The sequence below is a fragment of the Macrobrachium rosenbergii genome, chromosome 34 (genome assembly GCF_040412425.1).
Source record: "Macrobrachium rosenbergii isolate ZJJX-2024 chromosome 34, ASM4041242v1, whole genome shotgun sequence".
In the NCBI taxonomy this organism is placed as follows: domain Eukaryota; kingdom Metazoa; phylum Arthropoda; class Malacostraca; order Decapoda; family Palaemonidae; genus Macrobrachium; species Macrobrachium rosenbergii.
The window spans coordinates 2,284,377-2,421,549 of record NC_089774.1 but is presented as its reverse complement, the minus strand read 5'-3'; the positions used below and the strand labels follow the sequence as shown (position 1 = coordinate 2,421,549).

Below are 137,173 nucleotides of genomic sequence, written 5' to 3'. Positions count from 1 at the left end.
TCTCTCCAGAACGAAAGGAGAGGCAAAAATCTTAACCACTGGATTATTGAGACATCGCATATATATATATATATATATATATATATATATATATATATATATATATATATATATATATATATATATATATATATATACGAAACAGCATTTCCAATAACATGGGGTGGCTACTGACAAAAACAACTCCAGTTGCTGACCCACTCATTATACACATACGCAGAAGGTTCATCAACAGTGTGTCGAACGCACTACAGACATTATTCCATTCACTTCCTGAATAGTATGGCCCTTCCTTTTCAATACCTTTGCCACTCCATCTCTCCAAGGTTTTCTAGGTCTTACTCTCCTTCTCCCTCCTAACACTTCTTATTTATGCCATCTCTCTTCCATTTTCCCCACATGACTCAACTACCTAAAGACACACCAATTCATTCTTTCACCAAAGCTAACCTTTTCACCAGTTCTCTTCATTTCCCAGTCTTTCTGTTCCTCTTGTACTGCAAATGACCTCAACAGCTTCAGCCTTTTTCTTTCGTTCTCAATGAACATTCACACTTCACTTCCATAAAGGAATGTTGGTTAAACGGGTTATATTTACTCCCAAATACCCATAAGAATTACCTGCTTCCACTCTTCCACCATCCATATTGACATTATCTGCACCATCTTTTTGGTTTACATTGATCACTATAACCTTACTCTTGCACCATTAAATACCTACAAACTCTGGATTCTTTCACTATCTTTTGAAGTTTACTTTCACTACTACCATTCCCCTGTTGTTTCCTCTACAAGAATCCGTCACTCCAAAACTGAATCATGGTCCATTTCCTTATCCCTCCCCTTTGCTCCTGAATCTTCTCTCCTTTCTCTGTATTCTCTCATTTCGTCAGTCGTAAAGATATACAATAGCCACTGGGTCAAAACACAATGTAGTCTCAGCTCAATTTTTACACCAAACCAGTCACTCTCCAATTTAAATTTTTTTGTTTATGATTCACTGTCATCGTGAAAAATATTTCAATTGTTTTTTCAAACACTAAATATTCCCTTTCTGTCAAGCTTTTACCTTTACTTATGAACTTCACTTTTAGCATTACGTGGTGGACACATCCCACACTATTCATTCTATGTGAATCTTTCTGTTTTATATGATATATATATATATATATATATATATATATATATATATATATATATAATATATATTTTACACTTTCTTGCACATTATATATATATATATATATATATAGACAAAATCCACGAAGGAAAGAGAAACACTGGAGTGCTGCGAGGCCTTTCGACTGCCGTCCTTTACTTAGCAGACTAAAGTAAGTAAAGGACGACAGTTGAAAGGCCTCACAGCACTCTGTTGTTTCTCTTTCCTTCGTGGATTTTGTCTTTATTTATATATTCATCACGTTACATATTTTCATGAGTCAGCTGAATATATATATATATATATATATATATATATATATATATATATATATATATATATATATATATATATATATATATATATATATATATATATATATCACTCTCTTGCACATTTTCAAATAATCTACAAGTCCAACTCATTAATAAAAACACGAACTCAAAAGCACAATTTTACTATTTGCCCACTCAACATAGAACAAAAAAAAGAGGAGATTAAATTTGCATATGCAAAGTGCCTGCAAAGTATTTAAATAACCCACAAGGCCTTGAAAATAATTTAGTCTTAATACCAGGATGAAAAGTTTAGCTATGAGGAAACGTGGGAAGAAGCTTCTTGAACGTTTGGTCGAAATGTGAACGAGAAGACTTACAAGTAAAGTACTTAGTACTCAGTGTGCTTTGGCCTGTCCCGGTTTGTCTCGTGATTTGTTTTCTATACAATATTTCATGTTCATATTATGACAATACTGTTAATACAATAAAAAAATCATATTAATGCATTTTGTCTCTTTAACATGCATACATACATATATATATATATATATATATATATATATATATATATATATATATATATATATATATATATATATATATATATATTTATATACAGACACCCACACACTTATATATATATATATATATATATATATATATATATATATATATATATATATATATATATATATATATATATATATTATATATATATATATATATATATATATATATATATATATATATATATATATATATATATATTTATATATTTATACACAGACACTCACACACATATTATATATATATTATATATATATATATATATATATATATATATATATATATATATATATATATATATATATATAATATATATACTAATATATATATATATAATGATTACAATTACCCTTACACATGATTTTATATCTCAAACACCACAGGGAAGAAATGAAACACAGTTGTAGATTCTGAGCAATGTCAACTTTATTGCTAAGTAAGCCATCTTCAGAAGACTGATACAAAGTACAGTAGTAGAAATTCATAATATATATAGTAACAGGACAGTACATTCGAACATACAAACAGTTGGAAAACAAGTATTAGTACCTGACAGGTGTTTCTAGGTGGGGTCCTACCCTCTTTAGTGACAGATCAAATTTTACAAATTCTCTGGGGCCCATAATTCCTTTTTTCTCCATCTTTCAAGCACCTTCCTTAATAATTAAACTCTTTGCACATTTCTTTTGAGATGATACATTCCATGACTAATATTCATATTCTTGCTGAAACTTTCTTCTAAGAAAGTAGACTGAATGATGTTTCTTTCTTGTGCATTATTAGAGTAATCTTTCTTGCACTTGCCCAGTTGAGTGTATGACATTTTTCACTAACGTGCAAAAATTCCACTGCTCACTTGTGCATATCTTACACACCTTTGTGCATATCTTACACACCTTTTCCAGTTTGACCATTGAAAGTTTTCACCAGGATTACATGGAATCTGGTATACACATCCTTTATGTCCTTAGATGCAACATTAACTCCAAGGTTCTTGAGAAGATGGGAAATATCATTGAAATTATTATTACACGACAATACAAGCAGGTTTTTGTCTTATGAGTTTCTTTTTTGTTGACAAAAAATGCCTTTTTCGCCACTTTTAATCCACTGTCTAATACAGAGTCAGGATGTTTCAAATTTCTTGCCTGTATTCCTAATCATATCAATTTCATCATCAATGTATTCAGGGCTACATATCCGTTATGCTCTTAAGAATATGAATGTGAAAACATATATCTTGACTTTATTGCTGTGACCAGAGTAAAAAGACCATACGACAGAAATATTGGTTAGTTTTCTGAAAGTATTGTATTTAAACCCATTACTAGTTCTATGAGGTAGGTAATCCAAACAGGGTATAGGCAACCTTCCTTTTCCATTTCCACTGTGAATAAATTGATGGCACGAATATACTTAATTTAACAAAGAAGTTATTCACATTTTCGTTAAATGGCCTAAATATAAAAGGAGTTTAATTTTAAGTAAGGTACTTGAAAGACGGGGATAAGGGAAGTAGGGGTCCCTGCGGATTTGTACAATTCGATCTGTCACTAATGAGGGAGGATCCCGCCTACAAACACCTTGTTTTTCAACTGTTTATATGTTTGTATGCGCTGCCCCGCTACCATATATATTATGAATATCTACTATTTTGTATAAATACTCTGAAGTTAGCTTATATAGCAATAAAGCTGACACTGGTCAGGATCTACAATCGTGTTTCATTTGTTTCTTCTAGTTTGATATATATATATATATATATATATATATATATATATATATATATATATATATATATATGTATATATATATATATATATATATATATATATATATATATATATATATATATATATATATATATATATATATATATATATATAAACATTAAGACATTTCCTTCACTGGATGGGTGGCCCCAGAGAAAAGCAGGACAACAGTCCCTGCTGCCCTCACTCCTTAACTGGTGAATTGTGGGTGAACCCTTCTGAAAAGAAAAACTTCCACTACATCAGCTGTTTCATTCACCTACACAGAGGGCTCATCACCACTACGTCAAATCTTTGTACATTTAGGCTCTTCATTTCCAGCACTGCTATCATCCCTTTCTAGGTCTTCCTCTCCTGCTCCATCTTAACATCTCCAAACGACGTAGTATTCCTTTTCACTATTCTGTCATCCCTCAGTCTTTCCACATGACCAAACCACTTCACCACACACTGATCCATCCTTTCACCTACAGTTACACTTTTGCTAGTTTGTTTATGAATCTCCATATTTCCCACCTTTTTGTCTACTTCTAATACAATGTAGACAGTTCATCTTAGTAGATTCACCCATTTTCTTACATTTGCATTTGACATCAAGATGGCTCAACACCCCTTCATAAATTGCAACGTTAATCATTTTATGCACACAAACACAAACACACAAACATACACACAAACACTCATACTCTACTACTACTACTACTACTCTAGTCTCACCTCTTTCCTCTCTCTGTCATTATCCATTTAACTCACTACTTGATACCAACATGAGTAAACTGCTTCCATTCTTTCTTTTCCTTCTTCAAATCTTCAGCTGAAAACCCTTGTGGACAGAGTCAACAGACTATAAACCCACAAAGACTGCAAAGGGAAATCAGCCTGCAGAAAGAGACAAGTTATATAAAGTGGTGATATTTAAAATATAAGGGAACAGAAAATAAAACTAATACACCTGAAATTCTGGAAACTTCAGCAGAGAACAGGAATGAAGTTGCTCCTCGCTTAAGTATTTGGAGACCAGAAGACTTCGCAATTGCACTTGGCAAACTATTCCGTATTTTAGTTGTAGCCAAGATAAAACTCCTAGCAAACTCGTTAGTATTACACCTGGTGCCAGAAAACAAAACACTGTTTGCAACAGCAGCCTGCCAAGTGCTGTGAGCAAAAACAGTTACGTCAGGTAAAGAAGAGTGCACAGGATGCTTGTCACTGTGTTACATTTCATGCAACAAACCTGACAAACTCCATTATTCTGAAAATGAACGTAAGTAAAACAGAAATTATTGTGACTGGACAAAGGACAAAGTGCAATCAAGAAAGTGGCAATGTGGCTGTAGTGGCAGAGGTGAGAGGTGACCTCTGTACTGTGTAGATTGTGTCACAAGAGGTGCTCAGGATTATAGGCATTATTAAACTGGGGACACACTGGTCTATGGACCATGAGTTGAGTCAGCAGTAAGAACACATGGACAAAAATACTAACCAAGCTGCAGACTTAATGCACCAACAAGATCAAGCAATATCAAGTGAATCAACGGTAAATTTCCACATAACTAGAACAATGGACATTCCTACACAATAGAGGAAAAGACGGAACGTCAGAATTAAATCAAGTCACGAATGTTAGCAAAATTAATATAGGGGATGAATCTGATTATAGACCTGTATTCCCAGCGTAACTTGGTTTAAGGAAACCTATTGTTGTATTCTTTGATACTGGGTCACCTAAGAATATTAGTGAAAAAGGTATACCACGTATATTTTTCTCACTTAAATCTGAACCCAGTAGTAGACTGTAGAATCAAAGACGTTCACGGTAATGGAATCAAGGCAGTAGGATAAATTGATTTTCCTTTTAAACTGGGAAGAGTCTCACTTAGGGAGAGGTTCTAGTTGTAAGAGGAGTACATTTAGCATTCACCCACCTGTTAATTGATTACCCAATTTGGCTAGGCAAAGGATTACTATACTATCAATGCACCTAAAGAACAACTGAAGATAAAAAGGGGTTATACGACATCTAGAATACCTCTGTGTAAAATAATTAGAAGAAATCAGACTCAACAGAACTCTTTGCTAAAAAGCATTCTAAAGAAGGAAAGCAGAGAGGGAAGGCATCAGGTATGCAGCACGAATTCTCAACAAATCAGTGACAATTTGGAATATAACCAAGCAACCTACTTACGAGATTGAAGGCTTAAACCTGGAGAAAGCACATGGATGGAATGTATGGTAAATCCAATTTTCAAAGGAAAGAAATTCTTACACTCACAGAAATGTCACCAGTGCATGGAGTACATTTACTCCTCAAGCCTACAAACAGTTAGACAGAGCAAAACAGCCTTAAAAATTACGAATAATCAAAGAGGAAAGATCATGTTAAAATGGGGAACAGAAATAGGTCTAACTAAAGTATACACTATCCCCATTCAAATTGTAGAGATGGATACTATGGCATCAATTAACAGAGAATGAAAATTCAGTTTATGAAACATGAGTGAGAAGAATTAAAATATGGAGTCATTTGAAGGATATCAAAGAAGATTATACTAGAGAAAAACTCATAGATCTACTGAGTATTGATTATTATTATTATTATTATTATTATTATTATTATTATTATTATTATTATTATTATTATTATTATTCAGGTGATGAAACCTATTCATAAGGAACCAGCCCACTATTAAGAAACAGAAACCTACCACCAAGAAACCACTCTATCTAAAATAGATAAATCTCTGGCAGAAGCAGACATCCACACCAAAGAACAGTATTCCAGTAAAGGAAGTACAAATGACCTAAAACAGGTTGCATCGATTTTATCACAGTTATAAATATATGAGGCCTTACGAACAATACCTAACTTTAGTCCAACATTTGCTGAAACTTTCACTGGATGTTCCTCAAAAGCTAGATGTGTGTCAAAGTTACAGCTTCAGACTCATTCAGCAAAGTTCCAGCCACCTTAAGGGGAGGATGGGGTGGGAAATCTGTACGAGATCTGCTAATCAATAGTGTTTTCATTTTACTGAAGTTCAGCCTCACTCCCCACCGGCTACACCATTCCTGATCTTGTCCATGTCCCGACTGAGGCTTAGGACAACTTCATTTCTAATAAGTGGAGACTTTACTACACCTACTAGTGTTGCATCATTGGCTTACTGAACTATCTTGTTTTCCAGGCCAACAACCATAGTTGCCACAGATGGAGATACACTTGGAAATACAGATGAGATAACCCATAGAACAGATATTCCACAAAATGACAAACCAATCCACATACCTGCCTTTACAGTTGCACATTCCCAAAATAGATTACTGAAAGATCAGTTCAGAAAATGGAAAAGGAAGGAATAATAGAGCCTTCTAAATCTCCATGGTCTTTTCCACTTTTGTTAGTTCCGAAAAAGGATGACTTATAGAGTAGTAGTCAATTTCAGAAAGCTTAATAAGATAACATAAACCAAACCCTATCCAATGCCATCCATAAGAGATCATCCACTGGATCCAAGAAATATTTTACCAGAGTAAATCTGCTACAAGGATTTCTCCAAATCTCTTTGGATGAAGACATTAAATCATTGAATGCCTTTTCACCAGTGAGGCAGATATCAGTGTGTAAGAATGCCTTTTGGTCTAAAGTCAAGCCCAATGACATTTGTGAGATTAATGGATAAAATTCTAAGTGGATTATTAAGCAAAGGTGTGCATTGTTATACAGATAATCTGATAATAGCCACAGACACCATCGAGGAACATATAAAACTGGTCAGAGAAGTCCTAAAGAGGTTGAGGAGAGCAAATCTAAAGAAATGCATTTTCCTTAGAAGGAAAATAGACTATCTGGGACACACTCTAAGTTAAAGAGGTGTGTAAGTAAACGATTTAAAGATTAAGTCCATTAAAGAGTATCCTTCACCTTGGTGTAGAAAAGATATAGAGTCATTTTTGGGTTTAGCATCTAACAGACAAAGTCTCTAGCCATGATAGATGTTTTAAAGCACTTCAGATATATCATATTTGGTTACAAGATAACTGTTTTCACTGATCATTCCGCTGCAATAGAAATGCTGAGGTACCGAATTTTTCAGGACAAAGTGCTCATTGGTTTATGACAGCCTAAGATTATGACAGAATTAAATTAGGAAAAGCAAATAAGGTAGCAGATGCATTATCAGGATGTACTCCTCAAGGAGATAGTATAAATATTATTTGTCAAGAAGCAAAGACAAATGAACCTATAAGCAATGTGCTCACTAGGCATTATACTGAAGAGCTTTCTAGGTTAAACTTCATAAGAGACAAACAAAATATAAAAATCTAAAAGAGATCTACCAATTTGTGAAAAATGAAAGGAAATTTTATTACCAAAATCAAATTGAATTAAGTAAGAGGACTGGATGTCCAGTCAATGAATTGAATGTAATAGATGATGTATTAATCTGGAAAACTGATCCATTTCGATCATTTCATGGTGTGGTCCATGAGAAGATAGTACCTAAGAGCCCAAGGAGTAAAGTTATTGAACTATAGTATGATGATCCCATAAACGCTCACCCAGGAAAAGATGAGAAAGACTAGTAAAAAGATCCTTCCATTCGAAAGGACTATACAAGGATGTGAACCATTATGTGAAGAGTTGTAATGTTTGCAACAGTTACAGTACAAGGGACTAACGGATAAGGAGGCACCCTTAGGGAAATATCCTGTACAACAAACTCCATTCGAAAGAGTAGTCATGGATCTCATCACAAACCTCCACACTACCAGCAGAGGTAATAAGAACGCCATGGTGTGTACTGGTGCACTCACTGGATACAAGAGCTGATACCCATAACAGGTAAAGTGGATAAAGAATGTGCAGTTGCTCTCTTTGACAAAATATTTTGTTGATACAGTATTCAGCCCCACAACTAATAATATATGATAATGGTGCAGAATTCAACAATTCACTAGTTCAAGAAATTTGCGATACCTTCAAGGTAGAAAAGGTAACCATACAACTATATCATCCAGATAGTAATGGCTTAGTGGAAAGGAATAACAGAAAAGTTCTGGAGGCTTTGAGACATACATCAGGACAGGATCCTGAATGGGACGTTAATTTGCCTTTAATCCAACTGTCATTAAATGCCAAACATCACACTATATTATAGTATGCAAGCAACACCCATAAAAGCTTTAATGGGATATGAACCATGACTACCATATGCAAGGCTGAATCAGCCAATCCAGCATGGCTACTCTGAAGACATCATAAGATTAGAATGAGTATTTTCAAGGTAATACATAAACAGTTAAATAAGAACCTTGAAGAAGCCCAGAAGGTCATGGTAGACAAGTATCAAGAATGATTCAAGCCAAGAGATTATAAGACTGGAGATAAAGTATACTTAAAGAGAGAAGTTAGAAGTGGCATCAACTACAAGTTAGCCACCAAATTCACAGCACAATTCAGTCATAGGAGTTAAAGAGACAAAAGTGAAAGCAAAGAAAATGAACGACTTAGTCCCTTCCACATATGCTGAATCATTAGAATAATCAGGCTTTTGGGTGTGTAAAGACAAAGTTAGAAGGACTAAAGAAGTTAAGAAAACAGAGGTAACTAAAGAAACAGGAGTCTCAGAAGAGAGAAGTAGATATAATCTAAGGAACAGAAAAGTATGATTCTAGTAAAAAGCTTTATAACATTGATAGATTTGTTTCTACTGTTCCCTACATTTAATTTCTTTACTGCTAAGTTCGCCTTCAATGGTTGACTCAGTGGTAAATTTTTTTTTTTACTGCAATTCATAGTTTAATTAGTTGGACTTGTAGCAAGACTTCCAGGCTTAAGTGGACTAATTTCGAATTTACTTTTTCCGTGACTGCACAGAGAATATTTAGGAAACAGATATGTAGAGTAAGATTCTGGAATGTGATATTATCATTTCAGGAAAACTCTTCAAAATGAGGGAAACAATGATGAAAATAATCATGTGTCTCCATCCCAAATGCAGTAGCAGAGCAATTAAAAGAAGCCCAGCAAAAGGATCCCAGTCAAGTCAAGCAGCTGGGGAGAGCCAAGACTGATGTAGAGTTCAAGACCCACGGTGAACGTGGTTTTAAGTTAAAAGATTATTAATGGCATAATACATCATTTTTTTTCAAGACAAGGTGGCTTGAGAAGTGTGACAAATCTTGGTGTCATAGATATATATTGTACTTCAGTAATAAAGTTGGCTCAAGAGTCCATGTTGGTCAATTGGAGTTTAAAAGATGGTCAACTGTATACACAGCAGTTTCTATTAGCAAGGGGTTGTTGCAGACATCACCAGATTCTGCAGGTCCTGTGACATTTGCCAGAAGACAGTACTGGGGTGCCGTACCAGCAAAATCCCACTAGGGAAAACACCATTAATGGAGGAGTCACTGAACAGAGTAGCTGCAGACCTGACCGGAGTTATATTGCCAATGCTGGAGAGGTGCAACAGGTACATCTTAACAGTGGTGGAATTTGCTATGGTGTATTCAGAGGCAGTAGCACTTCCTAAAATAGAAGCCAAGCATTTACCAGAAGTGCTACTTAATATTTAATTGCATGGTGTCACAAACCAGAGGTGCTACTTGAAGTTTTCAGCAGAGTAGGACTTCCCAAGAACTGTTCAGTGACTGACATACATAGTTTACTCCTGAAATGATGACAGAGGTGAGCTGTCTGGTGAGTACCAAGATGCTTTTTGTGACACCATGCAACCCAACATGTATCATATTGTGAAGGGATTAATGGTATGCTGAAGATGTTCCAGAGGAGACCAAAGGACTGGAACCAGTACTACCAGTGATCTTGTTTACATATCGATAAGTACCACAATCAAGCACCAGATTTTCAGAGTAGCAACTACTGTATGGCAGTGAGGGACCAATGAAGATTCTCAAGGAATTATGGACCAGAGATTGCAAGGACAAAATGCACAACATCTACAAGTACATGCTAAAGCTGATGAATAGTCTGGAAAAAAAAAAGTGTTAGACTAGTGAGAGTTTATATGTGGTGCAGGGACACCAGAAGCATTACTACAGCAAGAGAACCAGAGACTGTCAGTTCAAGATTAGACAAGAAGCCCTACTATTACTACCAACTGAAGTAAACAAGCTGATATTGCAGTGTAGAGGGCCATCCAGAGTCAAGGTGGTGGTTACATATATGGACTACATGGTTGATATTGACAAACTAAAGACATCATGCAAATGTCCTATCTAGGTACAATGAGAGGAAAATGAATTAAGCACCAGCTGCAGCTGTCACCAAAGAAGACATAAGTCTGAGTGTGACCATCTTTGATGAGGAAGCCAATGGGGGACCAGGTAATTCCAGAGGAGTGCTGGTTGGAACTTGAACCATGGAAAGGAGAGACATCCCAAGATGTCAACATTGCCAATGCCTGAAGCAAGAAGCAGAAGCAGATACTGCAGTTGCTGGAAGAGTATCAAGACATTAATCTGCAGTCCATGAGAGCTTTGTTGGGAGATTGCCCCACTGAAGTGACACAGAGCAGCCAGTTGGAGCAAAAAAATATGCTTTACCATATGCTACTAGGGAACTAATCCCAGAAGAATTTGAGATGCTAAAAATGGGAATACCGATAGGTCACCTTATGCATAATGTTCACCAACACCAATGGTGAGGAAAATGGATGGACCAAACAGGTTCTGAGAGGATTACTGTCAACTAAATACTATAACCAAGTTTGACAATGAACCCATGGGAGATCCAGAGGTTATGGTGGTGAAACTTTATAATGACAAATTTTTCACCCAGGTGGACTTGAGCAAGATATATAGCAGATATTGATGGAAGAAGAATCAAAGGAGAAGACAGCTTTCCCAGTTTCAAGTGGATTTACCAGTTCAAGGGGATGCTGTTTGAATAAATGAACTCAGCAGAGATTTTCAAAAGGAGAAGGATGATTCTTGCTTGAGCTAAGAACACTAACCAGTGTGTCAACTCACAGCATCATGAGAAGAACACACTGAGGGACTCAAGAACCTTTTCCAGGGAGTGAGGGAAGCAGGACTGACTACCTAACCTTCCAAGTGTTACATTAGATTAACGAAGTGGAATTCCTTGGACACAAGGCCAGCTGCAAAAGGATAACCATTGATGAAGTGGAGCTAAAGAAGAACCAGGATGCATCGCCATCAAAGGCCATGACAATTGAAATCATTCCTAGGATTGACAGGCTACTACAGGAAGTTTGAGCGCAACTACTGCACACAAATCTTACGGCGCCTCGATTGACCTAGTAAAGAAGGGACACCCAAAACAAAGTAGAACAGAAGGAACTTCAACAAAAGGCATTGATGGATTGAAGAAAGTTTTAGGAAATGGACCAATACTAAGAGTAACAAACTTCAGTCACACATTTATAGAGGATGAATATATCAAAAGAATGACTGGAAAGCACTCTTAAGCAAGAGTCTGCAGAAGGCATGATATCAATTGCTTATGCTAGTAAGACAGCCACTGGCCAATGGAAAAGGAATGCTTAGCAATAGTATTTGCATTTAAGATTCGATCTGTACCTGTATGGGGTGGATTTTCATATACAAACAGACCATAAGCAACTTCCTTACATCCAACCATACAAGATTAGGAGTAAAAGGATCATGAGGTGGGCCATAGCACTCCTAAGCTACAAGATCCAAGTGGATAACACTTCAAGAAAGCTGTGTTGGTGCGGATCACTTCAGCAGGCTAAAATGATAAATAATTATGAGATCAACTTCCTTGAATGGGGTGCATTGTCAAAGTATAAATTGTGAGATTATTATTATTATTTTTTTTGTAGCCCCTAGTTCGGTTTGCATGTTGCAGTTTCAAGAATAGACAAAATCTTTAATTTTCTGTATGGTTCAGGAATTTGAGTTAAATATGTTAATTTCATATGAACACTTATTTTTGACAATTTTATCATTTAGTAAGATGTTATTTAAATTTTGATATATTTTACTTGTTGCAAAGAATGTCAATATGAATTTCTAATAAGTTGTATATAAAATGTTTGTCAGAGATATTTCCAGGTCAAGTTGGCAGCGATTATGTAATGTCTAATCTCTATGGGTATGTGTATGTGTATGCCAAAATTTTTGAGAGTTGGAGGCTATCATATAAATAGCAGCCCACGGTTGGTGTAGCAAGACAAGACAAGACAAGGTAAGTCTGAAGTCTCCTGTCAGTTCCTCATTATCCTTTCAGAGTTTTGCTTCAAGAGAGAAATGATTCCTAAGGGCAATGCCTGACTGCAACTTCTACAAGTATTACTGTCCAAAAGTTACTGTTACCTTCTGGGTTATGTTGTCACTACTGAGGCAAGTAAATTACATTTTTATACCTCATGTTTTAATCACACCAGGTAACAAGTCCTTAGCCACTTTTATTCACTGAACTACCTTATCCAAATGCATAACAAGGCAGCTACAAAAAAAGAAGACAAGAATATACCACGTACCTGTGGATCTTGGGAATGCATTTGACAGGGTGCCAAGACAAGCATTTGATTAATTGAGCTGGTGACTATATTATTTCACAGCACAAGATCTAGAATAAAAACTCTGGCAATCTTATATGAACTTCACATAAATGTTGGTGTCCACCAAGGATTAACCCCCAGTACAGTACTTAACTTTTTATCATAGCATGGAGTGTGTTACAGGAATGCAGAAAGGGAGATCCCTGGGCACTACTATATGACCTACTCTTATCAAGAGAATTATAGGATGAGGTTGAAAGACTGAAAAGATCACGTAGTTAAAAGCAAAGGAAGAAGTACAGTCCCGAAATCAGCCTTGTGGACACCGTGGGCGTGTTGTGGGAGTGACCTCAATACAGTGATGCCTGAACTGCAAAATACACTTGAAACTACAAATTTCCAGTGCTTGAAGTGTAAGAAAACCTATAGGGTGGAGTACCATGTTGTGGCGGAAGGGCAATCTTGGAAGACGCAGAACATTCCTGTTACTTGGGGTCAAACTAGACTTTAAAAGCAGGCACTGAAGGGACAGTAAGACAAAGATGCGACAGCGTGGATGAAGTGGAAACAAACTACTACACAAGTGGTAGGAAAAGGCATTCCATAAGTAAACTGTAATTATAGAATGCAAGCACAAGCTACAAAGACTGTGGAGAAGTGTGCCCAGAGACTGGGAAATAAGACTGGTATTGCATAGATCAAGATATCTTGGGAGTATGATGAAAAGGGACTGGGAAAAGTCAGTCCGAAAAGCAATAAATCTGAAAACAGCAGGACGCAGGCATGTAGGAAGGTCCAGACAATCAAGGACATGGGGCTTGGATAAAGACCTTGTCCAGCCGGGATATCAAGACAGTAGAGTGGAGAAAACTCATTAGGTTTACTTAAGAGTGCAAAATCTAAATTTATTTAGTAGCATACATTGGTCTCACATCAAATCTATAAAATCAAAGGCCAGGTATTCACAATCAGGTTCACCTGTCAGTTTACCTGTGACCGTTTGATGGATGAGCATCCACATGAAAAGAGTAGAACTGCAGGGCAGACTGTTAATCCGAGGACATTTTCTTCAATTAATCACATTGCCTTCGTCGTGGCAACACTGCACAGCACCGATGGAAACTCCACTGGCTTTTGAGGAGGTAGAGCTATATAGACTAGCTGCTGTGGCAATTCCCTTGATAACAAGAAAGCACATAAAGGCGTAAAAGAATGTGGTCTAAATATTGCCTGTTAAAGAGAGATGTCTATTCTCTTACAATATTAAAGAATAAGTTTAAATTAGAAGTGGGAGTTGGTTCAGTTATTTATGAAATGGACCGTGAAGCCTACTTTCACTAGTAACACATTTCATAAAAAGGCAGGACACTCGGCTGGACCTATAGCGAACAATCTGTATCACTCGGAAATATCTTTGTTTATTTTCTAATATATGATTTGGACTCAATGGTCTACAAATAGTGATGCAGGGTCTAACAATGAAATGAATTAGGCCTACACATAGTTTATTCATATTCTGGTCCGAGCGGCTGAGATCCTTCCCTGGTGAAATCCAGCGGCAAACTGCCATGAAATCGTCACTTACCTGTCTACACATGCAATCACCTATCAGTCGGTCCGAAGAACTTTAGGTAATTCCATCAGTTCATCTGTTCTGGTGAGTGGACTGATTCCAGCCAAAACTGTCATCTACACCTAAGTTTTAACTCCTGACTCAATGAACTGACAGGTGAACCTGATCGAGAATATCAGGCCTAAGAGATTTTAAGTGTAACCATAAGCATTCCAGATCCCGGTTAGCAAGCTGCCTAAATGGAAAATAAAGCTCTCTATCTCCTACCAGATTTCTTGAAGAACAACCTCCTCTACACTATCATATTCACAAGATCAAAATTTCATATTAAAATCTATGTTGTTTAGACTTTAAAATCAGAGTAAAAAATCTACTGAGTCATACTGACATTTCCATTGGTCAACTATAAATGCTTCTTGGAAAAGGCTTGCTTTGCAAAAGTAATGGCCTTTAAACTCATTCCATGCAATTCTGCACACTTTTAGCATTATTAATAATGATAATTATCATCATCTAACTATGGTCAGGTTGATGGTATAGTTGCTTTTCTTACATGAATTTCTGATCAGTGTAATAAAGTGGGAATGGGAAGACTTTGTAAAGAAGTCATGTGGCTGGCTGAAACAAAGTAAGAATAAAAAAACACTAGAATGAAGGTATTGTATGTGGGGACTTTGGAACAAAGTGATAAGTGGGATGCTATGCTATGAAGTAAGTTATTTTTATCATCATAAAGTAGTATAACTTGACAACTGAATCACATTTCTAGAATCAGGGCTCACCTGAAGGATTTACTGTACAGTACTCTTATATGAAATGTTAAAACTATGGGGGCAAGACGAAGTTAAATAATCCTAAGTCCTGCTTTTTGCCTCTTAACCCTGGCTTGATCTTTTTACTTCTCATTCCTGAATTATTCTGTTTTTTTAATTCTCAATCCTGACAGTTGAACAGATAAGAGGTGACATGAAAGGGAGCTGCAAAAAAGCCTTTCTTACCAACTAAATATGAATGCAAAGCACAAAGTGGTCACTACCTACCTAAGCATGGAATCAAATAAGAAGAGGAACACAACAGTGAGAAGAAAATAGGAAACTTCATCACGAAGTAAGGACCAGAAGCAAAGCCAAATGGCTTCTGGGTAACCATTGGCCTTAGGCTACAAACTTTCATGCAAACCACATTAGTTGTATTCAGTCATCCCACCTTGAGAACCACAGTCTGGTTTTAGATATATGATGCAGCTGTTGAGGGAATAACCTTTGAATAATTGCTATGGGTACATTTATTTTCACCCACTGGAGAGAACAAGCCTTGTGTTACAAATCTATTTCCTTGAGCCAAAGACCTCTGTTACGTTAAGTTGAAAGTTTATCTAAACAAAACACTTGAAAATCTAATTATAATTTATCTTATTCTTTATGAAAATCATGATAATAAGTAAAGACAACCACACTTGGAACTTTTTAATATGACAATTTTATGTCTGTTTCATAGACATTCATGTGATGGTGGTATAGACATTACAATAGTTTTTTTTTATATAGATCAGGCCTACATATGGTTTCATTTTACAAAGAAGCAGTTTTTTCAGACGAAAATTCAACATGTTAAAAATCTAACAGTACATCTGTAAAGGAATATTAACAGTCCTTTTTACATGTACGGTTTATTCTTCATACTGTAAAAATCATAAGAAATTAAGAAAAGTTCTTCAGATAATCTGCCAGTCTACAAAAGTTCAGAGATTCAGAAGTGATAGTTGTCATGAGGAAAGATAAATGAAATGATTTGTCATAGAATACGTGAACACTAGACACTAATAAATAAATCAATAATCATCATATTCATCTTGATACTCATCCTCTTCGTAAACTCCTGTTATTTTTTCACTCGATATTAGGTCAACAATCGTGTGTAGAAGCGCTCCTTCTTTGGATGACCGGTTCCATTTGGTCATTCCAGGGTGACTGATCTTGTACTCAAGAAGGCGGTCTAACTCCTCTCGCAAACTCTGTCGGAAAGACTCGGTCAGTTCCTCTTTTACCAACAAGTAAAGTAATGCCTTAAAAATAGTTTCTTATCAATACCAAAGACGCTGACCTCATGAAGGTCATAAGGGTTCCTGTGTCTGTAGGAAAACATGGCATCTGTCCTGATTAGCATTCCAGCACAATTCCTCAATGAGTTTGCAGAAGACCAGGCTCCTGTGACGTGCTATCCTTTTCACCTCAACATTACATTTTGCATTTTGATTTCATCTTGGAAACATGTACTAGTTCAGCTCAACTCAAGAAAAAGTGACTTCCCTAATCCCTTGAACTACTGGTTCTATGCCTTTTGACTTCTTAAACCCCTTGAATCTGATTTGCCCTTTTGGTTCAGTAAATGTTCACCTTCTTTCCTGTCTCACTGATGTTTGGTTATCTTCTCTGTGAGACTTCGCAGAATCTTCTGGCAGTATGCTTGAGATCACCGAGACGTTTGGAGAACTAGCATTAGTTGGTTACTGTAACTTTCTGCTTAGGCTTTATAAATTCTTTCTATAAACTTATTTCTCACTTTTTATCTAACACCTCGATACAGTTGTTGATGGTCCAACATCTGCTCACTCCCATGTAAGTAGTGGCATTCCCAATGGATCCATCCCAACACCTACTATTTTCCTTCTCTTCACCAGTGACCTTTCTCCAGCCTCTTCTACTGCTGGTGCTTTTGCTGGAGAATCAGTCTTCCTTATTTTTTTTGTACCTTCACTTCACAACCTTCATCTGTTTTTCAAATTTCATACTCAAGTGCTCTCCCTTAATCTACCAACTCTGATCCTGTGAGCTTATCTGAACAGGAATCTCATAATTTATTGAGGGTACATACAAAATAGGGAACATTTGCCACAATACAGGCAGCGTCCGGTTAATGGCGGGGGTTCTGTTCCTGGCTGACAGCTGCTAGCCGAAAATTGCTGATAAACCGCTTAACGGCACCGTTAAATGGTTATTGGTGTCGATAAACGGTTATCGGCACCGAAAACCTGGTTAATGACATTGCTAGCCAAGCGCTGTAACACCATGATGCCATTAACCGATGCCAAAGGTAAGCAGGGACTGCCTGTGCTCATGCTTTCCAACTAGTACTAATAAACTAGCTCTGCTGAAAAACATGAGATATTGCACATGGAACCATCATGAAATCTTCAGCGTTTTGCCCAAAGCAGCCATTTTCAAAAGGGCCACAAGCAACAATAGTTTCCTAACCAAGATTCATATCAGCCATGGAAGTATAACATGATACTTGGGACATAGCAAATTTACCATACAAACTCCTTGGGAATTACTATTTGCATAATACAAGAAAGTTGCTGAAAGCTAGATGGCTGTTATGTTCAGAAAAATGTACAGCAGTCTTGCTTAGCCATCCCCACTGTTGGTGTGAGCTGCTGTAGACCTTTACAGCCCAGAGAAATATTCTTTCTTCACCTTTTATTCCCTAAATGGCAGATTTATTCTGATACCCATGGTATGGCCTTGTTATTATCATTAAGTACTTTAACCAGACCAAAGAGTTAAAATACTTCGGCTGCTTGTCAACACTTCCGTAAACATTTTCAAAATAAAAAATGGTCATCATTCATAACAATAAATAAGCTCATTCCTTGGGAATTTGAAATATCGACCACTGAAGCAACAGACAGACCTTTACACTAAACAACTGCAGAGGTCACAAAAGGAGATAAACCAGATATGCCACTGCATATGAGTGGTATTACACAGCAGGCAGCACTGCACCCATAACTACAATTTCATGTCCCCCCCACACCCGACCAGCAGTGAGTGAACACATTTAATCCTCCTACCCAATGGGCCCGAGATGGTGTGCACATTACAAGTAGGAAGTATCACCCTGAAAATAGATGTTAACAATAACTTCCTTCCTTGGGGATTCCTACCATCCACCACTAAAGTAGAGGGCCGACATTCAGACCACAGAGCTACAGAGGGCATAAAAGGAAAAGAACCAGATATGCCACTGCATATGGATGATATCTTACCAGGAACCACTACACCCCTAACTACTTCATCCCCTTTCCCACTCCACCACTGTGAGAGGGCACATTCAATCCTCCTACCCAAAGAGCATGAGGTGATGTACACATTATAAGCAGGAAATTGGTTTATCAAGCTGATAACCCTCTTTATATATTTAATTATCTGTACAAGTTAATTTTGTCTACAATTCATTACACATGCTTTCACTTTCATTTAAATAATAATAAAAACAAATGTACTACATGACAAAAATAATTGTGAATGTGCTACCTCCCATCTCCTGTTACAGCATGCACCTATTTATGAAACAAATACTAACGACAACTATAAATAATAAATAAGTATACAAGAAATAGAAAAATACATTAAAAAATACAAAAGAGAGTCACAAACAGATAAATCAAGCTCCAAAATAGGGTCATTGCAGACCCACTTCTTTGACCCACAGCTGCAGTGACTTTACTGATTTTGCCATTTTCATCATTTCCTTTTAGCGACTTCCCACTGAAGTGTCCAACTACTTTAACTTTTCCTTATTCCAATTTCCAATTGTCATTCAAGTACAATACCTTTGATGGCCTTGTTATACCTCTTTTAAGTAATGAAACAAAATACTGGGGAATCTACAAATATGGCTGGAAGTATATTGGCTTGAGAGGTATCACACTCAAGAAATTAAACAATAAACTTATAGTGCCTCTACTCATTATTTACTTAATGACGTGCCAGAGGACTATACATCAGAGAGGGAACCAGTTAATTGAAGATTTCAGTCTTTCATCATGACTACCAGCCCATCCACAAGAAAATCACTATTCATCAATATTTGTCTACGTATTTTTTTATGTATTTAAAACACAGATGATTACCTTGTTATAATGATCAGAGGTAATGACAATAAGTGCCAATCAGAGTACAGAAAATTCTTCCATTTTAAAAACTTAAAGATTGATATTTGAATTAAAGTCAAGACCTGAATAAAAAAAATAAGCAAGGTTGAGTATAAGATTAACATCTCAACCTTGTAAAACACCATGCATTGCTACACTGCAACAATTGGGAGTAGTGTGGTCCAGGTAGCAATGGTTCACAATAAGGTGCAAGCCAACAGGGTAAGAGTAGAGGAAATCTGTCACATGTGACTGCCAATTAGTATTTAAAAAAATAACAGTAAGGTTATGGTTGAATTTTAACTGACGTACATTGCCAAATCTGACTGCCAACGGCCACATGAATAATGATAATGATACGACAGGTTACCAGGATGTGTCATGTTTCAGTACCAGACGAAATTAAAATCATCATTAGAGGCACCCGAGAGGAATCTGTCATCTGAATAGCCCTTCATCTTATCTTTATCAGGTTTTGAGGGAAAACGCTTGAACAAGAATGGTCAAACATCTATAACGTGTGATTCCCAAATACATTTACTTATGCCTCATCATTTATTCAAATCAAATGAGACATTTTTATCATTTTTCAGAAAACAGGCTACAACCTAAATTGAAAAACATTCACACAAGTACTTGTTGAATAAGTTCTCCATAACTGAGGAACATATTTATTTATTGTTCATTCACATCAAGTAACAATACGGGCAGTCCCCGGTTATTGATGGGGGTTCCATTCTGAGGGTGTGATGATAACCGAAAATCGCAACTAACCGAAAATCTGCAATTTTCCGGGCTGTTTTGGCAATTTTTGGGGTTTATCTGCGCCGAAAAGCGCTGATTTTTGGTTATCACGCCTCTGTTAGTTATGTATTGGCGCCAGGACCCAATTATCAGCGGCGATAAGTGGAAATCAGTGATTTTTGGCGCCGAAAATTTCCAATTCTCGTCACTAGACAAGCCCCATAAAACCGGATCGCCATTAACTGAGCCAGCCATTAACCGGGGACTGCCTGTCATGATTATATAATTTCATAGAAAATAGGGCTGTTAACCTGACTTAAATAAAAAAACATTCATTCTTAAATACTTATTGAATGGTTATCCCAAATTTGTTATACATATATATCATCTGCAGCTTACCTTTACGAGGTGTGCAACGTGCTCGGATGCTCTTACACGGACAAACCCATCCACGTCTATGAGAGCATCTTGGGAGTTGTAATTCAGCTTTTTACCAAAGAAAAGGAGAGGGTAATTTGGTACCATAGAGGAGTCATGAATATAAACCTGGAAAAGTAAATTGTACACATTAGCATGCATCATCTTGCCCAAACAAATATATGGAAGAGATAAAAAAGAAAATTATAAAAGGGAAGAAGATCAATAATAACAAGAGATTATTAATAATAACAAAAGATTTACAGCTGATACTGAAAAATATCAAGGAGGTGAAGAACAGAGAAAATAGTGTAACATGAATTAAAGTATTTTATTACAAACAATAGTCAGCATTAACATGAGAAAAGGACAAGTTTCACAAAAAGTCCCAATATATAAGGACCCAGACTTATGACTGCATAGTGGCTTAGGGACTTTGCATTTTTGCTCTCACCAACCCACACATTACACAAGTATCAGCCTCTGCATAAACAGGTAGTCAAAGTAAAAAGTTACAGTAAAAGCAGAAACAATATATAATGGATACAAGATTGGAAAAAGGGTGCAATTGCCCCACCATTATCAACCCATTTTCACACCCGAAAAGCAAAATATAGTTATTACGAGGTATCGTTAGTGAAGGGAGTAAGAAAAGACATTCACGTGGAGGTGAAAGTTGAGCAATCTGGAACCTTGTAATTCTTACACATTACCTATTTTTAAGTCCAGATCTTTGTGTATCTATGATTTACTTGACAGCTTTAGCATTCATGTGTATTTTGCACTTGCTTAATGTATTTTGTGTTTAATAACCATAATATTTCTTATTATTCACTGCTTTCTGCTTCAACTACCGTACATTTATTTACTTCTCATAAATACATGAAAATGTAGAAACCAAGTCAAGTAAAATAATTAAAACTGACTTATTTCATCTTTCCAGTTTTTTTAGGACTTACATTTCCTAAGGAGTTAAAGGTAGATAAGACAAATAATTCAAAGTAAAAATTATGCAGCAGATGCAAAGTCAACCCACTTGCTTTTCCTTCATATACTGTACATACAATACTCATTTCCATTTTCGATAAACTAAAGTGAATCCTAAGTGCTGTACTACCATAAAATTTCTTATGTCAATTTTATACCTGACACCAATTTGCAAATATCTTGTTATTGTACGTAGACAGGATAAAAAATTTGTGAAATTATTTGTGTTCATACAAGGCATTATTCCATATCTATTTCATTCATGCAAGGGCTTCAGTGCCTGAACTAACATATCAAAGCTTTACATAATGATAAAATTCTTATTCTAATTCAGAATTTAACACAAGAACAGTAAAATGATACCTTTAACTGATGTTAATTAATAACTGCCCTGTTTTCAAAAGATTTGAAAACAAAAAAAGCTGACTGTTTTATCAAGATATTAGAAATAATGTATCATAATTCTTATTGCTTTCATTTTTTACTGAAATGTACAAACATTCAAATGGAAATAAAGAGGAAAAAATACGAATGAATAACAATAAATATAAAAGAAAAACTAGAGCAAAAAAAAATTTAATAAAGATATACAAATAAAAAGCAATAACTCAGCATACTACAACCTACCTTACTCGACTTGATTTTCTCTCTGTACATCAGCCAAGGACTCTCGAAGAGACCCTCTTTTTCATTGACAGACTTTGGGTGGAGATGCACGCGGCGTTCATAAGCCGTGAGCATGGGCGGATTTCTGTTGGGCTTTGGTTTCCTTACGGGTAGCGCTCTCGTTACATTTGGGTATAGGCCTGCAGTTATGATGGCTCTGACCAGAGCAAGGTTGTCAGAATTACGATTTGCCTCCTCTGCAAGCAGGAAGAAAACATTGTCATAAAATTAAATGATGGAACCAAATGCCAAGTGAAAGTATGTCATAACTAAGGTGGACATACACAAAAAATTAAAAAAAGAATAGGCCTTTGTTTATTAAACATGGGGCTAATCCTTTTATGCAGCTAAAGAGAATGCTAACCTCTATAGTAAGAAGTCTCATTCCCTATACAGTATATAGCATGTACCTGAGGGTGATGTTTATTTATATGAAGTGATGCTTAATGGTTTACCAGTGAATATAAACAAAAATCCTATTCTCAACTAAATATTTCATCTGAAACCTATTCCTTTTTTTCCGCAGCTGGAGAGGTAATTGCAAAAAACTATGTTCAGATACCCCCCAAGCCATCATACAAACAATTCTTTAACCATTAGCCTAGAAACCTCACAATTGTTGCCAGGCAATGGAAAATAATTTTCTTTCTGATGCAGTAGTCATGCAATGACATCATCGTAAACATTTTTTGTCTGATTTCCACTTGATGAGTTCTCTCTAATCTCTTTCCATATAATTTTTCCATTAATTTACATCTGGTTTGGGTATTCCGCATCTTCCAACAGGTCTTTGTTCTGCTACTTCCACAACCATTACAATCTTGATTATTATAGCCAACTGAAATTAATATTAAAATTGCTCTTCTTATGAAAATGGAAATTTCTAGCATCCTACACAAGGCTCGTCAACTTGGTTTGAACTGCAATTATTCAAGCAATAAACAATTTACTAACTTTTGAGTATGAGAAATGAGACATGATGAGCAGAGAACAGCAAACCTTCAGAAATCCTGAAGTTTCCACTGTTTGGAAACGTTGCTATTGAAATAATAATCAGTAGCCATGCTATACTAGAAATCAGTCTGGATAATTGTAAGTAGCAAAACTATACTAAGGATCAATCTGAAATTATTTTAAATAGCAATATTATGCTTGGAATGAATCCAAACTATTCTAAATAACAGAACTGTACAAGAAATCAATCTAAATGGATTAGCAACACCAAACCTACCAGGAGATTATAAAGATAAATATTCTGCTGGAATGTAAACCTGACCTTACCTGATCGAGGATTTTTGGTGTTTACAAATTTGTGATCATACAAAAGACCCATGAATTGTTGACGCATGTTCCTGTGGAAAAAGGACACATTACTTTTCTTAGAAAAAAAAACTTAAGTTACATTCTAATTTTAAAAAAAAAAAGGTGAAATTTACACAGTAGCGATGAGTTCATCAAGATTTTCTTGACTTAGCCACATTATTGCAAGTTTTTTGCTATGTCATCTTTTCAGATTGTAATTAAGCCACATTATCATTAAGGTTTTCGCTACGCCATCTTTCCAGATTGTAATTATTATTAAATAGTTTAATCAGACCACTGAGTAAACACTCTTATCTGAGGAACAGACAAAAGGTAACAGACAAATGGCAAAGCACCTCGTGGATGGTTTAACCTGTTAAGCGTTACTTATGGGAGACATAGCTGCTCCCATATCGTCACATTTTCTCGCCTACACAGATGTCACTTGGTCTATACTAGTTTGATTTTTATGTATTTTTTACAGTGATATTGTTTTTGTAAACATATTAGGATATTAAACAACATAGGATGAGAAAAGACGATCGAATTTATTTTGCATTTTTATATCCTAAGGATTACATGAAAGAAACGTAAAAGGTAAAAATTATTCTTTTGTACGCAATTCCTGAAACATAGAGCTGGTAGAGCAATGAATGGTTTCATTTCATTTACAATTGCATCATACCATTTTTAGTGCACATGATGCTCTAGGAAATCTTTCTACATATTCACCTAGAAGCTGGTTGGAAAACCTGTTCATTTCTGTTACAATGTGCTCCATGAATTCATCAATAAACTTCTCAAAAAACTCCACAGGGCTTTCCTTATAAATTTCACACCTTTGGGTGAACGAAAGTAAAGGGACTCCTCTCCCTACCAGTTACTGCCCAGTCACTTGGCAATGCGATGCTTGAATCTAAATTATGACTTGCTTCAGAATCAGATAAATCTTCTTCACTGTTTTAGTTAGAGACTTCTGAGCAGCTACTCAGAGTCTCATGGTCATCATCAGTCCCTTCATCAAGTACTCATAATATCTCTTCAGGCAAAAGGTTTTTTTGTTACTTTGGAATGCTCATTATGAAGGAAAAATGGGATCAAAACAAAAAGAAATCAATCATTCATCAATGAACGCCTGAAGCATAGCTGTAGCGGGAGACGAGAGGTAGATGTCCTCTGTCACGCTGTCTTTCCATTAACAAAAGTTTCCATATACTCCTAATTTAGATAACAGTGTTGCCAAATGATGTTCCTACAATTTGTATGAGTGAAGTGCACTTCTCAGCTTGATCAGTCCAGCACCACCCTTCAAAGAGGGAGACCGTGTTACTCTGTCGAAGGCGGTGTGATACATGATGCAGGAGACTGAGATATGCCGTTGGTGGCACTTAACAGGTTAAAGAACATCTGGTAATACCAAATGTAATATATAAAGTATACTGGAAGCAGCAGCCCAATCCCCCATAGTTATCTGTAGTAGTAGACTAAATTATTACAATACATAATAAATCAGTCTACTAAATCAATGAATTACACTATTAGAGAAGTTGGATGGCTCTATCTGAAGAGACCTGGGGAAGGGCCAAAGGTGATACTGCAAGGAACCTTTACCATCCAGGTCTATAACATAGAGAAGCCTGATCTAAGAGATGAATAATATAGTCTCTCATAAATTCTTTACTTTAAAAAGTACGTTAACTTACTTGAGTTGGTACAAGACAGCGGTCGAGAGGAAGTTTTCCCTGACAAACTGTCGATCATTGTGACCTTGACAAGCCCGTTCCCACCCATCATACACGTACACGTACATCATGTGATCGCTCTTGGTGTTCTTGCTGAACCGTTTCTTAATGGTGTCTACTATTTTCTCTTTGCCCTGCAGAAAATGAAATATAGAACATAGTAATGTTTCAAGTTAAAAACTTCATGACCAAACTATTCCAAGTTACAGTATTTGTTAAAAAACACCATTACAAATCTCCCTCTACTTACATGCTCATAGATTTTCAAATCTCAAAAATGTTCAGCACTATTAAAGTAAGATACAACTTTGTAAGAAGATATGGATTTCCACTCTATAAAGTATAAGGAAATAAAATCAAACCACATCTATGAGTTAATTAAATTTGTAAATAAGAGTATTACCTGATCAATTATTTAAATATGAGTGACATCAAATACCTTATAATTACTCAACGATTACCAGCACTAACTTCAACGAACAGCCATTTATACATGATATATTCACTTACCAAAGGAACAATGAAAGGATCCTTGAATGACAAGCAGGCAGCCACTGTCAAAATAGGCCCAACACAAGAAAATATTGCAGCCATAAGAAGCATACGACCAGTGAGAGGATCAATCGGCAGTCGTGCCAAATGGAAGCCCAACGGAGTGAGATTTTCACTTTCGTCGAGTGCATTGATGGTTTCCAGCATCTGGAAAAAATATCACAATTCAAGTGTATGTAAACATATTGGATAATCATCTTTATATATTCATTTCACGACTTCTTTTCATAAGTTTCTAACTTGTAATAAAGTACCAACTATAGTGTGGCTTGTGCATCGTACTTTATCTGGCACAAAAGATCTTTTGCAGGCTTCCTTTCGCCCACTGCTTCGCAGGTATCTTTCCTTTATTTTTCTTTGTAGTCTTTGGTCTCTTCCTACCTAGCGTCTGTCTTATTTCATTATTTAATACTTCAGTTTTCAATCCTTATGATAATTCTTCAGACCTTCACTTCAAGTCTTAAAGTGTGAATCTGTGATCTGATTTAAATGTTAAATCATTCTGCTTTTAAGCTCCTCGAACTTGAATCTTCCAACTCGTTCATAAAGAGATGCAAGCAGTTGGATAAATAGATATAGAGGACATTTCTATTAAAGTGGAAACTAGTTTAAGACAGAGTTAAGAAGTCAGACACCTTTAGTGGAAGAGACAGAAGAAAAATGAAAAGTAACAAGTCAAAAGCAAAGATTCTGCAAAAAAACTGTGGTAGCTCTGTTGGTTCCACCTGGACTTCAAAGTGTGGTGGTCCAGAGTTCAAGACCCACCCATGACCTAATGATGTCACTGGCAACACAACCTTACTGTTTCTCTAAACTAGTCATCAGCTGCCAAAGTCTAGTCCTAGCTTGGATGGAGACAAGCTTAGGCATGGATCATATGTGCATCCGTTTGCCTCTGCTGCACATAAGCAACCTTTGAACCTTTTAAAGCCTACTTCAGGATAATTCTCAGAGAGGTTACTGATAATATATAACCTGACTCAAAAGCAACAGAACTTTTACACATAAATTGTTTTTCATAACAAAACTTGATCGTAAACATCTTCAGTGCACAAACTAACCAGCTGCAGCAACTTTACCACCCCGAAATAAGAAGACTCCATTTTGCATGCTTAGACCACCAATTTTGCATGCCCAGACCACCTGCCAGCATTCTTCGAGGTGTTATTCTTCAGTACAACTCTGTTGTGTTTAGACATATTCTGAATTAGTCTCCCTTGATTTGCTATATTCTGCATTTTTCTTGTGCCACTCATTTTCCCACAACTATCATTTTAATCAATTTCTATTCTTAATAAGGATAGCGTTCAGTGAGGTTTAAGAACTTTTATTTTGTGTTTTGACCTTTGGTGGCCCTTTTGTGTTACTATCCACCATGTGTAACTAAGGGGGATCCTTGTTGTATTTTCAATACTGGACTGTGTTTTACTGCTTGTTAATGGCATTTTGTAAACAGTTGTTCCATGCAGAAAATTTTCTGTATTAGTAATTTTTGTTATGGCACATTTGTATTCTTTGTCTGATTCACAGTAATAGGATATCTTTAGTTTTCCATTTCCAGTGATTTTCTGCAATGACCATTATCAATTCACTTCCTAATTATTCATGGTTTTTACTCTTATGTGAAAGCATGTAACTTTTAACATTATGGTAGGCTATAGTGATTTACCATTTCCTGTGCGTGTATTAATGTGGGTTTTCTATAATGTATTATTATTACCATTATATTATTATTATCATATATATATATATTTTTTTTTTGGTCTATCACAGTCATCCTATTTGACTGGGTGGTTTTTATAGTGTAGGGTTCCGGGTTGCATCCTGTCTCCTTAGGAGTCCATCACTTTTCTCACTATGTGCATTGTTGCTAGTAGCACATTTTTCTGCATGAGTCCTGGAGCTACTCCGGCATCTAGTTTTCCCAGATTCCTTTTCAGGGGTCTTGAGATCATGCCTAGTGTTCCTATGATTATGGGTACAATTTCCACTGGCATACTGCATGTCCTTCTCATTTCAATTTTCAGGTCTTGGTACTTATCCATTTTTTCCGTTTCTTTCTCATCTACTCTGGTGTCCCATGGTATTGCCACATCAATGAGTGATACTTTCTTCTTGATTTTGTCAATCAACGTCACGTCTGGTCTACTGGCACGTATCACCCTATCTGTTCTGGTACCATAGTCCCAGAGAATGTCTGCCTGATCATTTTCTATCACTCCCTCAGGTTGCTGTTCGTACCACTTATTACTGCAAGCTAGCTGGTGTTTCTTGCACAGGCTCCAGTGGAGGGCTTTTGCTACTGAATCAAGCCTCTCTTTGTACTGGTTCTTTGCAAGCGCCAGACATTCACTTGCTATGTGGTTTATGGTCTCATCTTTCATATTGCACTTCCTGCATATGGATGAGATGTTATTTCCATCTATTGTTCTTTGGAAAAATCTGGTTCTTAGTGCCTGATCTTGTGCCACTGTTAGCATTCCTTCTGTTTCCTTCTTGAGTTCTCCCCACTGTAGCCATTGCCATGTTTCAGCCCTGGCCAGTTCTTTTGTCTGTCTCATGTACTGTCTGTGCATTGGTTTATTGTGCCATTCCTCTGTTCTGTTTTTCATTCTCCTGTCTCTGTATACTTTTGGGTCTTCATCTACATTTATCAGTCCTTCCCATGCACTCCTTAGCCACTTGTTTTCAGATATTGCCCCAGTGCTCTGCTCTTGATGTTGACGCAGTCCTCTATGCTTAGTAGCCCTCTCCCACCTTCCTTTCGTGTTATGTATAGTCTGTCTGTATTTGCTCTTGGGTGTAGTACTTTGTGTATTATTATTATTATTATTATTATTATTATTATTATTATTATTATTATTATTATTATTATTATTATTATTATTATGATTATTATGATTATTATAATTATTATGATTATTATGATTATTATGATTATTATTATTATTATTATTAGATGAAATCTATTCATATGGAACAAGCCCACCAAAGGGGCCACTGACTTGAAATTCAAGCTTCCAAAGAATAAGGTGTTCATTAGGAAAAAGTAAGAGGAAGTAAAGGGACATACAGAAAGAAGAGACACCACTTATTAAAAAAGAAAAAATAAATTAATAGATAAAAATGTATTAAAATTCAAGAATAGTATTAGGGTAATAATGCACTGCATTTTCACTTGAACTTCTGAAAGTTCCAACTGCGCGACATCCTCTAGGATGCTGTTCAACAATCCAACGGTGTGAGAAACAAAGGACCTCTGGAACTGAGAAGTTTGACAGCTAGACACAATTACTACCAATTGGTGTTGCTCTTCAGCATATCTGGTTGCTCTTGGCAAGAAAAGAGGATCAGAGATCAATTGTGAATGTGAAAGATCCTCGTTAAAATGGAACTTACGAAAAACTAACAGATAAGAAACCATCCGTCAATGGTCCAAGTCATAACTGCTGATGTTGGGAAACAGAAACCTACCACCATTAACCTCTCTATCTAAAAGAGATAAATCTCTGGCAGAAGCAGACATCTACACCAGAGGACAGTATTCTAGTTAAGGAAGGGCAAATAACCTAAAAAAGATTTCACTGATTTTATAAGGCCCAGAGTACAACACTTAACTTTTGTGCAGCATTTGCTGTCACTTTCATCAGGTGTTTCTCAAAAGTAAGATGTGAGTCAAAAGTTATACCAAGAATAATCAGAGCTTCAGACTCATTCAGCCGAGTCCCATCACCTGAAAGGGAGCACGGTGTGGAAAATCTGTACAAGATCTGCTAATCAAGTGCTCGAAAAATTCCAGCACGGGAATATGTTTACAGTTCTAAGACCAAGACTTCCTACCTTTAATGATGAGTCCACAACAGACTCATCAGGTGGCATCATGATTTTTGACAAGAAGGGTTTGACCGAGCCCAGCCGGAGGATCTTGACGTGCAGTATGATTTCCTCGAGTCGAGTACGTAAAATTTCTGGCAACGGATACTCATCCATGAGTTTTTCTCTGACACGTGTGAATAGGTGATAACAGATGCCTTCTTGAACCCTGTAAAGAAGGGAGAAAAGTTTGTTCAATTATGAATGCACAGTTGTCTTTTAAAATGAGCAAACATTCATTTGAAACATACATTATCAAGCAAGACAGGCTTCCACAGATTAAATTACTATATATGGGAAATTAAAAAATACAACACCATCAAACATGAAGGCCTCAAAACAACTAATTAAGTGCACAGTATATTAATAAAGCAGTACAATACTGCTAATTTAAGTAATTTGTACTTTTCCTTGGTATAATTAATTTACCCTTTTTTTATATTAATTTATTACTTTATTTATTTCTTCTTTTCTAACAAGTGATTTCTTCTTTCTGTATTTCCCATTACCTTCTGTTATTTCTTTCAAATAAACACCATATTCTTTGGAAGCTTGAATTTCAAGTTAAAGGCCCCTTTGGTGGGCTTGTTCCATATGAATAGCATTCATGTTTTTAATAATAATAATTTAATAATAATAATAATAATAATAATAATAATAATAATAATAATAATAAATTCACAATCTTGTGATAAAATATTATAAAAATTGATAGCCATAGTATCTGCACTGCCATTTATACCACAGAGAATAAAAGTAAAACTCGTGAGCATGTAGCTAATGGCACACACAGACCGATCACAGGACTGTCTCACAGCCTGCTTTACAGAAAACTATCAAACTGTCCTCAATAAGTTATTCGGAAAATATATTCAGAAAGGTGGATAACAAATTAATACAACCAAGATAATTAAATATAAGGTTGCTGTAGCATTGTACACAAAAGAAAGGCTACGGTAGGAAGGCATCAGAAGATACGGAACGAAATAAGAATAAAAATAACTGCTGAAAAAGACATGCATGAGATGACCCAAGCCAATGTGTGAGTAGCCCATGATTCATTTGGGGGCATACCAGTAGATTACCTCGTTGGGAAACACGACAGCTAAGTGTCAGTAAATTTTCTAGTATAGATTTAGTCATACAGATCCCAGTTACTTTTAATTAAAATAAATGACTAAATTTCAATTGAAAACAGCAGGCTAATAATTCTTTATACTAGTATTTTACGAATAGGCCTATGTTCATTCTGCAATGTTAGGTCACCATGTGAAAAGTTTTCGAAGACACAGAAAGAACCATGACAAAAACAAGAATGACCACAACAACAAGAACCACAATAAAAGGGCTTAATATAAGATAGGCCTATAATCAAAAAACCATGAGCTGCATAAACAGACAAAAAGACATTAAACATAATAGGTCTACATAATTTTTTATTATCCTGTTATTTCGAAAGGAGATAATGTCCTTGAGAAAATTCTCATATAGCCTATCATACTGTAACTTTAAGCTAAACTTAGGCATCGCCTGATTTTGTAGAGCGCAGTCACCGCTTGCCATCCAACCAAATGTGTAAACGATTACAATGAAACTGATTTTATGACAATCAAAATGTAATCAAATTTCCTGATATCAATATGAAATACCAGTCTGCATAGCTCAGAGACAGACTTAGCAGCACTCCTTGCATTTCCAAGATGCTGATGTACAGATGAAGCTCATCCTGTCTAAATGCCTGAGGTGAACAGACCCCTCAGATATGTGCCTCACCCCTCCTTCAATGCATCTGAAAAAAGAAGCATTTCCAGAAGTGTGGAGTTCAAGGGAGCTCCCACAATGAGGGTTCCGTCGTCCAGCCACGAAGCAAGGTCCTCCCTTACATCTCTGCTAAAAGGCAAAAGATGGGAGGGAGAGCGCGAGGCTCACCAGAGCAGCTTCATCTGCCGCAAGAAAGTGTAGGCTAAGGCACCTGTGCAAAACGAGTTACTCCAAAAAACAAATGATAGCGGATAATTTGCCGATGTTCAGTTGGTTATCATTGTCAAAACAGGCATTGCACTGAAGCCTCCTGTAAGCCTGATGATGCATGACTGATAGAAAGACTCTCTCACTGATGATGTATCTGTCAGCATGCCACCGGTATAATAATTGCTACAGGAGGTTCAACGACACCAAGTTCCTTAGCAGAAATGGCAGTAGGAACAGCTGAGAAAGACAGATCACTAGGAAATGGTGCTGTTTCCCCTGGGGAGAGCTTAATGACAGCAGGTGTGTGGAAGTTCCCCCACTCACCCACCTACGACCAACTACCGTGTTACCATGTTTCAACAGCCAATTCCAGCTCGTGCTGATAAACACTCCTAAATAAAAGTCTCTGGTTTCTGTATGAACAACTGTAGTTTATTCTATATTATTTTGTAGACAGACATTTATTAATAAACTTTTAGTAATCCAGTATTTTCAGTAATTTGAGCAGCAGCATTTATGACCTGTTTTCATGCTGCTAGCCATTTGACCCTCTAGCCATTAAAAGCAGGCATTATGATGGACATGATGAGATTTAAATATAACTACATTCACCTCTTTTCTCTTGACAATGAACATCATTCCGCCTGCTTGTACCAGTTTCCTTTCTTCAAACATTCCCCTTATTTTTGGTGGGTATAAAAATCTAAAATAATCCACAATAAAGGCAAGCAATCATTCTGCCAACACACAGCAGAAGAGAAACTCACCTTCCTGCTCGCCCTCTGCGCTGTTTGGCATTTGCATGAGTTACCCACTCCGGCATAAGAGTTTGTACGTTACCCTCTCTATCATAATTTTTCATCTTGATCCATCCACTATCTATCACATATACTATGTCGTCTATAGTTATACTCGTTTCTGCGATGTTGGTTGCTAACACTATCTTACGGACACCTGAAACAGAAGCAATTGTTGAGCTATAAAATTCTGTTTTCCCACCATGCAGAATCGTTTCAACACTGTTTGCAATATTTCAACATTGAAGACATTATGAAAGACATTTCAGCACAAATTCTAAAACCATTTACATTTAGCTTAATGAAGTTCCCTAACATTTGATACAATTCACTTTAAATGATCTAATCTGCAATTTATACTAAACGTTAAAATTTTGTACAGGCATTTACTATTAACCTATTTGAATACTTTATCTAAAAATGTTACAATGGATATAATAATTTACTGAAAAGAGAAGCTAATTAAGTCTTCATATCCTCAACAGAGGTCTTTCACAAAACATATGAATTAACCTATTAAATTAAATTATCAAAAAAATACAAAAGTATACTGAAATTTACAAATAAGATAATGGGACAAATCTTCAAGAACTGAACCCAGTAAAGTCAATCACAAAGTGATACTGACGTTTACGAAAAAGACAACTGGATAATTCTACACGTACCTTGTGGAGGTCTATCAAAAACTTCTCTTTGGTTCACTGTTGGCATCATGGAGTGCAATGGAATCACAAGAAAGTTTCCTGAAAAAAACACAACAAATTTCTGACTTCAAACTTCTGACCATTACTGATGAAAAGCTTCATTACTATGTAGCACAGCCGTGGCTCTAAATTCAAAATGCACTTATAACAGAACTGGCTTATTACAATTCTGACTTCAAAATGAAATCAATATTATCAGCAAAGATCCCACATTGTAAATTAAATATAGCCTGCATCTTGAGCACTCCAACCCAGTTGTGGAGTAACACCTACAGTAAGCCTTGCAAGGAGCACATTAGGTTGCACTAATTGTTCTTTAGTGTCCTTCAGTGCCTGGCTGAATTTTTCAAGTGTTTTCACCTAGATGTCAAACTTCTTTAACTTTGTCTACTCCAGTTGTACCTCTTATTTATAACAAATCCTTTGATCTAGTACCTTGGGTCAAGGTATGTGACTCAATGGTCTGGTCTAAGTAAGAACAATAATAATAAATTTCATTCAAAATTCAGGCTGACTAATCGACTTGATTTTGAATTTCACTTTGCCATATTAGCCCCTTTTCTATAGGATCTAGATTGCATTTCATCCTATTGCAGCATGAATTAGTCACAACAAAGGTTAGGGTCCAACTGATTTGTGCTACTTTATAGAGATATGGCAAATTTTTTAAGTAATTTATATTTTTCCTAACATAGATACCTGAAGGTTTTTACACAGGATTTAGCTTGCGGACATGAGCTGAAATGGCCATTTAACTCTCGTACAAGGTCGTAAACTACCAACGGTAGGGGGGGATGCCCAGCCCACTCATTGGTGCACTTCACTTTGCATTTCAGCCCAGGTATCAGAATGAGGGGCGGTGGAGTTGGGCTGTATAAGTAAAGACCTTCAGGTTTGTATGTTAGGAAAAATAAAATTACTTTAAAAATTTTCTATTTGTTCTTATACAAATGCAAACCCTCAGTCCTTACACAGGAGACTTATCCATTAGAGGGTGGAGTATGGGTAAATCTTTGAACCAATTGGTTGGTTCTACCCACCCGGGAATACCATCCTGGTCTGGAAGAGCTGACGAAGGAGTCCTGCACCTCTAGCTGGTTGGGAGTATGGGATGTTGCAACTGCTAGACTTCTGGGCTTTAAAGTAACTCAAAGTGTCAGAGACAATAAAACTTGCTAATAAGACCAACAAGTTTGTTTTATTGTCTATCCCTCTCTCCCCTTGTCTACACAAGATGAAGGACAGGACGCCCTCTTCAAGTAGTCAACTGCAAACTCGTCCATCTGGCATGTGACGGCTCGCTACCTGTCTATCTAACAAAGAGGTGTCAACACTCAGGCCTGAGATGTTCGAGTTCTCTTGAGGTAGTACCACAGCACTCTAATCAGACAGAGTAGCTTCTCGTTCCAATCAAAACTACAAAGTCCTTAGGGAGAGGATCAAAAAGAACTCAAATCCAGGGTCAGGGACCTACGGATTCTGAGTCTCAGTTACGAATTCTGGAACCAACTCTTTGCCGAAGCTATGATAAGCAAAGAAAAAACAGTTTCTGAGTCAAAATTCTTTCTGATGATCCTCTCACCAGCTCATACGGCATGTGAGCTAGGCTCAAGATGAGAATCACAACCCACTTGGAGGCCTGAACTTCCCGTGTGGCTGAGACTGTTCAAAACTTTTCAGATGTATAAAATCCCTCATGGGAATGAGAGATCTATTTCTTTCAATAGAAGGACTTGGTCAAGGGCAGCTCTATCGCCCTTAATGGCTGAGACATTCTCACTGTGAAGAAGGAAGAGAAAGTCTGCTACCTGCTGAATAGAAACTCTAATTGGAGAGATGCCCCGTCAACTACACAAACTACAGAAGGCGGTTCAAATCCCCTGGTACACAGCCGCTGAATATTCCGCAAGTATCCAGACATCTTGTTTTGTGCTGAGAAACATTACTCTCACTCGAAGATGATGATAAATAATCTCCAGGCATGAAGTGCCATCACCTCCACTGCCTGGTGATACCTCTCAACATGCAGCTGGCACAGATGGCTGTGCTATGGGGGAATCTCTCTCATAAAAACAGAACCAGCAGGTCCTATAACCACTCACTGTGTGGCCACTGGGAGCCACCAGAGTCAAACCAAAATTTGGGGTGATCAGACCCCTGTTGATCACCTAATAAATCAGAGAGAAACGGAGAGAAAAGCATAAGCCTCTAAAATGTCCCCTGGGTGCTGGAAAAATGCCCTGCAACCCATTATCCAGCACAAATGAACTGTACTCCAGTAACTTCTGTCATACTGGTTCAGAGAGATCATGGCTGGAACTCCCCGTAATTTGAAGAGTCTCCAAAATGTCTTGGTATAAGGACTCCATCCCTATCACCAGGCTTCTGCGACTGAGATTGTCTGCCCCCGATTCTGAGACCCTTGAGTGTACCTGGCTGATAGCTCCACCAAATCTGCCACTGCCCACTCATGTATTTGCACCGTCAACCTGTGCTGCTGGAAGGACACCAGTCCTCCCTGCTCGTTGACGTATGCCACGACTGTAGCGTTGTTGCTTGTCTATGCCACGGAGTGCCCGACCACACAGTCCCGAAACTCTAGATGGGTTTTAGGACACTGATGAGGAAGTGTCTGTCATTCTGGTTCTACAAACCTGCAACGAACAATCTTCAGGGTATGCACTCTCTCTCAAGCAGATACATCTGAGAAACAAAAACACCTTGGGAGGGGGAGTGCCAAACAGCACCCCTAAAGAGAGGCTCCTGTCGTCTCGCTACCAAGCTAGCCCTCTCCTCACTTCCTCCAACAGAAGAAGATGATAGAAAGGTGGGTCTCTCACCAGACACCCTTCCACCTTCATCCTCCGCTAAAGGGCACAGAGGTGAAGCCGCCAGAGGGCCCAATTCTGAAATGACAACAGGTGACCCAGAACGATGCGCCACTGCCGAGCAGGTTGTTCCTGCTGAGACAGGAACTTCTGCACTACTTCTCTGAACCTGCTGATATGAGAATCCAAAGGAACGACCCTCGCTGCTGCCATATCTATCAGCATGTTCAGATATTTTACCCTCTGCTTGTATGTGAGATCTGACTTCTCAAAGTTGATCACTATACCCAAGTTCTGACAAAAACTCAAGAAACCAACCTCTGTCCTAGTGATTTCAGCAACAAGCTTGCTAGAACCAACCAATCGCACTGGTACTTTCATAGATGTACCCATGCAAACGAGCTTGAGTAGAGATCAAGGATTAACACTTGAGTGAACACTTGTGGAGCGTTTACGAGTCCGTAACAAGTGCCTTGACTATAACACCATCCCCCCCCCCTCGAGGGTTAAGGAGAAGATACTTGTGGGAGGACCGACAGGTAGGTACTGAACATACACATCCCTCATATCCCCCGAAAAGCAAGAAGTCGCCCTCTCTGATGGAACTGAGAACACAATAGACCACTCCATCTAGGTCCGGTTCTGGCGAATGACTCCCACAGCGCTTTCCAGGAGCATCACATTCACCTCTTCCCACAGGGTGAGATCCTTCCACGAGCCAGGAACAAACATTTGGAACCGGACCGCAAAGAAGGTGAGGAATGATGAATACTCTAAAGATAGCCGAACTGTATCTGACAGGCATCTGCTACCCATTCTTCTGCACCATATCGCTGCCAAGCTTGCCCAATGGCTTGACAGGCACCCACCCCCATCCGCAGCAATCGAGGAGAACTGCAGCACACCCGGTGTCCTCCATCTCTACCAGGGCAGAAGTAGGCTGGGTACCTCTACGATGGGTTGAGGAAGTCTGGGACTTTCTCTGACCAAAGAGGAAGGGCCAACCTTACCCAATGGTTGACCCGCAGTGCCACGCAAAGACGTCTTTACACAATGGCAGCTGAAAGCAAAGTGGAGTGCAGACTGACAAGTGGGTGGGGCTTACCCCCTACCTTCGGTATTTTATGACCTTGTCTGAAAGTTAAACAACCGTTCCAGCTCGCGTCCTCAAGCTAAATCCCTATGTGAAGACTGAAGGTTTGTATTTGTGTAGGAACAAAATACAGGCAGTCCTCGGTTATTGGCGGGGGTTCTGTTCTGGGGGTGTGATGTTAACCGAAAATTGCCAATAACCGAAAATCGGCAATTTCCGGCGCTTTTTCAGTGATTTTTGGGCTTATCGGCGCTGGAAAGTGCCGATTTTCGGTTGTCGGCACCTCTGTTAGGTATGTATTGGCGCCAATACCCAATTATCGGCGCCGATAAGCGGAAATCGTGATTTTCGGCGCCAAAAATTGCCGATTTTTGTCGCTAGACAAGAGCCATAAAACCGGATCGCCATTAACCAGGGACTGCCTGTATACAAAACATTACAAAACACTAAGAACATTGTACTGTAATGTCAACTTGATCCTTCCTGTTGACTGGCCAGTGCTTCTTTGCTTCCAACTGCCTGGCTGATAAAAAGATCATGCTGCTACAACCTCAGTCACTACATAAGGACAGGCTGAAAGTTAGAGGTGTTCTGGGGTGCCTCTTCCACAAGGCATCCATATTCCCAGTCAGGGTGGGAGTAGTTATAGGTGACATTTTCCTGGTCATCATCATATAGAGGCCTTTACCAATGATTACAACCACCCAGACTGGAAATATACTAGAAAGGCAGCCCCCAGAATACCACTAACATCTTGCTTACCTTTTGGTGGGTCAAGTGAAATTTCAGTATCATAACCTTTACTTCAACTAGGCCATTCAGAGCAAAGCTGCACCAGCTAATAAATAGCAGAGATCAAGTTGATACCAATATGACCACCTATCCATTCCGGAACTCCACCTTCATAACCTATAACATTTAAACGTGCACTATAATCATTATTATAATAAATATACAATGATGTACTTTACTTGCATTTTTCATTCCCCGAACGAGGGGTACCTTTCACAGCGTACCTTGTACATCACATTGTAAACAGAATTAAAGGTTTTTGAAGTATCCTTTCAAACCTCCTCACTTGTTTTCTGCCTTTCACTTTCATTCATTCCCTTAGATTAGTTTGTACACCACACTATGGTATCCAAAAATTCAGTTTTAACAGAGTTTAAACAAGAGAAAACTGTATTCAGAGTTTAAGATTGCTATGAAGTTCTCTAAAAGACAGACCTTCCTGAGAAAAGTACTCTCCCTAATAAAGAAAAACTATAAATAATATGCAAATTAATTAACAGACATAAGTATCATATTTCACAAAAGCAAGAATCACATACTCTTTCTTCATCCTCCAATAGCATTTGGACTTACTGCAAGTTACTGCCACTCCCACCAAGTATCTCAAGTCTGCTGTAAGTTTCTATTACACCTGGTTATTTTATAATGCCAGAGCTCAACCCTCCTCTTTTATCCAGGCCCCACACAGCTTCCTGTCTTCAGCTTTTCTTCTGTTTTCTTTGGTCTCTTCCTACCTGGATGACCAATTTCTTTGTGTGGTCATCTAAGTACAAATCACTCAGGCAAGCCCTATGAAACCCTAAAAATGCAACTAGGTGAGTCTTGTTGAACCATGTTAAAATATTAAATAATTATATTCTTGTTTGGCACCACTATGAGGAGGGAAATTAGCTTGTCAGACACCACAGAGTGCATCAGTGTGAACCTCGCCCAGCTCCCAAAGGAAAATTTAAACCTACCAACTACGATTTGTGCGTAAAACACACAAAATACTTACGGCCACCCATCATCCCATCATTTTGTATCATGGTGTTGAGTTTGGAGATCTCACTCCATCCCGGTAAGAACACGAGAACAGCCCCTGCTTTCTGGCGAGCAATGTGGTGCAGCAATTCGAGAATGAGATCTAGACTCAAGGTCTCAGAAGAAGCTTTGTACAGCTGATCCAATGTGTGGCATGAATATTCCCCACTTCTTTCAAGCTGTCTGGAATCAGACGTGTAAGTCTTTGTTACAACCAGTCATAAATTTACATCTTAAAAGAATTTTTTTTAATATCTTCAATACAGTATTTGAGTCTAATGCCTCATAAAATTTAATTACCACTTCATCAGAAATAAACTGCAGGAAACTAACAAATATGCAGACAGTTACCACCTGTATTTACTGGGATTTAGTAATCAACCTTTAATAGGTAGAGACAAGAAAGAATTTGAGAGCTCATGTGATGCAATGAAACTCATGATAGTCTATCCCTCATGATATGATACCAATTCTTCATGCTCTTGCTTGGGAGAGCAGATAAAAGGCCCTTTCTGTGCTTCATAACAGATTAAAAGATGAATGCAAACACAGGACAGGGGCAGGGTAGGGGGAGGGGCACTGTATCTTGGAAAAACATGACTCAATCTACCTTTCCATTCCAATATTTACAATAAAAGAACAATTTTCAAGATACCGTTTGATAAGCAGTTTTTTGTGAACTTTGGTGATTATTTTTATAATGAATGGCTTTGCATGTGCCAACTCTCAAAGATATGAACTCTGCAAACAGTGGCAAAATGCAGCATATGATATCAAAAACATAGTCCTCTTATTTACGGAAACACTGCCTTTCACGTCTCTAGCGTTCATCATTTATATAACACATACTTTTGGAATACCCATCCATGTTATGATAAGTCATATATACTCAGTTCTCAATGATGTTCAGTACTATTCAATTTCTGAGCAATGACAAAAGTGGCCTCTAAATATTTTTCATTTGTACTTATAGCTTGCTCTGTATGAATATAATGTATATGCAAAAGCTTAAAATACAATGCTCTGGATCTTATTTCTTGTCCTTGCAAACAGAAACCCTTAATGAAGAAGAAGATGAAGAATTTAACATACTAATTAGTTTTCTAATAAATATCAAAAGCACTCACAAAATGACCTCTCCAGACAAGGACCTCACTACACCTTTGGTCACTGGAGTAATTAATAATACTAGATTCATAGGAAGGGGACATAAATATTCAATGCAATAACACTTACCTTACATATGGGGCGATCATTTCTTCAAACTGACGATCCTTCTTCATTGCCCGCCTTTTCCATGGAGGAAGCTCCCGGTCATTTTCAAATTCAAATCTGTAAAAAACACGATCCTGTAATTATAACCCTGTAACTGTAACCTGAAAGCCATCATGCTCGAGAGAGAGAGAGAGAGAGAGAGAGAGAGAGAGAGAGAGAGAGAGAGAGAGAGAGAGAGAGAGAGAATTTTAATCATTATTCACATACTTTAGCCAGGTTTCCCCTTTACACAGTTACAGGTCACATGAGTTCTCTCAACTTTTCCTATCTCGTGAACTTTCTGCCCAAATTTCCAATGGGTCCAGGACATCATATAAGCTCTCTTTCTCCATGGCCTTTTTGGTCTACCCACCAGCTAGAATCCAAGTCTATCTTTGACACCTGAGTGCCCTTCTTCACTTTAAATCAATGTTTAAGAGGGTTTAAGCAACTGGAAGTGAAGTGATCAATGAACTAATATAGTATCTTGACAGAAGTCATTAGCTCATATCAAATGTTCGAAGAAAAGGGGATATGGACACACAGATTATTAGTAGTAGTAGTAGTAGTAGTAGTAGTAGTAGTAGTAGTAGTAGTATAGGCAGTCCCTGGTTATGTCAGGTTTGGGCTATGTCATTCCACACTTACGGTGCTTGCCTCCCGGCTCCGTCAACCCCAATTTTTCGGCACCGTAATTTATGGCGCCCCAGACTCTACGGTGCTTATGGAATTGTTAATTGCACTGTAAGTGCTGTTTATTCCTATTATAATTATGACGCTTCGGGTTACGGCAATTTTCGGCTCATGGTGCGCCGCCGGGGACGGAACCCCTACCATAAACCAAGAACTATATTATTATTATTATTATTATTATTATTATTATTATTATTATTATTATTATTATTATTATTATTCTTCTTCTTCTTCTGTGCATATGCACACTGAAAACATGTGGAAACTTTTTGTGAATTATACTCAACCCTTGAACTTGTGGCAATATCTTATTCACTTTTGTGAGGTAATGCATGTACACCATATATATATCAAAATACTATCCTTCTGGCTAGGCTAAGAGCATTTCATTTACCATTCTGCAAATTATAACAACAAAAAACAAAAAAATGATTCATGAAATCCACGATGTAATGATGATATCAAATACTATCATCACTCACATACTATATGATGGAGAAAAGTATGAAAGAAAGAATGCAAAAAATGTTGGGAAAATAAAATTCTCCCAAAGGAAGAAGGTGACTGACACGAACAGCTGAAAGGCACAAGCAAACACCCATATAAGTACTGTATTTCTTAGCATTTAATTCACACTTTCAACAGTAACCTTAATCAACAATTAGTTATTCAGGTTTGCGTACCCTTGGATACAAAGGAAACTATAGTCTCCAATCCAGGACCTACCGTAGATTAACAATAATAATAATAATAAATTAGTTTTACTGCATCGCAGCAGCTTTAATTTTCATTGTTTATCTCAATTTTCATTTCCTTTTTTCTTGCATGTGTACAGTCGATTATCATCCGCACCCCTCCACATTACTTAGGCTGATTGTTCTCAAGATTTCTTAAGTTGCTGGCATCAAAGCACAGGACCATTAGCACTGCCTGCAGTGTGCTATGCAAGGCACATTCAGATTCCATTACAGAATTAACTTTGCATTAGTACAATTACACTCTAGCAAATATTGAAAATTAGGAATCCACCAAGGTCTCAGCTGTTCACAAGGGTCACAAGAGACTAGGCAGCAGTGAGGAGGAAAAGGGTGCCCAGCAACAGGGAATTTGGAATGCAGAACATATTTTAATTCATGAGTCCAAAAACAACATTTGTACAGCAATGATTTGAACTTAACTGCAAATTCAGTTACAATAATATGATATTAGCTGAAAAATTAAGGAAAATAGGTTTTACCTACATGTATGTAATACATGCAGGTAATAACAGGGTGTAAAATTACCTCAATTCTTAACAAAACTCTAACTTGAACACAAGATGCACTTCAAAGTTATTATATATAAGACATCAACAAACAGATGTAGGATACGACTATAACTACAAAAACATTATCAGTAAATAGAGAGGAAGGAACTACTGACTACTTGTCAATACAATGTTGTATTATACAACCGACAATGCAAGCAAAATTACAATGTAATAAGAATGGCCCGAACATAATGCAACCATGCCTCACCTTGTGGTTTCAATGACATCTTCAAGGTAATATTCTGTAACAGGGAAGGTAAAACCTGGTATGTGAATCATCGGACTGTTGTTGAAGTATTCAGAAAACTGTTCTGCATTTAGGGTGGCACTCATGAGAACTAGTTTGAGATCAGGTCGCTGGAAAAAGTATGAAAAAATTAAGTGAATTTTAAAGCAAAATAATTACGATGATATAACAATGTTAAAAAAGATTTATAGCAACACACAACTTATAAATAGCCATTCTGAAACAAAACTTTATGCTGTGAAAGCTTTAAATCTTGGAATGTATAAATGCAAATGATGAGTATTATCAATAATTTAAAGAACAAAAAACAATTGTTAAATTACAAATATAAAAATTCTGTCTGTTTTCATTACATGAATAACAAGTATAAAGTTACATTCACAAGGGATTTCAGAAACTCTTGTGAATTTAAGTTAAAACCTGGAGGCTAATTTACCTGCCAAATTATTTAGCATGAACTTGATTTCTGGGTAGCATAAGCTGGATTTATGTACATCAGACCCTTATAAAGCTTTAGATTCCCTATACACCTCTATAACTAATGGCTACAACCTAATTGATCCCATATACACAAACATCCTTTGCATAGACTTCAAAACACATCAATACTAGTTTGTCATCCATCTCATGAGGGATAATATGAGCATCTCTCCAGACTACATACTAATAGTTATAATTTTCAATCTGTTATGGATTTAATAAATGATCTAAGAACTACTCTTAATATGAAACACATTAACTTGAATCAAACAAAAGGACAACTACACTACAGTAAGATCACTCAACAACAAAAGGTCTAAAATGCAAAGCACAAACTGTTTTGGTCAAAGCCTTAAATTCTTTACAAAACCATCCATAATATTTGCTTGATTTCAGCTTGCACCTTTTCATAACACTCATCTGAAATCAATCAAAGACTGACTCTACATAAAGACGCAAATACCTGCAATAAGTGTGATTGTTAAAACTGTAAGTTTCTTAAAATTCACTTAAATATGAAACTGAAATTAATTCATTATATACTAGTTTATGCTTATTGTCCAAATTTGTGATAATAAAAGAGAGGGTTCTTCGAGATAGTAAGGCCAACATTAGGGGCATTGTGGACCATCCTGAAGCTCATAAGCTAATACTAAGGTGTCTTCATTCTGCATACTACAGGGGTGAGTAATGATGGCACAAAATCTAAACATGGAGTTTATTGCATTAGCCAAGTGTTGTTACAATTGGAAAAATATAGATACACATGACATTTTATTGTATGGTCAATGAAAAGCTCTTAAATTCTGTGAGACCACTAAGTCACAACTCTAAGTAGTGTACTCATTTGGATGACCAAATGAAAGGGACACTATAAAAAGGCTTTTGTCAGTCTACAGTATGCCATGCCACTCTCAGTCAACTGAACTGCATTTCCAAGTAAGGACTGGACACCTAAGTTTGAAAAGCAAATGGTACGGCCTCTCAGTACAGCATATAGTACAGATGCACATCACACTGTTGGCATAAAACTCCATACAGTCTGTTTAACGTTCTTGACCAACACTACAAGAGTAAAGTATTTATCTCAGTGGTCTAATTTAAGTACTTAACACTTATCTGCCCTCTCTCAGCTCATAATAATAGTAATAATAATAATAATAATGATAACCAACACAGCAACATCAAAAGAAAACTCACCACTCTGATAACATCTTTGGCCAAACATATGAGGAAGTCAGAGAGCATGTCCCTTTCGTGTATTTCATCCAAGATTAGGTGTGAAACCTCTGACAACAAAGGATCAGTCTGCATCCACTGCAAAATTATTCCAGTTGTACAATACAAGATGGACCCTGACGATCGAGACATTACCCTGCAAACCACAAAATGAATTAAGACCACGAAAAAACCGCAAGATCAGTAATCATTAACTGAAAATACTGTAAAATATATCAAGAAAGAAAATGAGGCAAAAAAAAATGAGCAAGACTAATAATGATTAGAGGCAATATTCTAAAGAACAGAAACTGTGAGGACAGGAGAAAAGGGCTCTATTTTTTCTTACTTTATTACAAAGGGACATGAAGAAGACATGCCACAAACTAGCAAAGGTAACAAGAACGGATAAGAATATGAATAAAAGATTTAGGCCAAGGGCCAGGTGCTGGGACCTATGAGATCATTCAGCGCTGAAAGGGAAATTGAGATTACCATAATAAGATTCTATATGTGGAACAGGAGGAAAACTTCACAGTTGCACTGTGAAACAACTGTTAAGAGGGTGGAAAGCAAAATAAAAGAAAGAAAATATGAACAGAGGTACAGTAAAAGAAATGAAAGGGGTTGCAGCTAGGGGCCAAAGGGGCACTGCAAGGAACCTTAAGTAATGCCGACAGTGCATCACGCGAGGTGCACTTACAGCACTACAGACCAGACAACAGACAAACTGAGGCACCTCAATACTATGCTTCCTTGGCTTAAATTAAGGATTTGATTTAATTCTAAATAAGAGGTGTGTCTGGAGTAAAACAATGTTAAATGAGATGGACAGCTAGGTGGGAAAGGCCACAAGGAATGAAATAAATTTAATACTACTGAAGGCCTAAACGAAGCTGCTAAGTACCTTAATACTGTCTACAGTGTGACATTCAAAACCACACAGTACTTTTCCGTACAATGAATTTGTGTTTGAAAATAAAAAAGTATTAAATAAATAAAATCACCTGAACAGAACAGAGGAAACCAAACAAACAACTTCAAATACATAATGACAGCATGCAATAACGAGCAAATTACATTTGGAATCACTAACACTGTATTACTGTACTATACTACAGTACTCAATAGTAAAATTCATTCATAAAAAAATGACCAATACTTAATATACTAGAGTCTTCAGTAGTAAAATTTGTTCATAAGAAAAAGAACAACCAACAATGACTCTACTCAAGTCTTTGGTACTAAAATTCATTCATAATTAAAAGACGAAAGAAAAACTTACTTTTCCAATCTGATTTGGTAGCCAACACTCTGACCTAGCTTCTCCCCTCTTTCGTCTGCAACACGCTGAGCCACAGAGATTGCCGAGATCCGCCTTGGCTGTGTGCAAACGATGCGTGTGACGGAACCCCTCATGTCAGCCACTGCCTCTTCCAGCAGGAACTGCGCTACCTGTGTTGTTTTACCACAACCTTTGTTGAGATAAATGAAAAATAAAACCTCTGGACTTGCAATAATAAAACCCATGCTAAGCTAACCTTTTATTTTTCACCGATGATGCATTTGCAACATAAAGAAATGAAACTTACAGGATTCCTATACAGTAGTAATTATTAAGTAGTTTAACCAGATCAAAATAAATTCTTAACAAGTATTACAAGACTAACATTTTAATATTATTACTAATTAAGCTTAAAATTTCCAATAAATCTTTAGTGAAGTAGAATAGGAATCTTCTATACATAACCAAAAGAAATTTCTAAAATTCACAAGTTTGTTAGGTTTTACTGTACTTTTTGTGAGTGACCAGGTAAATGGTTCCTCATCTAAGCACCTCCACTAGCAGGAGAGATAAATGCTTAAAAAACCAGGTCCACCTTCCTGAATATTTCCTGCTCAAGAGGCCTAGCAAAAACACACATACATAGAAATAATAAGACAAAAATGACCATAATTTCCACAAAGGAAACCTGAAGTTCTTATAAGGCCATTTTAACCAAAGGATAAAGCTATTAAAAATACCTTGCTGACAGCACTCGAGATAACTGGAATGGAAATAGAGCAAGATAAAGAGATCCGGAAAATTGGTTAGTGGGTGAAGTGGTGAAACTTGGAGGAAACCCAACAGTTACCAAAGAAGTTATACAGAGACTGAACAGCAAGATAGAAGAAAAGAAGCAGGAATGTAGATAAAGTAACATGCTAAAACGTGCGTGTAGTTTGGGGACAAAAGTTTGGTGCAAACCCTCTTTAATAATGCCTACAATACACCAAGTACATTGCACTGATGCCATTAACCCCATTCAAATCCCAAAACTCAAAAATCAATTAGGACGCAAGACTTTTACAAAATGGCAAAATGGCTTCAAAGATGCAGCTAAGCTTGACTTTTGGGGAAAGTGAAACTCAAAAATTAGTGCTACAGTGAGAGGTGAAAACTGAATTTGATGGCATATAAGACCCTTTTTTTTTTTTATCAAAACACGGTTCAAATAACATTACTGGGACCTTATATATCAAGTTGAGGTATCTGGTAGGTTAATGTTTACTCATATGCCATAGACTACCAGTACTGTACTTACCCAAACTCCATAATACTGTAATATTACCAGTTTTACTAAAATATCATCATTATTACAGTCAAATCCCCCATAACCTTAGGGCCAAAGGGTTGACAGTTATTTGAATTTACCTGTTGCATGAGAGATGGCCTTCTACAATGCCATACATGTATCCTGAACTGTCATTTAGTCGTTCAATTTCAATAATAAAAATATATACCGCATTCCTCAGTTTTATTATTAATTTCTAACAGTTTGAACAGAACGTTATCCTGCGTTCAACAAACAAACGCACACATACTTAAACATTAGACAGCAGAAACAAACATACTGCAACTATGCACAGCAATGCACCTCTTGCTTGCTTGCTCACCTTTCTCTCTCTATCAAAAATCTTTTTTATATAAAGAATTTGACATTTTTTATATAGAATAACCAGAGAGAGAGAGAGAGAGAGAGAGAGAGAGAGAGAGAGAGAGAGAGAGAGAGAGAGAGAGAGAGAGAAGAGAAGAGAGAGATTTTTATAGAGAATAAGAGAGAGAGAGAGAGAAGAGAGAGAGAGAGAGAGAGATTACCTTCATTTGATGCATACATCACACGGAAGCCTACAAGCTAATTTACATAAATTTACATACAACAACACGATTATGTACATAACTTTACAGGATAAAACGATGAAAATCCTACTCTAATACACAAACTATTAAATATCTTCTAATGCCAAGCCTAAAATTGTTTTTTATCCTCATTTTGACAGAAGGTTTTAGCATTCATCAGTTCACTGGAATGAGATGGAGGGGAGTTTTCAAAATGTCTTCCGCTATACCAAGCCAGGTTTTATTTTCTCAAGTAAATTACAGTACCATTAACATAACTGAGGTTTTTCATGCCGTCCTAGCTGCATGTTGTATCCAAGTTTTTTCTGCCATACAGTAACTGTCAATTTTGATAACACTGAATGCTGACATATAAACACTTAAGTTTTTTCTTAATATTCCCTTTTGAAATTGAGGGGCAGAGGACATCATATACAGTCGACCTCCGGTATTCACATGGGATGCGTACCACTAACCACCCTGAATAGCTAAAATCCGCAAATACTTAAAACCCACCAAAAACTGCTTATAACTTCCTATTTTGATAGTTAAAAACACCAAAAAACCTCTAAAAATGCTTATACCTGAGTATTGTAATAGTTTTCCACAAAAAGTGTATTTAGTCACGAAAATTATATGAAAATACAGTAATTTGTGGATATTTCTCTATGAAAAATAACGTGAATGGGCAAATTTTCCACGAATAATGTGTATAGATGTTCCACAGAGAAATCTGTGAATAGGCAAGGGTCCATTGTATCCCCGGAGGTAATACATGCCATCAAATACATAAAGTTGAAAACAAAATTCCTAGAACTTTGTAGATTTCTACTGGTAAGACCAAATGTACAACATCTTAATTTACCAAGATAAAAACCTGTGTGACTAAAACCCACAGTACCCAGTAAACACTGAATTTGACCATGCTAATATACTGTACCACAAAAAATATTTTCAAAGCAAATGAAAAGACAAAGCCTTAAAATCCCTTACTAAAAAAAATATATGGACATCATTTTAACATTTATCCTTCATCTAGTTTTAGGAGAGATTAATACATGTCTAATAAAAATTAAATACCACTCACCTGTCTCACCACTCAGTACAACTACTTGGTTATCACGGATGAGGTCCACTATCTCATCTCGCATCTGGAATGCTGGAAGTTTTTTGCGGAAGTCAAGCATCTTCAGGAACCTGTCGGCAACAACGAGCACGTTAAAACTTGCTTCCGAGCTACAGCCAAAGGGATGGTCATGCCCAAACCCTATGTACCTCAAACATGAAGAAAATAAGAAAAATATACAAGAATTCCCATGACTGACAATATAAGCAAGGAGACACTAATTGTGCAAACTCATAATTACTTATTTCCACACAGTAGATGTGTGGCAACCGACTGACTTAACCAAATGCTACATCATCCTTTGTTCGTCCTACGCTTGCATCACACTAGATGACACATTGCACCCCACATACTTACGCTGGACTACTTTGCTGTTCCACCATTTCCTCGTACAGCTGCTTGTCAAGAGCTTCATTGCGTGGCATGAAAATTCTATCCCCTTTCAAAGCAGCTAAGCCATCAGCATCGCGCATCTGAAAAATTAAGGTGTACTACGTGATATAACATGACAAGGAGGCAGCAGCCCAACATAATATTACCAAACTTAAGACTGGTGTTGACATAGTTCAGTGATATGGTAACATCACTGCAAACGTTAACACCAGACGTATCATTCCTTCACATCCAACAATACAAAAAATGTCTAGTCCGCCTACATTTGAAAATTTATTTAATAAATAGTTGCATCTGAAAATTTTAAAAAACTTGAACTCACTTTAAAAATAATTTTGGCATGTCAAATTCAAACATTTAAAAGGTATCTCACCTGATTGCCCTGCACATTGGCAGCATACTCTCGTTTGAAGTCAGACTCCCTCATCTTGTCTAGGCGATCGAGGAATGTTTCACCTTTGGGGCGCTTGTCACTTTCTTCTTCTGGGACAAAAATGACATGCAATGAAACAAACAAAACCATAACTATTCAGTGTTACAGAAAATAAACAAGTGAACTGATTGATTTGGCCAACTCTTATGAATATATATATTCTTCATCCTCATATTTATTCACAAGTGAATTACTCTATAACAGGGATATTCTTAAAATTTCCCCAGCAAACTTCCTGACTATATTATTTAACAGTCAATCAAAAACAATAAAATGAAAATCATTTAAATGGCAATAACTGCTATTCAGTTAAACTCCCCTTTCACATAAAGCAAAAAGTACAGCAACAAACAGTACCAAAAATTATGTAATCACAGCTCTTCCATACACAGTTTTTGTATTATTGTTGCATTTTACCAGCTGTTCTTCATAATTTTTCCTTTACTCTCATTCAATACACAATGTTGACCACATAAGGGGTAGGCCTTTATGGGGTCCCACGCCCAGCACAGTCTTCACACTAACCCATCAGCCTACAACTGCATTTCTTTCTGCCTTTGACTTTTCAGCCTTTCATTTTAGTCTCTTCCCACATATAAGCTGTCCAATGTCTTAAAATTCATCTCAGTGGCCTCATTAAACAACTTTCCTTCCCAAATTCAGACAAAAAAAAGGCTGCTGAGGTAGGGCCAACACCCATACTGTGTAAAATTAAGAATTTAAGAAACTTATAAAACCAAACACTGGCATTAAGTGTCAGCAACAATGGGTCATAATGCAGTCCAGAATCCAACAAAGTAAGTCGAGCATGATTCACGTTGTGTTGCAATTCCAACAATGAAAAAATATCACAAAGCTTTTAAATAATTTATATTTTTCCTAGCGCAAGCTAGAATCAGTCATTGAGACTTGATAAAAAGGAGTTAACTTATGGTAAGTGGGTGAGTGGGGGGAAACTCCCCACTATCCTTAAATCACCAAGCACTTTTTCCTTTGATATCGGAGACAAAGTTGAGTGGTTGAAGTTGGATTATTATTAAGGGGTTACCTTAAAAACATGATATTTTAATGATAAAATAAAGTTTGTTCATACTTACCTGGCAGATATATATATAGCTGTATTCTCCGAAGTCCGACAGAATTTCAAAACTCGCGGCACACGCAGTGGCCGGGCAGGTGGTTAGTACCCATTCCCGCCGCTGGGAGGCGGGTATCAGGAACCATTCCCATTTTCTATTCAGATTTTCTAATGCCACTGACTCCTGAGGGGAGGAGGGAGGGCAATATGAATATATATATCTGCCAGGTAAGTATGAACAAACTTTATTTTATCATTAAAATATCATTTTGTTCATGAGACTTACCTGCCAGATATATATATAGCTGAATACCACCTTTGGAGGGGGTAGAGACAGCCAAGAAATAGGAAAAAACCAATTATTGGTAAAATTATTTTGGTTCCTTATCTGATAGCGTAGCTGACTGAGTGGTTACTGTCACTCTAGTCTGCTTCTGCTTTACTAGAGACCCCAGCGAGGTAGTGACCTATATAGCTGGCGACTTCTAGATGATCTGTCAACGGGGCGTGACCACAATGTGACTAGATCATAGACCATACAAAGAGGACAAAAGAGCATTACTAACCACCTAACCAACACCTAAAGCGTTAGTTTGCAAAGGATTGGGAAGACTGCCTTCAGTAGTCGACCCAACAACCAAAAAAACACAATTAAAAAGGGGATAGGATCAGAGTTACCCCCTGTCCCCAAGGTTGCTGAAGCAGCAATGTATGGTCCCAGCGAAAAGCAATTTTCGTATGCTACCTAAACATCTTGCCAAGAGTGTGAGGCAAACACCGAATTGACTTCGCCAAAATGTGGCACTAAAAATGTCACTGAGTACCATATTTTTCTTGAACGCCATGGAGGTAGCAACTGCCCTCACCTCGTGAGCGTTAACTCTCAACAACTTGAAGTTGAGTCGTCACAACTAGAGTATACGTCCTTAATGGCGTCCCTAATGAAGAATGCCAGTGCATTCTTCGACATAGGTTTAACTGGTTGCCTCACAGAACACCATAAAATATCCAAGGGACCACGAGTGTCCTGTGTTCTTTTAAGGTAGTACTTGAGAGCTCTAACTGGACATAGAACTCCCTCAGGTTCCTGTCCAATAAGGTCTGCTAAACCTTTAATTTCAAAGTGTCTAGGCCAAGGGTTAGAAGACCTATCATTCTTAGCCAAGAACTTAGGGCTTAAAGAATAGACAGCATTGTGTTCCTTGAAGCCCACATGACGGCCTGAACTTCTCTCTCACTCGCCAGAGCCGCGAGGAATGCCGTTTTCGAGTAACATCCTTAAGAGATGCAGAGTGGAGAGGCTCAAAAGGACTAAACATCAAAAACTTGAGCACTACGTCCAAGTTCCAAGCAGGGGAATTAGCTGAGGAACCTTGGACGTCTTGAAAGAGCTCGTAAGATCGTGGAGGTCCTTATTGTCAGACAAAGCTAATCCTCTGTGTCTGAATACAATCGAAAGCATGCTCCGATAACACTTGATAGTCGGAACTGCTATATCGAGTTTTCTCTTAAGTAAAGGAGAAAATCCGCAACCTGGCTCACAGTGATAGAGGAAGAGGAAAAGCCCTTCTTTCTACACCAACCTTTGAAGGTTGCTCACTTCGCTAGATATATCCTTAGATGAAGAACTTCTGGCTCTAGCGATGGCCCGTGCCACCTGGCCAGAAAAACCCCTTCGCTCTGACCAAGTTTCGATAGTCTGAAAGCAGTCAGGTTCAGAGCGGGGAGATTCAAAGATATCTCGTGAAGTGGGTTTGTATGAGCAGGTCTGCTCTCATAGGAAGGGTCCTCGGAACGTCTACCAACCAGAAGAGAAACTCCGAGAACCAGTGGTTGAAGGCCAAAACGTGGGGATGAGAGTCATCCTCGTCCCTTGTGAGGCCGCGAACTTGCGTATGACTTCTCCCAGAATTTAGAATGGGAAAAAGGTAAACATCTATTCCCGTCCAATCCCAGGGAAGAGCATCTATCGCAACTGCCCCAGGGTCGAATACAGATGAGCTTTATAGAGGAGCCTCGCTGTTCTTGAGGTCGTGAAAATATCCACAAGATGGCGACCCCAAAATTTCCAAAAATCTTGGCAAACCTCCTGATGAAGGGTCCATTCCTTCGGCAGGAGTTGATGGCGCCAACAGAGCAGGTCTGCTCGAACATTTTCGACCCCTGCAACAAAACTTGTGAGAATCGAAATGTTGCGAGCATAGGCTCAAAGAATAATCTCTCTTGCAAGGCTGAACAGGGAACAAGTAGTATTGTCCGAGTTTGCTAGAACTACACGATTGCAAACTTGGACCTCGAAGAATTGGAGAGCTAAAAGATAGCCGCCAAATCTTTGAAGTCGATGTGCCAGGACACCTGTTCCTCTCTCCGGGTTCCTAACACTTCCTCTCCCTCTAGTGTTGCCCCCCAACCTGTTGACGACCCGTCGGGAAAAACAACACTAGGTTGGGGTTCAGAAGCTTGAGGGAGATCCCTTTCTGCAATTTCGTTGGATCGAGCCACCACTACAGATCCTCTTTTATATAAGGAAGAATTCTCAATTCCTCTTTCAAGTCTTCCTTGCTTTGCCAGTTCTCCAACAAAAAGAACTGAAGAGGCCTGAGATGCAGACTCCCAGAAAACAAACTTCTCCAGCGAGGAAATGGTCCCCAGCAGACTCATTCCTTCCCTCACCTAGCATGTTTCCTTTTCCAAGAAGGCCGAGACTTTTTCGTACATACAAGTTGCCGTTCTTGCGACGGAGACGCTATAAAAGCCGCTGAATACATCTGAATTCCCAAACACAATGGACAGTGAGGGGATCAGCTGCGACTTCTCCACAGACCAGAAGTCCCAGGGACTTCACGAGTTGCAGAGTCAACTGAAGGTCCTCCAGATACCTTTCGCCCGACGACTTTCGAATCAACCAGTCGTCCAAGTAGAGTGAGATCTGACGTGCGACAGGTGCAACTGCATCGCAACGTTTTTCATGAGACGTGTAAACACCCTCGGAGCAAAATGTGGCGCCAACAGCATCTGGTGTTCCCAGGCGGTCAACCATCCAAGTACTGACCAGACCCAACGTTGCTTAACTTCGCTGATCGGACGAGAAGCGGTATTTTCAACGTGGTATGGTCGTTGTGCAGAGTCCAAAGCAGAGAGCCCTGAACTGGTACGTCTAGTTCCCCAAGACAACCTGAGATACTTCATCGAACGTGGATGAATTGGGGCGTGAAGATAAGTATCTTGGAGATCCAAAGATACCATCCAATCCCCGGGATGAAGGGCTCCTAGTATTGACTGCGAGGTCTCCATCTTGAACTTTTCCTTCGGACCAAGTTGTTCGACCTGTTGACGCCCAAGACGGGTCTCCAGCCTACTGAAAGTTTTGGGACTAGAAACAATCTGTAGTAAAATCCCGGGAACACCGAGTCCAATACCTGTTCCACTGCTCTCCGCTCGAACATCTGTTGAGCAGGTCAAACAATTTTCTGTTTGACAGGAAGGCAGTTGGGAAACAAAAAACAAAGGAGGAGGAGACAGGAAGGGAATCAAGTAACCTCTCTCTAACAGTAGGAGGGACCAAACGTCTGCCCCTCACTCTTTCCAGGCTTGTGCAAAATGAAGCCTGGTTGCAAAGGGTCTGGAGATGAAAGGAGTCACTTGCTACCTCTCTTGGAAGTGACATTCCTTGGGAAAAAAACTCTCTCTCGTGGTGCGGGTCTCGTGTTGCTTCCCATGGAAGCCCCTTTGACCTCAGCAAATATTTAGCTTTCGTTTACTTTTTGTATCATTGAGAAGGTGCAATCGTTATGAAGGAGATGCAGTTTGAATGTCGATAACTTTAGTTTTGAGAAAAACGATATTTTTGCTTCTCTGTGTATTTATTTGCTTGCTGTTACACAGTTTGATGTTTTTATGACATAATGAAAAGCCAAAAAATAGACCTGCAAAGTAAAATAACTTCGCTAAATGAAGCTAAATGAAGCGAGTGTCAAAACACGGCTCTGGTTGGGCAGCGCGACGTTTTACTTAGTCAAGCTCTGAGCTGCTACTGACTGACTGGCTGCCACTGACTGCCCTGCGGCATTCCTGTCTTTCGCTGATGCGTACTAGGTCCACAGGTTGCCATAGATCGCATTAGATATTATTATTTCATAGCTAAAAGGAAATTACCACCGATATACTGACAATATCATAACATTATACGAAAAATGTAATTTGACTATGATAGGGTTACTGTTTTGTTTATAACTCCTACCTGTGGCGAACTTTTAAATAAAACTTTCTGAGAAGATAGTCAGGATATGTATGATGCCATATATAAAATATCCCAGAAAATTTGATTCCCGATTTTTCGTCAAACGCTCCCCTTAAGACAAAGACAACTGCGAAGGTGGAGAGAGAGGAGCTGAAGGTTGAAAAGTCTCAGGAAACAGATCCTTAAGAAAAAGCCAGAGTCTGATAATCAGAGGAAGAAGAAGACGAAGAAGTTTCTCTTCATACAAAGGCTGTGACGAAAGAGGATGTTCTTCCGCAGCTGGCGGGTCTTGAGTGAGTGGTGAAAGTAGTTCCGATTCGCCCGACGACACGTGGCGGGAACTCCCGAGAACGAAGAAGTAAAATCAACTAGAATGCGTATAGTAAACATAAAAATGTGGAACACTTCACGATTAGCGTGTCATCCTTGCGCGGGGCCATGCTAATCTTCTCTGTATCGTTCAATTTTAGTATATGTACTGCGAAGCAAGTACTGGCTAAATTAAGAAGGACATCAGATGTTGAAGCGGGTAGTTGTGCGACATGATGAACAACTAGAGCGGCGTCAACACAAGACTTGAAGCTATACGCGAAGCGGCGCGGAGCGTCATGGCGTGACGCACGAGAGGCTCCGTGGCAAGTACTAGAAGAGAGTCACAGCGTGGCGCTGGCGTCATGGAAGCGCGCGCCGAGCGTCAAGGTGAGGGCGTGAAGCGTGAAGCGCGCACGAAGAGCAAGACGCGCTCCTGGCGCGAGACAAGAGAAAAGGCCAACACCTCAACTCGGGAAGACGAATAGAAAGCCACTAAACACTCTCTCTAGACGACAGACGAGAAGCCCCAAAACATCTAGCAGACGAGGAAGATGAAGCAGGGGACGAAGGTGAAAGTCTGTACCTCTTAAAGGGCAGATTCGAATCTTGAAAGGTTCATGAGAGCATCCAGCTGTTGTTGCAAACCCAACAAAATCTTACGAGTTGGAGAAGCAACTCTCTCGGGAGAAGGGCTGAACCTGAGAGAAGGAAAAGGGCGAGAGACGTAAACTTCCTTCCACAGGGGAAGAAGCTCTAGCCCTCGCCTTAGCGCGACAGGGGTCGAGTAGAGCGTCATCATTCGAAAACACTTTATTCTCTTCTGCAGAGGAATATCCACGCAACTTTCGGGGAAGAGCACAAAGCGTCTAGAGGAAGAGGGGCGTGAAGCGTCCTCTCCTCTAAGCTTCTCTTAAGAGGGCGAGAGTCCAACCGAGAGCTCCAACCCCGAGGCGGGGAGGACGTGTCGGAGGACGAGAAGCAATCCTTCAGGATGCGTGCCTGAGCACGATCCCTGGCAGCCTGGGTAGCGTCATCAGGACCTGCAGAAGGGACGCCAGATCGGTGGGAAGCCCCGTAACCCTCATGCGGCTTTCGACATGCCCCCTCCTGGTCCTGGGAGTTCGACAGAGGTCCAGGCCTAGAGGCATTATAGGGCCGATCTGACGCCCCCTCCACAACACTAGGGGCACTAGCACTAACACTATGCGTTTGAATTGCATTCACTTAAGTTTCAAGAGCACGCATTGACTCCACACGAGAGCCAGGGAATTACCTTCTGCAGCAACAAACTACAGGGTTAGTACTAAAATTTACTACAGGGTTACTAGCAGGAGAAAACCCTGACTGTCCATCTAAGGATGCACTCTAGGAGGAAGATTCCTCAGCCTATCACGCTCCAATTTAAGCATATAGGCTTCATATTCTTCCACTCACCCTCAGACAATCCCACACATTCATTACCGATTATCATAGAGCATTGAACACCCTTACATATCATACATAAAGAGTGAGGAACTATCAAAGTCTTCGATAGCCTCACCTTACATTCACCCAAGCTACAGACTCAATAGCTAGAGGTAAGACATCTTAATTATAAGAAAAATCAAAAGCAAAATCAAAAACGGTCCACAATGAGCGTATGCCAAGTCACAGATCCAGTTGAATACCAAAAAACAACCAAAATACTTAAGTGACAACAAATTTCTAAATCCAAATGGCGGAGGAACTGACAACAGGTGTTGACAGTCCGGCGACAGAGAAAATCTGAATAGAAAATGGGAATGGTTCCTGATACCCGCCTCCCAGCGGCGGGAATGGGTACTAACCACCTGCCCGGCCACTGCGTGTGCCGCGAGTTTTGAAATTCTGTCGGACTTGGAGAATACAGCTATATATATATCTGGCAGGTAAGTCTCATGAACAAAATACAAATTACTTAAAAATTTGTCATTTGTTCATAAAGGCATACAAACCATCACCATTTATATATGAAATTCACTCCTTAGATGGGAGGTCACCATTTATGTATGAGATTCACTCCTTAGATGGGAGGATAGGTAAGTTGAATCTCCTAGCCATGATCGTAAGCACACGAGCAATGAATTCTGGAACCTCCAATACAATCTAGCAAGTCGATATAAGACTGACAGGGCCCTAAGACAGGGTGAGCTGTATCTGGACTCTCACTCTAGGAAAGCTTTGGAGAACAATGTGATAACCTAAAGACAGAGTAGCAAGGGTTGGAAAGCAGCTACAGTCAGCCCCCTGCAGCTTTGCAGTGGTGACTCTGCCCACTGCATGTGAGCATCCTATCCTAGAAGTTTGTGATTAGGTAGCTCCTGAAAGGGGAATGATGTCACATTTCATGACGACTCAAACAAGACAAATGTTTACCAACATGGACGTGGCTTCATTAGGTGTTGTAAACCATGTGTTCAACAATGACACAGATGCTCTTTCCTTGCCTGTTGTTCCAGTCCTGAAGGAAGACAGCAGCATATGGTTATGTGTCAAATACTAATATAGCTGAGTCTGTGTATTTTACCACTTGACTTGGTGCATGGTTACTACCAGTTACCTTTAGCTGAGGACAGCAAGGAATATGCAGCTCTCATACCCTGACTTCTCACCTGATGCAAAGCACTCAGAGATGTATGTGGATGCTTCAGCCTGCCTCTATCAAGAATCTCTCTAACAATGAGGAGTAAATCAGGTAAAAGCACATGACTCCATGACCTTCCTGTATCCCTGGAGTCTGAAACTCATTACCCCACCAATGAATGAGAGGTGGCTGCTCTTAGATGTCAAGTCAAGACCTTCAAGGTGATCCTTCATGGGCAGGTTTTGCAAACTATTCTAATTATCAACTACTTACGTTTCTTCAGAATATAAAAATGGTTGACAGCCACTTACCCAGGATGTCAGAAGAACTGTCAGAGTTTAATTTTACAGTTAAATGCTGACCTGGAGACCAGAATTCCATAACAATCTGATAGACTTCCTGTCCCTAAGACCACTAATTATTCAGAGGTTAGTGGTGGTCCAGACTCTCTCCATGATTCCTTAGTCTCAGAATGACTGATTACAGAGCAGGGTATGACTACGGAACTTTTACAGAAAGGAGATAACCGTCATAAGGCTCTTATTCAGCTATTCCTAAAAGACACCAGTTGACTTGGCTTCCAGGTGGACAAGTCTATAAGAACCAAGTTGAGGCAATACAGTTTTCTGGTGTATCAGACACTTTGGAGCAGTTGTTTGCAGCTTCTGCGCTGTTCAACATGGATATTTAAGCACATTTTGTTACTTGTCAGGTCATGTAATGTGACCCACTGATGACCAGTCCTCAGAGAATTCAACAACAGAGCCTAGATGAAGTACATTTTAACCCTCTACTAATACTTCGTATAACCTTAATCCTATCTTTCTATGGAATTGGTCTTGCAGATTAACCTCAGATAATTCTGTGGACCATCACATGCAGAGACTTCTGACTTTCATGTGGATGGGGATTCATCTGAAGTGACAAGAGGCTATCGCTTTACACTTGATGAGTCAGCAACCTCCCTGGACCAGGCACCACAAGAAACAAGTTGGATCTCATGGTCAAGCCAAAGCCTAAACTAAAGCCAACAAGGAGGTATAAGAGTCTGGCACTGAATGCTTGGCAAGATCTGCCAGAATTCCTGGATGTGACGAATATTCTATTTCCCATTGTTTTGGAGGGACTGACAGCTATTTCAGAGCAGCCATTAACATTAGAGCTACAAGAGAAAAACCCAGATGAACTTAATGCAACTCCTATCCTGAACTGTTTAAAGATTCATTTACGGAATATGTAGGCAGATGTGGGAAGGCGAGTTGGATGACTTGGACACTATTCCTCTACCTGAACCCATTACTTTACGCCTGTCCAGTAGGTTTTAACATCTTTTGTTGTAGGTGCAGAGAACTTCCAGAAGCCTGGGAATTCCATGAGTTACTAAATGTCCTGCCTCCAGATAATGAAGAACTAAATTGGTTTATCATAAATCAGATGTCTGATGATTCTGCAATTGCAGAACAGTTGATTTCTGTTTCTGGATTCAGGAAGTACTTTTAGTTCTAGTTCTAATGACAACTTTTCCCTTTAAATTACCAGAAGAGACTCAGATTAAGAGGCTTCAACTGTTACAAGAACTGTTACCAGCCACTAGACTTAGTCTTCCTGTTTACTAGATCTAAAGGTTCAATTTCCCATTCTGTCCTTGAATAACTGGTGTCCCCTTCTTTCCTCTCAACTGCAGATGTTACTGAGAATCTTACTAATCCTTTAAAGACTCTTGATGGATGCATGTCAGGGGAAGCTGAACTCTAGGCTGAGGTACAGCAGATGAAGAACCCTTACCAAATTGGCTTTAGAGTTCTGTCAAGGATCAACATGGACTTACCAATTCTGCCTTACCAGATTTTTCTGGATTTTCATAGTTCTCTCTTCAGAGACAGCAAGCTCTGTCCCCAGTCCTAGTTGTGCTATGTATATAATTTCCAAGTGTCACAAAAGCACACACTCTGCAGTATCCCCATTAGAAACCCCTTTGTTCGGTAATCAGTTACTTTGTCTAACCACCTTTGAATAAACACCTACTTGCTTCATTATGCACACTTCATATCCATTTCATAAAAATGGGGGTAAACTCATATTTTCATTACTGTATCCAAAATGTAACATACACTTCTCTACTTAAAGGTCCATTAGGTTCAAGTCTGGCTCATAACAAAGCATTAAATGATATTTTTATAAAAGAAATTTGACCAGATACCAAAAGTGATAAAGGATTCCCAGTACACAAAAACCACTGAAAGTCATACGCACCACTTGCAACTTTCCTTTTCTGAGCATTGTCCCTCATCCAGGCTTCAGGATTGGAAAAACTGTCTGCAACCTCTTGCCCGCTGTTTTCAGTGTCCATGGACTCATCTGTAACCAAAAAGTATCAGTCATTAAAAGCACTTTAACTCACTAATGATATACAAGTAATTTAACAAGACTGCTGGATTCCTTTTTTAAACTCTCACAGGACTGGTCAGAAGAGCAAGACATAAGTACAGGTACCTGTAAAGGATTTGAAGAGCTGGTTGGGAAGATGCAATAAAGGAAGTGATGGAAAGAGACGGAATACAATGAAGAGGTAAAGTAAATGATGTTTGTGTTAGAAAAAATTACTAGTTAATCATCAATTATTATTTAACAAGCTTGTTGGTAAGCACTACGCACGCTGAACCCTGGCACTGCTGCCTGTACTACCTTCCCAAATCCCTACCTACCCCGTCCCCACCCAGAGCGGACAAACAGATTTGCAGGAGACAAGTGGATGTCTCCCCTACCATCCCATCCCCCTACCTACCCCATCCCCACCCAAAGCGGACACCAAGTTTGCAGGGGATGGGTGGCTGTGTCACGTCTCCCCTACTGTCACCCGGTGTAGGACAAACAAGATCTACTCAGGTATTATTACAGGCAGTCCCCAGTTATCGGCAGGCTCACTTATCAGCGATCCGGTTTTTCAGGGCTTGTCTAGCGACGAAAATCGGCAATTTTCAGCACCAATATGTGCCGATTTCCGCTTATCGGCGGCGATAATTACATACTGGCACCAATACATACCTAATAGAGGTGCAGATAACTGAGAATCAGCGATTTTTGGTGGTCATCGGTGACAATAAGCACCAAAAATCGCTGAAAAAGTGCCAAAAATCACTGATTTTCAGTTATCGTCACGCCATCAGAACAGAACCCCCACCGATAACCGGGAACTGCTTGTATTATAGACTGCCTTTTGTCATTACAGTTTTCTCTTGCACCTGTTTGATTTTCTTTTATCTCAGACTGTCCTTGAGGACTACGTAACAACCAACAGTATCAACTGCTTGCTCTGAGAGGGAGAGTCAGTAACCTGGTTGTCCTATACTGTACAAGGACACTGCTGATGATTTCTTTTCTTTTTTGTGACCGTGTGTTTGCCTGCAAATGAAGTATGACTTTTCCCTCAGCCTAAACATTTGTGCAATCTTTTACCAAATGGCAATGGAAAATTTGACCATTCCAAGGTTTAATAGCTGTATAAAAGACAGCCTTTGATGACTTAGTGTACAGCAATACAGTATTGCCGATTCAAATTGTTGTTATTGTAAGATAGTGCCAAACTGTTGTTCACATGGCTGTAACAGCAAGCCAAAATTACTGTAATAAGTAAATAAGCTTTTGTATATAATTTACATATCAAGTTTTGTACATGATCAAGAATATCAGATTCAGTGCCAGGAATGAGTCTTGCCAATGGGAGTGAGAATATATTTTTGCACTTCAGCCATTAACTAATCATCAAAACTGTAAAATCTCTGCTAGATATTGCCTAAATAAATATAAAAAAAAGATCAGTGCCACTGTATCCAAGTAAACTACACAAATACAAATCCCTTTACCCTTTATTTACATACACTCGAGGGTACTGCTTCCAGGAAAAAGTACCGTACGCTTACAGTGAAAGAACTGTATGTAGTAGTTTGGGGAACTGGTTCCTGACTCCAAATCTACTACAACAAGTGACTGAGTTTACAATGCAAAGACCCTTTAGAGATGTGTACAAAGTATTTCACAAGGTGCAAAGTAAAGGGTGTTTCACCACGGGGATAACGTAGCTTATTTAAACCACCAAAAATGAAAATGTTGAGCAGCTTCGTACAAAGATCCATAAGCGGAGGGAGAGAGAGAGAGGTGTGAAAAAGCAGAAGGCCATAGGTATCTACAACGATATTCACACTGCAAAAATTGTCTGATGAAAAGTACAGCAAAGGTGAAATAACAAGTAAAAAATGCGCTGCTTCAGCGCAATCCAGTTTTCTGAACAGCGTATAATGCTGTATGAAACTCTCAGCCATGGCTCATGAAACTTTCAGCCATGGCCCGATGGTGGCCTGTGTTGTTGGCACCTACTGCGGTGCCAGACGCAAGATCATGGCTAACTTTAACCTTAAATGAAATGAAAAAAACTACTGAGGCTACAGGGCTGCAATTTGGTATGTTTGATGATTGGAGGGGGGGGGATGATCAAAATACCAATCTGCAGCTCTCTGGCTTCAGTAGTTTTTAAGAACTGATGGCAGACATAAAAGGTGCAGGTGGACAGACAAATAGCCATCTAAATAGTTTTCTTTTACATAAAACTAAAAAAGAAGGTACAGTACCATATATCATAACCTGCAGACCAGTAATTACTAAATATAGGAGAGACAGAAAACTCCCCAAGCAGGTTTGCCTTACTTGTTACCTGAAGCATCACTCAATGAAACTGGGAATAAGAAACTGTTACCATTCTTATCAATATAAAGCCCAGACTGCTTCTTCACGTCTTGTTTTTCATTGAAGAGTTATAAGCGAAGTAAAACTGTTGTAAAAGTTGGATAGTTCAATGTGAAAATACCAAGGAAAACAGATGAAAAGTAAAAGGCACAAAGCAAAGCAACTATTGTTCAAAGGACAATGTTAAAAACTTCCCATACAGCCTACATGGAATCACTCAAAGGACACCAAAGGCAGTACCCTCCTGCTGGATGAATCTGCATCACCTGCTAATCTGGAAATGATTAAAGACTGAATATTGCATAAACACTTTACAGTACATGTACTTTACAGTGACAAACAACTCACCATCATCAAAATCTTGTTTCTTGATGTCCCTCAGTCTGATATCCCAGTCCTGTCCAAGGTCATCAGTAGGCCTGGGCTGAAGACGAGAGAAAACACTCTTTTTCCCAGAGTCCATAACTGATGAGTTCTTGTCATCAAGGGAGTTCAGGACGTTTCCAACGTGCCTTGCCTGGCTTTCATTCATGGATATGCCGGGCAGCAATTTCTCATCCTTCTCAGGAGAACCTACTCCTCCTGAATTCTTTGCAAAGGCCTGAATAATGAAAAGTCTTTCTACAAGATCGAAAACCTTCCTCGAGTAAATTTAATTATTAGCAGAGTAGTTTAACCAGTGCCCTGGGTAACACATCTTGACTCTCACAGGGCTGATCTGAGGAATTCACTCTAAAATGAGAAGTTAAAATTGAAGCAGGGGGAAAGCTCAAGAGGTTGGACAGCTTGGATGAAACATGAAGGATAAGAAGCAATGGTGGTGGGTGCTGAAGGGACACTGCAGTAACATCAACAGGTACTCCCCAATACACTGAACTTCTAACAGATGTAACAAGCTTGTCACTGACACCCATATTGCTCACAACAAACAGCAATCTTCTACCTTCCACTGAGCTTTTAATTCTAAAATTATCTGAATCTTCCCCTCAACGATTAAAATATTTTTTCTTTCGAACAAACAATGAGGAAGTCAAAGGAAAATTTCCATGCATTAAAAAGGTTTCAAGTATTAAATGTTGAACTATCTATTTGCCACTCCCACTCCTAGATACACCTCAGTAAGCAGAGCATACAGTAGATATACCTGAACGATGTCTTACCCACACCACACTTACCTATTTCTTTCCCTCTCAAACCTGGGGGAGGCCCACCACCACCACCACCACCACCCCGTCGTGGTCTGCCAAAGTCGCTCCCTCTGCTGTCGCCTCCACCCCCATAACCACCACCTCCTCCTCCCCCTCTCCCTCTTCCACCACCTCCTCTTCCCCGTCCATACCCTCCTCCTCTTCCTCTCCGTCCACCGCCGTAGCTGTCGCTTTGACCGCCATAGTAGCCACCTGCAAATAAAATTTTTCAGTAAATAAAAGATCAGAAAATAAATGCAATTTTTTAATGCAGAGGCCACTATGATGGGCACTCCATCACCCTCTCCTAATGAGAAGACGAATTGAAATGCTGGGGCTTCATTTGATGAAAAGAGAGGCAAGAAGAGAATTCCAAGTCTGACAGAAGAGGGTAATAGATAAAGCACTGAACCATACTCTCATTAAAGGCTTGCTTTTTCCAACAGATTTAAGAAGAAAAAGGTGGCTTGTGTGTTACAAATTATTCCATACAAAATGACAGTTTTATGATAAAATAAAGTTTTATATATACTTACCAAGTAAGTACATTGCTACTAGTTTCACTCGCTCAACAGCTAAAAATGACATTTTTATAATAAAATAAGATTTTATATCATACTTACCTGTTGTTTACATATAGCTGTAATTCTCGATCTCGACAGAAAATTCAAAACTGGCGGTCCCGCTAATATATGGTCGGGTGATACGACTACCCCGCCCTCTACCGGGGTACCTGGATCCATTTCCATCAACAACTAATCATATTTTCTATGTCCCCTTGTCCCTTGAATTGGGAGGTGGGTGGGAATGTTTTATATGTAAACAACAGGTAAGTATGATATAAAATCTTATTTTATTATAAAAATGTCATTTTTATACATGAACTTACCTGTTGTTTACATATAGCTGATTGCCACATTGAGGCGGTGGGCATGGACAGCTGTAAGTGTTAAATGGAAAACCTGAGATCATCAGGCTAAGAAAAACGTCTTAACTTTGGATCCTTACCTGCTAAGGAAGCTGTTTTCTTGGTTACTGCCTCTGTAACCTGCTATCCTTAGTGCAACTGCGGGCCTAGTAGCTCAGACGCAGGTTGCTATATGGAGAAAGGTCTGTTGGCCCAGCCGTCTTCGACACAATCAACCAAAGCATATAATGCCCCTGCTCAGGGCGCAGTACTCAAAGCATCCACCATCATATCACCCAACCATAAAAAACTCACACCAACCTATTAAAATTAGACCTACTAGGCCATCTAACCTCTTAGGCTCTAGTAGTCGACCAAAAAGAAACTTCTGCACCCAAGGAAACTAAGGAGAGGATCTAGAGCCTCTGGTTTCCTTGCCCATCACCGTGTCAGACGCAATAAAGGGCCCAACGTACTGCAGTCTTCATATGTGGTTTGGATCTGTCTCAGATAATGCGATGCAAAAACAGACGAACATCTCCAATAAGTTGAACTTAGAATGTCCTTTAAAGCCATGTTCTTCTTGAAGGCTAAAGAAGTTGCAATAGCCCTAATTTCATGAGGCCTCACTTTAACTAAGGGGAAATCCACATCCCTTAATTCCTTGTGTGCCTCCTGAATCAGTTCTTTCAAAAGGAAAGCAATCCCATTTTTAGATAGAGGGTTCTTGGGGTTCTTAGTTGAGCACCATAAAAATCATGAGTTCCTCTTACACTTCTGGTCCTGTCCAGATAGAATTTCAAAGCTCTGACCGGACAGAGAAGTCTCTCCGTTTCTCTTCCACTCAAGGAGGATAGGCTAGGAATGGGAAATTCCCTTGGCCATGGATTACTAGGGTTTTCGTTCTTAGCTAGGAAACCCAAGGTGAAGGAAACTACAGCCTTATCCGCACAAAAACCAACTCTTTTGTCCAGAGCATGAATCTCACTTACTCTCTTTGCCGAGGCCAGTGCCAAGAGAAAGAGAGTTTTCTTAGTTAGATTCCTAACGGAGCAGGAACTCAAAGGCTCAAAAGATTTGGAGGTAAGCCACTTTAGCACCACATCCAAATTCCAATGCGGTACACGAAGAGATTTGCCTTTAGTGGTAGCAAAGGATTTAAGGAGTTCTGCAATATCTTTGTCCGAGGAAAGGTCTATACCTCTATTCCTGAAAACTGCCGCCAGCATACTCCTATACCCCTTAATCGTGCTGACAGCCAATTTCTTCTCCTTGTGCAGAAACAAAAGAAAATCCGCCACCTGGCTTAGAGTCGTAGAAGTGGAAGACACTCCAGACTCGGAGCACCACTCCCTGAAGCGCTTCCACTTCGCTTGATAGACCTTTGTAGACGAGGGCCTGGTTGATCTAGCCATTGCCTGCGCCACTTTTCTAGAGAAGCCTCTCCTCCTGTAGAGTCGCTCGAGAGTCTGAACCCTGTCAGATTTAGATCTGACGGGTTCCTGTGGAACTTTCTGCTGTGCAACTGGCACAGAAGGTCTGGTCTGAATGGCAACCTCCTTGGCCAATCCACTACTTTCTCCAGTAGCTCTGGAAACCATGATCTTCCTGGCCACCATGGAGCTATAAGGATCATTGACACACCTTTGTGTGCTCGAAACTTTTTCAGGACTTCTCCCAGCATCCTGAAGGGAGGGAATGCATAAAGGAAGAGACCCGACCAGTCCAGGAGCATGGCATCCACCGCTAATGCTTCTGGGTCTGGAACAGGAGAGCAAAAGAGAGGTAGTCTGCGGTTTTCCTCGTTGCAAACAGGTCTAGCATGGGAGTTCCCAAACCTTCCACAGGCCTTGGCAGACTTTCTGGTGGAGGGTCCATTCCGTCGGAATGACCTGGAGTGACCTGCTGAGGATATCCGCTCTTACGTTGAGAGCTCCCGGGATGAAGCGAGTTACTAGCTCTATGTTCTTGGTTGCCGCCCACAAAAGCAGGTCTTTGCGATCTCGAACAGAGAGAAGGAGTGAGTGCCTCCTTGTTTCTTCAATGCACACGCCAGAGCTGTGGAGTTGTCCGAGTGCACTACTATCTTTTGTTTTCCACCAGAAGCACGAAATGTTCCAAGGCTAGATGTATTGCCTTCAACTCTTTCGCATTTATGTGCCAGTCCCGTTGGGATGAAGACCAACTGCCTGACACTTGAAGATCCCCAATGTTGCTCCCCAACCCTCGTCTGAAGCGCCGGAGAACAACATCAGGTCTGGGTTCCTCTGTCTCAGTGACAAACCTCGATCTAGTTTGCTCCTGTCGTTCCACCATGACAGGTCTTGCTTTACTTGAGTGGATAGAGGAAAAACAAACGAATCCGTGTCTTTCTTCCTGTTCCAGATCTGCTGTAGGAAGAACTGAAGAGGTCTCATGTGTAGCCTCCCCAGACTGACGAACATCTCTAGCGATGAGAGGGTGCCTAAAAGGCTCATCCATTCCTTGGCAGAACAAGTCTTGGCTGCCATCAGGTATCTCACTTTCAGCAGGCATTTCTCGATCCTTTGAGACGTCGGAAAAACCTGAAAAGAACTGAGTTCATCCGAACTCCCAAATAAGTCAAGTCTTGAGATGGAGAGAGTTGTGACTTTGGAAGATTTACTATGAGTCCCAATTGTCGGTAAGAGAAAGGGTCCTTTGTAGGTCCTTCATGCATTGGCCTTTTGACGGAGACCGGATCAGCCAGTCGTCGAGGTAAAGGGAAATGTGAATTCCCTCTAAGTGAAGCCATTTCGCAATTGGAGCCATCGTCCTTGTGAAAACTTGTGGGGCTGTTGATAGGCCGAAGCAAAGAGCCCTGAATTGAAAAGCCCTGCCTCTGAACACAAACCGTAGGAATTTCCTTGATCTCGGATGGATAGGTACATGAAAGTATGCGTCCTGGAGATCGAGGGACACCATCCAGTCTCCTTCCTTCAGGGAATTGATAACCGACTGTGTGGTTTCCATCTTGAATGGTGTTTGAAGCACAAATTTGTTCAGGCGCTTACGTCGAGGACTGGTCTCCATCCTCCTGACGATTTTGGAACCAGAAACAGACGGTTGTAGAACCCGGAGATGAAGGTTCGAGGACTGCTTCTATGGCTCCCTTTTGAAGGAGGGAAGTAACTTCCTCCTCCAACACCACAAGTTTCTCTGAGTCCCTGGATGATACGTTGAAGTCTACTGGCGAAGACTTTAAAGGAGGACTCTCTGAGAAGGGAATGGTGTAGCCTTCTCTCAGAACGTTGATCACCCAGGGTTCTGCTCCCTTGGCCTCCCAAACTTGCCAGAACGACTTTAGTCTGGCTCCGACCGTTGCATGAAGGACCTTGAACTCATCGGTTGGTACCCCTAGCTTTCTGGGGATGAGAAGAGAATTTTCCTCTTCCCCTAGCACGGGAAAAGGGCCGAGAAGGAGTACCCCGAGAAGGCCTAGAGGATACAGGGAAAGAAGGCTTGGGTACTACTGGAGAAGTCGAAAACCTGGGTCTTTTCGAAGAATGAGCCAGTAGGTCTTGAGTAGACTTCCGTGAGAGAGCCTCCGAAATTTCCCTAACTAACGTGGCGGGAAAAAGGGATTCCTTAAGCAAAGGAGCAAAAAGAAGAGCAGATTTCTGGTTCCTGGAGACTCCTCTCGCGACAAACGAAATCCAATGTGCTCTCTTCTTCAAAATGCCGGTAGCAGTCACTGAGGCAATTTCTGACGTTCCGTCCGTGATGGCCTTGTCCAGGCAGGCCAAAATAGCATCAAGATCTGTAGCAGTCTTGGGGGGAAGATCACAGACTTTCACTATCCTGCTCAAGGCTCCTATAGACCAGTCAATAAAAGAAAAGATCTCCAAGATCCTAAAGGAACTCTTCACCAGATGGTCAATTTCCGAAGACGAGAAGCCGACTTTGGACGAAGAAAAAGCTGAGCGACGGGCAGAATCCACAAGGCTGGAGAAATCCCTTGAGAGGAGGCAGAGTCTCCCAAGGAAAAGACTTCCCAGTCTCATACCACGAACGAGACTTAAAAGACAGATGAGAGGGGAAAACAGAAAGATGTTTTACCCTGAGATCTTTTCTTGCTCAACCATCCTTCTTGCCTTCGGAGAGCTCTTTTCGCCGAAACAGACAGGACCAGCTTCAGAAATCTAGAGGAAGGAGGTTTAAAATCCTTGGCAAACTGCGTGAGTGGAGACAAAGGGGAAGCTGGAGCAAAGTCTTCTTGAAAAAGTTCTTCAAAAAGTTGTAAGAGATGCTTAAAGTTGGACGTAGGAGCAGACGGAACATCATCTACTTCCGAAACATCGGAAACTGGGGAGAGAATCTCTGAAGCAGTTGGAGCACCGCGGAAAGAAACGTCTCCGGGAGCCAAACTTGCGTTATCCTCTTGAGTATCGCCGAACGTCACCGAGGCGCCAAGAGCCCGACCAAAGCGTCAAGCGTATCCGAGAAAAACATGAGCTTGAGAGGAGTCAGGAGCCTTAGAAGATCCGAGAGCCAAAGAGGCGCCAAAAACCACGGTAGCGCTAGAAGCGCAAACATTGTGCGCCTTGAAACGTGTTTTGAGAGGCGCCAAGCGCCAAAGTAGCGTCGTGAGTGCGGCCGGTGCGGCAAAGGGAAGTGGCGCCAGGAGCGCGATCCGAGCGGAGCCAGGCGCGCGAGCGCAAGCGAGCCGGAAGCGAGCCAGGCGCCGGAAAGCGGAGCCAGGCGCGGCGAGCGGGAAGCGCGCGCTGTGAGCGGAGCGGCGCCAGGTGCGTGGCGAGGTGCGTGGAGCAGCAGACCGGAGCCTCAGTTGCAGAAGGAACCTGAAGTGCTGGAGCTTTAAAACCTTCGAAAAGTCTCAAAATCTTGTCCAATTTGTCCTCTTGCGAAAGGGGGCCAGGAACCGGAGGCATAAAAGCCGACTTGGGATCCAACGGGAAGGAAGCCGCTACTTGCATGCTAACAGGAGGATCCGGCGCTCGCTTACGATCCGTAGAACGTACATCCGGACTGCCTGAAGAAGAAGAGATCTCTGGGCTATCCCAAAAGCTACAAGACGGAAGAGGAGAACGTGCCGAAAGTTTCTTGATAGGAACTTGACTTGGAGAGGAAGCTCTGCGTCTCTTCAGCGGCCTACTAGACTCTGACTGCTTCCAACTCCTCCTCGACGAAACAGAAGCACAAGAAGACACTTCCGCATCGCTTTTACTATAGCGAGCTGCAACAGCCTGGGACGCAACAGGACTGTTAGAGGGAGCAACTGCTCGTGAGCAGACCCCACTCGCCTCCCTTCGGCTTTCGGCATGTCTTCTCCCTGAGCCCTGGGAGCCGGACAGAGGCCTCGACCTAGGAGAGCGAGGGGGACGAACAGTCACCTCCTCCACAACACTATCACTCGCAACACTTCGATGTCTAGACATCGCACTCACATCCTGGCCAATCTTCTCTATCGCAGAGAAAAGAGCCGAAATCTTACCATCAAATTCTGCCCGAAGGTCTGACACAGTAGTGGGTTGGAAACAACAGGTTCGGGGCAGGAATAGGAACAGGAGGGTAACAGGAACAGAACAAGAGGCAATACTACTCCTACTCTGGGAGGAACTTCTGGCCGAAGCCTTACGTGCCCTATCTTTACTTAATTTTGCTTGATATTTAGCCAACTTTTGCCAATCAAGCACAGACAAAGACGAACATTCATCACATCTATCCAGATTCGTGCACAATTTCCCTCTACAGTTAGAGCAAGAAGAGTGAGGGTCTATGTTAGACCGAGACATTCGAGTTTTACAACCCCCGCAATATCTAATTTGAGATCCTGAATCAGACATAACTAGAAAAATCTCAAGCAAAGCCAAAAACAAGCCAGAACCGTCAACAAAAGTGGGTACTTCACCAAAGAAGAAACGAAAAAGCACCGATGAATTTCCTGAAGAGGAGCAGACGACTAGTCGCCCGGCCCGACAGAGAAAATATGATTAGTTGTTGATGGAAATGGATCCAGGTACCCGGTAGAGGGCGGGGTAGTCGTATCACCCGACCATATATTAGCGGGACCGCCAGTTTTGAATTTTCTGTCGAGATCGAGAATTACAGCTATATGTAAACAACAGGTAAGTTCATGTATAAAAAGACGAATTCCAAAATCAGAGCTGCTGCTAAAAGCTGGTGTACAGCCATTAGCCAGCAGAAACAAATTGAATCCTTTTGGTAGTTGGTCCTCTCTTACCCTGAAAGTGGGCGGGGTTAGTCACCTAGCAAAACAAAATAGCGCGACCTGCGAATTTAAATATTTTAGCTGCCAAGCAAGTGATACTAGTAGCAATGTAATTACTTGGTAAGGTACTTATATAAAAATGAATATGACAACAATTCATATTAAAAACAGAGATATGTAATAGGTACTGATCCATAAAAATAACTCACAGTTATAAGGAATACATTACATTACCTTGATTTCCTCCTCTATACATAGTGCAATACAGACGCTGTGATCTACAACATAATCTGTAAATAAAACAAAAGAAATTGAGCAAAATTCGGAATGATAAATAATAAGTATAATTAAGATTCAACAAAATTTCTAATTGCTTTTCAAGTCTGCTGATTTTACTACTGTACTCACTGTACTTGTTTAAATGGGCCACTGAATCATATTTCTGCACCTTTAAGAAGTAAAAATGTCCACTGCATTGAAGTATAAGATATAAACATCTGGCAGTACTGTACTTTAAAATTTATCTAGGCTTTTCAGTCTATACCATAAAGCTAGAAAATTAAGCGCAACAATCTATAAGAATTTTGTTCCACAGAACAACAGAGAAAATCTGTCATTTTAAAAGCAGTCCAATAATCTTTCTCATTTTACAAGTACGGTAGTCCTATAACGAATCTTTCTTTATCCAACTTAACGTAACTTACATGTAAGCATCTAACAATAATGTGTATAAAATTTTACAAAACTAAGTGCATGCCTCATTTCTATGTTGTTCTTTGTTCAATGGTGCTAATGTATCCTAAATAAAAATGATTCTATATATAGTATACTGTTTACAGTGCGCTATATTCAGTACTTTGATATATAAATAAAACCACAAGAGGAGAACACTAATGTTTCCACTTCTCATGAGAATCAGTGTGGAATCCACGCAAAATCCAGCTTGTTTCTGATATCTCTGCTATTTTTGTCTCCCTTAGCATAGCCTAGCCTAATACTGATTCCCAGTAAGTCGGAGGCACTATCTTCAGGAATAGCAGAGCAGTCCTTCATCTTACGGGCAAGAGAGCCCACTCAACCGAGGAGGCGACTACCAGTGGGCAGACCCCACTGACCTCCCTTAGGCTACCAGTTTGACTCCTCCCAGGTTTAGGGGAGTATGACATCAACCTTTGCCTAACAGAATCGGCGGGACGGACAGCCACCTCCTCCACCAACACATCACTGACACTAGGTGCAATCAGGCACTATACCGACACTGCACTAGCACTAGGAGTAACTGGGTGCTCCGAATCACTCTTATTGTCCATATGGACCTTAACCGAAGAGGCTAATTGCGCAATAGATTCAACAATCAATTCGAACCTTGTATCAATTTTACACTCAAGGCTGGCAATGGTGTTGGGTTCGGAAGCGAGAGAGCTGGGTAAAGGAGCGGATTGTATTGCAGGAGAATTGGGTACGGGATCAACAGATATAACAGGAACGTCAATCTCAACGTTAGCATTATCAATATCATGATCAACAGGAGATCCCTGACTAGCTAAAGACTTACTAATCCGTCTGGCTGTCGCTTTTCTCTTTTATCTCTGGCCAGTTTGTTGAAATGAGATCTTAAAATCTTCCACTTCTTACTGTCCCAGTCTATACATATATTACATCATAAGTCTTCTGAACAAATTTGTCCCCTACAATCCGTGCAGATAGAATGTGAATAGTAAGATTCTGCAGTCAAACGCGTATTGCAGCCTTTGCTGCAATACCTAAAGCTAGTCGAACCTGAATCTGACATTTGGAAAAAAGAAGTCAACTAAAGTCACAATCGGTAAATAAGGAAAGTCGTTATAAAGAGAATCACAATAAAGGTAAAAAAACAGAGTCTAACTCTGTCTAATAATGCCGAAAGGCTATCAAAGCAAGAATACTTCACCAAATATGATGAGAAATCAATAGTAAACACAAATTCCAAAATCAGAGCTGCTGCTAAAAGCTGGTGTACAACCATTAGCCAGCAGAAACAAACTGAATACTTTTGCTAGCTGTTCCTCTCTTACCCCAAAAGTGAGAGGGGTTAGTCACCTAGCCAAACAAAATAGCACGACCCGCAAACTTCAAAATTTTTAGCTGCCGGTTAATAGAAACTATAGCAATGTAATTACTTGGTAAGTTACTTATATAAAAGTTAATTTTCTTAGGAATATAATTTTAACATAGGAACTCACTCACAAGGAGAGATTTGTCTCTTGGCATCAGCTGTCACAGAAGACTATTCAAGAAAGGCCCCTAATACCCTGATGGTTGTCCAATGACTAGTAAAACAGTGATTTGTGCCCACTATCTAAGGTATACTAGTATTCTCCAGTGAGGGAAAACCCTACAAGGGAGGGCTAGGCACAAGAAGTTAGGTTAGGATGACTCCACATATTTCACTCCATGTTCTGGACTGACTGTGACCTTGGTCATGTCAGGTGGGGAGTCCACACCTGGTCAAATGGGACTCAGAACCCTAGGCTATGTTATAAGGGATGTTGTAAATTGCAATAATTTTCATTTTCACCCCACAAAAAAAAACCATTTTCCTAATGTGGCAACCCACCCCACTATCGTCGTTAACCATAAAGAGCAGGTTTTGTATAATGAATAATAAAATCACAAAAGAGTTGCCCATTTTAGGGTAAGCCTATTTCCACAGGTTGTGAAGATCAATGATGTATTACAATGAATCCTATCCTAAGCTTTCCTCAAACTATCTTCAAGATGGACACAATGAATCCTATCCTAAGCTTTCCTCAAACTATCTTATCCTAGGACACAGTGCCTTGACCTGGCCAAGAAAGGGGACCCTTGCCCGACCTGCCGAAAGTGACATCATACATAGCAGTGGACTATTACCTAAATCCAACCCAAAGTAACTTTCATTTAAGGTAGGCTAACTGCAATTCTACATTAGAGCTCCACACAGATATTGCTTATTAGTAAATTTTTTGAAGGAACAATATGGAAGAAGATGTATATAAATACTAATGAAGTACAGATGAGATTTGACAAATTTACAATCTTTTGTTTATGTTTTACATTCACCCCTAAGGATCTGGTACTAAAAACACCAGGGCTTTGCTGTAGAATTACCTAAAGGGCCTTAACCTAACCTGGCACAGGAAAATGAATGATTTCGTTCGTTGTAGAAAGACGTGCGCAACTCTTCTACACTAGCTATTAGGCTGCCCGAGCATTTCCAAAAGACAAAATGAGGCTTAAAGTCAAGTTTGTTAAAATATATACGAAAAATATACTTCATAGCTTTACTCTCCCAAGTAAATTACCAATTTGTCTGGCATAATGAATATTTATGCCAACTAGCCTAGGTATTAAGAGTGGGAATATGACTTCACCAGACTCACCCTAATGTGACCTAACCTCGGATGCCGTGCCCTTACCTGGCCAGGGCTCCCCCCCCCTTGGCCCGCCTCCCCCACCAGGCAAGACGTGACCCCTGGCCTGACCTGCACCAATGCTCTGGTAGGGAAGGCTACGGTACCTTTGCCTAAGCTCTAAGATGTTTTTAGTTTACTCACGCAGTTACGGATTATTTTCTCATGAAAAAAATGGAAATTTCCCAAAAACTGGCCATTTTCTCCTTCACTCTCGAAGGACCCTAACAGAATCGGCCCAGTCTAGCCTAGATACCGCTATCGAGGACCACTTTAAATATCGTCTACACGACGTCCGTTTGTAGCCTAAGCATTCCTTCAACTTCTCCTGTCATTATATATATAATGTTCACTCAGATAATCTCAGAATAACCATTAATAAAAGATACATTCAGTAACTACTGCATCATACATTACCTAGGTGCCGATGAACACAACATGAAATCTCCCGTTACATCATTTCCAATAAACAACAACGCGTGATGGATGCGTTGAGTACAGAACCTCTTCGAAATTATAATAAAAAGATCATTTTAAATTATTATTTGGTCAATATTCAACCTATAAAATAATAAATAATTTATTAAATATATTTATAATTTTATTTTAATGTTAAATCATGCTTTAAACTCTGCTGATGAGCAATTTTGTTCGAATTCAACAAACATAACGATGCTAAGACATACCACTTAATGGTTTACGAAATAAACAATGTTGTTTGTGCTGACTGATCATGACACTTTATCATTTCATTAATTCTCATTTTCGAAATCGGATCTCAGAATTATTGTTGTAGATATCCATTAATATATATGATCATAATAATCCATGCTAGATTCAAAACAATATCCCCAGGTTTTAGCAGGTTTTGTTCAAATAATTTCTAGTTACACATTCCAGGTCTGTATAGTTTGAATTCTCTAAGATGATTAAACAATGGTATTTCTGAAACAGCAATTTAAGAAAAGCAGTTAAGTAATCCGAAATTACCATGAGATTAAAAAGACTATTACACAATAATCTGACTCCTTTATGCTAAAGCTGAGTTAGTTGATATTGTTGTTATTCATATAGAAAAAGTCTACAAGGGCAATTTTCTCGAAATTTGAGTTTCCGGAGAATATGGTGCTCATTTGGTGGAAGTTACAGAAGGTAACGGGAAACACGGAAAGAAGAGATCAGTTATCAGCGAAGAAAAAATAGAAAATAAGTAAATGAATAGATAAAAATATAAATAGATTAGTAAAATAAAAGGTGAATTATTTTAGAAAACGGAAATGTTTCAAGCTATGACATATCATGCACCAAGAGACTGATAGTCAGGTACAATATGAGCAACTACTTTCAGATACCTCAAAGTCACTACTTAGGCAAATTCAGTTACAACGGATTTTGCAGGAAATGAGATAAGATCGCTTTGTCCTCTCTTAGGATCAAACCAAAGACCATAAAGACCACGAGAGAGAGAGAGAGAGAGAGAGAGAGAGAGAGAGAGAGAGAGAGAGAGAGAGAGAGAGAGAGAGAGAGAGAGAGAGAGAGAGATTATAATTAACATGTTGATAATTAACTGCATAAGAGTTATTCCACAGTAGTAATACAATTTCATATTTTAATTTTAATGATAATAATCTTACGATAATGAGTTATGAATATGAAATGGTCCCTTTATCTTCTCTCACTTCCTAATGTGCACCATATTCTTTGGAAGCTTGAATTTCAAGTCAATGACCCCTGTGGGCTTGTTCCAGATGAATCGAATTCATCTTCTGAAAAAAAAATAATAATAATAATAATAATAATAATAATAATAATAATAATAATAATAATAATAATAATATGTCCACAGAGCTCAGTCACTTTTTAGAACCAATGACTGTCACAGAGAGGCCTTTGCTTGTACACTCAGGCAAGATCTACAGTACTGTGGGTTATCCAGTTCCTTGCCTCCTTCAGGAGTATGGTAAATCAGAAGAGGTAGACAGTGGGGGAGCCGATATAGAGGCGTGGTAGGTCTGGTTAACAAGCAGGGCACCTCGGGAGTCAGAGAGACGAACCTGACGTCACAGCAATGAAAAGATATAAGAAGTAAATATTACCTGTACCGATTTGAAGCACTTTGCTTGTGTTCAGGTCTCATTAGAACTCATTGCCACTTACTCTTGACATACAAGGCTGGTGCCTGGTAGGCTATTCGTTGCCTAGAAACTTTTACATTATTATTGCCTTTTTATCTCGGAGGCCGACGGAAAGGGCAACCTGATGCCTCTTTCTGACCCAGGGCCAAAGAAGCAAACAAAAGTAAAAGGAAAGTAAGGGGCGTCGTCAAAAGGTCTCTTGAAAGAAGGAAAGTTTTATGTGTCAGGGAAAACAGAGGCAAGAAGAGAATTTCGAAGCTTGGCAGTTATGGGAAAGAAGTGGAACCTGTTTAACAAAACAAATGCAATATTATCATTGCATTATCAATGATATTTACCTGGGCAACGACTTCTGAGTAATTCTTTTTGATACTCAAAAGACCAAATTAAGACAAATCATTTGTCCTAAATATTTCCTTACTGATTTTAATCATGTTTTCAAGGATATTTTAATTACAGAATTACTGATTACGATTCACTGTAGTTTGAATAATCTTGTTGTTATTTAGGTAAATGTTTATCTACTTTATTTTTCCTTATTTATGCATTATTTTTTCTCCTTGTTTTCCCCTTTCCCCATATTCCTACACTATCCTGTAGAAGCAGTTCTTTTGGGATGAGGTTGCAGGCCCCCTCTCTTTCTTTGACTCCTTGCTACTCTGATACCCATTTGCAGCTTGGTCGATCGACGGTGGGCCCAGGCGGGAATCGAACCATGGACGATGCAAATGCGAGCCCTGCTCTCCACCAACTCTGTGGCAATGGTTGTAATCATGCTATACAATCTTTTATTCAGAAACATCTAATAATGATAACAATTAAAACTTTCACAAAAGCAAATAATGATTAACAGCATATTCAATAACAACAATAATGATAAACATACAAACGAAACCATAAATTCAGAGAGAGAGAGAGAGAGAGAGAGAGAGAGAGAGAGAGAGCGAGAGAGAGAGAGGGGGTCTCCCTTCCCAGTCTATTGATCACGGTTCAGGTTCCCGAGTCTCCCGGCTAAGCACGAGGGTACTGGATGCCAAACAGCGCTTCGCCAAAACCCTGCTGTTATCATCATTATTATTATTATTATTTTTACTTAAAAGAAATATCCTTCTGACTCATTTTGGAGGTCCCTGCAAACAAAGGGGCACTTCTGTTTGGTCCGTCACTCGGGCCCCGTGTAAGTGGCAAGTGCAGTTCATCGTTTTCTTTAGCAACTCGGCCCTCTGGGTGTCACCACTCGTTAAATTAACTTTAAAAAACTATGATCTCGAAGACCAATTTATGTAAGAAAGTAATCGATCCTGGGACCACAATGGGACCCGCATGCCGGGCCAAATGTGGGCCGAGATGAGAGTCTTCTTCAATAAACTCAGAAGATTGCAGGAATCAAGGCTGTCTCTGGGAAATCTGTGAATGCAGATTGTCTCTCATGCATTTATGTATTTTAGTTCATCTTTTATTTGATGTATTTTATTTTTCATACACACGTTCTGTTCTTTGAGATGCTTACAGTAGGTAGTTATTGGTCTGTTAGGTTTGTTGAGTATGAATATTAGAGGCAAGATCCCGTAGGGGCATAAGGCCAATTTGATTTAACATTTACCACAATCATAATTACTACAGTTGTTTATAAGCAACGTGAAAGCTGACTGACCAGTTTTATCAACACTTTAAAAAGCTTGGGAACCCATTTACACTATATAAATATGTCAGTGTGTATGGTGTGTTTACCTTTGATATATATATATATATATATATATATATATATATATATATATATATATATATATATATATATACAGTATATATATATATATATATATATATATATATATATATATATATATATATATATATATATATAACTGAATCACGAAAATATGGAACGTGATGAATATATAAATAAAGATAAAATTCACGAAAGAAAGAAAAACAATGGAGTGCTGCTGTAAGGCCTTCCGACTCATAATCCTTTACTTAGCAGACTGCTAAGTAAAGAACTACAAGTCGAAAAGTTCCTCATTGGATGGGTGGGTACCGTTCTCAGCTAGCACTCTGCTAGGCCCCACGTTCGATTCTCCGACCGGCCAATGAAGAATTAGAGGAATTTATTTATTTATTCGGATTCCACAATAAGCTGTAGGCCCCGTTGCTAGGTAACCAATTGGTTCTTAGCCACGTAAAATAAATCTAATCCTTCGGGCCAGCCCTCTCTAGGAGAGCTGTTAATCAGCTCAGTGGTCTGGTTAAATTAAGGTAGACTTAACTTTATAAGACGAAATTCCTTGCAGCACACTCCATTGTTTCTCTTTCCTTCGTGGATTTTGTCTTTATATATATATATATATATATATATACAGTATATTTGGTTTATAGTTCTGATGAAGACAACAGTGTAGCCAACACCTACCAATAAATGTGAGATGTCTATTTGCGCCTTGGTGCTAACTCTTGTTGGACGGATAAATAAATAGATAAAACTTCCTATGGAGGGAACTTGCAAGAAAACTTTCTTCTGTGTACTTTGTTAAGGTTACTGGGCTGAAGAATCAAGGGCCAATTAAAATAGAAGTTCAGCCTGAAAAGTAACTTTATATTAGGTATAGAATATGGTGTATGTATCTGAAATCCATTGTCATCCCAACTCTCTCTTCGTCTGTGCTTCAGAGAAAATGTCTGGAACAGTTTTCTGACCCCAGAGCAACATACTGCGTGGAAGTCGTGATCAGTTCATCCTCTCATTTGCTTCGAGACTATGGTATTCACTGACATCTTCCGTTTTTCCAAAACTTAACCTGTATTTTTTAAAGAAGCATTAGTGCCATCACTTTTAAAAAGAAATTCTTTAACAATGAGCTTTCTTGTAGTGAGCAGAGCTTGATTTAGGCAGTTTTACTGGTTTTAGTACACACACACACACACACACACACACACACACACACACACACATATATATATATATATATATATATATATATATATATATATATATATATATATATATATATATATATATCAAAGCAGGTACATCATACACACTACGTATATATACTATGTAAATGCATTCGCAAGCGTTGGCAAGAGTTTGCCAAAATGTCCATTCAACTGGTATATTGCTTATAAACCACTGTAGTGATTATGTTTGTTGTAGATTTTAAATTAAATTGGCCTTATGCCGTCACGGGATCTTGCCTCTAGTATCAGTACGGCACAAGGCTAGCAGATCAATAAGTCTAGCAAAACAAGCTAATGTAGGTATCTCACAGAAGAAAATGCCTGCCTGAACACCATAAAATATAACAAATTCAGATGCTCTGGCAGCTTGAATTTCAAGTCAATGGTCCCTGCAGCCTTGTTCCGTACGAACAGGGGTTTATCTTCTGTAAAATAACATACACAAATACATAAGAGACAATCTGTATTCATAGGTTTCCTAGAGAAGCTTTGATTCCCGCAATCTTCTGAGTCTATTGAAGAAGACTGCGCTCGGCCCACAGTTGGCCTACCAAGAGGGTTAAATGTGTCCCCAAGGTTTATTACTTTCTTATATAAATTGGCTTTCTGATTGGTGCTTTTGTTTCCTTAGTTGAGTTCGGAGGTCAGCACCCCTGAATGGCACCTCTGAACACTGTCTGCTCTTTCATGTCATCTGGTGTCGCGAGGACTATGGTCATCGATAATCTAAGCTTGGTATAGAGGGCTGGTTGGACTTTTAAGCGAATCTCAAGGTATTGCAGGGTGTTATAATGATGTAAATACGACGCCTTTAATACAGTAAAACATGCGAAGTGGAAAGTTGCATTTAATACCCAAACATTCCCTAAAAAGGAAGCAGATCCACGATTTTAATTCGTTTCATCCTGGGAGGTGATATTATGACCTGAGCAATGGCTAAGTGTGTCTCTGGCAAATCTCGTGACTGGGCATGAAACGATAACCGGCCACGTTCAAGATATACCAGAGAAATAGATTTCATAAACTGGCTGTAATATTAAGAGTAACTTTGTTTATAGGTCGACACTCTTACCAATACATGTAAGATGTTTTTCTTCGTTCCTGACTTTCATTAGATAGCAGATAGACAAAGAGAGAAAGAGAGAGAAAGAAACAAGTTAAAAATGCGCGGGAGTTTCTTCGGCGCAATCGAGTTTTCTGTACATCGTATAATCAAGGCCACCGTAAATAGATCTATCTTTCGGTGGTCTCGGTATAATGATGTATGAGGCACACTCCATGAAACTTAAACCACGGGCAAGGTGGTGGCCTATCTTATATCGTTGCCAGAAGTACGATTATGGCTAACTTTAGCCTTATAGATAGAATAAAAACTACTGAGGAGGCTAGAGGGCTGCAATTTGGTATGTTTGATGATTGGAGGGTGGATGATCAACATACCAATTTACAGCCCTCTAGCCTCAGTAGTTTTTGAGATCTGTGGGTGAACAGAATAAGTGAGGACGGACAGACAAAGCCACCACAATAGTTTTCTTTTCAGAAAACTAAAACCTTAAGCCTGTATTTTGACCTACAAGTCAAAGTAAAGGAAATAACTCAGGCTTACCAGTTATCACTGCTGTAGTAAGCCAAATTCAAATACCCACACTTCGAATTTAGTAAGTCAAAAGTCCTTTGAGGATAGATTTCGGAAGAAGACCCTTCAAGAACTCTCAGGACAAAGATAAGCTACTTTATTGGGCTTTTGAGATTAAACAGTCCATGACTGATGATGTTCCTCTGCCTATAATCTGTCATCCTGGGCCATATCTCGTTCAAAGAGGTAAAAAATCTGAAGTAGCGTAAGAGTCTGGTTATTCGATAATTCTTACGTTACCTTCGACTCCAAATTTCTGTTTGTTAAGCTGAAAGATATACCCTCTAATGCTATATAGAAGGTGGATCATGTTGGATCATGTTGACTATACAGACATTTTGTTTGACGATCGCTGGAACCTTGCCCTTTGAGCGGATGTTACCAGCGTTCTTGGGTCTCTGGCAGACAAAGTTATTTAAAATGATGATTTTTTCCCCCCCATCTATAATAATTACGATTCCTATCAATTTTAGATGCTTTTTAGTTCTCGGTAAAAGAAAACTATGGAGGTGGCTTTGTCCAAGGTCTATAGAATACAAGGTCAACCCATCTTCATTCCAAAACTGACCGCGCTCTGCGCAGGCCTTTTTCGTGACGTCACGCGCTACTTTCCCCATTAGCTCACAACAAGAACTGCTTTCGGAGAAACACTGGGAGAAAACTATACAGTTCATCTCACTCGTAGACAGATGGCTTGATCTCTTCAATTCTCGAGAGCCAACTGACAAAAAAGTGGGCACGCAATGCTTATGGGTTAAATTTAGAGGAACAAAATGCAGTGCTAGACAATATGGTTAACACTGCAAAACATTTGACAGTGACTGGTAGCAAAAGGGCTGCTTACCCGTTTCAAAAAGGAATCATGATATCCTGAACATCATTACCTAAACTATACAAAATGATGGCAGAAAAGTTTGGTATATATATCATACATCTTGACGTATAGATTAAACCAAGATGGATTGCAACACTAACTTCTTCGGATGCCTTCGACAAATGGGAGCATGTTACCAGCATCCACCACCTGTAGCAGTAAAGCACAGAATAAGATTCACTTAATGGGCACAGAGACTTCTCTTATGGGTTCGAAGCACAACATAGAAGAAAGTGGTAACGGAGACAACATGTCGGCAGCTTCCCTTTCTTGCTTGAATGAGCAGAAATCATCAACTTCTGATGAACAGTGGCTGCAAAGTGAACTATCCCTTTCTGCAATGATGTTTTGTTTGCCTGACTCGGATCTTGCTGAAGGTAATGAGAATAAGAACATTTCAGGAAATTCTAAGGACACCCTCGACTTAGAAACTGCAATAGAAGAAGAGGGATTAGAATATTTAGGCGGTTTCATTGCACAGAAATTTCCACAATACCCGAACCTAGGGTCGAAAGTGTCAGAGGATGATACCTCTTGGATTGGAGCAATAAGCACAGGAAGCGGGTGTCTGATGAAACCAAGCAGGGAATTTATTGCTGAACTAAAAACCAAGGAGAAAATGTTTAAATGCCACCAGGGTGAAAAGACCCGGAAAGCGGTAAGGGTGCGATAAAAAGCCTATCAACAGATATAAAGAAACATGTAGCATTGCCTGAGGCAGTTGTATCATATTTTGTTCGGTGTCGAACATTTTTCAGGATTAGGATATTAAATAGGTCAATAATTTCTCAAAGTAAGGTTGAAAAAAAGCTGAAGAAAATCTTTAATTCATTATATTATATATATATATATATATATATATATATATATATATATATATATATATATATATATATATATATATATATATATATATATATATATATATATATATATATATATAATTCTTAGTATATCACCATAGACCAGGTCTTGTATAATTTCTTGTAAATATGTAGTCCGATAGTAAAAAATTGTATATATTGTATAATCCAATAATAAACAAGCAACTGAATCTTTACAAATCTATTATTAACCATGTCTTGTATTCTTATTTACCACCCGCCCCCTCACCACCACCCATTTAACGCAAATAACAGAGAATTCTAATGTACATCTAGTGCCCAAAAAGGCCCTACCCTGGAGTACCGTACTGCGTGACGTCACTAATTTATAGCGACATATGGCAGTATTCTATAGACCTTGGCTTTGTCTGTCCGACCGCACTTTTTCTGTCCGCCCTCAGATCTTAAAGAACTACTGAGGTTAGAGGGCTGCAAATTGGTATGTTGATCATCCACCCTCCAGTCATCAAACATACCAAATTGCAGCCCTCTAGCCTCAGTAGTTTTTATTTTATTTAAGGTTAAGGTTTCATGCGTCTGGCGGCGCTTTTCGGAGGCGTGAGACGCACCCCAACTCTGGGGAGTAACTGAGCCAGTGTTGCAAGGTCGTAGCTGATAGTCTTATACAGCATTATACGCTGTACAGAAAACTCGATTGCGCCGAAGAACTTCGGCGCATTTTTACTTGATTTTCACTTGATAATCACCATTGGGCTCTATTTCAAAAGGAGCCCTTCACTGTCCATTTCAGTGTCTGAATCCCTTCAGTGAGTGTGTCACACTTACCCTGCAGAATGTCAGTATTTCTGTTCTTCAGAAGTCTTGGTGCTCTTTAGCCATTTATTTTTCGTGTGAAGAGAAGAAAAGAGAAAATCAGAGGGTTCTTGGGGGGAAAAATGATGAATTTTAGTAACCGGTGAATTGGCAGGGTGACTTTCCTATGGGGCATGGGGACATTACTACTCAATTCTCACGAATCTGTGAAAGATAACTCTGTACATACTGTACAGATACAAGCTAAAGGTGCATTATTATTATTATTATATTATTATTATTATTATTATTATTATTATTATTATTATTATTATTATTATTATTATTATTATTATTATTATTCAGAAAATGAACCCTATTCATATGAAACAATCCCACAGGGGTCATTGACTTGAATTTCAAGCATCCAAAGAACACGGTGTTCATTAGAAAGAAGTAAGAGGAAGTTATAAGGAAATACAGAAAGAAGAGATCTCACTTATTAAGAGTAAAAAATAAATTAATAAATTATCAAATAAATAAAAAAAATGTAGATTATTAAAATAGAAGAATTGTATTAAGGTAGTAATGCATTGCATCTTCGCTTGAACTTTTGAGGTTCCAGTTGCACGACATCCTCAGAGAGGCTGTTCCACAGTCCAACAGAGTGAGGAATAAAGGACCTCTGGAACTGAGGAGTTCTACAGCGAGGCACATTTACTGCATATTGGTGTTGCTGTCCAGAGAATCTGGTGGTTGCTCTCGGTAGGAAAAAGGGATCGTGGTTCAATTGTGGCTGTGAAAGATCTCTGTTAAAATACAACTTATGAAAAAGGGACAAACAAGAGACCGTCCGTCGATGGTCTGAGTCATACAAGGAGAAGCGATAGTGCAGGACTGGTTAAAGTGTCAATACAGAGTCTCTTGAATTAGGAGAACTAGCATCCACAACTGGCTGAAAGAAAGTGTCACAGTTTCTTATGACCTTTCAAAAAGCTAGACCTATAAGATTGTCAAGCCATTTGTTGTGGCAAATGAAACTAACATTTCAGGATACCAAAATATGAGTTTTGACTAATTTCGCGCTAAAATCGCCGAAATCATTAATACTTGATGTGCTCTCCAAAATATTCCCCTGGATCTGCATAAATTCGATTTAGAAAGAACCCCTTGCCTTGAACTGAATCATCACTTATCTACCAATTTAAAGGAGAGTTGAGATCCTACCTGAAGGTTTCAAGCACTTAACTGTTATGTAGTGTTTCGTTAAGTGTTTTAAACCTCCAGGTTGGATCATTCTCTCAACTCTCCTTTAAAATGGTAGATGAGTGGTGATTCAGTTTAAGGCAAGGGGCTCTTTCTAAATCAATTTTATTGCAGCTCCAGGGGAATATTTTGGAAAGCACATGAAGTATTAATGATTTCGGTGATTTTAGCGTGAAATTAGTCAAAACTCATCTTTTGATATCCTGAAATGTTAATTTCATTTGCCGCAACAAGGGGGTTGACAATCTTATGGGTCTAGCTTTTTGAAAGGCCATGAAAAAGCTTACTTAAACTTACAACAAACCTTACTGCTTTAACGTAAGAGGTGTTAGGTCTCACTGTTTCCCAAAAGCGTACTTGGAGCTTGCAACAAACTTTACCACTCTGATGCAAGCAGCGATGGGCCCCAATCTTCCCCTTAAATATTGAAACTTACAGCAAACCTTAGCGGTCTGACGTAAGTGGTAATGTGCATTAATGTGCCCCAGAAGCTTATTGATACTTGCAATAAACCTTGCAACTTTGGTGCAAGCAGCAATAGACGACAATGTTTCCCTAAAGGTTACCGAGACTTAAAAAAAAATTTCCCTTGGGCTACAATCTTCCTGGAACTTGCAACAAACCCTCCCCCTTTGGTGTAAAAGGTAATGAGCCTCTTTGTTGCCGAAAAGCTTATCGAAACTTGTAACAAACCTTAGTACTTTGGTGCGGTATTAACCCGGTATGGATCCATCTACGCTTCACCACCGAGGTGCTAGTACTAAATATGGCGAAAGCTCAATGGGACGCCGTGTTTAGTACTAGCCCCTCGGTGATCAAAGATATCGTTTATTAATATATACAATTTAGAAATGGATGTATATAATTCTTTGATCCTCGGATGGCTAGTAGCCTACTAAACACGGCGTCCCATTGAGCTTCCGCCGTGTTTAGTACTAGCGCCTCAGCGGTAAAAGTAAGTATATCTTAGTTTAACCAGACCACTGAGCTGATTAACAGCTCTCCAGGGCGGGCGAAGAATTAGATTTATTTTTACGTGGCTAAGAAATGGTTACCTAGCAACGGAACCTACAGCTTATTGTGGAATCCGAACACATTATAGCGAGAAATGAATTTCTATCACCAGGTCGCTCGGAGATTCGAACTCACGACCAACAGAGTGGTAGTTGAGATCGGAAGCCGCTCACCCAGCGAGGAACTGCGCCTTAGCGGTGACGCGTAGGTGGATACATACTGGGTTAATAATACCCAGTGGTGCAGGCTGTGACATTAGCAGTTCATAGATGAATGAGTCAGTGACTATTGCCATGGTCTTTCTATGGAGCCATCCTCTGTGGGAGAAACGATTTAAGACATAGGAAAGCCATGTCACCAATTCATATATAACTCTTATACTCTCAAAAACTGATGGCTGGTAGGTACAGGCTGGTAAAATGAATTAGACATCAAGAAGACATGGGGCATGGAGTAGTAAAGTTCTGTGACGATAAAAATGAAGAAAATAAACGAAAAAGGTAAATATTTCGAAGAAACCTCTCGAGAAAATTTGGAAAATATCACAGGTGATTTTTAGACTCATTTCCACACGTTCACTGTCACACTGTCAGGCCCCTAAAGCGAGCGCGTCAATCCTCTCTCTCTCTCTCTCTCTCTCTCTCTCTCTCTCTCTCTCTCTCTCTCTCTCTCTCTCTTATTTTTCAAGCTTCGTTTTTATTTCTCTTACGCGTCCCCTTCACACCATCCCCCCGCCCCCATCCCCGGCTCTCTGTCTCTCTCTCTTCTTTTACAGCCTTGCATGGCTGTCAAGCAACAGGGTGACGTGACAGCCTATCTGCGCTGAAGGCATAGGCTTTCTTTTTTTATTTTTTTTTTATTTTAGGAACATTAAAGAGGTCAGTTCATAACTTCTAGGCGACGTTATGGTGAAAGAGAAATGGCTAAATGGAGAGAGAGAGAGAGAGAGAGAGAGAGAGAGAGAGAGAGAGAGAGAGAGAGAGAGAGATGTAAGTTTAAATCGCCATTAACTGAAATTTAAGGTCGGTCAAGTCAGTGTTTGAAAGTTCGTTGACTTTAATTGCAATGCAATTTACTTTATTTTAAATCCTTTATAAAATGGACGTTCTGTATAACAATTCAAACAATCTACTGCACTTTAATGGTTTTTATTATTGCCAAAAGTATCCTTAATACTAAACCGTACTATTTAATCTTAGGCTAACACAGCATAGGTCTAGCGAATCTGCGATAACAGTTAAGATGATTCTTAACTACGTGGCCTCCCTTCTGGTATCATAAGCCTTATTAAGTAAACTTTACCTTGTATTTACGAACTTTTTATTCGTTAAACCTCTGTATAAGACGTTCTTCTAACATGCTGACTTTATTAAATTTTAATTGATAAACCAACGACTGTAGTAAGGTCACGCTGTAGTGTATAGTTACACAGAAAAATAGTAACGAAATTATCTATAGATATTTTTATTTAATGTTTATTTTATTTTTGATGTAGTTTGTTTTTTTTTTCTTAACCTGATTTTAAAAGCATTTTTCTTGAGAGAGAGAGAGAGAGAGAGAGAGAGAGAGAGAGAGAGAGAGAGAGAGAGAGAGAGAGAGAGAGAGAGAGAGAGAGTTTGAAATGACTATATATAATCATTATGGCCCAATGCTACCATTTGAAGTTCTTTGTGCCCATGCTGACTTAAGCAGAAAATCGTGTACCCGATAGTTAGTAAACTGGTGTATGTAGGGGCATGGGACTTTGAACCACATTATCAAAAAGATATGACGAAAACTGAGGACTATTAACACCACAATTCTGCAGCCATAACCCATCTCCAGTCCCCAACCCGTTCGCAGGGGACGAGGTTTACGGTAAAGAAGAAAAGAAATCTTCCCTTTAAGAAATGTTTGTGAATATTACGACCCATTGCCGCTTGCATCAGACTGCCAAGGTTCATAGCAAACTTCAGTGTCACTTTCTGTCCCGGATAAAAGAGGTGGGTTGAGTGTAAGGCTTACGACCTCACCCTGAGAAGAGAAAATGTTAAGAGAACTGGCACATAGCTGATCAATTGATACAGATGTCTACACATTTTCACACGTATCCTTAAATTTTCTAAAGGGATGTATTTATCAATTATGCCTTGTCTATATACAAAAAATCTGTGTTAATTGAATTTTACTCTTCTCAAACGTTTTAAATCAAGAAAAAGAATCGGTTCAATCAACCGAGAAGAAAAAGAGGAAAAAATGAGAAACCGGCAACTCGAACAAGGTAGCTGGGCAGAGTTACCAGGTGTCGCCGGAGGACGAAAGTGGGGGGCTTTTACTTCTCTCTCCCTGTTGATTATGACACTGGAGTCAGTGTCGTGGTGGCGTTCGGGGAGAGAAGACCTGTCTGTGTTTCTGCGTCGCATTGTGAATTCTGTGTTTTCCTCTAAGTTAATCTATGGGCGATTCCCAAACCGTGTGGATGAGGGAGACCGCATACAAAGGTCGCCTTACTCCGTCAGCGAATTTATTTTTCTCGGTGGTGTGATCGTCGGCCTCTAAGACGATTTTGATCATTTTGGTGTTAGTGATACGAATTTTTTTCTTTTTCCGGTTTTCCAAATACGTGTCTCTCTAATCAACTGCTGCTGCTGCTGCTGCTGCTGTTGCTGCTGCTGCATTGTGTATGGGAGTTTTCACCCCTTTTCTTTTCCTGTAGACACTTAACGGTAAGTTTACCCCTTCCGTTATTTATCCCTCAACAGAGTCTGTTTATTCGGTGCACGGGCCGGGAGGAAAACGGCACAGGCCTATGTGGGTTGACGAGGGTAAATTGGCCCTTTTTAAATGGAGGTTTCGGCTTCGGCCGCCCTCTTGTTGCAAGCTTTGCATGATTTCGCGATGTTTGTTATTAATTTAAGTCAATAAAATACGTCTAGTATTTATGAGTAGTGAATACATTGCGTTGAAACATTAACAATTTGATTTTTGCGAAAATTGCCCCGGACGGTTTTTTGTGGCCACGAGTTTGGAATTTCTCAATCTTTCTATCTATATATCTGTCTATATATATATGTATATATATATATATATATATATATATATATATATATAATATTTATATATAATCACATCCAGAAGGGTTTAGCCCTCAGGTTTCTCAGTGAGCATTTAGCAGGAGGTTGCTAGGTTAGATCTACGCCCCTTTCCTCACCCCAGACGACATTTTTTACCATATTTATGACTTTATGTTGTATATTATCCAAACATATGTGCTTCTAGGCACGAATGCAGTTTGACTTGATGTGCTGAACATGAATGTTGTAATTATTTATTCTTTTACATTTATTTATTTTTTAACAACTAGGATTTTATGTACTAACCATCACTGCAAGATGATGCCCATATAAACCCTCTTTAACATACGTAGGCATAAAACGTTCTGGAAGAAATAATAAGTTTATTGTGTTTGGTAATATCCTAATGCATATTAACTCTCTGTATCGTATGTCTGTATACAAATTTTAATATTTTCACCAGCATGACTGACAGCCTGAGTTCGATTCCTGAAGGTGTGGGTCCGGTGTAGGCAACACGGCCGAATTCTACAGTGACTGTAGGATAACAACTGGTCGTTAGTTTAATTTGGTGGGTCGAGAGTATGGGGGATTATATACATATATATGGACCATTAAACCTAATAAACTTGACTAGCCCAGGCCCGTGGTTGGTCTGGGGTAACGGGTTTGTGCATTTAAAGTGGTCGTTAAGTCAACGGTTGTTTAGCCAAATGGCGAATGCGGACATTGGTTTGCATTCTCTCTCTCTCTCTCTCTCTCTCTCTCTCTCTCTCTCTCTCTCTCTCTCTCTCTATATATATATATATATATATATATATATATGTACACATACATATAAATATATATACACACACACACTCTGGGTGTTTACAAGTATTATAAGCATAAGATACGAAGAGCTTCTATCACCCAATTTACATTAAACGTAGCCATAGACATATATATATTCTTCTTTTCACATTAATACTGTTATGTACACGTGCCATAGGAGAGCGAAACGGAATCGGATACTTTAAAAACAGCCAAGCACGAACAGGAAAACGATGCATGATAAAATATGAAGCGAAAAATATTACATACCGGCTGAGCCGATCGGATATCGATATTCAACATGATGCTAAAGTTGGTTTTGAAATGGCGCGCTTTCTGCCGGATAATCAGACTGCCTGCCTGTACAGTCTTGTGGTTTTTTGCATATTTATTGGCAGCCCCATACCCTTTGGCGCCCTGGGTGCAACCCGCCATAGTTGATAAGCTTCCAGGTACTTTATTCACCGTTTAGGTTAAGTTGATAGTTCTGATTCACGTGGAATATAACCCAAGCGGTCTCTAGTGAGGTGTGTCGTAAACACACACACACAATATATATATATATATATATATATATATATATATATATATATATATATATATATATATATATATATATATATATATATATATATAATTATATTGTATTAAGTGCATCACATCTGTATAATTATATTCATTACCATACCGCTACTTGTGGGCGTACGTAAAAAGTTTAGGCATATTCGTGTATGGAGACTTGTATCTAAAAGGCTATTATATGTAAGATAGGACTTGATCTAATGGCTATTGGTGGGTGTCGTTGTTAGGCCTATGTTCTTAGCCAACTTTGTTTTCTTGTCATTCGGCGAAAACAGCTGGTGATGTTGATCTTGAATTATTATTATTATTATTATTATTATTATTATTATTATTATTATTATTATTATTATTATATTCCGGAAATGACAGGTGGTTCATTTGATAGGAATAGATTAGTGTTCTGTCGATGTATACGTAATTCATTACCACCACAAAGCCATTGAATTATAAATGAAAACCCTGAAACCACTGAGAATGGTTATTGGTATTGCAGTTTTTTAAAACATCTCTTTCGAATGTAATTTGCATGTGAGTCCTCACGTCAATACGTTAGGTCTGTTGCATGAAGTATGAATATAGCGGCGGCCTTTGGCTTGGTATTTTTCAAGAAATACCCGTTGCGGGAAACTGCTTCGCTGCTCGACGAGTGTTCGGAGACAGCAAGTCTCCACCAAGGCTGAGCAATCAATCCACATGCCAGACGGTCCCTTCCCAAAAATTGCATTCCTATCTCTCGCAAAATACGAAGTAAATCTTGGGTCAAATTTTATTTAAAATCCACACATAACTTCTTTGTGGTGTTTTGCTTACGGACCTTTCCTAGATAGTGACCCCCAAGGATTTTCCGGGGCTGTTATCTAGGACTAATACTTCTTGGCCCCGCAGGGGAGTAGTGCCGTCAGTGCACCTCACGGGGTGAACTGTAGGCATTACTAAATTTTCTTTGCAGCTTCCCTTCTGCCCCTCCCTAGCTGCAACCCCTTTCATTTCTTTTACTGTACTCTCATTCATATTACCTTTCTTCCATCTTGTTAGCCACCCTCTTCTAACAATTGTTTCATAGTGCAACTGCGAGGTTTACCTCCTGTTACACCTTTCATACCTGCCTACTCTCAATTTCTTTTTCAGCGATGAATGACCTCATAGGTCTCAGTGCTTGGCCTTTATATCCCATTCCCAAACTTCTTGGGGGTCATTATATCTTTGATGTTTAGTCTTTTGTTGATATTTTTACGGTAATCCCCAACGGGCATGCACTAAACACGCCCTTGGGGGTCACTATCTAGGAAAGATCCGTGCTAACAAACAAACCGAAAATATTTCTTTCCCTCCGCAGTCAAGATTTGGAACTCTTTTCCTGCTTCTGTTTTCCCTGATTCTCATAGTATTTCGTCCTTCAGGAGGCAAGAATGTTTATTGCTTCCTTCCTTTCTTACCGTTTTATCTTGTGATCTTCGGGCCTGGACTAGAAAAGGATATTGGTGGTTGTCTTATTAATACGATTGTCTCATGTCTTATTTCTTTGGACGACTGTTTTTTTTTTCTACCCCACGAATTTGCTTGAGAATGCATTTTCATTTTGATTGAAAGAAAGCATTGCCATAGAAATTATTGCCTCAGTTTTTGATGTGTGTGTGTGTGTGTGTGTGTGTGTGTGAGAGAGAGAGAGAGAGAGAGAGAGAGAGAGAGAGAGAGACTGTAAGGTGTCGTAGACATTTATGTTATTAATCACGAGAAAATGATATCTGTAACAAGTGAAAAAGTATAATAAAAGCAAAAATGGGCCTCAACTGCTAGAGACAGTAGACAGAGATGCAAATAGGTGAAAGGAGAAAGAGAGAAGGAGAGTGAGAGAGGAAACGTTTGCGCTTCATTTTCCTGATAACCTTTTTTTTTTTCCCGTTGGTCGAAGATTACGAACCGGAGCTTTGGTTGGATACTTGTATTAAGTGTCCAGTTGTGTCAACAGATCAACGAGGGAAAGTTTGCCGAGAAATTTTTTCCTTCTCTCTCTCTCTCTCCTTCTGCATCTATATTTTATTGTCCATATCTGTCTGTCTCTAAAAATATGTCTTATATCTTTAATCATGAATATATATATATATAAAATCCCCCTCCTCTCTCTCTCTCTCTCTCTCTCTCTCTCTCTCTCTCTCTCTCTCTCTCTCTCTCTCTCTCTCTCTCTCTCTCTCTCTCTCTCTCCTTCTGCCTCAATATTTTATCGTCCATATCTGTTTGTCTCTAAAAATGTGTCTTACATCTTTAATCATGAATATAAATATATAAAATTCCCCCCTCTCTCTCTCTCTCTCTCTCTCTCTCTCTCTCTCTCTCTGTCTGTCTTTAATACGCACACACACATTATATATACAAACACACATGCTTGAAGGGGTAGTAGACTAGCTTCACTATGGGGACCGATATGGGCGCGGTCCACTGGGACCCATAAGTTTCTCTGTTGACCTAAACAGTGAATTATGTACATATTAGTTGGTCACATATGGTTGGTTGCACTCAAGTTGTGTAGGGTTGGCAAGCAGTTTCTCTCCAGACTACTAGTTTTGAACAGGAATGTTAAATCGACACCGTCTATAGCCATACCTTATAAGAGGAAAAGGCGGATTGTTGGAAACCTATTTAGGCCTATTTATTTATTTCCCCGCAGGTGGGTAGTTCTGTCAGTGCATCTCACGTGGTGCACTGTAGGCATTACTTAACGGTCCTTGCAGCGTCCCCTCGGCCCCTAGCTGCAACCCCTTTCATTCCTTTTACTGTACCTCCGTTCATATTTTCTTTCTTCCATCTTACTTAACATCCTCTCGTAACAACTGTTTCATAGTGCAACTGTGAGATTTTCCTGTTACACCTTTCAGACCCTCTTACTGTCAATTTCCCTTCCAGCGCTGAATGACCTCATAGGTCACAGTGCTTGACCTACGGCCTAAATTCTATATTCTGTTCTATTCAATTTGTTTATTTACATGTAAATTATGTAGATGACGATCACAGACTTAAAACTTGTGTGGTCTCCTATTCAATAGAAATCTCCCTTTTAGGTGACCGTCGAGAGAAAACACGGTACTCTATCATTTGTTTATTTTCCTTATAATTCATTCCATCACGCATCTGGGAATGAGATCGAGTGCCGTGTGATAGAGGAAGGAATCCATTTCCCCTTGTTTATTCTCGAAGTGAAATCTCGTCTGTCACCACTCCACTCCGGAGGTCGGGCGCCATTTCTCCTCGCTGGTGTTTACTCTCAGACTCCCAGTGGTCGAGGACCCGTGCCTGAGCCTTCTTACGGGCCTCGTCGTGTTCCTCGGATAAGAGTTTTACTGGGGCTCACATTACGACTTCATTAGACTAAGGCGGTTTTTTGTTGACGCAGTTTTTGGGAGCCTTCCCACAGGTGTTTGAAGTAGCTAATGTCGTGGAAGTTTTCGGCACGTTGTGTTCATCCTCCTTGAAAGCATGAATGTGGGAGTGGCCGTTGTGTGTTTTTCTTACGGAGTCACTCCCTGTTAGATGAAAAACCCTAATATTAGGAAATATAGTATCCATAATTATATAATCAATATATACATATATATATATATATATATACGTGTATGTATATTTGTATGTGTATAGAAAATATATATATGTATAGCCTATATAGTCGCTGTATGGTTGTTTATAGTTGGTCTCTTAGAAATGAAAGATTTTTTTGATATAATGTTTTTATTTTCTTCGTTCTATGCTAGAAAGGATTCAGGTTGTTTACTCCAATGGTTCTATTGTACTGTACTTCCCAAACAAGAAGGAAAATAAAAGTTACCGATCTTTGTAATTGTTGAAGTTTCTGTTAGTAATAAATAGAAGCTCACATTTATTAACTTTGATAATGGTGTTGCGGTATTTATAAGTTCTGCGGTTATAATATTGACTAGTATTGTCATCATTCATGTTATTTACGTTGTTACTTGTATCGTTCTTATTGATTTAAAAACATGCCACATTCATATGCAATTAGCGAAGAATTCTCGTGCATTAATAGACTTAGTTATCAGTTATTTCAAGTACCAGAGTTACGTAATAGAATTAGAATTGAGTTGAAGTACAGAAAGGTCAAATGAATATTAATGACTTGATGCATAAATATGAAATGTTTTGAAACGATTTATAGTTTCCAGTAAGCATGCATGTCTAGAAATACCGGTTGTAAGCCCATTTTTTTTACTCACTTTTTATCATCTTTATTTAATTTTTGAGGTCCTCATTTGGGCCATCATGTACTGTAGGTCCTAGTTATGTCAAGTGTTGGTCATTATTTTCTTGAGAAACTGATTTGAATAGATACGTTTTTGATGACTAATATTTCCCATGTTCTCCCCGTCTTCTGAAGTTCTAGGGGCAACTTATTGATTTGTTTGGGGTTAGACTAAAACTGAAAAGCATTTTTTACCATAACGCAAATCTTTCTTCACTCGATATATCAATAAAAGAGGTGTTATACGATACCTTGGAGTTCTAGAGCTCGGATTATGACTCTGACCTTCAGGAATTTATATACTGAACCGTTTTGTGTGTACCGTTGTGGTCTGAGCTGTGGTCACTTCAGTCGGACCACAACTGCTCACTGAAGGTGACATTGTTCTCATTTCCTGAGGAAAACGGTCGCTTGTTCACTCCTCTAGCTTCCTTGCCTCTCATATCAGGCTCCTAAGGTCTGCAGATTGTTTCATTAACTCATCCTGCTTACGACCAGACTGAACTTTGTCAGATGACCGGAGAAAACCATAAATTTTCTTGCATGGCCTTATGCCATTACACATCCTCACCCCGCCTTCCCGTAGGGGGTTAGTGCCGTCAGTGTACCTCACGTGGTGCACCATAGGCATTACTCAAGGGTCTTTGCAGCGTCCCTTCGGCCTCTAGCTGCAACCTCTTTCATTCCTTTTACGGTAACTCCTTTCATATTCTCTTTCTTCCATCTGACTCTCCACCCTCTCCTAACAGTTGTTTCATAGCGCAACTGCTTTGAGGTTCTCCTGTTACACCTTTCAAACCTTTCTACTGTCAATTTCCCATTCAGCGCTGATGACCTCATAGGCCTCAGCGCTTGGTCTTTGGCCTAAATTCTATATTCTGTTCCATTATACATCCTCCCGGGTCACCTGTTAGGTGAATATTTAGTACTCTGTTGCCCATGCCAAAGGCCTCTTAAATAAAAAGATAAACTTGAATTATAGTAAAATCCCAAAAACTGTCCGTGAGGAAAAGATGACAGCAAACAGAGACAAATTCCTGCTTGCACCAAACCGGTATGGTTTGCTTCAGGCATAAGTACCGTTTGTTTTTGAAAGGGGTTTGGAACTGTCACGATTGTATAACTTCTTATGGCAGCATTGAAGATGCTATTAAGTATAGGCACTATAACAAACGAGATGGGTTCCATGGCGACACATTGTCACTCTCCATCAATAACCACTTTAGCTAATAATTATATGGAGGGGTTCGCCTGACTTCAGCATCTTTCACGGCGGACCTTCTTATAATTATGCATAATGAATATGTCTGTGTCTCCAGGGTTGGGATTTGGTGTGGGACACCTCACCAGTGAGTGGAATAAATCTTTTATGTGATTTGTCACCAAGACGAAAATACAGAGAGACAGGTCTATGTCGGTGTAAAATGCCTTCATTAACCCTTTGACATATGTTGTGCGGACTGACGTTAAGCATCAGTTCCGAGTAACAGCTCTTCCTTGGGCGAGTCGGTAGAGTTGTGGCCTTGCACTCGTTAGGCCCGAGTTCGACTCTCCGGCCGGCTAATGAAGAGTTAAGGAATTTATTTCTGGTGATAGAAATTCATTTCTCGCTATAATGTGGTTCGGATTCCATAATAAGCTGTAGGTCCCGTTGCTAAGTAACCAGTTGGTTCTTAGCCACGTTAAATGAGTCTAATCCTTCGGGCCAGCCCTAGGAGAGCTGTTAATCAGCTCAGTGGTCTGGTAAAACTAAGGTATACTTAGTACCAAGTGACGGTATCGTTGTCATGGGATATTACTTTTGTAATCAGTGTCATTGCCCGCAGGTATAATTATTAGGTGTCAGTATCATCTAGGTTAATTGTCCATAGGTATCAGAATCGTAAATATCACTGTTAGGTATCAGTATCGTTAGGTAACACTGTATGGTAGACTGTCGGCATCATTTGGTGTCGATGTCAGGTAAGCTATCAATATCACTTGGTAACCGTATCACCGTTCATAGACGCTGTTGTTAGGAATCAATTAGACGCTATTGTCAGGAATCATGTTCATTAGGAGTTTTTGTCGTCAGGAACGAAGAAAGTCTTTTATCTGATACAGTAATTGCTGATGAAGAAGCTGATAAGACAGGATATAGCCTATTATCCTGATCTTAACTTTCTCTTGCTTGTTTAATTATGCTGTCGGTGCCTTATTGTGACCCATCGCTGGTTTTCCATAGACTCCTAAAGTTCATCCCAAGTTTCAGTGACAGTAACAGAAGCTTTTGAACTACTTCTATGTGACATTGTTCATCTGCCATTCACTGGTGGTCACCCATCCAAGTTTTGATGAAACTTGAGTGTAGATTAACTTCATTGATTGGGATGGGTTACTGCCTAGTTGCTACTCACACCAGTAGTGACGATAGTTTGCTGAACTGCACCATCGTTCTTTTGGCTTCACCTGCTCATTGTGACCTGTAGAAAGCCCTGAACAATGACGTCTAGAATGAGATTGACTTCTAGGATGAGTTGGCTAATTCATGCCTGATTTACCGATTTATTGATTTATTTTCAGCAATAAAAATCCTTCATCTGATTTTACTGGATGTTGAATGTGAAATGTGTGCACGCGCAAAGTTGTTTTTGAGCAGTTGTTTCCATTTCACAACTAATAAATTACGGACATAGCAGAGAGAATAAGGGCTGTAAACTGACATTTATCTTTAGCTCATAACTATAAACTCATGGTTGCGGTAGTGTGTGCAATATTTTTTCTCTCTCTTCCCTAAATTGTCTTACGTATTTCCATCCTGTACCAAGATTCTCTCTCTTTCTCTCTCTCTCTCATAGCTGGAAGGAAAATTAATGTTAATGAACATGATGTTCGGATGAAATATAGTTTTAATGTTGCTCAGATTGAACATTAATTTCCTAATGAGTTTTCGTAGGATGACATTGTTTGTTCATCCTCAAATGTAACCAAATTTCGTATTTAAACAATCCCAAATTGGACCAAATTTTGCTTAATATGTCGTGAGAGTTGACTGAATTTTATTTTAATAAGTATCAAGTTAGAAAAAATGACTAAATTATAAGAAATATTGCAAATCTGACCGGGTTTTATTTTTATCTCATGTTGAAGTGTCATGTCGCAACTGTAGCCTTTCTTTTTCAAGCTGACGGTAAATATCCACAGCCGATATCACTGTAAGCAATGGGTGGTGAGCAGCTTAAGGTGTAACACGAGTTTATGTAAATATTTTGGGAAATGAAAGAAAAAGTCATTCTGAGCAGAAAATAATCTTTAAAGATATACATATTAAGGCTTCCTTTGTCGGTGAGGTGAATTTTCAAAATAACCGTTATCCTTAAACGGGCAAGTAAGTTAGTGTGTACAGGATGGAGTGAGTAGCCAGGGATATGGGGGGAAGGGTTGATGAAGCGATTTGGCAACTCAACTGCTAGCCTTTTAATTGTGATTTTCTCTTGCAGGTTATTGAAAAATGTAATAGTACAGTCCCTTCAACTAGTAAATCACCTGTGAACAGACTTCGTGTAATTAATTTTAATGATTAGCTTTACGTATCAAGAAAGTGGTATAAATGTTGATTGGCAACATTTACTTGTGATAGTTGAATTCTAGCGCAAAGTACCGTGCTTCCTCATCACGGTATTGTTGAATCGGTAGTCAGGACTAGGCCTATGCTGAATGAGTGATAGTGACAGTAATCATGATGACGGGATTGTAGGTAGGGAGAATATTGCACTTTGAACAATGTCAGGTTTTTACACCTCTTTTGATTACTGTATTAATAGGCTACCTTTGACAGGAAAGAATGAAGAAAGTGAATTTTCCATAATTTCCCATTCTTTTTGATCTGACAGAGACGAAAGCGTTTTAATAGGTGCGTGTTTTTCCTTTGACTGGTGTGTGATGAATACTTTTGATGGAGAAGGAGAGATTTTTGATAATTCGTTTTAAATCTTTGGTCGGTGTTTAATGAATAGGCCTATCTTTGATGGAGGGGAGATTCCATTAGGCTTGCTCTTCTTTCTTTTGTCGGCGAGGGAGGTTTCAATGATGCATCCATTTTTTCCCCTATGTTCAGTATGTAAAGAATACATTTGATTTGGAGGTATTTTATTCACATCGGCCTAATCGCCGATTTCCTTTTTTGTATAACAGTGGAGTTCACAACCGTGTAATCTAGAAATGGAACTGTTACAAAACCCATAAATAAACATTTTATCTGCATATTCCAAATTACTGGAACGGTAAGGCATTGTCTCCAGTTTCATGCTCTCAAAAGGAATCCGGCGTTTGACACTTGTAACCCAGACACGCTCTTTCTTGGCGGAAGAGTGAGAGTGTTCAGATTAACAAGTGAACTGATCAGCTCCATCCCCCTCCCCCCATATCCATGACTGCTCACTCCAACATCTCCAGCTTACTTACCCGTTTAATGATGACGGTTATTTTAAAAATTCATCTCACCAACAAATGAAGCCTTAAAATGCATATGTTTATTGAATATTTTCTGCTCAGAATGACTTTTCGTTCATTTCCCAAAATACTAGCATAAACTAGTGTTACACCCAGTATAGATATATATGTATATGTATATATATATGTATATATATGTCTATGTTAAAGTCCTCCTGGGTCTCTATAGGCTCATAGGGCAGGCGCTGATCTGTTTCTTAGGCCGACAGCCGGTGGGGGACAGGTCCCAGTGACTCTGACACGTGGTCATTGTGTCGCTAGGCCCACTGTTTAACTCCCCAGCCCGAGGCCTGGTATATATACTGTATATGTATATATGTATATACAGTATATGTATATATACAGTATATATGTATATGTATATACATGTATATATATATTTATCTATACTGTATATCTGTATATATACAGTAAGTATATGTATATATGTATATATATGTATATATATATATATATATATATATATATATATATGTATATGTGTATATATATGTATATAAACATCAGCCAGGAGAAAGGTGAAAAGAAATGACTTGAAATGAGCGCTTTAATGTATTTCTACACCTCATCAGGGTTCAGGTACAAGTGGCAAGGGTATATATATAGGCCTATATGTATATGTATATATATAATATATATACTTATAATATATATATTTATATATAATTTACTTGTAAATGTAATTATTGTTTATAAAAAATTAATTGTATCAGTTCATATAACTGTATATGTAATATCAAAATAAATGCTATCTACTGTCCACCTACTTTTGGTTCACCCTATGTTTTCACTGTTTCATATAATATATATATATATATATATATATATATATATATATATATATATATATATATATATATATATATATATATATATATTTAAAATCTTAGATTCAACTGTTATATATATTTATTCTTCACTGTTTCACACAAATAGTCTGGGGTTTGGAGCTTAGTTTGAAGTTGATGGCTTGTAACATATCGGGGTTTTCCCGAACTTTTTTTCCATTTCACATTCTCCTTCTCTTTTTTTTTGATTGTTTGAAGAGAAGAACTTGCTATAAAGGTCGAAATGAATATTACAGATTATACAAACTGAAATGTTAGCGTCTTTTTATTCAGCAAGTATGTCTTGTGTAATCGATTACACACATGTATATATATATATATATATATATATATATATATACATATATACATACATATATACATACACACACACAAATACATACAGTACATACAGTATATATGCATGTCTCATATCCATTCTTTATTTTCCCACCCTTATACCTTTACTTTTATCATTGTGAAATTTATCACTATCGTTTCCACTCCAGTCAAAGTAATTCCCTTAATCGACAGGTTTATCATCAATTCCGAAACACCTGTGACTTTTCTTTATACTTCTGAACTCTCCATCTCTTTTGTTTGCTTGTATTCTTTAGCCATTGTCCTCCTCCTTACATTTTATTTCACCTCCTCCTCCTCCTCCTCCTCCCCCCTCATCTCTCTTGACCTCCTACCCCCGGTGCCACAGATACAACCCTCTCCTCTTCCCTTCCCCAGTGGCCCTCTCCTGAGCTCTCCAGGTGCCTACTACAGGGCCCTCAAGCGCCCCCAGTACAATGGCTGCTATTATGACCCGGTGTTTGTTCAAGTCGGATCAACCTTGTATCCTGGCCAGTTCCTTTTTGTCTTTATATTGCTTTAGGCCGCGTTTAATTCTTTGCCTTTCTCAGCTGTGAATGCCTTGTCAAAAGTGCCGCTTCTTCTCCTTTTTCAAGTCACTGGCTCGATTCGCGCTCGGTCTTAGCTGGGGTGGGGTTGTTTTGATCTGTGCTCCGAGTAGATCGAGTTGCTCGTTTTCCCCCCTGTTTAGTATTGAAGCGTTTGGTCGATCGCATTTGCAATATTGATAGAGCGCTCTTTTGTTTTGTACTTTCAGTTACCCCCTGCTTGTTTCGCCCTCTGTTGGGAATGGCTTTTCTCGTTTTCTGCCAATTTGGAATTGGCATTCCTGTTGCTCGCTATTTAGAGTTGACATTCTTGTTTGGTCAGACTTTACTTGGAAGAGACGTGCTTATATCTTCCCTGTTTGAAGTCGTGCTTGTTTGCCACCTGTTTGGAATAGACACACTTTCATGGAATAGACACACATTCATGGAATAGACACACTTTCATGGAATAGACTCACATTCATGGAATAGACACACTTTCATGGAATAGACACACTTTCATGGAATAGACACACTTTCATGGAATAGACACACTTTCATGGAATAGACACACTTTCATGGAATAGACACATTCATGGAATCATTTCACTTTCATGGAATAGACACACTTTCATGGAATAGACACACATTCATGGAATAGTTGGAATAGACACACTTTCATGGAATAGACACACTTTCATGGAATAGCATTCATGGAATAGCGTTCATGGAATTTTCACTCCCTAGTTGCCTTCTTCTTGGAACTAATGTGCGTGTTTTCCCCTTTGCTTGGAATTATGATGTTAATGTTTTGCCTCAGTAGGAAGTTGACGTACTTGTGTCATTTGCCGTATGGTGGTGACTGGGTCGTTTCTCTTCACGTTTGGAGGTGAATAGCTAGTTTCATTCCACGTTTGTAGGTAATTGGCTTGTTCCACTCCACGTTTTTTTGAGGCGGTTGGCTCGTTTCATTCCACGTATGGAAGCGACTGGCTTGTTTAACCACACGTTTGGAGACTATATTTGGCTCGTTTCATTCCACTGTTGTAGGTAATTGGCTCGTTTCACTCCACGTTTTTGTGGGCGACTGGCTCGTTTCATTCCACGTTTGGAGGTGACTGGCTCGTTTCACTCTTACTTTGGAGGTGACTTTCCCATTATAATCTCAGCTGGTCATTTTGTTCCCTGTTTAGAGTTGATATGCTCAGTTGCTTCTGATTAGAGTTAACGTGCTCATTTGCTACCCATTCAGAACTATTGCTTGTAGCACCAAACATTTAAGCCATATCTTGCATGCTTTGCTCCGTCTTTGGAAATAATATGCTTGTTTATTCCGTGTGAAACTGATAGTCTTCTTTTGTTTCCTCATGTTTACAAAAATGAGGGTCAGTGGCAAAAGTAACACAATATACTTAAACATTCCAGGCCTGAAGAAAGACACACACACACACACACACACACACACACACACACACACACACATATATATATATATATATATATATATATATATATATATATATATATATATATATATATATATATATATATATATATATATATATATATATATATATATATATATATATATATATATATATATATATATATATATATATATATATATACAAGGTGAAGGAAGGGACAGAAGGCATCTTGTACTTAAAACAGTTCATTGGCCGACGTTGCGCGACGTACTTTCCAGACGCATTTTCAAGGCTGAAACAATTTTAGACACTATAATAGTTTAACTTTACATTTAAAAACACTCATATAAATCACACTGAAGAAACTAAAGTCCAGAAAATCAATAAAAAGCATGGGATAAAAGGTAAATAGGAAAACTGATCCCGCATTCAACTACACCAAGAACCCACCCGAGCGGTGGCAGTGAGGAGACTGAAAGAAAACACTTCAAAAAATCAATGACAACATGTCTGTAAAACATCACGTTAGGCTACAAACAATTGCGTAGATGACAACTAGGCATGAGACTCTAAAATGTTCAGGTCAGTTTCATTGTCAACTATTCCAGCAACTTTGGAGTCTTTATATTCTATGTAGGTTTTACATATTTTGGAGTGATTTCTTAGGTTGGAATGTTCAAGGTTGGACAGCCTACTACCGGTTCTAAAACCAAGTCCTCTGTGTGCTTCAGTGCGAACCCTCAGCAGCCTCCTCGTGCATCCAACATAGGACCCACGACCATATCCTGGGCACGTATACTTGTATACAACATTCGAAGACAAAAGGGAGCTGAGACAGTCCTCAAAGTGAAACATTGACCCGGTCGTTAGTGGGTTTTTTGGAACAAGTTTGAGGTCAATAGTGGAGAGAGCTTTCTTGGATATATGTAGACATTTCCTCCTAAATATACTGTCATGTAGAAAAGGAAATTTAGCATACATTTTCATTTTTGGTGCAGTAAAGATCATAGGTGGTTTATTTATTTTTTCATCTAGTATTTTCCTTAGAACCCTTGTCAACAACCTCGTCTTTAACATATTTCGTTAGGAATAAAATTTCTTGGTGGAAAGCAAACCAGTTTTATGTGTGAGTAAAATCCCTGTGGAGTCGAATCGAGATAGCATTCATCTTAAAATTAAAAAAAACAAGAGCTCTATTGGAGCCTTTGACTAAAAATAATGACTCCTTAACGAATTTTGCCAAATTTAAGAAAGGTTTTGTGCCAGGATTCGGATCTATTCATGGTAAGCCTCGATGTGGAATCTGTCTTCACTAATGCCCCTGTGGAGGAGACTATAGAGATTATTTTAAGCAAGTTATTTCCTAATTCAGGTTCTCTTTTTAATGGTTTTAACAAGACACTCATTAGACAAATTTTAGAACGGGCAGTGCTGGACACGCCCTTTGTTTTTAATGGTGCGTTACACAAACACGTGGAAGGCGTTGTAATGGGGTCACCGCTTGGCACCACATTTGCTAACATATTTATGGTGTCTCCCTGGGGGAGAGAATTATGGATAATTGCTCTTTAAGCTTCCACACTTTGTTTTATCGGAGGTACGCGGACGACACGTTCGCGCTCTTTCGGTACGACCTTGATGCTGATGCATTTTAAAAATTTGTTAACAGCCAACATGTCAATATAAAGTTTACCTTGGAAAAGGAGGCAGACAATAGATTATCCTTTTTGGACTTTAATGTTTCGATGGATAACCAGGGCTTTTACACTGGAGTTTTTAGGAGGTGTTTTTATGGGACTTGGTATGAATTTTTACAGCTCTGGTTTTTTAACTTTAAAATTAATGCAAATCTTCTTCACAATCCCGTGAATATCGCGATATTTCAAATGATAAAATAAATTTTGAGAGCCTGCTCACTAGAAATGACATTGTTATGATTTAAAACAAACTGATGCATTTTAAAAATTAAAAGACAATCAAGGTTGTTGTCATTCCCTCGTTCTCGATACAAACTGCCTCCACGGTTGTTTACTTCTTGCCTGAAAGCTGTTTTAACTCCGTTACCTGGGCGGGAGGCAGACGGCAGTATCAGGGGTGAAAACAAAGATTTCTATAATTAAAATTTTTGATATGTAGAAACTTTATACCACAAGTCACCCTGATACTGCTACCTCTGCCTCCCGCCCAGGTAACGGATGCAAACAGCTGACCGGTGCAGGCGGCTTGAGAAGAGAGGAGGCTCTGCAAACAACCGTACCTGAGGAGATGGACGGTTGGCTTGTTTGGAGATCGAGAACGAGGGAATTACCTAATGATTTTTATGGTCTTGTTTACCCTTGCTTTTAAAGTTTGTTTTTAAATCCTCATAACCAAGACTGTCATTTCTAGCTGAAGAAGGGAGCTGACAGCTCTGAAAGCTCCTGAATTTATTTTATCATTTTAAATACATTACTTTACATAAATGTGGATTTTGTATTTTTTTAAAATTAATGCTATCTCGGCTCTACTCCACAAGGCTTTTACTCACACATCAAACTGGTTTGCTTTCCACCAAGAAATTTCATTCCTAACGAAATATTGTAAAGACAAGGTTGTTTTCAAGGGCTCTAAGGAAAATGCAGGATAAAAAAAACTCTGATCTTCACTGCACCAAAAATGAAAATGTATGCTACTTTTCCTTTTCTACATGACAGTCTATTTAGGAGGAAATGTCTACATATATCCAAGAAAGTTCTCCCCGCTATTGACCTTACACTTGTTCCAAAAAACCCACTAACGATCGGGTCAGTGTTTCACTTTTGTCTTCGAATGTTGTATACAAGTATACGTGCCCAGGATGTGGTCGTGGGTCCTATGTTGGATGCACGAGGAGGCTGCTGAGGGATCGCACTGAAGCACATAGAGGACTTGGTTTTAGAACTGGTAGTAGGCTGTCCAACCCTGAACATTTCAACATCAGAAATCACTCCAAAATATGTAAAACCTACATAGAATATAAAGACTTCAAAGTTGTTGGAATATTAACAATGAAATTGACCTCAACATTTTAGAATCTTTTAATAAAAAAGACAGTTCCCACTCTAAATACCCAACTGTCATCTACGCAGTTGTTTGTAGCCTAATTTGATGTTTCACAGACATGTCATTGTTTTTTGAAATGTTGTCTTCCAGTCTCCTCACTTCCACTGCTCGGGTGGGTTTTTGTGTGTAGTTGAATGTTGAATCTGTTTTCCTACTTATCTTCTATCTCCTACTTTTTATTGATTTTCTGTTTTAGTTTCTTTAATGTAATTTATATGAGTGTTTTTTTATAGTGTCTAAAATTGTTTCAGCCTCGAAAATGCGACTGGAAAGTGCGTCGGCCAATAAACTATTTATGTACAAGATGCCTCCTGCCCCTTCGCTTCACCTTGTGTGCCAAAGAGCAACGGCTCCTTCTCGTTGATATATATATATATATATATATATATATATATATATATATATATATATATATATATATATATATATTATATATATATATATATATATATATATATATATATATATATATATATATATATATATATATATATATATATATATATATATATATATATATATATATATATATGTATGTGTGTGTGTGTGTGTGTGTGTGTGTGTGTGTAAAATGCAAACTTAAGGTGAGTATAATCCAAATGAGCAAAGTTCGGCGAGAAGGACCTACAAAAAATTGCAAGAAAATGTTCTCGTGTAACGTCGCCCTAACTGGAACTGATTCTAGTCGGAGGCGAGTTACAGGAAGGTTTATTGGGTAGGGGATGGGAAGAGGAGTATATAGAATGTGGCATTCATAAGGGAAGCCCTACTAATGAATGAGTGGCTCTGTCCGGAAATGGTACCTTTTCGGAAGAAGTGCAGAGCCACAGTAGGCTATATCTCGGCCTTCATAGGTGGATGTTTTAAGTTCTGAGTAGTCTGGCGTGGCTGGGTGTGTGTTGGAGTGAAATTGTTATCAATTCATTGTCCCCAGTTGCCTCTCAATCTAGGTTTATAAGGTTTATGCCATGTTACATCCAAACGATGATTTTAAATCCTCGTAGGGGGTTAGTGCCGTCAGTGCACCTCATGCCGTGCACTGTAGGCATTACTTATGGTTCTTTGCAGCGTGCCTTCGGCCCTTAGCTGCAACCCCTTTCGTTCTTTTTACTGTACCTCCTTTCATATTCTCTTTCTTCCATCTTAATTTCCGCTCTCTCCTAACAATTGACTCATAGTGCAACTGCTTTGAGGTTTTCCTCCTTTAAAACCTTTTACTGTCAATTTCCGTTTCAGCGCTGAGTAACCTCATGGGTCCCAGTGCTTGGCCTTTGGCCAAAATTCTATATATTTAATTCAAGAATTATTTCACGAGATACGGGCTGTTAATTCTGCAAATCAGCCATTTTGTCCCTGTTATGGGACAGATATGGGTACATATGCTAATGTTAATGTGAAAAATTCACATTTATAAATAACATTAAGGGTAGGAAGCTCACATGTAATCGCCATCGTGCTTGGTAAATTTTATAAATTCAAGCAAGTTATTGAAAACAATGGTTGCTTTTCCAATTTTACCCAAGTTATGTCAGCTTAGACCCAGTAAGTTTTGGTATGGTCTGGCTAGTTCATGTTTGATCCCAGTGACCATGTTTTCCGTTATTTACACCAATATCTTTAATTATGCAGAATTACCAATTTATTGTATTCATTATAACGATGCACATAAGCCCGGATAAAGGAGGAGGGTTGAACTCGGTTAACGTCCCTCCCTTCTAAATAGCAACAGATCAGAGTTGTCTGGTGCAAGCAGTTGCATTTTTGAAATTTTTTTTTTAACAGGCTGCAACGGATCCTTGAAGGACAAGGCTATACTCTTGTCCTTGTGTGATGAATTATCTGTTGATTTAATACAGTCTACAATTCTACCACGGTGCTTTTTAGCATAGAGTAGTTATTTACTTTTGTATTTGCATGATGTTACTCCTCTTTATCTGATGCAACATTTCCCTTCCCACTTCTGGGTGTTTCACTGTGTAGAAACTTTATTGTCAAGGTAATAATTATTGAGGACCTGTATGATCTCAGGTGTATTGTCAGTCAGCTTTGGAATTCTTTATTTATCCCTTTGTTCCTCAATTTCTGTCATCTTCATTATTTCAATTGGTGAGTGTGACGCTTCCCCTTTTTTTTTTTATTTATGAGTGGCGGGACATGGATCAAAGTGGAGTTAAAGAAGCGCGACAGCTGAGTAGGAAGGGTTTAAAGGGCTTAGCCTACACTGTGCCAGAAGAGCCGAATTGTAAGTGATCCTCCCATACTGGGTTCTTTAATACATATAACTGAGAATGTTATTGCTTCTCTGCTGACCTAAGCATTACTCATTTCTTCTATAGTCTCCCGAGGTCTGTTGTCATTTCCAGTACTTGTAATTTTTTCTCTCTCTCTCTCTCTCTCTCTCTCTCTCTCTCTCTCTCTCTCTCTCTCTCTCTCTCTTCTGAAGCAAATTTCAGTAACAGTCGATTTTCTTTTACAAAGTCAGGGACGTTAGTACTACAACTACTACCATTATCGCCAGCACTTTTATGGTTTCATTGAGCTCGAATGCTCATAGTGTGTGTGTACATGGTGTGGCGTTTAACACGTCTCTCTTCCTTCTCTTCCTTCTCCTCCACTTCCTTTCTTCTTCTTCCCTCTTCTCGTTCACTTCTCCTCCTCCTCCTCCTCCTCCTCCTCCTCCTCCTCCTCCTCCTCCTCCTCCTCCTCCTCCTCCTCCTCCTCCTATTATTCCCTTCGAACTGTTTTCTTCCATACGTTCAATCCTGCATCATTAGGTGGGGGGGGGAGGGTGATGAAGACACCGCTTCCCTTACCATTCCATTCACATACACACTTGCATAGGAGTGACCTCCCCTCTCCCTCCTTTTTAGTTTTCTGTAAAAGAAAACCATTGTGCCGGCTTTGTCTGTCCGTCCGCATTTTTTCTGTCCGCCATCAGATCTTCGGCGAATTTTTTTACTTGTTCATTTATTGTATAGGCCATATTCTTAGGGGGAAACTCGAACTGACGCCTTCCGGTATTGGATTCCACCTTTCAATTTGATTTACGCCTCTTTGCAGCCGACCTTTGGCGTCTGCTGCGAGAGGTAGTTGTTCAAAATATGGATTGAATACGATAATAATTAGAATTATAGCATTAACACTATATATATATGTATAAAGTATATATATTATATATATATATATATATATATATATATATATATATATATATATATATATATATATATATATATATATATGTATAGGTGTGTGGATTGAGGTATTCGCCAGATGCCCTTTTTAACTGTAGTTGTGACAATCACAGTCTTGTGCAACCAGTTACCTAATTTACTGCTTGGGTCAAAAGAAGCACAAAGGTCCTCTTGTGCGGTGGACGAGAATACTATTAATCACACCAAGAGGCGCCTATATATATATATATATATATATATATATATATATATATATATATATATATATATATATATATATATATATATATAATGTGGAATTTACTATCTTGGGAATAACTTACACCCAAGGGGAATTATAATTGATAAGTCTACTGTATACCATTGTACCTAAACCAAAGGCCCAGGTTCGAAACTGTTGGGGCAGATGCACTTATTAGCTTCAGGCTAATTCCCCATGGACGTAAGCTATTCGTATGGTAAGATGAATTCGATGTTAGATAATATTTATGAATCAGTAAGATTATGTGACTCTACGAAAATGTGAGATAAGGGAGAATTCCATAATCTAGTGGTGGAGGGAAAGAAGCAAACACCAAACCAAGCTATTAGGAATGTTATTTATTATTTTATTGCCAGACAGCACCAGGCAGAGACTGTGATTGAGACTTGACAATCTTCATGGTGAGAAATCACCTGCTGGCCAGTGTGCTTTTGAGAAACAAACACTGTGGGCGTAACTGACAGATGTCATTGTTTCCCCACAAAGGATGCAAGATGACAGGATGCACATAACAGATGCTTGTTTGTGTCTCATTCAGGACAGGCCCAGATTGTTGTTCTTGGGGATCCTTTTGGGAAGTTTGCGATCTTATTCACATCAAAAGCTATCAAGGATTGTCTGACAAGTTTTTGAAAGCCATTTGAAGTATAGCTGCTTTCAGGTTGAGTTATGAAAAGATCGAACAATGCGTCTCATCATGTTTCAGCCAGGGTGACTAATATCTGTTGATATCTTTATTATTATTATTATTATTATTATTATTATTATTATTATTATTATTATTATTGTTATTATTATTATTATTATTATTATTATTATTTTATATTGTTTTTGTTGTTCTAATAAATGCACATCAATATTAGTCAATAATTTTGATTTCATATTTCGATGGATTTCTCATTTCTTTCAGAAATTCTTCATTTTACAGCATTACACAGGTTCTGAATATTATGTCAATAGATTTTCCTGATGGTATTTTCGATGGATTGAAACTTTCTATTTCCTGATGTCAGAAAAAGAATAAAGAAATTATTTAAAGCATTACACCAGACCAGGTTACTGATTAAACCTGGGATGTAAATTAGACTTATTTTTTCCTGATGTTATTTATACCGAGAAATGAATTTCTTCAGAAATAAATTCCTCTTTTTCATTGGCAGGGCGGAGAATGATGTCAGAAAAAAGCCGACAACGATAAGTCCAACGAGGAACTGAAATACCAGTAGGAAAATCTACGGATGTACAGTGCATCCCAGGTTCAGTAACCTGCTGTAATGCTTTAAAACGAAGAATTTCTGCTGTAAGAAATACGCTGTTTCATCCATCGAAATATGAACATTGGACAATCATTGACTAATATTGATGTGCAGGAAAAGCGAATTATTAGAATTGAGAAAACTCTTTATAAAATCAATTCGCAAAATGCAGCCATTTTATTCAACAAGACTTGCCTCAGACAGGGTCTTCTTCCTTCGCATTATTATTATTATTATTATTATTATTATTATTATTATTATTATTATTATTATTATTAAATGACGGCTGTTTGAGAGGATAGAGGTCATAAGTTGCAAGCCCATGGGCATTATGCACTGTCCCAAAGCTCGATCAAAGGCATCTCCAGTCAGCAAGAAAGTGGTGAGACAGGATCTTAATTTCACACTGAATGTAGAATGGCCATAGCCCCCCTTAATGTCGAACTGACTGTAGAATAGCTGTAGAACGTAGCCCCCCTTAATTTCACATTTTATGTGGAAATGTTATAACCTTCCTTGATTTCACACTGAATGGAAAATAGTTATTACCCTCGTTAATACCAGTGATTGTAGCATGGTTTTAGCCATCCCTAATTTCACACTGGATGCTGAATTGTTAATATCATCCTTGATTTCTCACTGGAAATAGAATGGTTAAACCTTCCTTAGTTTCTTATGGAATGTAGAATGGTTGCAGCCCACCTTAAATTTACACTAAATTTAGAATAGTTATTATCTCCCTTCATTCCTCACTGGATATATTATGGCCACTTGCCTCCTTAATTTTACACAGTGAAGTAAGGTTGTAACCCTCCTTAATTTAACACTGAGTGCAAAATGTTTATAATCCTCCTTAATTTTACAGTGAATATAGAATGGTTATAACCCTTCTTGATTTTTCATAGGTTGTAGATTGGTTAAAACTACCTTAATTTTACACTGAATATAAGATGGTTATAACCGTTCTTGATTTCACCCATTGTAGAATGGTTAATACCGTCCCAGACTGAAGCCTCGGGGCCGAAGGGCATCCACATACCCCATAGCTGTCTTTCCATCAACCCTCTGGAGTTGGCGAATCCCAGATTGAAGCCTTAGTGCTGCCAGACATCCACATACCCATAACTGTACTTCCATTGAACCTGTTGGGTTGGCAAATCCCAGACTGAAGCTTCCACATACCCCTCGGCTGGCACTCCATTAATGGCTTGGACGTTGGTGAATCCCAGAGTGAATCCTCATGGATGCCAAGAATACAAGTAACGTTGTTTGTCCTCCCATTAATCATTTGGGGTTAGTGAGTCCCAGATTGAAGCTTCTGGGGTGTCTGTTAACCTTTTTGTGGTTTGGGGAATATTAGATTGAAGCCTCAGGGCAGCAAACTATCCAAGTACCCCATAGCTACCCTTCCATTAATACTTTGTCGTTGGAAAATCCAAGACTGAAGCCTCACAAAACCAGGCATCCAAGTACCCCTTGGCTGTCCTTTCATTAAACCTTTGGGGTTAGCAAATACCTGATTGAAGCTTCAGGGCCACCATGCATCCATTTATCCCCTTGGCTGTCCTTCCAGTAAACCTTTGGGGTTGGTAAGTTGTAGAATGAAGCATCTGGGCTGCCAGGAGTCCACATACATCATGGCTGTTTTCCCATTAACCCTTTGGGGTTGGTGAATCTCGGACTGAAGCTACGTTGTCGCCAGCCATGCACAGACCCTAAGTTGTCCTTCCATTAACACTTTGGGGTTGTTGAAAACCAGTCTGAACCCTCAGAGCTGCCAGGCATCTACGTATTCCTTGGCTGCTCTTGCGTTAATCCTCTAGGGTTGGTGAATCCCCGGTTGAAGCTTCAGGGCTGCCAGGCATCCACTACCCCTTGGCCAGCCATCCAATAATACTTTGAGATTTAAGAAATCACAGATTGAAGCCTTAGGGCCACCAGTCATTTGTGTACACCTTAGCTGCCCTTTCATTAACCCTTTGGGATAGGTGAGTCCCAGATTGAAGCCTCAGGGTCACCAGGCATCCAAGTACCCGATAGTTGTCCTTCTATTAACCCTTGGGGTTGGTGAATCCCAGATTGATTTCTCATGGAAGTCAAAGATCCAAGTGCCCCATAGCTGTCTCTCCATTAACTCTTTGGGGTTAGCAAATCCCTGTTTGAAGCTGTGGGCCGCCAGGCATCCAAGCACTCCTTGGCAGTCCTTCTGTTAATCCTTTTGGGTTTGGGAAATCTCAGATTGAAACTTCAGGGCAGCCATGCATCCAAGTACTCCTTGGCTGTCCTACCAGTAATCTTTTGGCTTTGGCGAACCCCAGATTGAATTCTCATGGCCACCAGGATCCAGGTACCCCTTAGCTGTCATTCCTGTAGCCCTTTGGCATTAGTGAATCCTAGATTGAAGTCCCACGGACATCAGGCATCTAAGTACCCTTTAGCTGCGCTTCCATTTATCCTTTGGGGTAGGCAAATCCCAAATTGTATCCTCATAACCACGTGGCGTTCCGTTAACCCTTTGTAGTTGGTACATCCCAGAGCTGCCAATCATCCAATTACCCATTGCTTTTACTTCCATTAATCCTTTGGGGTTGGCGAATCCCAAGTTGAAGCCTCTGGACCTCCAGTCACTCACTCACTTCATAGCTGCCCTTTCATTAACCCATTTGGGATAATGAAAACGAAGCCTTAGGGCTGCCAGGCCTCCACATTCTCATTGGCTGTCCTTCTATTAACCTTTTGTAGTTGTTGAATTCCAGATTGAGGCCTCAAGCTGCCAGGCGTCCAAGTACCAATTTGCTGTCCTTCCATTAATCCTCTGAGGTCGGAAAATCCCAGATTGTAGCTTCTGGACTGCCAGGCATACCCTTTGTCTGCCCTTCCATTAATCAGTTTGGGGTTTGTAAATCCCAGATTGAAGCCATAGGGTTGCCAGACATCCAGTTACCCCTTACCTGTCCTTCCATTAACCCTGTTGGGTTGGCAAATCCCAGATTGAAGTGCCAGGGCTACCAGGCATCCAAGTACCCCTTACCTGTCCATCCATTAACCCTTTTGGGTTGGCGAACCCCAGGATGGAGCCTCAGGCCCGCCAGACATCTAAGTAACCCTTATCTGCCTTTCCATTAACCCTCAGGGCCACCAGGCATCCACATACCCCTTGAATACCCTTCCAGTAAACCTTTGGGGTTGTTGAATCCCAGATTGAATCCTCATAGCTGCCAGGCATCCAGGTATCCCATAGTTTTCTTTCCATAAATCCTTAGGGGTTGACAAACCTCAGATTTAAGCTTCAGGGTGCACCAAGTATCCAAGTACCTATTAGCTAATCTTGAATTAATCCTTTGGGGTTGGCAGATCCAAGATTGAAGCTTCAGAACTGCTAGGTATCCAAGTACTCCAAGCTATCTTTCCATTAACCCTTTGGGGTTGGTAATACCAGATTGAAGCCTCTGGGCCGCCAGGTGTCCAAGTTACCCCTTAGCTCCCCTTCCATTAAGCTTGTGGGGTTGGGAAACCCCAGACTGAAGCGTCAGGGCTGCCAGGCATTCAGGTATCCCTCAACTATCCTTCCATTAACCTGTTGGATTTTGCGAATCCCAGATTGAAGCCTCAGGGCTGCCAGGTATCCAAGTTATCCCTTAGCTCTCTTTCCATTAACCCTTTGGGGTTGGGAAACCCCAGATTGAAACCTCAGGGCTGCCAGGCATTAAAGTATCCCTTAGCTATCCTTCCATTAACCTCTTGGATGTTTGCAAATCCCAGATTGAAAAGCCCTCATTTACAAAGACATGCCTAAACACAGGGAAAGAAGTATTGTTCTTGGATTAACAGTATCATAATGCGTCTCTGCCTCGAAGCACAACAATAGTGAGTCATACAATTCTCGTTTGCGTTCCTGTGTTTGCTGGGTACAGGTCTGAGGGCGCGCACGCCCGCTAGCCCGCCAGCACGTGGGTGGTTTTGTTTTTGAGAGAGAAAGAGTTGGGGGGGAACTGGGGGGGAGAGAGAGGGGAGAAAGAGAGAGAGAGAGAGAGGGGGGGGATGATGGGAAAGACGGATAGATTTAGAGATTTGCAAAGAGAGAAAAAGAGGAAGAATGATGAATAGATGTAAAGAGGGGTCGGGAAATTGATAGACAGATGCATAGCAAAAAATTAGTTGATGAATAGATTGCTAAAAAAGTTAGAGAACAGATAGAAATGGGAGATGAATAGATGGGTAGAAAGAGAGAGAAGAAATAGTTAGAGAGGGCGATAAATAGATAAATTAAGAAAGCCCGATGCTGCCTTTCATACTGAAATGCGTAAAGGAGAGAGAGAGAGGGAGAGAGAGTGTAGCTTGCTATAAAGGAGGAGGAGGCGATGAACAAACCGATCAGCAAATAAAGTGAGAATTCAGTTTCCTATTCGAAATACAGTGACAGACAGACACACACACACAGACAGACAGACAGACGGATGTACAAAGCAAGAGACCTGATGCATGTGTCGTTCGTCTGAGCTTCGTTGTGGACACACCGCTCGTGGCGTATTGATTGCATTTCAGTGCAGTCACTTCTTGGCCTGGAATCCTCTTCATCTGCCCCTGTCTCTTCCTCAAGCATGTTTCTCACTCTGGTCTGGTCACTTCTGGTGGCAGTGTCCAAGGATCAGATGTCGTTTGTCTGCATTTGTCTCGTTGAGGAGACTGGTAAGGAAGGTATTGTGGAGGGAGGAGGAAGAGCAGCCAGAAGCCCAGGGAATGATGGAGACAGGACCTCCTGGAATGCCTGCATGCGATGGTATTGAATATCTGCATGATGAATGGGCTGAGATGATGGCGGAGAACAGTGCGATGAGGAGTGGGTCTGATGTAAGCGGCAATATTAATTTAATAAAGAGTTCCTCTGGCCACCATTTCAGAGGATTGGATTTTTGCCTATGGATTATTTTGGGTTACTGTTGATGGAAGGGTAGAAGAATCTTGTAAACTATGTTTGGTTTGGATAATGAATTTCTCCTTGATGACTGGTTACTGATGGCAAACATCAGACGTCGAGGAATCTAGTGTAAGTGTTCACAGTGATATTCCTTGGAGCATCTTGGCAGAGGATCAGGTTGGCGAGAATAATTTTTTACTTGAGGTAGAAATTTACTCTAAAGCTGGTCCCAATTTCGGATAAAGCAAACGTACTGAGATTCGCTTAGTCCTAAATGCCCTACCATGTGGAAAGCAACAAACGTTACAAGAACTTGCAACAGACCGTAGTAGTCTGGGGAAGCGAGTGTCATGATGACATTCAAAAGGAGCAGATTAACTGAACGATTAAAACGGTGGAAAGAATAACCTGAAATATAAGATTCACATGATGTGTAGTTATTTTGTGCAGCTGTCAATAAATCTAATCGAGTTCTGAGAATCTACGGAATGAACGAGTGAGTCTTTCAGGAGAGGATGTTATGAAATTTACAGTCATTGGTTTCATCCTGTGTGATCAAGATTGTAGCAAGTGGTCCTGCCCAACACATATCCTTTTTGCTGGATTCCCATTTCCTCTCTTTCCAAAATCTGCATTTGAGCCTCATTCAACTAGCCCAGTGGTTCTCAACTTTTTTTTTGACCCACGTACGGTACCCTTTCACCATATGTCGGAATGCCATCCCCCCCCCTTTCCAAAATTGCCTGCCTCAAAAGGTGCATTTCAAATAATATGAAACAAAATACTAACACAAACACAAGCTAGTGGAGAGAAAGCCCAATTTCCATATGTATCTTCTATGTTCACCTCATTTTCTTCATACTGAATACCTTATTTAGGTTGCCAGTCAATCTGGGTACGTATTAACACAGTGATGCATCCCTATCCTTAACCAAAAAGTTGTACAATGGTAGTTCAAGGGATGCATCCTAACCTAATTTAGGGGAGAAAATCTTACGCAACCTCAGTAAGTTTGAACCCCATTTTGGCACGTAAATAACACTTGATTTTTAATTAAAGGAGACGGGTTGGTAGTAGTTCAATCTGTAGGTAAGGTAACTGAGTTCACGCAGCTGGTTTGACTAAACAGAATGAGCTGGATATCTCTTGCAATTATAATCGTTCCTGAAGGTTTTCCAGTGTGCTGCAGTTAAATGACATATGAAATACTTGGAAAATCAAATGGATTTCTAGCCATTTTCGTATACTTCATAATATTCCATATGCTGAAACTTTTTTTTAATGAAAACTTTCCTCTTTTGTCGTCGTATTTTGATCATATTGAACAGGTAAAATGGTATTATTCTACCCTGAAATAAGTGTCCTTGAATGACTTGTCAAGTTCGCAACTATTTTTTTTTCCCCAAAATGTCAAAATTTCCACATCAAGTAATGTTTTTGTCATATCTATAACATTTAGGCTTACCTAACATAATTTAATTAAAAGCTGCATCATCATGTACTAAAAATGGTATGAGAAATTTTATTTATTTGTAAGTGAAGGTCAATTGCCCATTTCTGTGCCAGAATATAAAAAAATTCAACATTAAATATTTTTGCTCTGTAAATTATTTCCAGATATACCTTTGTTAATTTGAATTTTACGTTATTGATACTAGAAGTGAACAAAAGTTTTGGATTTTATAAGTAATGTTAAATTTTCAACCCTAATTCCCACAGTTCACTGGTGAAGCAGTTGGGGTAAAACATCAAATTGGGCTATACCTAGTACATGGGCATGGTTTATACTAGACATGGTTTTGAGTCATTTCCAATATTTCCAAGTAGAAAATTTTTTTTACTAAAAATATTTTGAGAGAGAGAGAGAGAGAGAGAGAGAGAGAGAGAGAGAGAGAGAGAGAGAGAGAGAGAGAGAGAAATATTTTCGAAGACCACTGTAGAGTTAGTTTTATCTCATTTAGCCTATGTGGGTATAAATATTAATCTTAACCGAATATCTCAATGAGTAATTTTAAAGTGCTCATTTTAATTGTTTAATCAATACGTTGAAGAATATTCACGATATTTTTGGTGCACGTTTAACCATACTTATATTTGTTATCGATTCTATTAACTAGCAGTGCAAATACAAGCACTCTCGAATTTACTAAATATATATATATATATATATATATATATATATATATATATATATATATATATATGTATATATGTATATTTATATGTATATATATGTATATTTATATGTATATATATGTATGTATATTTATATGTATATATACATTATATATATAATAATATATATAAATATATATATATAGTATATATATATCTAATAAAAAGAGCCCATAAAAACGCCAAAATGTTGAGTGTTAATGCTATATATCTCGGAGAACAACTGGCTCCATCCACAGGCAGATAAAAAATGAAATGAGAGTTACAGAAAAGTGGTATTTATACCAAGAAATCCAGAGGTCAGCTGTTATGTCAACCCAGTTGACAATTTCTCCTTAATCTTCTTAATCGCTGGTTGGAGGAAGATTTTATCCATAACATCTGAGTCCCAAGCTCCTTTTGAGAGGTTCATTGTATTTCTTTGTTTAATCAGTGCTGGTTACCAGTGCTGGTTCTACCATCTGGCTCTTGAAACGACAATTGCTGCTATAAATTGTAAGTGACAAATTCCACTTTATTTTGTGATTATGATTATTTATGTGGTTAAAATTAGCTGAGCTCTGTTGGCCATACCTTACTGAATATTTATGTTGTTTTAATCTCTGGGGGAGTGATTAACCTGTAAAACTGATGTGGGATTGTTCACAGTCGATGCAAGGGATTTCGTATGCTCCTGTGTCTTTGGCGACTGGCTTTTGTTGGATGTTAATCAGGGATTTCGCTAAGGTATTTAGGCGGGTAAAAGCAAAAGGGTTAGAGTTTCCTTTTGGTTTTACCTAGCCAATTACCTTAGCCAAATCCGTGGTTAATGTCTAACAAAAACCAGTCCCCAAAGACACAGGAGCATATGAAATCCCTTGCCTCAACTGTGAACAGTCGTACATCGGTTTTACAGGTAAATCACTCCCCAAGAGATTAATACAACATAAACATTCAGTAAGCTGTGGTCAACAGAGCTCAGCTGTTTTTAACCACATAAATAACCATAATCACAGAATAAACTGGAATTTGTCACATATAATTTATATAAGCAATTGTCGGTTCAAAAGCCAGATGGTAGAATCAGCATTGATCAAACAAAGAAATACGATGAGCCTCTCAAAAGGAGTTTGAGACTCGGATATTATGGATAAAATCTTCCTCCAACCACCGATTAAGAAGATTAAGGAGAAATAGTCAACTGGAGTGACGTAACGGCTGACCCCTGGATTTCTTGGTATAAATACTGTTTTTCTGTAACATAATTCTTTCATTATCTGCCTGTAGAAGGTGATTGTTGCTCTCCGAAATGTATAGCATTAACTTTCTATATTTTGGCATTTTTATGGGCTCCTTTTATTAGATGGAATTCTGTTTTAACAGAGAATATTTGTCATATATATATATATATATATATATATATATATATATATATATATATATATATATATATATATATATATATATAGTATATGTATATATGTAAACTATATATATACACATATATAAATATATTTAACATTAATGCATTTCCTCTAGAGAGGTTGGATGATTCAGAGTAAAGTCAACAGACGCTCACTGCCACATTCTAACTTGAATTGCTGAATCGTGGTTGCATCCCCTGTGAATTGTAACTTCCGTACCATTAGCCTCTTCATACACCACTTAAGCCTCATCAGTAGCTTTCACACCATCTGTCTCACGCTTTCTACTGCGTTCTCTCCTCCTCGCCCCCCTAAGACTCCCGAATTATACACTCTATTCGCCAACCCATCATTGTCCATTCTTTTCGCTTGACCGAACCATTTCGGAATATGCTGATCCATCCTGTCTATCCTCTCTGGCTGTCTCCACATTTTCACCCCATCGATTCTTCTTATGCCGCTGATGCTACTCAGGTAGTCTGTCTCGCCAGCACCAAGTTTCTCATATTTTATTCTCGTTGAACGCCCACGCTTCATTTCCATACGAGGGAGCTGGCTCAGCAGTCCCTTCATACATTCATACATGGTTCTCATAGACAATTCAAATAGGCTCCCAAATTTGTGCAAACATGCTTTACCTAGTGTGTGACTCACATTCAAATGCGATCCATTATATTTACCTTAAAATACTTATAAAAATCATTCATTTCCATTTTTCCTCCATCCATGTTAATCAAGATACATTGCTACGTCTTTCTGTTTCCACTGGAACTCTTAAACTTAATCTTGGTCCTCCTTACTCTCAGCTTCCTCCTCTTGCAGTGACTTTCAAACGCTTTCACTAGTTTTTGTAGTTTCTCCTTACTTCCCTTAGTCAGCACTGTATCATTTTCAAATTTCTACAATTCCGTACTCCACTCACAACCCACTTTCTTATCCCACAATTTTGCAGCTACTTCTACTGATCTTCTCTTGACTTCTTGCATCGCTGCATTTAAAAAAGTATTGAATAGCTATGGATACATAATGCATCCCCCTTTCACACCAAACCATTCACTCTCCTGCTTAAGTAGTCTTACACTCTTCACTTCCATTCTAATGCTTTTAATCATTCTGTGTTTTATCTCGAATCCTGCAGACACAAACCTACACATGCACACACACACATGCACACACACACACACACACACACATACACATAGCCTATATAGAAACAATGAACACATGAGCACATGTTTCACCAAAATAAGTTTCTGACTCACACTGGGAACGGACCTAGGTCTTCTGAGTGACAGGCCAAGGCGGTAGCGACTGACCTACAAAGGTCATATGACTTTTGTAGGTCCATCGCTACCTCCTTGGCCTGCCACTCGGGAGACCGAGGTTGGTTCCCAGTGTGAGTCAGAAATCTACACAAAGAGGCTTATATGTATGTGTGTATATCACCATGCTAGTCCAGAGGTAATGTTACAGTTGCAGTGAACTGCTGTGTCAGGATTCGCTGGTGTCCTGTGTGGGTCCATCCGTTGATAATTTGGGTAACCCATTTCTATTAGATATAATAATATTAGAATAATAATATTACTTCCACTTACCCTGTCCTATCAGAGATTTATGGAAATACAGATTGTCTTGATAAGGCAAGAGGAAGATACAGAGAGAGAGAGAGAGAGAGAGAGAGAGAGAGAGAGAGAGAGAGAGAGAGAGAGAGAGAGAGAGGGATTGTCCCTCCTCCATCAAGATGAGCCGCATTGTGTGGAGAGAGATCGGGGGACATTCCTCCACCTCTCTCTCTCTCTCTCTCTCTCTCTCTCTCTCTCTCTCTCTCTCTCTCTCTAGCGTCCACCCATTCCACACAATCTTCCCCTAACCCCACCTCCCCCTCCCCCTTCGAAAACTTTGTAAGCTTAAAGCTGAACTGGCGATGTGCGCGGAAGCACACCCACCATTAACCACCCCCACCCGGTTACCCACCCTCTCTCTCTCTCTCTCTCTCTCTCTCTCTCTCTCTCTCTCTCGTAGTGCAAGCGGTAGGACGCTCGATTCACAACCGAGTAGACCCGTGTCCGCTCTCGGGACAAGGAAAGAATACCTGGTTATTAGGTGGCTGCTGTGGTTTAGAGTGTTGTGTGTGAGAGAGAGAGAGAGAGAGAGAGAGAGAGAGAGAGAGAGAGAGAGAGAGAGAGATTCACATGATGTATTACCTTCATTATCATGCATAAAAAATGGAGGGCCTCGACGAGGTAATCCTTGCCTCCACCAGGTTGAAACTATTCATCAGATATCTCATCATAACCACTCTCTCTCTCTCTCTCTCTCTCTCTCTCTCTCTCTCTCTCTCTCTCTCTCCAGCTGGGCGGAAGGAGGTGGGCGCCCCAGCTCTCGACGAAGGGCGGAGTCCGTCCGTGTATGGGCGGCATGAGGGCGGGGTTTTGGGGCGTCCATTTTGAAGGTGAGCTGGCGTCACAAAGGCGATGGTCGTATTTTCTAGCTTTTAGCGTGTTCCTAGTGATGTGGCGCCTCAAAAAACGAGGATCATTTGATTAGCCCTCCTTTATTTTCCGTTTTCATTTTGCAGTTCTGTGACTGGCTTTTGTTCGTGCTTACTGGCTCTCAGGTCGCATTGTAACCCACTGCTACTTACACCAGACCACCGGTAATTGTTACAGTTACCCGTAACTATGGGAACTGTCATGTATCGATGATGTTCAGTTTTCCAAATAAATGGCGTTGCAGTTATGATGGTCAGCTTTTGTTTCTCTGGAAGGGGAGTTATTCCTTTATGGTGGCTCCAAGCTTGGATAAAAGATGGTGGTCGAGTGTAAGGTTAATGGGTCACAATAAGTTCCGAGGGTTGCTAGCGTGTTTTTACTAACTGGACGCCCGGATAGGAAAGAAATCGATAAATATACTTAACATTCGGATTTCTGTTCTCTCTTCCATGTTTCCTGACTCCAGATCTAAGTCGATCGCTTCATTTGGGGTCAAGTCCCAAATATTTTTTTTTCTCCACTAGGATTATGATATGGAACTCATCCATATCCTACGTTTTCCCTTCCGTGTCATGTATTCCATGAGCCTGGCTTACATAAGAGCAGTAGGAACGTAGTCCCGTTAACCTGTGAAAAAAAAGAAAACTAATGTAAAAAAATAGAGAAATATATCTCATAAAGGGAAACGCATTGTTTGAGTGGGTGAATGTTTATTTCCGGAAACTTACAGGCTATGCAAGTCCTTCCTTGGGCTTCAGGAATTTAATAAATGTCTCCTTGGACCAGATGTCTAAACCGTGGGTGCAGAAGAACAAAATATCAACAGTCTTTATATATATATATATATATATATATATATATATATATATATATATATATATATATATATATATATATATATATATATATATATATATATATATTCACGCATATATGTAAACATGCATTATACATACGTATATGTGTATATATACATACATATAAAATGCTGCTATAGAAAATATTTTTAGATTGCTGGTAATATTATCATTGTTCCACGCATGCTAATCACAATTTTTGAGTCAAATCTGTATTATTATTATTATTATTATTATTATTATTATTATTATTATTATTATTATTATTATTATTATTATTATTATTATTATTATTCAAAACGTGCAAACGTTCGAATGAAACGATCGCAAAAATACCGTAAGTTTGTAGAATGACCTGCAGAATAGAACAAATCAAAAAGCCATATGCGGAAAATGCGATTTTTCAGGCCACCTACATTGTTTACATTACGGAAGATGCATGATCTTGTGTGCGCCAATCTCTCCCCTGATCTCAGGGGATTACTTAAAATGCAAGAAGGGCCTTCGAAGTTAGCTTGTTGTCTTCAAGTGAATTTATTCTTCTTTTTAGTTTTCTGAAAAGAAAACTATTGCGCCGGCTTTGTTTGTCTGTCCGCACTTTTTTCTGTCCGCCCTCAGGTCTTAAAAGTTACTGAGGCTAGAGGGCTGCAAACTGGTATGTAATTGCTCATCCACTCTCCAATCATCAAACATACCAAATTCCAGTCCTATAGCCTCAGTAGTTTTTATTTTATTTAAGGTTAAAGTTAGCCGTAATCGTGCTTCTGGCGACGGTATAGGATAGGCCACCACCGGCCCGTGGTTAAGCTTCATGGGCCGCGGTTCATACAGCATTATACCGAGACCACTGAAAGATAGATCTATTTTGTACCGAGACCACCGATAGATAGATCTATTTTCGGTGGCCTTTATTACACGCTGTACAGAAAACCCGATTGCGCCGAAGATACTTCTGCGCATTTTTTACTTTTTTATTTTTCTCTCTTTATTGCCTCATCTCTGTCAGTGCTGAGAGCCTGATATTTAGCTGCTGTGCATTTGTTATTTATAACATTTATTTATTTTTTTTTACTTTTACTGTCAATCCCAATAATCGGAGCGCTGAATAATCTCATAGGTTCCAGTGTTTGGCCTTTGGCCTAAACTCTATATTCCATTCCATTCCTATATTGTCAGTCTAACCCATATCGTCTTGCTGGTCCCAAGCACAGAACCCCTTGTTATTAATTTATTTAAATTCTGGCAAGAGAATTTATATACTCTTGTCGATCCCAATCCCAGATGCCATTTTATTTATGTATCTATTTATTTGTTTATTTATTTAATCTCCGAAGGTCCCAAACCCGGATAAAGGAGAGGAGTTCATTGTAGTGTTAATGCTAGATCCCGGTAAAAAGAAAAGAAACAGGTAAAAAATGCGCCGAAGTTTCTTCGGCGCAATCGAGTTTTCTGTACAGCCGCTGCAGCGTATATTCAAGGCCACCGAAAATAGGTCTGTCTTTCGGTAATCTCGGTATAATGCTGTATGAGCCGCGACCCATGAAACTTTAACCACGTCCCGGTGGTGCCCTATCCTATATAGTTTCCAGAAGCACGATTATGGCTAAGCTTTAACCTTGAAAGAAATTAAAAGTACTGAGGAGGCTACAGGACTGCAATTTGGTATGTTTGATGATTGGAGGGTGGATGATCAGCATACCAATTTGCAGCCCTCTAGCCTCAGTGGTTTTTAAGATCTGAGGGTGGACAGAAACAGTGCGGACAAAATAAAGTGAGGACGGACAGACAAAGCCGGCACAGTGCCCTGTAACTTCCATTTTTTCTTCTCTGTAAAAGAAAACTATTGTGCCGGCTTTGTCTGTCCGTCCGCTCCGCACTTTATTCTGTCCACCCTCAGATCTTAAAAACTTCTGAGGCCAGAGGGCTGCAAATTGGAATGTTGATCATCCACCCTCCAATCATCAAACATATCAAATTGTTGGGTCTGGTGCAATCCATCACAGCGAGATATTTTATTCAGTTATTTATCTCATTCCACATCCAAGAAATTCAGTTGAGCTAGATGGTGGCATTCCTTGCGAACATAAAATATTTTTTCTGATTTGTAATTTATTTTATACAATTTTTATTTTAATTTACCTTAATATTTCATATATTTTCCCTGATTTCTTTTTTATTTGTTCGTATTGTTAATCTGTTTTGTCAAAGGAAGCTCTGAGAGTCAGTAGCCTTTTAGGACTATTTTCAAATGTCTGTTCATTATGATAATAATAATAATAATAATAATAATAATAATAATAATAACGAGGATAGTAGGTACGAGTATTTATATCTCTGATATGATTAGAGTTTGTCACGGGGGGCCTTTAACATCACCTTTCACTTGGGTGTCGTAACTCCAACTTTCACAGACGTGCGGAACTTCATATGTTACTCTGGCCTTATGGATTTGCCTGCCATGAAGTGCCGCCTTTCTTAATGCGATTTGGGTGGTGTTGAAAGGGCTGGAGACACACAGGAGTCTGTGATGCATCTGACTTTATTGCCCAAAACCGACCCGTTTTGACCAGGCATGTGAACGGAAATCTAGTAACAGGTAGTTGACCAGGCGTGTAAAAGATGCAGAATGACAAAATACATGCTATTAAATGTGCGTATACGTTGCCATGACTAAAATTACCAATGGTATATACAGTTGGGTACACATTTTAAAGATAACTTAAATTGTAATGAAGTGTGCAACCATTTCACATCTTTACTATGTTTGTGTCTATCAGGATTCAGATAAGATTTTTTAAATAATGGAGTATAGAATATAAAAATATGCAACTGTCCACATCCTTACTAGGCAGATGCCTTTCTTGATGTTGATAAGGCACTAGATTGCTATTTGCAAGAAATTATTTTATCAGAGATCAAGTTTTTGGGGAGATCAGGATCGATGGTCAAACTTGGACAGTGTGATGGGGGCTTCGTCGATTTCCGGGTAAGCCGGCTTTAGCCTGTCAGTGGAGACCCTCTCTTCTTGTTTGGGGAGCTGTTGCTTGAATGCATTTTTTCTCGTGTTTTGAGGAGGTAGAAGCCCTTGTATGGGATGTTGTGGCAGATTGTGAATGTTCTGAAGGAACAGGAAGTGGCGCATAAGGTCTGTTCTTGGTAAGTAGTACTACTTCATGCCCATGTATGCTTGTATGCATAGGTGGTTACTTCTGATGGCCCTCTGAAGTCCAGAGTTGTCCGGGTTGGACATCAGCTTTGTGGAGGGAAGAACTTGTCTGGAATGCAGATTGTTACGCTGAATATCATTTCAGGAGTAGAGACAATGATTTCTTCCTTTGGAGAGCAACAAAGGCAGAGGAGGACACAGGGTAGTGGTTACTGCCAGTCTAGTCTGCTGCATCAGGCAACAAGGATGGCCTTGAGGGAGTTGTGGGATCTTTCTCCCTTGCTGTTGGTAAAGGAGTTATAGCCAGTGGTGTGGTGGACAAATCCAATTCATGTGCACAGTGCGTTCTATATATCAGGGATGAAAGGTGGTCCTCGGTTGCAGGTCATACCATTAGGTACACTAGCGTGCTGACCCACCACTGAGGAGTGCTTGCTTCAGCACTGGCGTGCGCAGTTGCTCCCAACATTGGTATTGGTTCTGGCCATCAAGTGGGTCATTTCATAGCCATTTAGATGTATTTGGAGCCGTGGGATGACGTGGGTTGCAGAAATTTGCTGATGCTGGATTTTTTTGTGGTGGCTTATTTTACATGCTTGCACTTCAGACATTGTTTGGCCGACGTTTTCGCGTCCCTTTTGGCTCCTTACCAGATTAATTTTTATTACTAATTTGTCAAGCGAGTGGGAAAGTCTGCGAATAAGGTTGAATGATTTCCCCTAAATAGTGTTTTGTACAAGGGAGCCCTGGTTCTGGGTTATCGAAAATTGGGCAAGTTGTCATATTTTTTCCCAGTTGGATTGTTGATTTCTACTCTGGACAGTGCATGCATTGCTGGATTTTTCCTTTTGGTAGGCTATATGGCATATGGTGCACCCAAGTTCAGTGATGGCTGAGAGATTATGTTGTTGATGGGCAAACTATTTACGCGTCCTGGATTTTGGTAAGGGGAAGCAAGGATGGTAAAAGGTGCCTGAAGTGTCACATGCAAAGGTGTACAGCGAGAAGTTCCGTATTGAAGGTGATGCACTAACTCTTGGGTTGATTTTTCTATTGCAGAAACTAAAGGGTTGGGGGCTTCTGCTGTCTGTGGTTCTGTAAGTTTGATCTGTGGACTGGCGAATGCCAAAGTAATGGTGGTTGCCAGGGCATCCTTAGTGGCTTTGAAGGAGTCTTGTTGGGTGGGGCCCCACCCTACGGTCTTGGCATTTCAGCCCTAGATTCAGTTACCTAGAGCAGGTAATTGAAAGTTTGAAACTGAAGCAAGTTCTTAGCCCAGGTAAAAAAAGGAGGAGGGAAAGTTTGTACAGTGAAGCAAGTCCTAAGCTTAGTAAAAGAGAAGGATTGAAAGTCTGTACAGTTGAGCAAAATCTCAAGTCCGAGTTAAAGAAGAGGATTGAAAGACTAAACACAAAAGCTGGTCTCAAGGCTCAGATGAAAGAGTAAGGCAGAGTGCAAACTCAGGCTGGTCACAGGCCTTGATAACAGATTCCAGTTGAGTGCAGGGTAGCCGAAACGTCCCTGCCTTGTGTTTAGTAGCTTTACAGAATCTTACGACAAACCTTAGCAGTCATTTGCAAGCGTCGGGGTTCACAACGAGGCTGAGAGCCTATAGAGATGGAAAATTACCTTATTAACTCTGTGTATACTTCAATTTTGAAGAAGATCCCAGGTTCCTCGTAACAGCGTAAATGATACAATTACATTTATGAATTCCCTTCATTTTCTTTATTTGGATTCCATTAGATATCTCGTCGGGTGTCTGCGCAAGGACAAAGACTGTCCAGTTTTAATTTGGAACACGAGGAAAAGTGTCATTCCGATTTTTTCTTCAAGTTTTGAAAGCCAGGAGACTGAGGTCATTCAAACTGCATAACGTTAAGTGATATTTACTTTTCATTACACCGTAACAGGTAAACTTACGAAACGCTTTTTTTATATATCTTTTTTTTTCGAATGTCTTGTTTTAGATAATAGACCCATTCAGTCTTGACTCTTAAGATTAGTTTTACTTTTCTCCGTGTGTGTGATTTTCTTTCTTAAAGACCCTCTTTGTTATTCTTTTGACTTCCCTGGTCTCGTTGTGACCCGCTGAAGCTCGTTTTTCACTCATAAAGAGCTCTTTATGATTCTTGTATTTTATTTTTGATAAACCGGGTCTCCCTCTTTGGTTGGGCAAGTATCATAATCAGTTTATATATATATATATATATGTGTGTGTGTGTGTGTGTGTCTCTCTCTCTCTCTCTCTCTCTCTCTCTCTGTCTCTCTCTCTCTCTCTCTCTCTCTCTCTCTCTCTCTCTCTCTATCTATATATATATATATATATATATATATATATATATATATATATATATATATATATATCCCCATAGGTAATAGTGCTTTGGCTGTTTTGTATAAATTTACCCAACGAAAGCCCCAAAAGGCCACTTGCATCAATACAGCAACCACTGTGTAAGGTGTACAGTCTGGTCCAGCCAGAATCACTGAATGGATTGCTTTGAAATTTTTTTGTGTTAAAATATCATCAGTCTCGTTCTGGTGCACCTGTTTCAAGATATTATTTTGTCTAACAATAACTTTACTGTCTTCCCGTAAGGTTGTGTTTTTTGGTTCAGTTTTTCCACCCATATTTCTGTTGGTGTGGTAGGTTGTGAGCAGGGTTACACGAAAACTAATGTATTGAGTTTCAAGGAATAATCGATTAGATTGTGGTACAGATCCATTTCAAGATTTGGTGAAAATCTGAGGGTGGATCCAGGATTTTTCGTATTATGTTTATTGTTATTGTCTTTATTACATATTTACGGAAAACAGCAGCTGTTTTCAAATGAAAATCTGAACAATGCAGAGTAATTAGATAACTATATTAATTGAGTCCTAACGCTCATGTATGGAAATCAAGTGATACAGAGTATGAGTGGAACGGCGCTGTTCGTATTCCTAAGTGCACTTGAAAAGAGCGAGTTCCCATTACTTTCTTGTTTCCTTGGGAATACCGTGGTTAATACAGCACTGTTGAGAATGTAGGTTAGGAATTTGTGTTTGATTTTGCACACACACACACACACACATATATACAGGGCTATACATACATACATACATACATACATACATACATATATATTACACACATATATATATATATATATATATATATATATATATATATATATATATATATATATATATAGAGAGAGAGAGAGAGAGAGAGAGAGAGAGAGAGAGAGAGAGAGAGAGAGAGAGAGAGAGAGAGAGAATATTGTTATACTGAATTCATTATATCTTAGGAATAACCCGCACCCAGAGGGATACAGTTGATAGACGCTTTTGCCCTGGCCAGGATTCGAACCTTGTTCTTTGTTTTAGAAACAGTGACAAACAGCCGGCTTTACATTCTATTATCTTGCATAGGCAGAAACACCTTTCATATATACTTCTCTTTGAGTGGAAGTTATTCCCAAGGTACGGTGAATTCGATATCAAGTGAGATTCGTGACTTAATACTTATTTACAGTATAAGTATAAACAAGTAACGCATGTTTAAGTGACAATTTCATGTATATGTTTAATATATATATATAATTTCATGTATATATATATATATATATATATTTTATATATATATATATATATATATATATTATATATATATATATATATATAATATATATATATATATATATATATATATATATATATAGGTATATGTATTATATATGTATATAGGCTATATAGAGTAAAGGAGTAAATCACACTAAGAGAGAGAGAGAGAGAGAGAGAGAGAGAGAGAGAGAGAGAGAGAGAGAGAGAGAGAGAGAGAGGAAGGGTGATCTATTTTCTTGATTAACCTTGGGCTAATTAAACGACGCCCAGATTAGAATTAGTGCATCCATAAACAGTTATAGTACACTATACTGTATGTATGTGCGTGTGTGTATGAGAGAGAGAGAGAGAGAGAGAGAGAGAGAGAGAGAGAGAGAGAGAGAGAGAGAGAGAGAGAGAGAGACTCAGAGGCGGTGATGATGGGGCGTGGCTCGAGAAGGGCAGCTTGAAGGAAGGAGCATCTCCTCACCTTCCTCCTTCTCTCTTCCTGTCCTCGCTTCCTTCTTCTTCTTCTTCTTCTTCGTGGAGAAGAAGAAGAGGAGGAGGAGGAGGAGGAGGATTGTAGGAATAGAGATGAGTGTCAGAGGAAGAAGGTGAAGAGAAAGGGTGAAGGAGGAGAGAATAGGAGATATAGGAAGAGAGAAGACAGGGGAAAATGAGGAAAAAAGGAAGAGGAAGAGAGAGAGAGAGAGAGAGAGAGAGAGAGAGAGAGAGAGAGAGAGAGAGAGAGAGAGAGAGAGAGAGAGATCGTTTTCCCTCATATTTTATGGAGAGTTTATGACCACACTGTCATTATATCATTATGGCCAATGCTCTAGGAATGACATATGAAGCAGTGGTATTTCACCTTTCCTTTTGCATTATTAAGAGAGAGAGAGAGAGAGAGAGAGAGAGAGAGAGAGAGAGAGAATACAATTGAGGTAATATCAAGTCTACCAGAGAAGTGTATGCCAAGTTTACAGGAGAGTAGGAGAGAGAGAGAGAGAGAGAGAGAGAGAGAGAGAGAGAGAGAGAGAGAGAGAGAGAATACAATGAGGTAATATCAAGTCTACCAGGAAATATAGGAGAGAGACAGAGAATACAATGTAATGGTCTACCAGGAAATATGGGGAGAGAGACAGAGAATACAATGAGGTAATATCAGGTCTACCAGGAAGTATTGAGAGAGAGAGAAAGAGAGAGAGAGAGAGAGAGAATTATATTTTTATGTGCATTTTAATTCCAGTGACTTAGAGATTATTCATACATACTTACATGATTATAATCACTCTGACACGTGATTCACAAACCACTCAAAACAGCAGGCGAAGAAATAACTTGACCGGTTTTGACTTTTATTTCGAAGCCATCGACGATGGACGAAACTGGCCAGGGCCTACACCCACTAAGTTATTTGTATGCCTGTGGTTTTGAGTGACACACTTATATCTAATCTAGTATTTATATAACGTATATCTTCGTATGATCATTAGGAAGGTAAATAAGGAGAGAGAGAGAGAGAGAGAGAGAGAGAGAGATTATTAAATGCATATATCCAGAAAAGTAAGAGAGAGAGAGAGAGAGTGAGAGAGAATAATTATATTATTAAATGCATATATCCAGTAAAATAATATAGATGAGTAGTTAAATATATATATATATATATATATATATATATATATATATATATATATATATATATATATATATATATATATATATATATATAGAGAGAGAGAGAGAGAGAGAGAGAGAGAGAGAGAGATGGTGAATGGTAGTTTTAAGTGCATTTTAATTTACGTGTCTGAAGAATATACATTTATATATATATCCAGTACAAATAAAACGTATCTACCTCATATGATGAGCGGGTACATTCAAACATATAGATGATAGGGGAGTAAATAGAGAGAGAGAGAGAGTAATCCCCGCTAACATTCTTCTCCCTCGAAATGGCGCTTGGGGAAAAGGGGTTAAATAACTCCCTCGCTAAACTTCGAGCAGCGAAGAACGACGCCTCTGTCTGCTGAAGCTGGGAAGGCCGAAGAGGCTCTCTCGCTCGGCCCGTCATCATCATTGACGCAAAGAACGAGCCGCTATCAACAAGCAAGTTTTTAATTGCTGCTTATTTATCTCGGGGGGATTCCACGCGGACGAGGATGCTGGCCCCTTTATATGTTTATTGTTTGTCTCTGTTTGTTTGTCTGGGTCAAGGGTTATCGCTCTGTTAGGTGAAGGTAAACAGATGGAATAATGACTGGAGTTTGTGATTTATTATCAACCTGGACGGAGAATGATATTTTGTAGATAGTGGTCTACCGTTTGCCACCAACCGCAATTACTCTTACTATTTATTACTTCGAATCAAGGAATTATTCATCTCCAAGTTGGTGGCTCTCTCTCTCTCTCTCTCTCTCTCTCTCTCTCTCTCTCTCTCTCTCTCTCTCTCTCTCTCTCTCTCTCTCTCTACTGCTCCTTTTTCAGGTTGATCGATATAGTAACTGAAAATTTATTTTTTTTAATTCTCACATTTAAATTTTTTTAAAGTATTACTTTAGCAATTTATAATGTATTCTCTCCAAATACAAGATTATTATTATTATTATTATTATTATTATTATTATTATTATTATTATTATTATTATTATGCTTAGGAATGATTTAATGCCGACATTTTGGAAGTATTATCATTATTATTTACTCATTAATCTTCTTCTTTATCTTCAGGTTTGTCCGTTTCTGTATGGGGTCGCTGCTTCCTATAACCTCTTCTACCTTCGTCTCTCCAGTGCATCCTGACTTCATAAACCTTCCTCTCGCATGTCATTTGCTATTTTATCCTTCCGTCTGAGCTCTGGCCTTCCTCTTCTCCATCCCTCCACCTCCATGCTCATACCCCTTTTACACACGTGATCTTCTCTCCGCACGACATGACCAAACCACCGTAGTCTTTTCCTGGGCCTTCTTCGATATATACTTCCCCTGTTCCTCTAGTAAATTAATTTCTGATTATCTTTCTCCTTTCTCATTAATGACCGGTTTTTTTTTTTGCAAGTTTGGTCTAATCCATGAATTTATGTTATATTTTGAATTATAGTAATAATATTTTAAAACCCAATGTGTATCCATATGTGCGTTTTTGTGTATAACAAACTGATCGGGCCAGACTTATCTTTGTCAAGCAGAAGGTCAGTCTCCTTCACCACAGGTCTGGATGAAACGTCCCAAGGGTCCCAACCCTTTCTTATATGGCCGTCTTTATTGGTGGGTTTTGGGCTCACGTAAACTAATAATCTTTTCTTACCAGTAGGAATTGCTTATCTGTTTAGTCGTTTGAAAAGTACCTGCTTTTGTCATTTTCATTGTATTTATTTATTTTTTAGAATTGTAGATGTAGGTGTTGTTGGAATTCTCATTGGGCCTTGTAAAGTCAACCTCACCATCTTGATAAATGTGATAGTAAAAAATTATGATTTATGATAATTTTTGTTTTGGTAACATCAACAGCAATGATGATAATATCTTTTAACACTAATCATAATGATGGTAATGACAGTGATGAGAATGGTGATGATTATATTTTCAGTGATGACGATACGTATAATAATATTCAATTACAAAGATTGTGATTGTTTGTTACTCCTGTTATGAAAATTTATTTTATTATTTTGTTAAAATCAACATTGTAAGAGTGAAATTATATCAGTATTAATCATATGATAGCAACAATAATAGCAATCGTAATATTTTGGATGAACATAAGTCGATAAAATTGGCCTTGTTGTGATTGGTAATTGTTATGACTTTGAAAGCAGGACTTCTTTGAGAGAGAGAGAGAGAGAGAGAGAGAGAGAGAGAGAGAGAGAGAGAGAGAGAAATTGAGAGGTTTTGAGATTCAAACAGATGTAGAAAGAGAAATGATACGTTATCAAAATTGTTTTGGAAAGACAATAAATTTTCTCCTGAAATGAATAACATTCTCTTATGGATTATTCCTTGAGAATAATAATACATTTAAATCGTGGTAATTGGTACAATGCTTGTTCATATATGAGAGAGAGAGAGAGAGAGAGAGAGAGAGAGAGAGAGAGAGAGAGAGAGAGAGAGAGAGAGAGAGAGCAGCATTTTCCGCAGACTTGCAATACAGAGTAGCATGATGCAGTTGGGAGTCGAAATTATCCAATCTTCGATGCATTCTCCCTAATTAATTGGCTGTGCCAATTAATTACAGCTTGTTAATTGGCTGCCTCCCGCCGTCTGAAATTATTCATTGCACCCAGCAGCTCTGAGAATCTTAATTGGCTTTCATTTTCTTCATTTTCTTTTTATTCATCGTTTGGCGTCTCCATACTCGCCATTTACGTTAGATCGAGCGTGGGCAACATTTTCCTAATGAGAGAAGAGAGAGAGAGAGAGAGAGAGAGAGAGAGAGAGAGAGAGAGAGAGAGAGAGAGACGTCCTTATGTGCTAATATAATGCTATATATATATATATATATTATATATATATATATATATATATATATATATATATAATATATATATATATATATATAATTATATATATATATATATATATATATATATATATATATATATATATATATATATATACCTACAGTATACAAATGAATTCTGTAACCCTGAAATTGTAAGGTTCGGCCACTGTTTTTATTCCTTTCTTGCCAAGGTTTGGAATTCTCTTCTGACTTCTTTGTTTCCTGAGGCAGGAGTTCCAGTGCTTTTCCAGGTCTGGGCTACTTGAGGGTAATGCGTTGCTTGGCCTAATTTGCCGTAGATCTAAAAGCTATTTTGAATTAATCGTGTAGCAGATTATAGGAACCTGATGTGAATGGAAATCGATCTAGAGTATCCCAGACATACACATGCATACACACATGCACACACATGTATATATATATATATATATATACATATACTATGTATATATATATATATATATATATATATATATATATATATATATGTATGTATATATATATATATATATATATATATATATATATATATATATATATATATTATATATGTATAATATATGTGTGTGTGTTTTCTTTTGTTATTTACTTTTTCTTCACGTTTTTAAAGTTCATATGTCAATTTACTAGATTATGTCAGTTGGTCGTTTGGGATTTATGGGATTTCCAATTGTAACAAAGTATTTCTTAACAGCTTTCTCTTAGGCTCAGAGGTCAAAAGATATAAATTCATCCGCGACTTAACCGGTTTCTATTCTATGGAGCCACCTGTAACATTAGAAACGGCAATATTTTGCATTTTGTCTCCTCACTGTCAGGGGAGAGGCGAAAAAGATTTAGGCTCGTACAGTTACTTCTGAGCAGTGAATTAAGTATCTGGTTGTTTGTCGACTGTCGACTGTCGTAGGCAGGCTGGGAAAATAGTCTGGGCTAATCATCTCATCGTAAAATACTTAGTTATAACTGGAAGACTAATAACTAATAAAGCCACACCTTTCAAACACAAGCGCATATATATATGTATATATATATATATATATATATATATATATATATATATATATATATATATATATATATATATAAAAGATAAAATCCACGAAGAAATGGAAACACTGGAGTGCTGTGAGGCCTTTCGACACTAGTCCTTTACTTAGCAGTCTGCCAAGTAAAGGACTAGTGTCGAAAGGCCCTCGCAGCATTCCATTGTTTCCGTTTCCTTCGTGGATTTTATCTTTATTTATATATTCATCATGTTCCTTATATTCGTGATTCAGTTATACATACATACATACATACATATATATATATATATATATATATATATATATATATATATATATTATAATGGCTATATAAGTATGTGTATATGATAGAAAAGTATGTTTATATTTATATATATATATATATATATATATATATATTTCTATTTATTTTTTATTTATATTTATTACATATATAAATTATATGTAATATAGCCTATACACATATATGTATGTGTGTATAATAAATAAATATATACATTTATTTACCTATAAATATGTGTGTATTTTATTTCTTTACACACACAAACACACACACACACACACACACACACACAAAGTCCCAAAGCGCCTCAAGACCTTCCCTTCCCATATTGAAAACTGAGTCCTAGGTTCTCTCAGCCCCTCGCCCCCTGCCCCGGCCCACTACAATAATTCCACTCTGCATTCCACGCATGCTGAAAGGATAATCCATACCCCTTCCCCCTTTGCTCTGACTGTGGTGCCTCATGCCCCTTAGACCCTTCCGGCCCACCCCGTACCCATAAGTACCCTGCAGAAGCAGTATGACGATATTCACATTTCACTCGGTTGGGTTGTGGTGACTCTGCTAGGTGGGATTCCCTATTGTGATTCTTATTGTTGTGGTTGTTGTTATCAGTTATAGTGGTCTTAGTCATTTTGTAAAGAAAATAGATATTTTTTAATTTATTTTCATTATAAATAATAGCCGTAATAGGAATAGTGATGTGGTAACAGAACGCTAATGTTATGATAATAATTCATTTTAATTTTATTATCAGTATGAGTATAAGTGATTAGTCCTTTATAATGATAATAATTTATCATCATAATGATTATTATTATTTATTAGTAGTAGTAGTATCAGTAGTAACAGTGATAGCATTTATCAGTTACAATAACTTACGATTTTGGTGTCGTGTACTTCTAATAGCGGTAGTGGTAGTATTAATAGTATTGTCTAATAATGAGGGAAATTCAACCCGTCCTTTCAGTCCAGGCCTGGACGTGCTTGAGTGTGCAGTGCGAACAAAACTTGAAGACCCAGGTCACATGTATACATTTTATCGGGAAGCTTTTTAGAAATATGTCAAAAGGAAAGATGACTATCAAAATAATTTATGTGCCTATTGAATTGTTTTTATTTGTTATTTATACTGTATTTTGTCATACTCTTCCACATTTAATTTTTCTCTTTCACGGATGGGCTTAGTAGTAATAATAATAATAATAATAATAATAATAATAATAATAATAATAATAATAATTTGCATATTTCATAGCCATTGCTTTCTTAATAGCAGTAGTAACTATTGATATAGAAAAGCTTTGGCTACCACTATTATCCATCTTCCGCCAACACTACTACTGCTGCTGCTAATATAGTCTGTGAATTTCGTTTATTTGGAGGTGACTCTAAACGTCTGCAATGGATGTCCATGCATCTAATTGTGATTAGCTGAAGATCAAGATATAATCACCCACTAGAGATCACGTTTAAAATGTATCAGCCAATCAGAGGGTAGACAGAAGCTGTCATGATATCGACTTCTGATATTGACATAATAATAATAATAATAATAATAATAATAATAATAATAATAATAATAACTGAAAGAATAGAATTTACTCACCCTTATGCATGTATTGACACAACGCACAGCAATAAACTGTAATCATGCACAGGGTGCCCGTATTATTGCAGTAAGATGCGGATGGAATGACTCACGTTGTCGTAACTGGGAATATTATTATTTATTATTATTATTATTATTATTATTATTATTATTATTATTATTATTGAAACAAGACGACCCTGTAACGAAGCTATAATATCGAGAATTAAAAGCCACAGTAGTGTTAAAAATATTTATGTACAAAGTTAAAAACGAAAAGTTTTTAACTTTGTAAATAAATATTTTTAACACTACTGTGGTTTTTAGTTCTCATTATTATTATTATTATTATTATTATTATTATTATTATTATTATTATTATTATTATTATTATTATTATTATTATTATTATTATTATTATTATTTTGCTTGTAATTTTTCGAAAATAACATCAGTCAGATAATAGGGGCAGAAAGAGAAGTTTTATGTTTCGTTTTACATCTATGTATATTTTTATTTGTTTATTGTTTTATCTTTGCTATTCATCTCTCTCATTCGCTTTTTCACAAAATGCCCTTCTATGCTTTGGAAGTTTTCTTTGTATAGTTTTAAACAGAAATTACAATAAGTAAATAATACGTGTTCAGCTGATGACAGCTTATGGTCTCTTGAATTTATTCCTTACGAATGTTCGCACATTCAGATAATAATAATAATAATAATAATAATAATAATAATAATAATAATAATAATAATAATAATAATAATAATAATATCGCCTCATCTTTTAGAATTTCCAGACACTTTGTGCTTCTGGGCCTGGCTGTGACCCGTTGCCGCTTGCAAGGTAATGAAAGGTATGAAGAAATAGCAGACAAGTGCTTAGACCCAAGGGACCACAGAAAGGGCTTCAAGCAGGGTCTATAGCCTCTGTATGCGGCTTCAGACTTTTGTCTAAAGGTCAGGTGAGTTTATCGTGCAATACAGTTACCTCAAGGTCACCCTTGGGCGAGGTGTACGGCCTGTAAGCCTCCCTTTGCTAGGGCGCAGCTCCACTGTCTTGTGGGAGACATGAAATCAGAGGCTAAGGGACCTGTTGAACTTGTCAGAAACTTCAAGAAACTGAGTGACCTCCCCTCGAAGCATTCAGGGGCAAAGGGACCTCTCCTCAAGGTAGTAAGAGGGCCAGGAACCTCCCGTCAGAGTAGTCAGAAGCCAAGAGACTTTCC

General features: G+C 38.7%; 3 protein-coding genes and 2 non-coding genes across 6 annotated transcripts in view; 1 reads left to right on the top strand and 4 right to left on the bottom strand.

Annotated features, from left to right (window-relative positions):
- Positions 1-16,316: 16,316 nt before the first annotated feature.
- On the bottom strand, positions 16,317-63,152 carry LOC136856048 (ATP-dependent DNA/RNA helicase DHX36-like). 2 transcript variants are annotated; one of them, XM_067133612.1, is made up of 19 exons: positions 62,925-63,152; positions 60,090-60,194; positions 49,545-49,651; positions 49,136-49,251; positions 48,740-48,849; positions 45,778-45,967; positions 44,475-44,649; positions 42,756-42,904; positions 40,528-40,623; positions 39,266-39,474; positions 33,517-33,594; positions 32,822-33,008; positions 30,051-30,252; positions 26,169-26,357; positions 25,620-25,792; positions 23,896-23,966; positions 22,576-22,811; positions 20,944-21,090; positions 16,317-16,878 (listed from the first exon to the last, which is right to left on the bottom strand). In XM_067133612.1, the coding sequence occupies exons 1-19, from the start codon at positions 63,106-63,108 to the stop codon at positions 16,696-16,698; spliced, it is 2,907 nt and encodes a 968-aa protein (XP_066989713.1). In that variant the 5' UTR covers positions 63,109-63,152; the 3' UTR covers positions 16,317-16,695. The 2 variants fall into 2 exon arrangements, with proteins under 2 accessions (XP_066989713.1, XP_066989714.1); XM_067133613.1 differs by having other exon boundaries at positions 49,545-49,654; positions 62,925-63,136.
- Positions 53,686-53,804, bottom strand: LOC136856214 (5S ribosomal RNA). The gene has a single exon (XR_010858278.1). It is a non-coding gene; the product is annotated as a 5S ribosomal RNA (ribosomal RNA).
- On the bottom strand, positions 55,313-55,415 carry LOC136856213 (U6 spliceosomal RNA). The gene has a single exon (XR_010858277.1). It is a non-coding gene; the product is annotated as a U6 spliceosomal RNA (small nuclear RNA).
- Positions 63,153-63,537: 385 nt separating the features above from the next.
- LOC136856049 (uncharacterized) lies at positions 63,538-74,812 on the bottom strand. The gene is made up of 3 exons (XM_067133614.1): positions 74,727-74,812; positions 71,113-71,168; positions 63,538-63,976 (listed from the first exon to the last, which is right to left on the bottom strand). Exons 1-3 carry the CDS (start codon positions 74,747-74,749, stop codon positions 63,681-63,683), a joined length of 375 nt encoding a protein of 124 aa, XP_066989715.1. The 5' UTR covers positions 74,750-74,812; the 3' UTR covers positions 63,538-63,680.
- A 13,362-nt stretch (positions 74,813-88,174) lies between these two features.
- Positions 88,175-137,173, top strand: part of Syn2 (Syntrophin-like 2) — a 484,285-nt gene continuing 435,286 nt past the window's right edge. The window contains 1 exon segment of the mRNA XM_067133611.1: positions 88,175-88,531. The gene's annotated coding sequence lies outside the window, so the exon portion shown is untranslated.

Coding starts and splice junctions, on each gene's coding strand:
- LOC136856048 (XM_067133613.1), bottom strand. CDS start 63,108: ATGAATGAAAGCCAGGCAAGGCACGTTGGAAACGTCCTGAACTCCCTT. Junction 44,650..45,777: donor TACCAAATCAGATTGGAAAA/GTAAGTTTTTCT, acceptor TGTGGTTTGCAG/GGTAATGTCTCGATCGTCAG. Junction 33,009..33,516: donor TTTTGATAGACCTCCACAAG/GTACGTGTAGAA, acceptor CTTCTGTTTCAG/GTGTCCGTAAGATAGTGTTA.
- LOC136856049 (XM_067133614.1), bottom strand. CDS start 74,749: ATGTTGTGTTCATCGGCACCTAG. Junction 71,169..74,726: donor TTGTGTTCATCGGCACCTAG/GTAATGTATGAT, acceptor TTTTATTTACAG/ATTATGTTGTAGATCACAGC. Junction 63,977..71,112: donor GTATAGAGGAGGAAATCAAG/GTAATGTAATGT, acceptor TTTTATTTGCAG/GTGGCTACTATGGCGGTCAA.